This window comes from Trachinotus anak, unplaced genomic scaffold (assembly GCF_046630095.1).
Source record: "Trachinotus anak isolate AG129_WGS33_773 ecotype Australia unplaced genomic scaffold, CSIRO_AGI_Tana_v1 ptg000032l, whole genome shotgun sequence".
NCBI lineage: Eukaryota > Metazoa > Chordata > Actinopteri > Carangiformes > Carangidae > Trachinotus > Trachinotus anak.
The window spans coordinates 24,369,075-24,513,253 of NW_027273883.1; the positions used below are offsets into that span (position 1 = coordinate 24,369,075).

The 144,179-nt window shown below is 40.9% G+C and overlaps 7 protein-coding genes across 11 annotated transcripts; 5 read left to right on the forward strand and 2 right to left on the reverse strand.

Moving 5' to 3' along the window:
* Positions 1-6,289: 6,289 nt before the first annotated feature.
* Positions 6,290-17,477, forward strand: LOC139613523 (lysosomal-associated transmembrane protein 4B-like). Its single transcript, XM_071470238.1, has 7 exons — positions 6,290-6,550; positions 7,588-7,699; positions 9,564-9,637; positions 10,050-10,172; positions 10,307-10,405; positions 12,153-12,248; positions 16,210-17,477. The coding sequence occupies exons 1-7, from the start codon at positions 6,455-6,457 to the stop codon at positions 16,288-16,290; spliced, it is 681 nt and encodes a 226-aa protein (XP_071326339.1). The 5' UTR covers positions 6,290-6,454; the 3' UTR covers positions 16,291-17,477.
* Positions 17,478-18,473: 996 nt separating this feature from the next.
* On the forward strand, positions 18,474-31,792 carry LOC139613714 (matrilin-2-like). Its single transcript, XM_071470537.1, has 15 exons — positions 18,474-18,656; positions 20,909-21,065; positions 21,190-21,762; positions 21,871-21,993; positions 23,324-23,446; positions 24,426-24,548; positions 24,766-24,888; positions 25,481-25,603; positions 26,410-26,532; positions 27,694-27,816; positions 28,407-28,529; positions 28,617-29,027; positions 29,156-29,308; positions 30,049-30,141; positions 31,530-31,792. The coding sequence occupies exons 2-15, from the start codon at positions 20,939-20,941 to the stop codon at positions 31,583-31,585; spliced, it is 2,397 nt and encodes a 798-aa protein (XP_071326638.1). The 5' UTR covers positions 18,474-18,656; positions 20,909-20,938; the 3' UTR covers positions 31,586-31,792.
* A 314-nt stretch (positions 31,793-32,106) lies between these two features.
* LOC139612904 (skin secretory protein xP2-like) lies at positions 32,107-40,265 on the forward strand. Of its 2 annotated transcripts, none has more exons than XM_071469051.1 (4): positions 32,107-32,469; positions 35,655-36,869; positions 38,597-38,662; positions 38,940-40,265. In XM_071469051.1, the coding sequence occupies exons 1-3, from the start codon at positions 32,382-32,384 to the stop codon at positions 38,638-38,640; spliced, it is 1,347 nt and encodes a 448-aa protein (XP_071325152.1). In that variant the 5' UTR covers positions 32,107-32,381; the 3' UTR covers positions 38,641-38,662; positions 38,940-40,265. The 2 variants fall into 2 exon arrangements, with proteins under 2 accessions (XP_071325152.1, XP_071325153.1); XM_071469052.1 differs by having other exon boundaries at positions 32,233-32,469; positions 35,658-36,869.
* A 647-nt stretch (positions 40,266-40,912) lies between these two features.
* LOC139612906 (2-iminobutanoate/2-iminopropanoate deaminase-like) lies at positions 40,913-45,454 on the reverse strand. The gene is made up of 6 exons (XM_071469055.1): positions 45,283-45,454; positions 44,571-44,676; positions 44,215-44,269; positions 44,026-44,094; positions 41,507-41,562; positions 40,913-41,405 (listed from the first exon to the last, which is right to left on the reverse strand). The coding sequence occupies exons 1-6, from the start codon at positions 45,345-45,347 to the stop codon at positions 41,346-41,348; spliced, it is 411 nt and encodes a 136-aa protein (XP_071325156.1). The 5' UTR covers positions 45,348-45,454; the 3' UTR covers positions 40,913-41,345.
* pop1 (POP1 homolog, ribonuclease P/MRP subunit) lies at positions 41,833-55,182 on the forward strand. Of its 2 annotated transcripts, none has more exons than XM_071469049.1 (16): positions 41,833-41,940; positions 46,029-46,158; positions 46,930-47,070; positions 47,479-47,654; positions 47,775-48,035; positions 48,155-48,242; positions 48,452-48,630; positions 48,804-49,078; positions 49,171-49,264; positions 49,366-49,474; positions 49,581-49,700; positions 51,488-51,609; positions 51,697-51,888; positions 52,680-52,834; positions 53,486-53,722; positions 54,347-55,182. In XM_071469049.1, the coding sequence occupies exons 2-16, from the start codon at positions 46,032-46,034 to the stop codon at positions 55,035-55,037; spliced, it is 2,967 nt and encodes a 988-aa protein (XP_071325150.1). In that variant the 5' UTR covers positions 41,833-41,940; positions 46,029-46,031; the 3' UTR covers positions 55,038-55,182. The 2 variants fall into 2 exon arrangements, with proteins under 2 accessions (XP_071325150.1, XP_071325149.1); XM_071469048.1 differs by lacking the exon at positions 41,833-41,940 and adding an exon at positions 45,672-45,792.
* A 1,186-nt stretch (positions 55,183-56,368) lies between these two features.
* Positions 56,369-83,697, reverse strand: LOC139612905 (NIPA-like protein 2). Of its 2 annotated transcripts, XM_071469054.1 has the most exons (12): positions 83,468-83,686; positions 73,080-73,148; positions 71,531-71,699; positions 64,407-64,466; positions 62,968-63,089; positions 60,703-60,799; positions 60,287-60,422; positions 59,995-60,083; positions 57,276-57,339; positions 57,088-57,185; positions 56,741-56,879; positions 56,369-56,528 (listed from the first exon to the last, which is right to left on the reverse strand). In XM_071469054.1, the coding sequence occupies exons 1-11, from the start codon at positions 83,546-83,548 to the stop codon at positions 56,773-56,775; spliced, it is 1,092 nt and encodes a 363-aa protein (XP_071325155.1). In that variant the 5' UTR covers positions 83,549-83,686; the 3' UTR covers positions 56,369-56,528; positions 56,741-56,772. The 2 variants fall into 2 exon arrangements, with proteins under 2 accessions (XP_071325155.1, XP_071325154.1); XM_071469053.1 differs by having other exon boundaries at positions 56,369-56,879; positions 83,468-83,697.
* An 8,289-nt stretch (positions 83,698-91,986) lies between these two features.
* On the forward strand, positions 91,987-94,710 carry LOC139613686 (delayed-rectifier potassium channel regulatory subunit KCNS2-like). 2 transcript variants are annotated; one of them, XM_071470501.1, is made up of 2 exons: positions 91,987-92,440; positions 92,702-94,710. In XM_071470501.1, exon 2 carries the CDS (start codon positions 92,772-92,774, stop codon positions 94,209-94,211), a length of 1,440 nt encoding a protein of 479 aa, XP_071326602.1. In that variant the 5' UTR covers positions 91,987-92,440; positions 92,702-92,771; the 3' UTR covers positions 94,212-94,710. The 2 variants fall into 2 exon arrangements, with proteins under 2 accessions (XP_071326602.1, XP_071326603.1); XM_071470502.1 differs by having other exon boundaries at positions 92,770-94,710.
* Positions 94,711-144,179: the final 49,469 nt, after the last annotated feature.

Here is a 144,179-nt window from a genome sequence, read left to right on the forward strand (position 1 = left end):
TAGTAAAACAAAACAAAACATCAAAGAACAAACCCCTGCACCAACCACTGTTATGAGTGCTGCACAACAAGAAATAGTAAGTACAACTTAGAATAAACACAGTATTTTCTATGAAGTATATGCATTGTTTCATATGTCCTACACAGAGGCAAACCTGTAATGGAAACTATGCTTAAAAATGTCCCAAAATATAAGATGTGAATATGGGGCTCAGAATTATCCAGTATATACTAAGTCAAGATCAAGGTTTGGGGACATACAGCATATAAAGGGCAGAGGCAGAGAATTCGAGTCTATGACTTTGTTTATCATACTAGTTTAGAAGTGAAAAGGAGGGGCTAAAAGCAGGTTTACTACCCTTTAATTTACAGGCCGGTAATTATGGACTAATTACATAGTAATGTGAAGAAATTCCCAAGAATAAACAGCCAAGTAAAATCAGCAAAATCAGTACAAGCTGTAGTGGTGTAATTACCTGGAGTTGCTGTAAAATATTGGGTAAATACAGAGTAAAACTGAAGCAGAATAAAAAGAGTTGGTTTGTAATTGTATGGGAATTAAATGTTTTATTAAGTACTATAGCCCACATACAGGGTAAGACAGGGTGGTTGCTTCTGTATGGGCAACTATACGCCTACTATACTATCAATAGCATTAATATCTCTTATGGCATTGTGAAGACAGGCTGTTTGCTGGTGATACCAAGTCTCATATTTTAACCATCAGCATGCTGACATTGTTGCTGCCTGAAATAAAGGCAGAATAAGAATGAGAGGCTTCATCCATTTCAACCAGGGTTCATAGCCCTTCGTAGCATGTGGCAGGGTGACAAATAACTCTGTCAACTAGGAAAAATGCCATCCTGGTTTTATTCGATTCTGGTGCTGCCTTCAACTCTGTGGGTCATGACGTCCTTTTAACTCTTCTCAAACTGTGGGTCTGTATTAAGGGTAGATTATTAAACCGGTCTAAATCCTCTCAAACATATTCTAAGTGGCTATAGGTCAGTTTTCCTCTTCCTCTGGCCCTGTCACCTATGGGGTCCATCTTAGGGACAGATCTCTTCTGCCATACTCCCTCTTGAAAACATTAGAAAGTCTAACATCTCCCGTCACTTCTATGCTGATGACTCACAGCTGTACCTCACTCTAAAATCTAAAAGACATTCAAGGCAAATAATTTCCCTCAGCTGAACAGTACACAAAAGAGAAGGTCCACACACTGTTAAGCTCCCAATAAATATTTTATTCTCTTATTCAACAAGATAATGTTGATACAAGAGAGTAAAAGGAGAGGATAGTCTTCTGTGTTAGTCCTTTTATCCATAGTTTACAGCAGCAGCTCAGGTGGTAAAAAGGAAGAAAAACAAATAATGGTTAAAAGACAGACAAAACAAACTTTGAATTAATAAAAAAGTGATATGTATAAACAAGTGTAACTAATGTGTAGCTGATATTACTTTCTCTGCCTTTACATGAAAGACTATGCTAGGTCATTTTTTCTTACAGTCAGAAGCTCATACTCACTTTTTCTGTCCACAGTGAATGGCAGCAGCTCAGGTGGCAGAGTGAGAGAAAAATAAAGAATGGTTAGTGAGACAAATTATCTTAAAGAATTAATAATAATAATATAAGGATAAACAAGTTCTTACAATAACACACATTTCTATCACTGTCTTTATATCATAGACTATAATATAGACTATATAGACACTTTCTTTCCAAGTCAGAAGCTCATACTCATCTTTTCTGTCCTCGGTCAGCTTCGATCGGCTCCAGCTGATCCCTGCTGACATTGGGGCATGGCTGGGGTACACCCTGGACAGGTCGCCAGTCTATCACAGGGCTGACATATAGAGACATACAGTACAACCACTCACGCTCACATTCACACCTATGGGCAATTTAGAGTGGCCAGTTAACCTAAACCTGCATGTTTGGACTGTGGGAGGAAGCCAGAGTACCTTTGTGGCCATATGAAGACGTTTTTAAACCTCAGAGGAAATACATTCAGGTGGTAACATTAGGCAGACTTTACCCAGACTGCCTTTGGGGAGCTTTCTTGGTCACCAGATTCACTGAGGTTTGCTCATATTGTATCCTCTATATTTGCAGAGAAAGTAAAGGTGGTGAGAAAGTAAAGTGCTTTGTCTTCTCCTTGATTTTTCCACATCTTTTTCTTCATCCCTTTGCAGTGCAGGCCTCCTCAGTGCTAACTTTAGTGTTGACATGGGGAGAAATGCAGAAGGCCATGTGCTCCATCCATGCCAGCCTTTTGTTATGGCATTGATGAGCTTCACAGGGAGGACATGACAGCTGGCAGACTGCAGACCTACCAGTAGGAGCCAGTGGTGCTGGGAGAGGGAGTATTATCATTATTATTCTTCATTTTGAATGCACAACCAAGAAAATGGTACAGTCTGCCACACACAAAGGCTACCTGGGGCTTTGCTTGCCCAGTCAGACGCTGGCCAGCCCTCTGGGTTAAAAAGAGTCAAACCATCAACACTGCCAACATATAGAAATGATGGACAGATGCCACCCAGTGCAAGACGCTACCTGTGGTGTCACCAGCCCTGTCAGACGCAATGGCTAGCCCGACAATCATTGGCTCTATCTGGTATATTTTTTTTCTGCTGTTTCCAGAAGGTATGGAAGCCCTGTAGCACATTAGAGTCAGTCTGAGTCGCTGTCATGGTACACCTCGGCCTTTTAGCGGCAGCTTCCTCAAGGTCGCTTTCTTCCCTGTGCTTCTTTGTGGAGGAGCTGAGACCAGATGTTGAAGGAGACACAGGGGCCACTTCCAAAGAGCTACCAACACCAATGGGGGGTGCCTCAATGTTCCCAACTTCCTCATCATCAAGACCAGTAATGTCAATCTCACACTTCTCATCTGAGAAGTCTGAAGCAGCATCAGGAACAGCACCAGGTACAGCACCAGGTACAGCATCAGGTACAGCATGTGGGAAAGCAGGAGTAGCATGCAGGAAACCATAAGGAACAGCATGGGGTAAAGCAGGAGCAGTGTGTGGGAAAGCAGGAGGAACAAGATGTGAAACAATAAAATGAGCAGCATAGGGAGCAGGATAGAAAAGAGGAAAAGGAGCAGCAGGGCCAAGTTGTTGCCTCTCCATCCTAAAGGGTAGTGATGGGAACTGATGAGACAGAGGTCTTTTATTTTCATCCTGGTCATCAGGAGGCCTCTCGGCATCATGGAGTCCATTGTTGAAAGGCCAAAAAAGGCCACCTGAGGGGAGAAAAATATAAAAATGTAACATTCTACATTTGTAAAAAAAAAACAAAAAACAAAAAACAGGCTGAAACAGGAGACATAAGGACCTAAATAATAATGTTTGACATAGATGTAGATTGTGGGTTCACCTACACTAACTGCAGCACACGCATCACGGGCGTCTTGTGATAAGCTCAGTGCTGTTATACTAATTTTACCCTGTTGAAAGCAGCTGATTTGACAGCACAGTTTTGAATGATGACTAGTAATGACAAACATCTGTCGAAAAACATCTGTAGAAAAAAGAAAATCTTCTGGATCTGAGTATTTATGGATCTTGACTCTTGGCTTGACTCAGATACTTTTATCAGCAGCTCCCTTTCTCATATAACTCACTGACACTCATTTAGTTACTGCAAGGTGTCAGGGCCGCCCATCCATTCTGACTGGAGGGCACAGTGTTGAGCTGCAGGCAGGAGGAGAAAACTTGTCTTCTTCTAGTTCAAAGTTTGTAATAATAAGTTGAAGTTGGCTGAGACAAACAGCCACAGAGGAAATATAGGCTATAAAATAAGAACATGTCCACAGTTATGGTCCACAATGATTAATTAGTAAAAGCAGGAATGTGTCCATACACTCATATCATCAGCACCTCAATGTTGTGAGAGAGAACATTTTATAAAACTGTGTGTGCAACACTAAAAGGCTCACAAAAACGTTTTAATTGTAAAGCACACATTAGCATCTCTTGGTGGTTTGTCATGCAGCTCACCATCACCTCCCTCACAACCAAATATACCAAATTTCAATATATATATATATATATATATATATATATATATATATTGGCATTTTTCAAACAAAAAGCCCGGTCGCCATCTTTTCTTTCTACGTTTTCAACGCCAACTTTGGAGAATTTGGTTCAATCAAACGAAAATAACAGTACTTTCAAGTGAATACACAATTGTTAACACATTCCACATCTGTTCCAGGAAGCTGTGCATGGTTTTACTGATTCTGTTAATGTTTTATCTTAATATTCAACATGTTTCATTAATTTAGTGCTAATTTTGTACTGGCATAAAATTAGGGGATGCAGGTGCTCCTCCATTTTCCAGCAGGTGAACTTTGCAGGAAGTTTCTGCAGGTGTCTTATCAGTGTAGTTTTCCATGCTTTGGTCCTCCAGGGAGGTTTCCGGGAGATTTTCCAGGGGAAGAGTTCGACTTTCCAACAGACAGGTTCTGCATCGGGTTAACTCAGGTCAAGTCCCAGTGCATGAGAGGAAGTGGACAGGCCTGCAGCGCCTACGGCACCTCGGTGCAGCGCCACTACTCTGTGGCCGTGACTTGAGAGATGAGTTCGTGGATGAAATATTATCCCATAAATTGTTGGACACCCCAAACAGACCGGTTCAACACTGACTGTCAGGAACTGCAGCAGCTCTCACCATGATGACTCAGAGCACAGTTACATCTGAAAATCAACCGTGCTGGCAGACATGTTGCATCTAGTTGTTTTCTGTGAGTGCGATATTTTCTCTATTTTTTGAAATACAAAAAAAAAACAAACCTTACCTTGCCTTAATTTGGAAAATAGCCTGCATATTTCTTTCAAATGGGTTATTTTGCAGGCGACGCTTTACAGGAGTAAGTGATTACAGCAAACATTCTTGTTACCATGTCCTTATCTGTTCTCATGTTGAAACCACCATCATATATTTCAAAGAAACATATGTGATGAAACTTTACTAATTGAATTATGGGATATCTATGTTGACATCTCCAGCAGTTGCCACAGCTGCTGTTCGCTTTTAGTGAACAACTGTTGCAGTGGCAGCAACTCCTCCTGTCTTACTGGAAGGTAAGACACCCAAACTATCTGGCTATGTGGAGGCAACTGGCTGCTGCTGCGTTTATTTTGGGGACAGCAATGTTGACATGCGGGGGACATGTTATTACCTGCAGACAATGCAATAATACCAAGCAACCCTTTTTATTCTGCCCCAGTTTTACTCTGTAATTACCCAATATTTTACAGTGACTCCTGGTAATTATACTGCTACAACTCGTCATTATCCTGATTTTACATGACTCTTCTTTGCATCGCCAGGTTATCACTGCATAACTAACAGCCTATTTGACTTTTCTTCACATTACTAATTACTATGTACTTACTACATAATTAAGGGGCTGTAAATAACTAGGTTAAGGCAGGCAGTACTGTGGCAACATGCCTGGAGAAGAGGTTACTATTTTTTTTCAGAAGGAGAAAACAGTGCCACGATGCGGTGTAAAGATACACCTGTAATTTCCACAGTGAAGTATTTAAGCCTCTAACTTTCTAGAAATGACAAGTTACGTCATCAGATCTGATCCTATCTAGTCGGTCACATGCTCCGGTGTTTACCATCAGGTGGACGACTGCCAAGTTGGCAGCATTAACAAGAAGTAGACCGGAAGTAGGACGTTTTTGGCCTTTAAAATAATAGCGACGTGTCTTACTGTCGGCTTTCCATTGTGAGGGGTGAAGCCGTCTAAAATATAAGAACATGATCTGAAGAAACAAACATTACATCATTTTTACAGCATTAAAATGTAGTATTATAATTACACAAAATCTGTAATAATAGGCATCCAGAATAAGCTTAGACAAAAATGAACATGTATGTGTGCTGGGATAAGCAGTGAAATAGCCTGTCTGAGGATTTTAAAGCTTTTCTTTTACAAGAGGAAATAAAGCAAATTTCCCAGTGTTCTGTTCATTTTAAGGTGGTTCTTAGACTGCAGGCACTTTCACATGATTGATAACCACCTTAACCTTTTCCCATATTGAGATTTTCTTTTTTTTCTTCTTTCTCTCCCAACTTATAAATTGCATGTAAGTAATGGGATAACGGAGGCAACAGAAGGCTAAACACTTCTCTTAAAACTTCATTGTTATACTTCATACTAAAAAACCGGCAGCACACATCGACTATTGGTGTTTTATTTTGAAACCGGACGTTACACTTCCCCCTGCTGCTTTGACGCGGGCTTCTCGGTTCCGTTAAGCCGTGATAAGTGTCCGGCAGGTCGGGAGCGGTCGGATCCTGTTCGTCAGTCCTCGGTGAAGACCGGCGCTCAGCGGACGTTCCCCGGGGAGCAGGGGTGTCTGTGCTCTGTCCTCTGTACAAACACCGCCGCTGTTTCTAGATGCCCACGCAGTTGAGATAAAGCAGACAAGATGATGATCTCCCCGTGGGACCGCTGGTACTCCACAAGCTGCTGTCTGTGCTGCCATGTCCGCACAGGAACCATCATCCTGGGGGTCTGGTACATGGTGAGCACCGCCTGTGGTTTGTCACTCACTGGATCCATGTAGACATCCAGAAACACCTTCACTAGGGAAAACATCACCTCATCTTCATGTGTGGCAGATTTTATGATTATGCTGGGTGTGTTCCATTAATATACAAATTCTTACTTTGAGTAAAGGGCTGAATTATTTTCGTTAAAGACCATATTGTAGCAGACTTCATCAATTTGTTGTTCTTAAATTACTGAGCTAAAATTGACTTGTAGAGGTCTATAGGACGGGTCTATAGGTGAACATGGACATTATAAGTTTAGGTGGGGTTTTTCCTCCTCCACATTGGCTTTCTAAAATAATTAATTGTGAATTTTTCAGATAAGAAAAAAACTCATAATGTGAACAAATTATTGTGCTAAATGAAATCCAGAAGACTAATGTACCCTCTTTTTTGCACCATTAATTCTTAAGGAATTGACAGTTCTGTTTACTGCACCAGTTTGTTAAACTGAATGTGCAGGAAGGGGTTAATTTAACCAAACACCACATGTGGAAAAATCCTCTCTCTGCTCCCTATGAATAAATTAGCAGTGGGCCTCTTCAGGTAGCAGGTTTTGTGTCATGCTGCCTATTGACTGCAAAGAATTTTCCATTGCATTCACCTGATCAGTGGGGATGTATGAGTCATCTGCATAATGAGCGGCACTAGCCAGACCAAAACAAAGGCTTATGTATGCGCCTGGTCTTCAAACCTTAACCGTAGATTTGTGATTTCATTTATATAGCTGCAGTATTTCTAGGGATAAAGGTTCATTTATCATTATTATATTTCCACAGTCACTGCTTACAGATATGTATTTCCCTTTTTTTCCCCTTTTTTTCTCGCAGCTTATTAAGATGAACCCATTATATACCAGGAGACAGATTTAGAGAGGTTAACATATCAGACTACATTCAGCATCGGCCCTTTTTTATTCTCTTGTTCCACTGTCTCCTACCCATGTTGCCCCTCTGTCTGTCTGTCCATATTGTTGCCTTTATCTGCCCATATGTCCTCTGTCCTTAAGCTCATCAATGCCGTGGTGTTGCTCATCCTGCTCACAGCACTCAGTGATCCTGAGCAGTATCACCTGACCAGCGCTGAGTTGGCTAATGACCTGGATGTCATGGATGATGCCAGTAAGTAGCCCAGAAGGCAGGTGCTTAACAACTTTACAGTAAATGTCACAATTATAGTCTCACGGAGCAATAAATCGGGTTGGAGAGAACAGAATACCAGAGACCCTGTTAATGGATTTGTTATGTTTTGAGTATTGTCATATACTTTGTGATCTTGTTAAACATAATTACATTTAATCAGGTAAACAGCTTGGCTGCATTCTGTAAGAAAACCCCTTTGGCCTCCATAGTGTTTCCATTCTACCTGAAACTAAATCTCTTATAATTGACTGACAGATGACCTGATCGCTGCTTGTGTGGTGGACAGGCTCAACAGGGTTGTCAGCTGACTAACAGGATGATTTATTGTGTTGTTAGAGGGACCTCACACGTTTGTCTAGACGACAGCCAGCACTTCTTTTTAAGTCAAACACCCAAAGCCACAGACATGCAAGCCCAATGTCCATCTGTGCAGGGCATTTGAAAAGCCTTCTTAACAGACCAGGTGTACACTGGAACAGTCGGACTGGAGTGTCAGTGTATGCTGCTGGTAACCTCTGATTGGGAATGACTGTATTGTCCCAGCTCCAAGGTATTAGGGCATCCTATGATCCTTTACAGCAGGCTGGGCCAGCCACTGGCATTAGGAACACACACACACACACACACACACACACACACACTTGTACTTCTATCTTTGTGAGGACACTCATTGACATAATGCATTCCCTAACCCTGACCCTAACCTTAACCTAAACCTAATTCTAACCATAACTCTAAAACCAAGTCTTAACCCTCAACATGTGATTTGAAGGTGTCTCAAAAAGTGAGGACCGGCCAAAATGTCCTCACTTTCCCAAAATGTCCTCACTCTGTTAGTAAAATACTTTTTTGGTCCTTACTATGTAGCAAGTACAAGTACACACACACACACACACACACACACACACACACACACACGAGGAACTAAACATGACTGCTCATGGTGATGAAGACCACTGTAATGTTGTTCAGGTATTTCACCAGTTTTGAATGCTCAGATTTGACAGCAAGCTTAAGTGACAGCTGCTGTGTGGGTTTGTAATTTTTAAACTTCTGTCACTTCATATGGGTTGGTTATATGCTGCTAATTTAGCTGAAAAGTAAATCTAATAATCAAGTAAAATTGATTGTAGACCTTGTATTGTAGATGATTTTCCTGTCAAATAACTCAGCATGTTTTTCATACTGGGCCTTTGTTGACAAAGGCACTAGTTATTATTTTGGTGCATTGCTCAAAAACGTAACTCAGAGCAGCATCAAAGCCTGTGCTGCAGCTAGTTAGGGCATCACATCTCCAAACCAGGACACTGAGCTGTGAGATAGAGAGGATGAAAAAATAAGCCCACCAGGCAATTTCTCTTTTATTATGACTCTGCTCTTGATCATGAAGCCTGAAAGAACGAAATGCTCTTCTAAAAAACAACCTGTTATTAGATGACCAGCTTGACATTTTGGGAAATATATTTGTGATAATGTCCTTCCATTAAATTCCCGCTTTTCCCCAGTGCTACCACGTGTACTGTGACTTTGCCTGGTGCTTTCCTTATGCAACTGAGTGATTAGTTTGGTTATATTGAGTTGATATGAGGTCAGGCTGAGATGAGGCGAATCACAGAGCAGAGGTTAATTCCTCGTCTGGCTGACAGATGCAGCGTGTCATTTATCTTCTGCAGTTTGTTTTCCTCAGATCAGCTGGACCTGATGTTGCAAACATTTTCAGAAATTTGATTTGGAATTGAATGTGTCCCATCCAAAGTGACCTTACAGTCGTGACTGAAATAAACAGTGACTATATAAATCAGTGTAGTTTGCATTTCTAACTCTACTCTTCTTGCTGCTCCAGACATGTGCATCGCCTCAGCCATCTCTCTGCTGATGATTCTTATATGTGGGATGGCAACATATGGTGCATACAAGGTAAACTGATACTTAATGTGATGTTTCTGTTCATTCTTCAACAATTTGGCAGAATAAAAACCAAACACACCGTACAATTATACACTGATTGTGTTAGTCAGATAGGAAATCAGAGAACCTTCAAGTGTTTGTGTGTTCTATTAAATTAATGTTTTTAAAACTTTTTTTTTTAATGTTGCTAGCCTACAGCCATACACACTTACACTCCATCTATTTTTGCAGTCTTTGAAAACATGAAAAATCCAAGTGTCATCCTTCCTGTTTCATCATTTTAAACACACCGTAATCTCCTTGTGACCCAGTTTGAGGATTGACGTCCACAGTGTTGGTTAAAGAGCTCAGCTTGAGTCTCCGCTCTCAGATAAATATATCAGCCTATCCTAAATACCTACAATAAATATCTCTGTTTCAGCTGCGTGCTGCTTGGATCATCCCATTTTTCTGCTACCAAATATTTGACTTTGCTCTCAACACCCTGGTTGCTGTCAGCATTGTGGTTTACCCAAACACAATACAGGACTACCTGCAGCAACTGGTAAGAAACCTCAAGTGTTTTCCTCTTAAAAGTGCAGCCAGTGTCAGTAGTGATACATGACTGCTGCTGCCTGTACTGTCTCTTCAAATGAACCCTGCTGCTTATTGAGTGTTGTTTTTCTGACTCCTGTGCAGCCTGATAACTTCCCCTACAAAGAGGAGATTTCCGCTCTCAGTAATGTGTGCTTGGTCCTCATGGTGTTGCTCTTCATTGGCTGCATTCTCAGCTTCAAGGTAAGTTTTCTACCCTTAATTTACACACTTTTCTCCATAGGTTGAGCAGCACTCATTGTTCTTTTCAGGCCTGCGGGGCTCATATTTGCAGCACATCAAACTTTCTTAAAATAGAGAAGATGTATTATTCAACTTTGTGACACAGGTTGTTTTTTTTTCTTTCTGTTGATCTACGCTCCAACCCTCACCTATAGTCATGAGTAATGGGGTAATGGGTAACTGGGTAATGACTGACAGAACAAGCGCACAAGGTTTTCTCTGTGGGTTGGCTGGACACACCCTTATAGATGGGGTAATGAGCTTGGACATCCGGTGGGAGCTTGGAGTTTAGCCGCTGCGGTCAAAACCCAAGTACAGTATGGGACATCAATGTCTTTTGTTTTTTTTAGCTGCAACAAGAAGGTTATGTTTTCACTTGTGTCTGTTTATTTGTCAGCAGGATTATGCAAAAAATACTGGTAGACTAGTAACTGATTTGCACTAAACTGATGACAGTCCCATCAGAATTAGAAATACTTTGCATGTAGGTTAGCATGTTGACATGCTAAACTAAGATTGTTAATGTGGTAAACTATATCTGCTATATATCAGCTTGTCAGCATTGTCACTGTGAGCATGTACAGCCTTACAGTGCTGCTAGCATTGCTGTAGACTTGGTCTTGTTGGTTTGTAAGGGGTTTGTGTTGTGAAGATCCATGTCAGATACTGTATGTTGTTATGGTCATGATGAAACTTTGGTGACAACCAAAACCATTCTGTATCCAGTAATAACCAATGCTAAGTGTGAGATCCTAAGACAAACTGCCAACAGTTGACAATAAGATGATTTCTATTGCCATGGATAAGTGAGGTCTCAAATTTGGAAACACTATGTAGTGCACTCAGAATCTGTAGCTCAGCGTTGGTGTCTGGGTCATTTTGAACTGATGGAGTGATTCGTTTTGCACAATCAGCATCATTATCACACTTGCAGTGGCCTGTCAGGTGATCTATCCCTGGGTTTCCGAGGAGGCAGTTAAAATAACTGAGCTGTCAGAGCTTTAAAGAGGCTTCTTAATTGGGTTATTGCAGAAGTTAGAGAGCTGAGTCTGGCTTTGGCCTGTGCTAGTGGCTGGATGTAGTAGTTATGTTTGGCTGGGGAATTTCAGTAACAAGTTGCCTGCTCAGAGCCAGATGACTGCTGGATGACAGATGACACTCTAAAGTGATGTATAACCCTCAGATAGACCCTGAAAACAGAGTCTGAATACAGGTGAAAGAATGAATTATAATTTATACTTGATGTGAAGGTCTTCAGTGTTAGTGAGAGTTTCTTTGTGCTGGGATAGGACAGCCTCTTATGAGACTGGGAGGGACGATGTGCGTGTAATCATGATGCCATCTGTGTTTGTATGTGTGCAAAAAATACATTACAGCGATGCAACACTAGCACCACAGCTTCCCTGGGGACAAGATGACCTAATTTTATTTTGGAACACAATAATTTCCATATTAATGTGGAAAAGATGGTTTTCATGAAACTACAATGCTGCAGGAACTGTGCTTGAAAAATGAATGCTTTCAGGTACATAGTTCATATACTGCAAACACCAGCCATGAAGACAGATACAATGAAATAGAAATATTGGCAAATGAATTCATTCATGAAAATAAACAGTGAGTGTCACTGATAGATGATATTAGATTTCAATGATACGCAGTTCAAACTTGTAATCTGTGTTGTTGTTTTCTCTCTGTCTGATGTCAGGCTTACCTCATAGCATGTGTGTGGAACTGCTACAGATATGTGAGCAGCCGGGGTACTTCTGAGATCCTCCTCTATGTTACAACCAATGACACCACGGTAAGTCACTCTGATGATTTTTTCTGTACCATAATAACCAGAGTTTAAAATCAGGTTTTAAACGTTAACACTGTTCATATCAAATAATTGTCATAAATATATAAATTGAATTCCAGTAGGGTCAGTAATTTCCTGAAACAACTGTGCAATTAAGTTTCTTGCAAACTTCAAACAGGAGTAAGTGAATCATTTGTCTGGGACTATTTTCAGCACCGGGTTAATAAACATTTTGTCAAAATAAACTACAGTGTTCATATTCACCGTAATGAAGGAACTTATCACCCAGTGCAACGGCGTGACTCACTGGTGATTTTAAATGGCTTTTTGATAACAGTGGACTTCTATTGCACAGTACAAAATCAGACATCAGTTACACATTTGTTGGTGGGGTCAAATTGTTGGTTTTGGTATTTTCACGGGATTCGTTGACGGTAAGAAACTAGAGAAAATCACTGGACCTATCCTTTAATTTTGCTATCCTCCATGTCATTGTTCAGTTTACTGGGAGGTTGTACAGCACTCAAACAAACCCTGTAGAAAAAAAAATCTAATCTTCTCATTTTTTTCTAGTCAGACCACCTGAGAATATTTATCACATTTTCCTGTGAGCTGTTACTGACGTCTTTGTGAAAAGCTCAATAATTGTCTGAGTTCTCTCACCTCATCAACATGTACATTCCTTGTGTGTAGTTTACAGTTGGACAAATACTTAAGTCAGCATTTACTGTCAGAGAAATATTTTCACAACAGAATTAAATGTCTGACAAGCAAAGCAAACAGTTTACAAGTCAGCTGATATTAATGAAACATGGCAGTGAAGAGGAGAGTATCAGAAAAGAAGTCACACTGTGAATTTGTCCAATATTTTAAACGCTTTACACAAACATTGTTACCATATACACAGTCTTTAAACAATCCTTTATGTCTATATTGTCATCTAGAGATCCAACATAAAACTCTATCTGATCTTGATTTGCTGCTTTTTTCACTTCTTAAGGCAACAAAACAACTTCTGTGGAAAAATGATTCCCTTTCTCAATCCAGACCGCAAATCACTTTTTTTTATCATCTACGTGGGTTTCCTCTGCTCAGGCCAGTCTGGCAGATGTAAAGTCATCATATTGACGGGGGAGGGAAGTTTAAAGCTGGGCTGTCTTACCAGGTAGTTTCATATAGGCTGCAGAGGCACGGATGAATGAGCAGACTTGGACGGAGAGATGAAGCTCCATGCTGGCAAAGCCATTATGATGGTGAGTGAAGCGCAACAGTAGTACAGTGAGCTCTGTGCGATTGTTCTGGGGTCTCCTGTCGGTGTCCTGTTGCCCAGGTCTGGCCTTCGGACCATGACTACACTGCTGCCCACACATGTATTATAACTACTTAAACTTTGACAGAAGGGAGAAGAAAAATGAGGCTGTAAAAACACTAATGACATGTTGTGACTCTCACAAAACGCAGAGCAGTTAAGATGTGAGCAGCTGGCTCCATGAAGACTGATATCTGACCTCGCAGTGCTTTGGGTTTCACAGGTATTTTGAGAAATGGTCAACAGCTTAAGACCCCTCTGAGTGTAACATTCCACACTATTTGACACAATCCACTTCGCTCAGCAGCTTTATACACTGCGTGGCTTTTATGTGATGTTGTGATGTGGTTTTAGGAAACAGAAATGTCCACAGGCTCCTGATGCATAAAACACCTGAGCTCACATATGCTTCACCTCTGTAAATGTGCTTTTCCAGTTAGAGCCAGGCATATTTAATTAGAGGTCCCCACAGTTCACAGGCAGGTTTGAGGCTTTTGGATAACAGCACGCACGGCTGCATATCAGTTATACAGTGGTTAGGTGAAAGGTCCTCTAATGCCTTCCATATGAGCCAGACTCCTGCACATATGGAGAAGTCACTCACACTCACACAGTCAGGTGCTTTATTTGGTATAAAAGGAGCAGTATTAAGTTAAGCTAATAACTGAAACACCTCATAGAACAAAATGAGTATAATTTCTCTTACAGGGACCTACAGGGAAGCATCAACGACCCAGGAAATTACTGAAATTACATTTCTAGAAGCTAAACAGCAACAGCAAAAACGTTCTGTAGGAAATGTAATTGTGACTGGATGATGTCTTCTGTTAATGTAATGAGTTTTGTTGATAATATTCATATTAGGAAAGAAGCCAATACATTGATATGCAGCCTAGTATCCACATACAGCATTGTAGCATACAGCACGTAGGTAAAGATTAGGGAAAGATGTGTTCACATGTAAATAAACACGTGTCTGAAGTCACTGTCAACTTTTTCTGTATGAAACCAGACCACGATCTTTGAAGAACCCTTGACCAAAATGCTTTGGTTGCCTAAACCTAAAACACACAAAGCACTCTGGACAGTTGTGTGCATTGTACACACCGGCCACCTCCTGGTGACTCCACAGCTGTTAACAAATGAAGCGCTACGCTCATACAAAAGCAGCCGAACATAACCTAGCCACTGATTACATTTTCTACAAATCTTATTTGCAATCGCAGGTTAGTTGTATAGAAATTTCATGGAGACAGGGTTGACGTCTGAGACCTTTTGAAATATGCTGCCGGTTTATAATTTTGTTTCCTCACAGTGGGACGTCATCTATCAAAGAACAGGACAGCAGAAACATCTGTCCAACAGGAAGTGAGATTTATTTGTAATGCAGATGTAGAGTCATTAGCCAAATTTAGCAGCAGTGTCCACTTGCCCTACTTTTACTTTCATTGTGAGGGAAAAGTAATGGAAGATGAATGAAATCTGTCCTTGCTCGTTAGACAGTCTGTGTTCAGCTTTAAAACTAAATCTGGATGCTGACGCCTGCTTTGTTTTTTCAGATGACATAGTGTCCTATATCTCATTCATCACCCACTTTCTCTCTATGTTCTACATTTCTTTCTTGTTTTGAAACAGCGTATACCTACACACAATACGCAGAGACAGTCACTGAATGACTAATGACCCAAAATACATCTCTGACCTCTGATCATAATGGACTGTTTGTTTCAGTTTTTGTTGGTCAGCACTGACCTGGTCATTGTTCCCAGAATTAGACCCAAATATAGCAATGGTGCTTTCAGCTACCATGCTGTGCAGACCTGGAATGAGCATCCAGAAGCCCTGACTTCTCTCAGCACCCATTACTTTTACATTAATATTAAAAATCAGTTTGACAATGGGGACAGTAATGTTGACATTCATGGTCCTCGGGCGATGAAGCCTGAGGTTCTATGAGGTCTTGAGGTTCTGAGATCTACAAAGGTTTTTAGTTAAATGTCTTGACAACTTTTTTGAAATTTGGATCTCAAATTCATATCCACATGACTTTTCATCTAACACCATCAGCAGATCAAAATGCATACTTTGTTTTGAATTTTCCCACCAACCTCAGCTGCATTTTGTGCCAGTGGTGTTGGTCTTCTAACCAATACTGTTGAGAAGAATGCATATTTTATAAAAGTAGCTGGTAACTGTAGCTGTTGGATAAATATGGTGGAGTAAACAGGACAGTATTTCTCTCTGTGATCTGTGGAGTAGAAGTAAACAGTGCTTCCTGTTTATCAGTTTGACTGTGTGTAAAATGTTGCATACATAAAAAGTTGCCTTGCCTTACATACTTCAGTTGTACATGTTACATAATCGTATTTGGTTAAAATCCTGCAGTTTAGCCTGTTAGGAAATCATAAGGGTTTCTGTGCCATTTTTCATATTTAATTTAATCCAAAATACTGTTTTTACAGTTAAATTCCTCAGTTTGGAATTGCACCAAAGCCGGTGTAATATTATGCAACTTTAACAAAAACAGACTTGGAGATTGACATAACTATATAATATTACCCTTTGATTTTGACGCTCATTTGCAAAGTCTAGTGAAAGAGCAACTCGACGAGCACCACAAGCAATTTTTTTGTCTTCTGTCCTCTTTATCTTCAGGTGCTGCTACCTCCATACGATGACAGTGTCAGTGTCCCTCCCAAGCAGCCTCCTCCACCCTACATCACTGCTACAGCATGAAAACATTTCCGGGATGCTGCCAGCTGGACCCTCTTGTCAATGAAACCCCAGCAGAATTTATGCACCACACTGCCTCTCTGGTGTACAGTATATTCATGGATATATTGGAGCTACACACACATTACAATACATGCACGCATGCACTGACACATACAAAATCATGTCACACACACATGCACGTGCACACACCACTATCACCACCGTGACCTCTCCCCCCTTCCTGTTACTTATTGGTGAACTCATATTCTTCCTATAACTCTGCTCCCATGTATCTGTCTCTGTAAGTGTAATTCCAGAAATGATTGCATTTTTATTCATTTGAAACTGAGTGAAGTAACTCATGAAAGCACTAGAAGGTTTGATAGATAGAACACATATATTTTTATGCTCTGTGTGTCCCTGTGATAATATTTTGTGAGTCCTTTGATATTCATATTTAACTTATGCACACATGAATGAACAAAAATGTTACTATTACCCACAGTAATGATGAAGAGTCATCATGTGTTTCCTGTTTGTCGTGTCTCTGCTCATGATCAGGGTTGAATTGCCTTCATTCATAACTTTCTCTCTGATGGGCTGCACTTTATAGACCCATGTGTGAAGTGTCACCTTGACTGGAAGTTTTCCCAAAGAAATTAATCTGCCTGTGTTTTGACATGATCATAGAGCAGCCTAGTGTATATCGAACATATCACCTTCTTTTACTGTTTTATCCATCTGCAGACTGGATTGTCGTCTGTTGTAAAAATCAGGAGTGTTGGGCTGTGCTGGTTGGCCCTCCTAACTTTTAAATGTAACTGTGTGTTTCTACTGACCGACCAGAAATGTCTTGAGCTGCTATTTATCTATTTTGAGAGCAGAGAAGTAGCACTGATCTGGAATCAGTTGACTCTTTGAAGTCACTATGAATGAGTTGCTGGAGGGAACCTGTTGCAATGACTCTAGATCGAGCCTCTCCACATTTAGGGGCTCAGTAAATATGGACACCGGTTGTGTTTTTTGAATTAAGCCAACAGGAGCGCCTGGTCTGTGTAAACACATGAGTCTGTTCCACCAGATGCAGTTATATTGGCGAGCTGCTCCCCGGGCACAAAATGTCCTGCAAGGACACAGAAGTCAAACTTGCTGAATGAAAAATAAAGATCTGACATTTATTTGTCTATTAAAATCCAATTTCATTGACAGATGTCTGTGTTTTATTTTGAAGTTGAAGCTTGTGTGTTAACTCAAATGTTTATGTTTCAAGGATCAAGTTGATGCCAATTTAGGTATATGAATGATAATTCTCACAACTCATCACAAATGATTGAGTAGGAACATGTGATTGTTTCTGCCACTGCCACTGACTCTGTCCTCTACCCTGCCCCTGGAAACTGTTTGTAAGAGGTGTATAAATGGGTTCATTGTGTGGCGGGCAGGTACCACCAGAGTGGTTAGAATTGACTGTACTGACTGGGTCTTTCCATAACCTGCTGCCTCACAGCTCCTTGACCGGGGATACAGGAAGTTCATCCAAGCATCACTTGTAAAATTACAATACAGTTCTTTCACAGTGGCTAAGAACTGTCAGACTGCAAGACTTCAAACATGTTAACCCTCAGATACCCCAGTTTTACAACAGTGGATTCTCATAATTTTATGAATGGTCAACATGATCTAACACAAATGCGGATACTCATCTTTTAAAGGTTATTTAAGCCTTTACACCGAGTAGAAACAATGTAGAAATAATGCTTTTTTCCACTCATGTTCGAAAAACAAACAAAACATAAGCCAAACCCAATGAATTTTATACAAACTTGCAAAAAAGATTAAATCATCATTGCATGTTTGTTTTGTTTTTTTACACACTTTAAACCTATACCTAAAGGATGTCAAAAATCTCTGAATTTAATGCCTCCAATGTCCCCGGATCTGAAACCAAAAGGGACAAAACACTTAAATTAAGTAACTTAACATTTAACATTTAACATTCTTCAATGTAAGAACAAAGCTCGGAGCCTCCACTTAGATATTAATATGAAATGTTTTAAGCAATTTAATCAGGGGTTCAGTCCCAGCTGTCTGTCAGAATCTGAACGTGAAGGAAATCCACAGTGACTGTTTTACCAATAGACGGAGCTGAACAAGAGGCGCCCCCGTGGTTCAAGTCAGAGAGGGAGTAAACAGAGAGTGGATGGAGTAAAGAGAAGAGCAATGAAAGAGCCTGCACACACAAAAAGACAGGGCTGGGGTTTATGCATATTTACAGTTTGGAGCTACTGCACAGATTTTTCCTGCTGGAACTCCTCTTGACTCAGTCCTGGGATTTCTTGAGAAACTTTTATTGCAGGAACTGAGAAATTGTTAGTTTTCATACAAAGGTAAGAAGCTTGATTTATTTTCCTGAAAGCATGAGTCTTTGAGTGAGCTTGAATGAATTTGGTTGCTGACTTTACTTGCATATTTGCAATATCTTCTTAAAAGACATAATACCTTTTCTTTAGCCTTTTATAAAACATGGTGAGAAGAGGAGTCACCAGCTGTCATCTGCTCTGTAATTACTTCAGATATAGTTTAGGAAATATCTTACTTTCCATCTCTGCATCATGAAAAGTCATCACAGTGAATGTGAAAAACAGATCAGGTCCCATAAAACACATGGTACACGCTGTTTTTGTATTCCATAGTAAATAGACCGCCTTGGCTTTAACTCATGAGGAAATGTGAGAGGGTTTGCTCTGTGAAACACACCAACCATTTCAGTCTCACACACAACTGACAACAGTGGAATTACTGTAATTGTTCATACTTATTTTATAGAAAATGTAAAGGATGATTTCATGTTTCTATGACGTATCTGTTGTTTGTCATGATCACTCTTCATCATAGGTTTAATGTTTTGAAAGATGTTGTTTTCCAGCTGGTATACATATAAAATGAACCTGAGACATGCCAGTGAAGGACAGATACTGTCAAACTGTAGCATGTGTGTCTGTGGCACTGCACACTTGTTGTACTGACTGATAGTCATTAATGAAGAAAACACTGTCAGACCTGTCTGTGGCTGAGAGACATCAAACACATGTGAGGTCAAAGGTCAAAAGCTCTGTGTGGGATGCAACAGGGATATGTGACCCCTGCAGGTCTCAGGTCAGCAGCTACCATATACATATCCGTGCGGGACTGTTCATGAGCCAGAGCGGCAAACAGACTGAGCTCTGAGTCGGTGTCGTCACTCTGGATGGAGCTGATGGAGCTGTTCAGAACTCCATCTAGAAATCCAGAAATTCTGGTAGCCTACATGTTGCCTCAGAACTCCTCCTGTAAGACTAACGCCACGTCCTTCTGGTTCTGAACATGGATCTGTTCACTATCTGTCAAAGACAGGTTTCAGACAGCAGCACAGCCTGTAGTCAGTCTGAATACGACAGAATGGCTCTCCTGGGGACTGGATAGGGAAACAGTCTGTAGCATTTGTAGTAAATCACTTTACACCACCTATGTAGCAAAACATCCAGAAACCTTCGCATATGGAGTTTTGTTGACTTCATTTGACGGCACATGGGAAAACATGACCCTGCTGTGTAGCTCAGTCTTGTTCAGAAACACAACCCAGGGTGGAACGCTGCTTTAAATTAAGACATAAATATGATATATAATATATATAAATATAATATCATGTCTGAAATTGGCCTTTTCCTTTGGCTTTCCAAGTCCTGTCCTGTGTGTAATACAACTATACACACTAAAACATGAAATCTGAAGCTGGGCAGGTCAAATATACAAGAGGTGAAAGTTCTCCCTATTTATATCCCTCTTCATCATTAACTTATATGCAGTACTTCACTAGTCTACTTCCTGACAGTCACTATATTTGTTTCCTACACATCGAGGTTCCTGTATGGTTATTTGTTCCTCTCATAATTAGAAACGATACCTCAAACAATAGCTAATAGATTTCAGTGAAATCTGGTGCTCAGTTAGATTATAGGTATGTGAAAAGGAACACTACAAACAGTAATATAGTTTAATGGTGTAGTTTTGTTGTATGAATAAACTGATTGAATAAAATGAAAAAAGTGTTTATACTGTGGAGTTAGTCATGACCCTTTAAGATGTTTAGCCATTTGAATCACAAAACAGGTTTTTCTAACATTACACCTGCAACCACATGAAATATTTGGACTAACACCAAATTAGTTTATTTGATAATTTGACATAAGTTGTGTAGGACTCAAATAATGCATTTGCAAAACTACTCTGAGTGATCCTGCACAGTTTTATGGCATTTCACGGTAATGCAATTATTCAGCAACGTAAATGACTGATGCAATAAATCAATAGTTATGAGTCTGTTAATCTTCCTAAGCTTCCCAGACAGAGTTGAAGTGTTATCCTATTCCATCACCCAGTCCACAGGATTGCCTGTCACTGTGTATATTTCAATGCAGATTAGGATCCAGATGCAGTTTGGAAAAAATTATAGGATAAAACACATTTTCTTGTTTTTGGCGATTTCCTTCCTGCCTTGTTGCAGTTTTGTACTCTTCCATTCAGGCCTGTGCTCTGTTTGCACTATGTTCTGACTGTTTTCTACCAGCTCTTGTTTCTGTGACTTTATCTGTCTATACAGTAAAAGCTGCAGTTGTCATCTCCTGTCAGAATGAGGATCCTGGCCCTTGGCCTCTTCTGCCTGATGTGTTGTGATGCAGCTCAACTGGACAGACGCCGTCCTAGACCCATCAGAACAAGAAGGCAAAATGAGACCACTGTCCCAATCAAAGCAGAGGGTAAGTGTTGTTTTTTTTAATCAGCTGCATTTTTGTCAGTCAAAAAGGTCCTACAAATCCAGTTTAGATTATGGATAAAATTTGGTTCCCTGTTCACAAACTACCACCGTGTCTTTCATCACAGAGAACCCTTGCAAAGCCATCCCGCTGGATTTCGTCTTTGTCATCGACAGCTCCAGAAGCATTCGTCCTAACGACTACCAGAAGGTCAAGACCTTCATCATCAACCTGATTCAGTTCCTCAAGATTGGCCCTGATGCCACACGGGTTGGTCTGCTCCAGTATGGCAGCGTGGTCCAGCCTGAGTTCTCCCTTAAGACCTACACCAATAAGGCTGAGGTAGAGCAGGCGGTGAGGAACATGGAGCACCTCGCCACAGGCACCATGACCGGTCTGGCCATCCAGTACACCATGGAGACTGCCTTCACAGAGGAGGAGGGCGCACGACCAGCAAACCTACACATCCCAAGAATTGCCATGATTGTGACTGATGGGAGGCCTCAGGATATGGTGGAGGTGGTTGCGGCTCAGGCGAGGCAGGCTGGCATCCAGATCTTTGCTATCGGCGTGGGCAGGGTTGATATGAACACCCTGAAGGCCATAGGCAGCGAGCCACACTCGGAGCACGTGCACCTGGTGGCCAACTTCAGCCAGATAGAAACCCTCATCTCTGTGTTCCAGTCCAAACTGTGTGGAGGTGATGAATCCCATGCTCTTTTTATTCCTGTATCCCTCTTTATTTATGCAAACGTGTGTTTCTGTTGGCTTGAGTCTGTGTGTTGGTGTTTGTCCCTGCATGTGTTAGGTTCAGAGATGTGTGAGGTTGTGGACCATCAGTGCCAACAGATCTGTGTGAGCAGCCCTGCTTCGTACAGGTGCAAGTGCAAGAAAGGCTTCACCCTCAACCCTGATGGCAAGACATGTAAAGGTGAAGGAACTCTTTTTTTCTGATCTATTCTTTTTTTTTTATTTAAAAGTGGTTTAAAGTCTTTTTTTTCTTTTTGCATTTGCACTGTGTGGTGGCAAAAATGTTTTACCTTGTTCAATAATTGAAAAAGAAGATCTGCACGCGTCAGCTGTCTTTCTTGAGTTTAATAAACATTCATGAATGGAGTCACACAAACACAACCGAACAGTAGTACAGTCAGTGAGTGAGTGGCCTGAGGATGTTACCCAGGGCCACAGTCTTATAGTTCCAAAAACACATTCCACAAAGACAAAATACGATACTCTCTCACGGGATTGTCTCTGTGCTGAGTCTTCACCTGCTTGCCTCTCCCCCAACGCAATGTATGAACAACACACTTATCACAACGAGAAGGGCAAAGACATCCACATATATTGTCTACATGTGTTCTTCATCAGTTCACACAGAGGTCTTTCACACAATCATAAAGGATGTACAAAGGTTAGGTTAAAAAACTTCATTAGAACTATCCACACAGTCATTGGTTACACAGTTTTGAATAGGCACACATGAGTTATACCAAAATTTCCCATTACAACTGTCATCATCCTTCAAGGCTGTTCAGTGCAAACACACTCTTCTTTTTACAAAAACAGATTCACTTTCTTGGACAAAAGTGAGAAAGGATGAAAAAGAGAGTAGGAAAATTACAAGCACCTTTGTATCCTCACTCTAAATTTATTCAGACATGGTAGCAGAGACAGTGAAGGTCTCCTGTCTGTACTTTAAAGCCTGTAAAATCAATGGATAACATGACATGACAAGAAGTCGCTTGCAGTGAAAACCTAGAGAGAATTATCTCCCAGCTCTGCAATTCCCTTCAGCTTTACAGAGTTTCAATGTCCTCCAGTTAATTGTTTTGATTTTCTCACCCACAACTTTACTGTTTAGCTTCACTCTCACAGTTCCCATCAACTACACTTTTGGCTGCAGCAGGTCGGCAACACAAAAGCTCTAAAAACACATCGTACACTGGATGTACAAACCACTCTCTCAGAAGTGGAGGAGACCAAAACAGAGCTGACAGGAGAGTGAATTATACAGATTTATCTTCATCCAGTGGATGCAAACTCACAACAAATGCTAATACTGTTCTATATCTGCTGGATGTGTAAATAAGCATCTCTTTGCTAACAAGTTAGCCATATCAGCTTAACCAGTGGTAAATAATACATCAGCGTTGTGTTTAGAGTTTGTTTTGGTCGACAAAACTATCAGTTATTGCAGGTTTAATTCCGCTAATTCTACGGTAAATGACAGTTTAATCTCTCTCCATGTTGTTGCTCTGTAGCTGAGGATGTGTGTGCTGAGGTGGATCATGGCTGTGCACACATCTGCGCCAACCTGCCCGATGGCTACGAGTGTCGCTGCCGGCCGGGGTATCAACTCACCATAGACCTGAAGACATGCAACAGTAAAAATACATGTCGTACTTTACCGGGGACTCGTCTCTTTCTTCATCATCTGCAGTGGCCTTAACCTCTGCCTTCCTCTTTTTTTTCAAATTAACCTGAACAAAAATGTTGCTTTAATATTCTCAGCTGCACCCTACTTCAGTGTATATCTCCCTTGAACTAGTCCAAATGAGAATTTCTAATATTGACAACACAAACACTAAGGTGCAGACTAGTGGAAGATTTAATGCCAGTCTATCAAATTGAAACACGTTGGACCCGTCTCCTTCAGTGCACCATGATGTTCTCTGCAGGTAATAATTATATCTTGGCTCCATCAGCGAGTGGTGCGAGCTTGTCTCTGGTCTCCATCAGTCAATAAATCATCATAAATATACATAAAAGTACAACAATCTTTTTAGAATAGTTTTTGTGGTATTATTTACTCTTAGTTGATACTGGACAACATCTTGATGAAGGCAAAATAGCCAATAAAGTATTTGGTGAACAACAACGTGTGTAATTTTGATGGACCTACAATCCAAACGAGAGCCAGCATTCCTCCTGCTTGTGATGTCCCTCCACCCACGGCTGGAAAACGTCCCTCCTGCTCCTCTGGTGGATGTTAACTGAAATTAAGAGGGGGAGATTTCCTGCAGGAAGTGTGCTTTTGCAATCACCAGAGCAGCTGGTGAAATGTGGAGGTGTATCCAGGGTGTGATAGTTTCACCATGTGAAAACAAAAATGACTGTTTGATCTTTCCTGTCTTGTGCTCACAGCTCTGCACCTTTTTAAGAGTGATCATTGGTTCTGAGTGAAAGAATGATACATTTCTCTCCGAAAGACTCTTTTGTCTTTTTTGTGTTTGTACTGTATTCACTATGTGTTTAGCTGACAGTCCTTATTCATGCAAAAAAAAAAAAAATCAGTTGTAATAATGTTCTATTAATTGCAGCAGCAGTACAGGAAGCAGAGTAACTGAGATTCCTCTCCCTCAGAAATAGACTTCTGTGACCTGGGAAACCACGGCTGTGAGCATGACTGTGTCACCGTTCCTGAGTCCTACATCTGCAGGTGTAAAAAGGGCTACGTCCTCAACCTGGATGGCAAGACCTGCAGCAGTAAGTGACTGAAAACACCGTCACTCTACAGCGTCAGCTGAGCAAAGAGGAGCAGGTCGACACTCACATACATCCACAATTACTGGGAGCAGAGGAATACTAAACAGGACAAACATCAAATGAAGTCTGGCCACATTCATCTGCTGCTGCTCATGAATAGCATTAACAAAGCAACAATCTCTCTGCTCTTTTCTGTTTTACATCTAATGTCACCCAGAGATTGATCACTGTGCTGATGGCACCCACGGGTGTGAACAGGAGTTTATAAATACAGAAGACTCCTGTGTATGCAAATGCAGAAAAGGCCTCACACTCAGGCCTGATGGGAAAACTTGCAAAAGTAAGTGTCAAATGGTTTTTTTGACTTCATTGCTGTTATTTCAAAATAGAAGTTTTAGGATTTTTTTACTCTATTAGAGCAAGACAACACCTCAAACAACAATTTGTTTTTAATTTACACCATGTGTAATGCTCTATACATTCATATGTATTGTAAATGTCCTACTAACCTACTTTGCATACAGGATTTTTTTTCTGAATGTTAATGCAACTAGAATATTCACAAGTGCATATGAGGAAATGTGATTAATTGATGACTCTTGCAAAGACTTGCCTCAGATGTTCTTACAGACCAGTTTGGAGGCTGTACATGAAAACAGGATAGAATAATATGGAAGAATAGGAATAATAGAAGAAAGGAGGAGTTCATTCTCTGGAATATACGATACAGGTTCCTAATAGTTTTCTGTCCATGAGATTTTGATATTTCCAATGCACAAATGAAAATCTTGGCCTGTGTAACTCAACAGTTACCCAGGTTTTCTCATCCTGATAAACTGACAGCTCCCTGCAGGGACTGATTCATCGATTCATGTTTTAAACAAAGCAACAATCTCTCTGCTCTTTTCTGTTTTACATCTAATGTCACCCAGAGATTGATCACTGTGCTGATGGCACCCATGGGTGTGAACAGGAGTTTATAAATACTGAAGACTCCTGTGTGTGCAAATGCAGAAAAGGCTTCACACTCAGGCCTGATGGGAAAACTTGCAAAGGTAAGTGTCAAATACTTTTTTGACTTCATTGCTGTTATTTCAAAAATGAACTTTTAGAGCAAAACAACACTAAACCAGTGATTCTCAAACGTTTCCATGTCAAGGAGCCCTAAAATGATATAGATTAAAAAACAGACCCTCATCTTATAAGATTTTAAATTTTAGATGTTTAATTGGAGAAATTGTTAGAAATCCATGACCACAATAGTCATACATTCTGTCATTTTACAGTGTCAAATTACAGTGAAAAAATAATTGATTCCCCGTTTTGCTGGGGGCCCTTAGTCACCCCTGGAAGGACCCCTGAGGGTTCTCAGACCCCACTTTGAAAACCACCGCTTGAGAAATAATGTTTTTAATTTACACCATGTGTAATGCTCCATACATTCATATCTATTATAGATACACAGGATTTCTACAGTTTGTCTTTGTAGTGGAGCAGAAGTGCAGCATTGATACAGCTATAATATTAACAAGTGGAAACGAGGAAATATGATTAATTGATGACTCTTGAAAAGACTTGCATCAGATGTTCTCAGAGTTTGGTGGCTGTACATGAAAAGTGGTCATGCTGATGTCCAAGGCTCAAGAATATTCAGCTGTCTGGAGTCAGATTTCCTGTTTGTACTCACTGATACAATAGAAAAATAGGAAGAATAGCTCAGCAGTTATATTAGTTGTCTAAGTAATCTTTCCTTAATCCCAACAAACTGACAGCTCCCTGCAGAGACTGATTCATTGATTCAGAGCATTAACAAAGCAATAATCTCTCTGCTCTTTTCTGTTTTACATCTAATGTCACCCAGAGATTGATCACTGTGCTGATGGCACCCACGGGTGTGAACAGGAGTTTATAAGTACTGAAGACTCCTGTGTGTGCAAATGCAGAAAAGGCTTCACACTCAGGCCTGATGGGAAAACTTGCAAAAGTAAGTGTCCAGTGCTTCTCTCCTTTTATTGCTGCCAGTTCAATGAAGAGAGAACACTTTTCATCAACCCTTATGTCACAGTGAAGTTATTGATTTACATCATATGTAATATCTGTTGTAGATGTCATTGGACCTATGTTTCTGCTACAGGACTGTCAGAGGGTTGTGGCTGAGTCCAACATGACTGCAAATATGTTAAAATGAAATGTAATAATTAGTTGATGGCTCTTTTGAATAAAAGGTTCATCTTACTTCAGATGTTGTGACACTATGAAGTTTTAAAGTGGGTCATGATCAGTTATAAGCCTCAACATCTGTCAGGGGTTAAATATTCTTCTTTTCTGGTCTCGGATACACCTGAAAAATATTGTCAGAATGAAACACTGACTTCCATGCTAATTAGGAAAAATAATTATATTTTAGAAATATAGATGTAACTTTGCATGAACAACAAAACATTTGTAAAAAGTATTACCAGCCACAAGACGCTGCAAAGTTGTTTTTATTTTACACATAACAACATGAAGATAAATGTTATAGATGTTGAATAAATGTACAAGTTGAAACTCCATGGATATGGATCTATTCAGTAAATATACAAATTAAAATTTGGCTTTATGATAGAACATGACATTGCAGAAAGTCACCAAAAACATAATGATTCATCATTTGGGGACAAAGATAGACTAGGCCAAGGGATGTTAAGATATCTTAACTTTGAACCAAAGTTCTGGCGGCACATAAACAGACTGAAAAAAAAGCCCGATGCATCATGATTATAATAACAAAAGACCCAATATTTAAATGTGGGAAGTGTTTGCTGTTCTGTCACAAAAAGACAGATGCAACACACCATCACCATCTTTCTCTGCTAAAATGATTCATTACAAAGCTCAACCACTGTGCCCTTGATGTAGAGATGTAAACAGGAGGTTGAAAACACAGCTGACTCATGCAAGCGTAGGAGTAGAACAGGCTCAGATGTAAATGGAAAACGAGAGAGATGCCATTCATCTGTTTTTGACTGATGTAATTAAGCTGCAGGCTTGATGCATTGAAGCACCACAGGTGATAAGTCCTTTGCAAAGGTCATACAGGGAAGCAGAAATGAGTTATTTCATCTTCTCAGCACTTACCTCTTAACCTGACTGTTTGCTGCAGAGACTGATCACTGTGCTGATGGGAATCATGGCTGTGAACAGGACTTCATGAGCACAGAAGATTCATGTGTGTGTAAATGCAGAGAAGGATACACACTCCAACCTGATCGCAAAACATGTCAGAGTGAGTCCATTCACTATACTGCATGTTATATGGATATTCAGCTGCAATGTCATCAGACACTACCAAGTAGAATTATCTCGGGTTGTGAAACAGAGAGGCCTGACTTCAGTCTGCACATTACAGTCAGAAAAGACAGAGATGATATTTGTGTGAGGAGATCAGCAGGTTTTCAGATGCTGCTGTGACTGTCCCTCTCCCTGTTACAGTATCTGCATGTTACATCATTTTGAATGAATTCTGACCCGGATGGGAGGTCAGTGTTAATCCCAGTGCTCACAAAAAAAAAAGTCCCTCCCCCCAGACTTAGGCAGTATTCTATGTTCACCATGATGAAGCGCTCATATCTTCAGATATTTGTAACTGTGCTCTGTGTGTTTGTGGCCTCTTTCCTGTAGAATAAGCATCTCTTGGTTAATAACACTGATGACAGGACAGAGGACTTACAATATCTTACAACAGGGAAACAAAGCTTCCATTTAAAAAATAACAATTTTAATGATTACAACAACATAATTTCTCCATGTTTTACAAATGTTTCACAATGTCAGATAAATCATTTAAGAACACAGCACTAATCCTGGTCTCTGTAGGTCTGGACCTGTGTCAGACAGTGGACCATGGCTGTGAGCATCAGTGTGTCAGCACCACTGACTCCTACATCTGCAGATGTTTTGAGGGATTTATGTTGGCTGAAGATGGGAAGAGCTGTAAAAGTATGATCTTTGAATTCTTTATAGACCATTTCCTTCAATCTTACACTTATATAAAGATAAATAAAACCTGTTTTTAATGCCTGGCAGAGCCAGAGTGTGGCGACGGAGTCATGGATCTGGTTTTTGTGATTGACGGCTCTAAAAGTCTGGGCCCTGCCAACTTTGAGCTCGTCAAACAGTTTGTAAACGGCATTGTGGACTCACTGGACATTTCCAAGACAGGCACGCACGTTGGCCTTCTTCAGTACTCCACCAAGGTCCGCACAGAGTTCACCCTGGGCCAGTTCACCACAGCGCAGGGTGTCAAACAGGCCGTGAGCCGGATGCAGTACATGGGGAGAGGTTCTATGACTGGCTCAGCCTTACGTCACATGTTTCAGTTCAGCTTTTCAGCCAAGGAAGGCGGCAGACCAAACATCCCACGTGTCAGCGTTGTGTTCACCGATGGAAGATCACAGGACGACGTTTCTGAATGGGCTAATAGAGCAAAGAACTCTGGTACACTTTTCATGATCTAGCCCAGCCATCCACATTGTGGCCTGACAATTTGTTGCATTACAAATTTTGATTAAATTAACTTTACTTTTGCAGTTTTCTGTCCTCACCTTGTTTTCCTCTACCTTCAGGGATCAGCATGTATGTCTTGGGTATTGGCAAAGCCATTGAACAGGAGCTGCGAGAAATAGCCTCAGAGCCTGATGAGAAGCATCTTTATTACGCTGAGGATTTTGAAAAAATGGAAGAAATTGCAAACAAGCTCAAATCCAGGATATGTAAAGGTTCTTCACTCACTCTGTCACCAGAAAAACACAACACAAAGTTGTTTTAAGTCCTTGAAAATCTAGAATATCAGAGCAGTGCTAATTCATCTGAAGCTCAGTCGTCTTGAAAATAAAATGGAGCATCACTGCCACCTACTGCTGCTGTCATGATCACTGATTTATACGGTGGCCCAGAGAGCGCAACGCACTGCAACTTAAGACAACACATGTAAACATACAAAACACAAACACATTCAGAAAACATCTTCATCAATTTGATTGTTCCGTGCTTTGTGAGTTTTGAAGTTAGAAATGTTGCACATGGATGTATTAGAATACATTTATCCATGCAAGTGTGTCCCATTTGGGTATTTGCAGTGTGTTTGTGTATTTGGTTGTGTTGTGAGTATTTGCAGCACGTGTTAAACTGAGGAAGACGTTTTCTGATTTGTTTACATTTTGTCTATTTGCATGTGTTTTCTTAAGCTGCAGTGTGTTGAGCTCCGAGGGCCACCGTAGATTCAAACAACTGTTTTATTTTTTTAAGCAGCTGCATTGTGCCATTCTCCATATCATACAACGCATTAGCCTTTTCTCCTCTGTAATCATGTGCACTCCTGACTGTGTATCACCCATATACACTGGGACAGGGAGGGACACCCACAGGGAGAGATTTAAAAAGACAGGGGGAGGAAAGGGTGAGAGTGAGAGGGTGAGAGAAGATAAAACAGCTCATCTTGTTTCTTCTTTCCCCACAGACAAACCATCTGATGCCAACATGTGTCGGTGTGAGAACGTGATCATGTTTCAAAACCAGGTCAGTGAGAAGCTGAGGAACCTGGGGCAGATTAATATCCTTCTCTGAATATCTGTCGGCTCCACAGTTACTCTAACATTCACTCTGGTTTATTGTCACTGAGCAGCTCTGTCTATGCTAAATTTATGAATCATAGAAGAGCAGGGGAGATGATTCGATGCCTGTGGTTACAGTTTTAAGTCCGGGTATGTGTTTTGAAAGGATGTTTTACTAATATTGGAGAAACAGCCAGCAGTGCTTATGAATACAAAAACGATCCATGTGTATTTGTGTGCTGTGTTGTGTGTTTTACACACACTGGAAAATAATCCAGTATGTAACTGCGATGGATTGTTAGGTCCCATACAGGTTCAGTCAAAGGTCAGACCCTGTTTAATGATGTGTCTTCTGTCTTGTGATGACACATGTTGTGAGGAAGCAGTCAGCAAACCAAGTCAGGAACAAAACACACAGTGCAGTTTGGATTTTATTGACCCAAATTTCACTGTCAATGTCAAACATATGACTCTAACTCTAACACATTTAACAGGGTAAGATAATGCTGCTCTTTATAAACTGAGCTACAGGGTTCAGCAATGAACACACTGAAATGAAATAATAATATCAACATTTGCTGTAAATGACTTCTCAGATCCTTACTCATTTAAAACAGAGTTCATACTGAACCCCCCCCCCCCCCCCCCCCCCCCCCCCCTCCAAAAAAAAAAAAACAAAAAAAAAAAAACAGGTCCCATATCCATGCCATCAGTAGCTCACAGGGGTTAAATATCATAACATAATATAACACAGACAGAGCAGCAGAGAGCTCTTCAGACCATCAGAGCAAAGTGAGAAATATCCACAAATCTGTTATTGTCATTTATTCCCATGATGCTCCTCTGACATCGTGCGCACACAGGCAGGTGTGTGAGTGAGTTACTGTGGTTACGCTGTCACTGTGTCTCTGGTTTTTACAGGTTTTTAGATTTGTCTGCCTTTACAGAAATCATGAATGTGAGAGTGCCTCAATTTTGTAAAATGATATCACTGAAATCTATTGATATAATTCTACATTTTTATTATATCAAAAATTACAGTGATTAAATTAAAACCTTGGAGTAAGTTGAGTTACATTCAACCACCAGAGGAGTCAGCTTACATCAGAACACAAGTAAAAAAAAACATGAAGTCAGTTTGATGTATGTATGACATGCTTTATCTTATCATCTATTGATAAATCTATGGTAATATCACATGGTTTGGGGAAGCACACCTCGGAGACATGGGACTGAGGCCTTGCACATTTATAGGCACGTACAAACTGTCAATTTCTGGAGTTGGGAAAAACCTTTTTTCAAACTGTTGTGGTTATCTGAACACAAATGTCCTAACCTGCTAGCATGTGTTTTCATGTGGATCCACATCTTTCCTTAACATGCCTACTTGAAGCCATGTCAAAGAAGCTGGAGACACTCGAGAGTCAACTTGTGCACAAATAAAAGACTGAGACTTGTCCATATGTCTAACCTGCAGCGAGGATCCCTTTAATCCTGCTCAACCAACTATGCAAATGTAATGCTTTCTACGGAAGCTATTTATACACTATTGTATGCAACACGATGTATTCAGTGTGTTTTTGTAATGTTCTTTGTTATGTAATGCAAAGTCAAATAAATTCATTTTTGAACAGGAAACTGAGAAATAAACACTGCTCGTCATGTTTCATCAGGTTTTGAGGTGGTCTTGAAAGGAGATATTGACACTATTTCACTGTTAAGTCACAAAAAACAAAGAATTTCATTCAAGCTGTTCAGTCAGTATCCAACAACACACCTTCACTGATGCCACAAAAATAGAGGCAGCAGAGAAAAGATGAACAGTTCATGTGCTACTCTGAACATTGCCACAAGGTGGTGGCTCTCCTCCAGAGGGGACACTCCTCTATAAAGGGGAGGACACACACTTCATGCACACGTGTGCCTCCTCCTCCTGTATGAATAGAGTGACTGTGAGCAGGAAGCAGTCAAGGAACATTCAGCTGTAGTGGCTGCACTGCCTGGCTGTATGCTCACAACAGATAGTTGTCTGGGGCAAGAGGGCAGCAGGCCATGCATGCACACACAAACTGGGAGATAATGGTGCCCAGCTTCTCCTAGGAACTAGAGAGAGCTCAGCTGTCCATGTTTTCACTGCTAGGCACTGTCTGTTTTTGCTAAAAGCGCGCACTGGGACTCGTGTTTGCTCCTCAATAGGTTCCACTTTTTTTTTGTGTGCATCTCAGCTCTTTGGTCAAACATGGGTTGCTCCTCATCCAGTGCACAGACTGTGGATCAAGAGAAAAGACCAGGCACAAAGCCAGAGGAGAGCAATGGAGATACAGTAGGTGAGTACTGATCACCTTTGTACAGTCTAAATGTTTAAAAGTGTCATTTATCTTTATCCTCTGTGTGCTTTTAGCTGGTGAGTAAGTACGAAATATGATATATCCATTTTCTCAAGTTATGTGCAGTAGGTGCTCTGTCACTTTCTGAGTCAAGTCTTGCTGAGGGGTGTGTGACTGCTGCTGGCAGGTCTGGTACACTGTGTGCTTTTTCAGTTACTCTGCTTCACAGCACACTGCAGAGGAGAGAATTATTCATGTTGAGCCATTTTCTCATCAATGCACAGAAGAGGTTGGCATTTATTATTTATTTATTTATTTTTTTTCATGACATCCTCTGACAAAAAAAAAAACAAAAAACTGTGAACTGCACAGAATGATTTAGTGATGAAATAAGACCTGAGGAGGAGCTGACTTGTATGGTCATGTTGTCTCCTCGACCTCATTCCATAAAACACTTTGGAGATTTAGATTAATCTAGACTGGGAGAATTCATGCAGGACTGAAAGCAGCTCCTACAGTAGCACTGTGTGAAAATCAGCTGGGAGTGTTCAGCAGTCAATTTGCAGCCTGAGGCAAGAGCTGCAACCCAACCTGTTTACTGCCGTTTACTCTGCAGTGATCTGATTTGAGACTTTAAATGTTTTCACTCACACCTATTTTCACTCACACCTATTTTCTGTAAGATCAAAAAGATGAGATCTAGCAGACAGTGTGCATCTGCTTCATGCTTCCAAAGTTTGCCTACAGAAAAAAAACAGTCAAAAAGTAAGTCACTTAGATTATCATCTGTGTATGCAAGATAAGGAGTGCTTGAAATTTGCTCCAGGAATTTACGGCTGTCACACACAATAGATGCAGGATAACAAAGGCAAAAGAGGAGAGGCTAAAAGATTCAGATGTTTTCAGGGTACTCTGAAATTCCTCAGCAAAGTCTGGCCTGGGACAGTTTTGCATTTTAACGTGCTGCAATCATGCTGTGTGGGTAATCATTTTGGTTTGTGTGGCTTTACATTCGTTCTCTGTGTTTAAGCCTGTGCAGTCGCCCACCAGGAGGCCTGACACAGGCCATGATTGTTTATTCATAGGTTCAACACCCAACTGGCACATGGCTGTGTCATGCAAGGCACAGCTGCATGTACAGTATGTTCTCACTGCACCCCCCCCACACCCCCTCCACCCCCTTCCCCACCCCCCTCCCCACCCCATAGACACGACATGACAGTTAATACCCTTGTTAGAAGTGTTTCCTTTTTCATTTAATTCGTGTAGTAATTAAAGATTTGATTTGAATAAGGAAAAGATGTAGCCTATAGTTTTTGAGAAAGTAGTCTAGACAAATGTTATGAAGTTATTATTCTTGGCATAGTTTCCTCTACAGCATTTCCATCTTCCACTATGTCACTGTGATGTTTGTGTTGGGACATTGTCTCTCCTGCCAGCCAGCTGTGGTCACCTGGAGAAGCTCGAGTCTCTTTCCAGGCACTTACATCACCACAAGAAAACCGCTTATTGTAGTCTTCTCTAAAAGTGGCTGAATGGGTGTTTAAACCATACAGTGTACAGTCTGTTTAACAAACCAACTGTGTGCCATCCAAGTCACCACTGGTCCCATCCCCTGTCCGGGCCCCTTCTCTCCCCTCCCCCCTCTTGTGCTTCTGGCCAGCCATGCCACTGTTTTGACTGGGATCTCTGTCATCTTTGGCTGCTAAATCATGTTGACACACAAGCCATGCATGTCTGGGGACGTTGTCTCTGTCTCGACCCAAACACAGCAGCTCTGGCCCAGTGTTCAGACAACAGCTTTCTATCCTGTGTGATATCTGGTGTGGTTACAGAACAGGAGACTGATGGAGAACACGTTGGAAACCTTTTAAAGACAGTCAAAAACTGAACAAGGTTTTAAAAGTTGTTTAAACCACCTCTACTTAAACATTTCTACAGTTTTCACTTTCATACTCAGTTCATATTTCACTCCACCTAAATACTCCTCTGTGTTGTGTGTTCTTCCACTGGCTCATTTTCGTGCGAGTTGCCAGGCCGTCACATTCCCTTCCACCCATCACTCAGCTCTTTTTACTCGTTCCGACAGACAAATAAAATCAGGGAGCTGCAACCGTCCACCCATTCAGGGTTTCTGGTTTGTCTCATTTGTGAACAATGTCCACTCAGTTATCCGTAAAATGATAATACACATCAAAAGCTTCTGTTAGGTTCTTGCAATTCTTGTAACTGAGATGTGCGCTGACATTTGAGTTAAAGTATCAAGTCAACTATTGTTCCTCATCTACTATAATTTTTTTCCCAAGCCTCGTTCACACACACACCTATAAGAACGGGCATCAGGGAATAAGAACAAAAGTATTGTCCTCTCTCCAAAGGCAGCAAAGCCAAGGTCATGAGTATTTTATTTCCTTTGAGAGTGACTTACATGTCCTCAGGGCTTCAGACAAACACAGGTTTCAATAAATTGTATTTTCAGCCACGGAAATGAAAGGATGTTTTCCTCAGCACACACGCTCTGTGCGCCCCTTATTGCTTATTTCCTATCTCCTGCATTCCAGGTTGAGTCAATATTCATGGGGTTAGGGGGTTATAGTAATCCACATCAATAAATCATTGTCCATGTGCACATCAAATGTATTGTTTACAATGTGTTTAATTCAATTTTTAATTCTATAAATGTATGATTTTAACAGATTTTCAGGACCGTAACCTTGATTGTTCCCCTTTCTGTAAGTCACTTTGGATAAAAGCGTCTGCTAAATGACTAAAATGACTCAATGATCTATATTTTTGAAATCAGTTTAGAAAAAGAAATGCAAAGTATTTATTCGAGAAAGGACCATACAGGAACAAACATGACACCCTGCAATATATCACTTCATTCTTAGATAACTGTATTTCTTAGTTGGTTTATATGGTATGAAATCTGATGCTTTGATGACAAATGTGGTTATTTGTTGAATAAATCATTCAGGTCAGTAGACTGGGTCAAGAAATATGCGGACCCCCCACCAAGTTTCCAACTACTTTAAAGGTGTAACCTTCCCGAAGCTGGGTGTTGTCATGTGTTACAGATTAACAGGACACCACCAGCTGCTGAAAGGACTGATGAAGATTGATTAGTGTCACATGGTTGTCAGTTGTTAATCCTGATCAGGCTTTTGTTGTCCCTGTGTTGACAGCAGTCAGAAATGGTATCATCGCTGAAGATGCACAAACCATCGAGGACCAGATGCAGCTGCCTGTGCAGACTGCCTTACCAGATGATCTTCAACCAGGAGCTGATGATGAGACAGAGGCCGTGTTAGTGGCCCTGGAGGCCCAGGAGGATCTTGGCTCTGGAGAGGACCTTCTGGCTGCTCCTGAGCCGCAGCCAGAACCTGCTGCCCCTGAAGAGCCAGCTCCAGAGGCTCCAGCTGCTGCTCCAGCTGAAGTGTCTGCTGAACCCGAGGCTGCTGTAGTGGTGGTGGAGGCTCTGCCCCCTGTGGAGGAAGTTGGCCCTGTAGAAACTGTTGTAGCTGAGGCCACGTCTGAAGCTGAGGCTACAGTAGAGGCCCCTGTTGTTGAATCTGTTGTGGCAGTGCAGGCAGAGGCCCCTGCTGTTGTTGAGGAGGTTACTGCTGCGCCAGCTGAGGCCTCTCCTGAAGTTGCCCCCCCTGCTGTTGAACCAGTTATATCTGAGCCAGCAGAGACCCCAGTGGTTGTGGAAGAGGCCGTAACTGTGCCTGCTGAGGCTCCTGCAGAAGTGGCTGCTCCTGTGGAGGCAGAGGCTCCAGCTGTCAGTGTGCCGCCAGAGACCGTTTCAGCAACACCAGCCGAATCCTCAGAACCATGTGAGATTTCAGCACCGGCACCAAGTGAGGCTGCGGCACCAGGTGAAGCTGTAGTACCAGAGGAGGCTTCAGCACCAAGTGAGGCTGCAGCACCAGGTGAAGCTGTAGTACCAGAGGAGGCCTCAGCACCAGGTGAATCCTCGGCACCTGTGGAGGCTGCAGAGCCTGTAATAGATACTCAGATTGCTGCAGCAACTATTCCAGAGATGCCTGCATTATCTCCGGCTACAGCTGAGGAAAAGGCTGAGACTCAGCCTGCTGCTGAAGATGCCACAGAGCCTCCTGCAGCCCCTGCTGAGACGGCCCCACCAGTAGAGGCACCCTGCCCCACAGCGGCCGCCCCCGCTGTGGCTCCACAAGCTGAATCAGCTGCTGCCGAGCCGGTCCAGATGGCAGAGGCTTCAGCATCCACAGCGGCTGTTTCAGAGACCCCTGCGGAAGTAGCCCCAGAAGCATCACCAGCAACTGAGACCATGGTAGACAATACAGCCCCGGCAGAGGCTCCTGTGGTTGAGCCCACCTCAGCACCAGCACCTGCTGCTGACCCAGCCCCTGAACCCAAAGGTATGAAACACTCAAGATTACTTTTAACCCCCATTTAATCCTCCTACAGAAAAATAATCCCAGAACAGAATCTCTATTTAGAAATGTATTTAGCCGTTTAAAGCAGACTTTCTTCATATTCTATACATGACAGTTGACAAACCACAATGCTATTATCTCCCACCATTAATGAATGATGCGTGACACCAATAGGATTCCCGTGGATGATGGCTGCCTTTGTTAAGGAGTGTTCTGTATGTCTTCAGGGAGGTTCCAACAGGTTTTTGGTGAACTGTTTCCCTGACAAACCTGTCATGCCAACTCTGATGTTTAGGTGTCATGGCTCATTTTAATCTGCTTGTTAAAGCATGAATTACAAATTCTGACAGCTTTTGGGTGGAGGTCAAACTGTGCAGCTGAAGTATTTTGGAAATCTATGCAAACATGCGTTAGGCACTGGGAATGCGCAAACAAGTAGGTGAGAGGGGAGTAAAAGGGAAAAGGTGAGCAAAGACAGACTCAGTGATGTGCAGCAGATAGATAAGAAGATCCTGTTCACTTCTAGGTAAACAATTAATAGTCCTTTACATGTCCAAACAGCTGATCAATCTTCTTGCCACAACCAAAGAAAGACAGTTTTACAACATCACCCCCTCAGAGGTACTGCCATTGGTTACTAAGCAGGTTTCCAACACATATGTGATTAGCAACACCAAACTCTAAATAAATCATTCAACTATCCTCATACAATCCGTCCTGTGATTGTTTGGCACTGACAGGATGCACTTGACATTGTTGGGCTGAACTGCTAACGCAGTGTGAGGCACAGAAAGCAGCCATACACACTCTGGGTAGCTCGTCTTGAGTGTGTCGATTATAGCAGGAACATATTGTCAGCACAACAGCTCCAGTCATGCAACACTCACTCATTGTGCTCTATTGTGACCTGCCCACAGACTGATCATGCTCTGCAACCTTGAATTACAAAAGACAATTTAGACACTATACAGGACGGAGTGGATTCCAGTGATCAGGCAAAATTTGGGAGTAAAAAAAAAAAAAAAACAGGGCTCATTTGAAGAGAAATTCAGCTGATTATTAAAACATTACTCTGCAAGATTCTGACATATTTCATCATCTGCATTTATTTATTTCATTTATAACTTGGAAAGATTTGCTCAGTGAAATGAGCCACTATTCACCATATACATTTTCACATTTTTATAGCATATGTTAACTCACCAAATGTACCTCCACTTATCAGTTGTCTTGTGTTAGAGGCAGCACTCATGGTTCTCAGTTCAGCCTGCACCCCACTCTTGTCTGTCAGGGAACATGTTGTACTTTCAGGGCAGAGACGCCCCTCCAGGCAGCACGTGTGGAGGACTGGTCTGGTGTGAAGAGACCTTGCATAACTTTTATGAGAATTTCTCTCTGGAGGCTATGCTGTGTGAAACTCAGAGCAATTACCATATAGTACAATGTGTATATGTGTGTGTGTGTGAGAGAGAGTGAGAATGTTGAAAGGGCAGGTCAATCTCTAGTAAACCAGTTCAGCAGAACCAGATGTGGTTAAGGAGGAATGTTAGCTCCTCACTACTCCTCTGTGGGCACTTACGTCTTCGTTTTGATGATGGTGAAGTCAAATGTCAAACAGCTTGATGTGCCATCAGCATGAAAGACGAGGGTGTGACTTGTGTTGCATGAAAATGTGAGTATTGATTTCCTCTTTTTGCGTGTGTGTGCAGTGGTGCCTGTTACAGAAGCCTCTCAGGATACAGAGACCAACTAAACCAAAAACGAGGACTGAGTAGGTAAGAGCACAACCACAAACCACACTAAATCCAGTGCAAATACTGTAGGATCAGACTCAATTACTGACTTTTGGAGAGGAACCATTGCAAGCACTGGAACCCAGTCCCATTATTTTTCTGTTTAATGTGTTTAAAAGTATTTGATATCTGTTAAGTCTGACAAATCTACTGCAATTGAGACACTAAATTCAGTGTAATATTTGAATATGAATACTAAGACCTGCATGTCAGATGTTTCAAGATTGTCTGTTCTTCCTCTTCTCTCATTCTCTTTCAGGTGGAATGAAGAAATCTACCAACATAATGACAACTCCTAAAACTACAAATGCAACAAGTACTGGAAGAAAAACATGACAAAGTGACCAAACAAAAGCTACATTTACAGTATTGTCTCATCAGCTCTCACCAAACCAAATCACACCAGATACATTAATATACAAGGTGCCTTAATAACTTTTCTTGTAGGAAAGATCAGGATTTTTCCTACATTTGTAAATATAAACCTTTTATGATGAGTTTTCCTACTGAGACCAGGAAGTGCCTGGAGCCACATGTGGGCTTTTGTATGCAACGTGCTATGAAAACACTTAGGACGGGTTACATGAGACAAGAAGGTGCAATACTCTGTGAAATCTGTGAACTCTCACTTTAGAGATTGTTAACTCATCAGTGACTAGAGTGGCAGTGTGTTGAAGTGTAGAGAAGGATGCTTACAGTAAATCCTTGACCTTTTAAAGTAGCTGCTTCTGAGGAATACAAGCCAAACACAACTGTGAATACAACTATGCAAAGAGATTGAGGTGACATCAAACTGTATGAGAATATATGAAACTCACTTAAAAAAAATCACAGATTTAATTTTTAATAAAGATTTCTGAAATGTATATTCTGCCATAAATCCAGACTTTGATTGGTTTTTTCACATTCTTTAATTGCTGCCTTTCTAATGAGGTATAATAGGAATGACAGTACTAAGTGTTGAGTGTACAGTGTAATACTGATAAACACTACTGTAAAAAATTACTTTATTGCTTTGCATTTGAAAAATCATGAATAAAATAAAGGTTGTGTTGGGAAATAAAAATGCATACAGATGACTGGATGCATGTGCAAAACATTAGTGACATCATGAATCACTGCCAGGTTGAGGATGCGGATGATCTGAGTACTGACATGTCATCTTGCTGTTTCATGGAGCCATGTTTTTTGCAGCTGTACTTTACCTGGCAGATGTTCATTAAAGTATCTTCCTGAAAATAAGGGCATTTACACCTACATTTAAATGCATCATGTGGCCTGGCAACAATGATGTTACATGCACATTGGTTTTGCTTTGAGTGAATTACATACATGTGTAGCACAGTAAGAGATCACCTAGTGGACATGATATTGAAATTCTACATTAATTCTACAAGCTGTGTTAAAAAGAGTCAAGGTCTTAGAAAATGATTTTAACTGCATAAGATGTGAATGGGAACAAAAATCTGTTTTGATGTCTGATGTCTTTTTTTTCTCCATCTGTTTCTTTCTCTGTAATATATTCATTCTCTGTTCTATGATTCTGCTAACCTTTTAGTGTACAGAATAAAGTTCTACTCACTAATACGTATGCCATTTTAATTGAAATTGGACTGTGTTTCATTGTTTGTGCTTTAAATACACCATTACATGTTTTATACTTAAAGAAACACCACAAACACAGACACTTATCAGTAGCCATTTCATTATCCTAATGCACAGGACTGACCTTTAAAAGAGTTCTGTTTTTCATCATAGGCCTTTTTAATATGAAATATTAACATAACTGATATATTAATTTTAGAAACTGGGAAAGTGGCCACTGCAATTCAAATTAGTGATATTATGGCACAGTATGTGCCAGACTCGACCACGTCATTTAAATTAATACTTTGCATAAAAGCTGCCTCAGCTTCTTTTTCCTATATTTAACACAATGCAAAACATTTTACACACTGTACCATATGCAGACATTATGTACATATAGTTATTCTGTTTAATTTTAAGACAAACAAATGACATAATGATGAACTCCATATGCTACATAACTACATAACCCACACTGTGCTCATGCATAAATGGTTTTCCATCCTGTATGACCCTGCAGGCATCAACGAGTCTCCAGTATATAAGAACTAAATATAAGGACCAATCACCCACTGAGGAAAATGGAAAAAAAAAGTGAATTTACAGCAATGATCCACAGATAAAGGATACACATCAGCAATAAAGTGAATTAAAAACATTTATTATTGAATTATTATTTGATCATCATCTGGCATAATGAGAGAGAGGATACACTGTCATGGGTACAGCCCAGGACAACACAGGCTGGTAGAGTAATCCAACACAACAAATCAGCTTAGTTACTTTTCAGCTATTTTAAGTGAAATATGAGCAGAGGGAATTTAAAATGCAGCAGTCTCCAAACATGTCTCATTAAAGTTAATGAGACGGGAGAAAGTGCTCTGAGCCAGACTGCTTTTAGTCTGCAAGATTACCCTCAACGTATTTCTGACAGCTCTGAAGCCCTTAAAGCACTACAAAAGATCTATAATAAAAATGATTAGTACTATGTTTAATCAATTCTTGGCCTACAAAACAAGGCTCATAGTTTTCAGTGATTGTGAGTTTTCCAGTTTTTATTCTCTGATAGATGGTCTTGTTAGGAAGCATTGGTCAGAGGGCCCAAAACAGCAATCGCTTCGATCTCAACGAGTCCACCCTGCAAAGAGAGAGATGAAGAGGGCACAGCTTTCAGTTTGGTACAATCCACAACAGGATCAATGAAAAGAGCATAAGTCATCAAAGAGACTTAGTACATACTCTGGGAAGGGCGGCAACCTGGTAGGCAGCTCTGGCTGGGTAGTTAGTGGTGAAGACTGGAGAGAGCAGCACATTGAAGGCATGAGCTTACAACAGACACATTTAAACATGTTGATATTAAGTGAAACGTGAGGCCGAGCATTGTCTGTCATTAACTGGCCGGTCAGTGTCATCCACCTCGGATCTGGAGCTATAATCAGCAACATGTTAGCATGAATTTCACACAGCAGGCAGTTTGACCGCCACAGGAAGAAAAGCACAGGTGTAACTAATCACACTAACTAGAGGTCCTGCTGTATTGTTCCAGTCAGGCTGCTCAGGCATCATTAGTCCGATTAGTTACAACTGTGCTTTTCCCTCTGCGACGCCTCATCAGGTCTACTGTCTACTTTCTTCCTAAACCTTTAGTTGTTGTTCTAAATACACTGTGTCAGGTGGGTCTTTATTCAGAAAAATCCTCTTGTACATTATGTGTATGTGTGAAATTATGTGCTTTTTGAGCAACAAAATAACTGCTGTCTGTCTGTGAAGTTTCCTAGTAATTTGGAAAGTCAGATGTCAGTCTTGATACTTCTTGGTGTTTTCACTCATTTTATTTGATTGTATTCAGACAACACCTGACCAGAATGTCTCTGATCCTTCCATTAGCTTTGCTGAACCTGCTGGGGTGAGGGGATTTATGTCTTTGTCAGTCTTATTGGTTCATAAAGTTTGGTGAACTCATGTGATTCCCAGCGTCAAACTGAAGTGAAAGCGCCTGCGTGGGTGTTCAGAGTCTTTAGAACCAAAGACGCAGAGAAGGAAAAATATGAGAAAAGATATGATTGTACAGCTTTTCTGGTTGGAAACACAGTTTTAATCATCATAAATTACTTAACACGTGTGTGTTGAAAAAAGTACTAAAATACAAAAACACTACCACTGACCTGAGGTCTGTACCACAAAGCAAATTCAACATATCAGGACATCTTTTTGTTATCATCACTGATACTAACATTGGTGAATCCTGGATAACCTGTATTACAAAGCTGGTTATCAACTGGCCCAGTTAACTCTGGGTTTTTATATTCACTACAAGCCTGTTCATGTGAGAGACGAGTTGTTAATTACGAGCAACATCATCAGAATGAAACACTTAATATGATATGAGAGGAACCTGTGATGCCTGAAGGTAAATTTGGTTAATATTTATCGGTTTAACAAGGTGAGATGTAAACAACACAATCACAACTAGAATTGAAAAGAAACACTAGAAATAATTTCTAATTAATAAAGTCAGGCTGAGAATATTCTGTAAACAATTACAGGAAGTACTGGGTTGGTAGTTTTGCTCTGGTCTGAGCAAACTATCACAAACGTGTGATGCAGATTTAAAAAAAAAAAATAATAATAATAATAATGTCAGAGTGTTTCTGCTGCCAGAGCAGAGAGAAGTAGTTGAGGTTTGATGAGGACAAACAGAGAGCAGATCATAGTCTCCTAACGTTATTCTGAACTGAGGTGATGGAGGAAAAGTGAAAGCACCAACACTGTCAGGATTTTTCAGGATTTAAGAGTCTTTGTTTAATTAAAATGAAGCTAATAGTTATTATGCAGTTATTTAGAGTGAGAATCTCTTTCTCTGTTTGTTAGAAGCACAGAAAGCCTGGAACAGCGAAATGATTCAACTGATCTGTAAAAATATCTGTAACTCTTTATTATTTGTCACTTTATTGTAAACTCTTTTGCTCCTGTCGGGATCCTGTAGGAATGATTACTTCATTTTTCCAGTAAGTTCTAGTCAGTATTGGGGCTTTTGACAGATTTTCTGATTCTTTGAAGACAACCTGCTGCAGGGCAGGTTAGGTGTGCAGTATAAGTCACTATGGCCATGTACCCTGGTAAGAAGTGAACCACTGTTGTAACTCTGAAAACCCAGCGTTAAACCTGAAGTTAAATGCTAACAGCAAACCTCTGGATCTTTTTTGTAGGCCAACCCGAACAAAACAATTTAAAACTGCACTGAAAAGAATCTAGGGGATGTGGATCAATATCATATTTGTTCTTAATCCACTGGCAGCAGCTCAGGTCTCAGTAGTGACTCAGCACACCTCAGCAGTACACGCCTGATGAAAAAAATCACCTGTTTCTGAAAATGTGTTTCATACTTCGGAGTGTACTATCTGCTTATAAATATATTTTATATATATCTTTATATATTTTTTCTGTTGAGAAAATTAAAGTCTATGTAATCATAGATAAATTCCCAGAAAAAAAACATGTAATTACTCACTCTGGTAATAATAAGGCCAGTATGTCGAAAGGCAATGACTAGGCAGGGTGAGTGTGCAGAAATCGATCATGAATAGATTGTGCTGACACCCAGTGGTGAAAGCTAGACTGCACAATTCAAGTGATCAACCTTCACTTGTGGAGTCACATGGAAGCCTGTCCTGATGAGTTTTAGATCATGACAGATGGTCATGGTCAAAAAACTGCAAAGACAAAATCATAATATTAAGTAAATCAATCATACTTACACTGCGTGTAAACGTCGTTGACGTTAGTGAAGTCGTTCATGTCGGCTAAGAGCACTGTGGCTTTGACAACTGCAGGAAGTAATGACAAGATGCGATGATTAGATGTGCAACACAAGATGTCAAGTTATCTTCTCAGTGATCTGTTCAAAATCTGTTCAAAAACTTTATAGGTAGTTAAGTTTTTCTCACCATTCTCATAACTGCAGCCAGCAGCTTTAAGGATTTCACCCATATTTACCAGAGCCTGGGGAAGCAGTTTATTTTAATGTTGGTGCTCTGTTATTATGCTTTATTTTGATTTTCTCATTTATGAGACAAGTTGATAGAAAATGGAAATGATATGAGAGGAAGCTCAAGCAATATAAGTTCCAGTTATACACGGAATTTATTCATATTGTTGAACTATGTTAATGCAAAACCTAAAATACAAGTGATAAGAATAAAGTGAAGCGACAAGCAACCTCATTATATTCACCATTAACTAACTGACTAATATCAACTTTGACAGTTTCCCATGTTGGTTGTTTGTTGTGTGAGGGGGTCACCTGTCTGGTCTGAGCCTGAACGCCACCCTGCACCAACTGTCCACTGACAGGATCCATCCCCAGCTGTCCTGAGATGTACACTGTCCGATCCACCACCACTGCTTGGCTGGAGACACACAAACAGGGACAAAGAGTTATCTCCACTACACTAAATCTTAAATCTTTAAGTCATTCCTTGTGTTGTGTATGGACACAGGTGGAGAACAGACAGTGAATTCAGAAAAGTTTCTTTGGAGAAAAAGTATTTTATTTATTCCATGTGATTATACCTAGCTGAAATGTGCTTTTGTGTTTCATCAGCTTCCTCAGTTGATTAGTAAATGATAAATATATATAACGTACTGTCAACCAGTGTTCACACAAACGCTGCACAGTTGAACCGGACTGTGATAATAACTTGATAAGGGGGAAACTGCTGAGAAACCTTCAGACGCAAAACTATGACCATAATTTGGAGTTTATCCAAAAACCTGTACTTTGACCCTTAAGGCACATCTCACTGAGTGACCACTGCTCCACAATCACTGAACAGAACAGTGGATGCAATGAAACACAACTGTGTGCTCTCGTTGAGGATAACATCATTAGCCATAACTCTCTCTCACAGTTTGAACGCCTATCTTTGTTTTTGACATGTTATATTGACTGTTACTGCGTCAGCTCTGTACCAGCTGAGGTTTCAGCCTGAGGTCCAACCCCGAGCTGCTCTCACCTGTACGGGCCGATGGCAGCAGGGGCTTTCGTTGTGCTGATAATCCTCCTGATTAGTGAGGCCATTTTCCTGAGAATATATCAAGAATATATCAAGTGAATGACACAAGCGCTGTTAACTATTTAACAGTGATCCGCGTAGAGAGGCGAGCACAGGGCGACGTAGGGACGTCAGGGCTGCTTTACCGTAAATGACAGTTTAGACGCGCGAACATGTTTTTTAAATTTATTTTTCATTTTAGTGCCAGTACAGGCGTACAGACATATTTCATACTCAAATCTAGAACAAAACATAGGAAAATAGAACAAAATCTCAACAGAAAGTATGTTAACATTATTATATCTTTTCATTGCGCCCATACACTACAAATCCCATGCACACCAGATACCCGGAAGCGAACATGCGTCACCCAGCGTGAGGAAAACTCACATGGTAGCAGCCTGAGAATAGACAGGGGGCTCACATTTGGATCAAAGCTTCTGAGACACAGTCACACTCGGGAATGTAAAGGTGAACACATGCAGTACAGCCACTCTGCGATTAATCTGAAGATATGTTTTATCAGTGCTGTTGTTCATTAAACAAACACCTCAACTTTACGTGGAGTAACGTGAGGTGGCTAGCTAGCTGACGTTAGCAGTAGACATAGTGACAGGTCATGTAGCTGGTTGGAGTGCCTGCTTTGCGTTTAGCAAACAACAGGTCTGTCAGCCGGCGTCTCAAATGTGCCATTTTGTTTCCCGTAGAAAATGTCTACTGCTAAAGTGAAGATGCGGGAGAAGAAGATGAGGAACCAGCCCGCCAGTGTGCAGTATCCATCCCCTCCCCTGGCGGGGGAGGGCAGCAGTCAGAACGGAGGAGACGCCCCGGTCTCTGGTACTCTGCCTTCTCTGTTTGTGTGTCATGTCATTGACTCTTGTGATTTTTGCTTGTCTTGTGATGCTGACTGTGCATTTCTCAACCCCTACTCATTCTCTGTGATCTCGTCTCCACTGGCTGCTGCGTGGTCAGCAGATTTCAGTCTGCATCCATTATTCATCACTGACTTCCCATGTCTCTGTGTTTGAATTAAATGTATCAGAAGTTTGTTAAAGGTCCAGGGTAGATGTCATCAACAACACCACCACTGAACAGGACACAGAGTCCATGTCAGCTCCGAGGTTACTGTCCTTCAACTTATCCAAACCTCCCTGTGGAGGGAGAGCAAGCAAGGGTTTATCTAAAGGGAATAACAATGCGCCACATTCAGGGTCGGATTAACTCAGTGTGGGGCCCCAGGGCAACTGTGGGTCCCTTAGTAGTGGAGCATCACCATGCTGTAAAACTGCCCAATCCAGGTTTATTGAATACCAGTTCAGTTCAGGAATGTGAAAGACTAGGTATAATGTCAAGAGGAAGGGAGGGCCACATGATTTATGTAAATAGACAGTATTAATATGCAAGAGCCACCTTAAGACTTGTTTCATTTCCACCATTATTTTTCTCCATTACCAAACTATTTTTGATTTATTCAACCACAAAGTGATAGCCATAGAGATAACCACCCCTGAGGGTTTGGAGCCCCAGGGCAGTTGCCGATTATTCCCGGGTGGTAATCCAGTATTGGGCACATTCTCATCTCAAATGACAAAATGATTTTGCCCAAAGGTGGAGGTCCTGGCGATGGTCCATCTGACATCCATCCATCTACAGAGAGGCCTAAGAGCTCTCACCACCGGAGTGGATGGGTCCGTGGACACCAGAAAGATGGAGGAAGCTACGCCAAGGAAATGCCCAAGTACATCTCTGGTAAAGACACTGTCCTGCTACTGCAAGTCCACACTGGACTTTATCTTGAGGTGTTTTTGTAAGAGGATTGCATGATAAAGTCACTACCCAGTGTAATTGTCCAGTGACCTGATAGATATAGAGATCCATCTTTCATCATTTATTACACTACAGGCCATACAGCATGATCAGCCTAATGCTTTTATTTTTAGGCCCATTGCTTTCATTTGGTGCAATTATGGTGTTTTTTTCTGTTCAAGTAAACATGAAGTTTAGTTCAGCTGAGGATGTAAAAAGTCACAAAATGGTAGAAACTAATCATGAAATTGCTCATGAACTGCAGGGAAATGCAGTGTCACAGTCAGATGAATGACAGTTAAGATTCAGTGCCTCCCTCCACCCTTCTCTCCTGCTACCATCCCTACCTAGCTGGTGGTTTTGCAAGGGCCAGGGCAGCAGAGGTGAGCGCCATGCTGAAAGCCGTCACCAAGACAACGGGCAGTTGCCATGTGTTTGGAGCCCTGCCCAAACACATGAGGAGACGGGCCATGAGCCACAACACGAAGCGGCTCCCCTGCAGACTGAGAGATGTGGCCAACAGAATGGTAACGTTCAAGACATGTTTACGGTTTAGCATCTTGATGTCTCACTTAACACTTTATGTCGCTCCTTCTCTGAGCACCACTGACATGTTTGTTAACATTTTTGTTCCCTTCCTCCTCTAGCGGGAGAAAAGCCTCCAGGCTGGCTCAAAGAAGAAGAAGGAACAGGCTAAGAACAAGAGCCGCAAGGCCCGCCGCCGGCATGGAAACCTGCTGCTGGAGTTCAACCGCCGACAGAGGAAGAACATATGGCTGGAGACGCACATTTGGCACGCCAAGCGCTTCCACATGGTTAAAAAGTGGGGCTACTGCCTCGGGGACAGACCCACATACAAATGTTACCGCCCCTGCTACAGAGCCATGAGCACCCACTGTTTGCTGCAGGTGACCACTCAGACTGGGGAAGCGTTTCTTGCTTCATTTACTTCACATGTTTAGGATTTAAGAGGATATATTCAGCACAGGTCAAATCAGCTTAAATCTTCTGGTTCTGTCCCCCTCAGGACCTGTCATACTATTGCTGCATAGAGCTACAGGGAGAGGAGGACAAGCTGCTGGCTGCTCTGTCACAACTGACCAGCAAGAAAGCCGGTAAGTAAATTCCCTCAATCAAAAACATACACATGGGTTTTTGTGTTTCTCCACTAACGCCTCAGAAATATTTTTAACTTTCAGAGTAATTGTTTAACCTTGTTTGAGTCTTGACTGAATCACACAATCTGACAAGTTCTCAATGCACATAAACAGACTAGTTTAGTTTCAGTAGTTGTAAACATATGCTTTTTGGTGTGTGTTTTTAGGTCCTACATTTGCTGCGGCATTGTGTATATCAGGGCGAAGACAGGGCAGTGTGGTGGTGTACAGAGCAGGATGCTACCCCTTGCAGCCCCTGGGCCCTGTCACCTTTCTCTGGAGACCCCGCACACCGGGCACAACTCACAGACAGCTGTGGATCTGGGCTCATCCCACTATTAAACAGGTATGAGGTATTTTAGAGGGCTATGTGGTTGTCGTTGATGAATGCAGAGGCTGACACGTCATTGAAATTAAAAACATTAGTGTTCTTAAGAAAGAGTACATTTTGTGATGAAAGTTTGAATTTTCAAAAGTGAGACAAAACTGTTAAATCTTGATACTGTGTCCTCCTTCCAGGATCTTCTCCCTGAATTACAAAGTGTGTGCCAGTGTCATGAGGCTGTACTTCCTCCAGTTGTGCCCGTGGTGACACCTGCAGAGGTTGCTCCCACCCCAGAACCAGAACTTAAACCTGAGAAGACCCCTGAGGCCACACAGACCACCAGGACCAAGAGAAAGCGGAACTGTAAGGATGCCAGTGGACCTCCTGCCAAGAAGATCCTGGGAGATGGCAGCAGATCTCCCACCACCCCAGTGACATGGAGGTCCAGCTCAACTGGAATAGTAATAAAGTTAGTGTGGTTTATGGGCCTGACTCAGACAAACTGATGGTGGTGATTGTTTTATTTGCAGTGTTTGTATTTCACCTGTGAATCTGTTGCAGTGATCTCACAATGGAGATTGTACGCTATCGCCTGATTGGACCACAGTCCCATTCTGTTCTGGCCGAAACTCTGGAAGCTGCTACAGGCTGTGATGTAAGGTTCACAGCGTTATCAGTATGAAAAGCAAACAGCCAATGAAATATATTAGCATTTCACAGCCAATAGCTGTGTATTTCCGTCTTCTTTTTTTTAAGGAAATGAATAAATCCCAGCCGTCCTCCCTGTGGTGGCCGGAGCACTGCAAAGACGAGAGCAAGATGAAACTGCATCAACAACAGGCTGATATCTTTCACATACTGAAAGGTTTGTTATTATTTCTCAGTGTAGATTAAAATATTGTTATTTTTTGTCTCTTAGTGTTTATCTGATACGCATGTGTATCTAATAATGAATGTTTTAATTCATGCAGACATCTATTCAACTGGAGAGCTCCCCTCAGGCACAGTGCTGGGTCTGGCTGTAGATGACCCCAGGCTGACTTTACCAACAAAGAAGGTTAAAGCTTTGCCCTGTGTAAAGCAGGCACAAGGTAAAATCTGACCGACCGAACAGACAGAGGAGTGGACAGTGTGTTAACAGATACAGAAGATTAAAAGGGCACAAAAACCACAGATTATTTCCCCAGACTTGATAACTCATACTCTGTTACCTAATGTGGACTTGTTTGTCATACAGTGTGCAGATGGACATTTCTTTTCATACGGTATATACCGGCAGAAACCTGCTCATGAAATATGTCGTGCGTTGTTGAACGCAAAATCAGTCTGTTGCGTCTGGTCCTGAGGTTGTTTCAGTGAGTACACATCTGGTTCTGTGCTCCTGGGGGCCTCTGCCTGGCCATGCAGATGTTCCAGGTTCGAATCCTGGCAGGACCCTGTACTCCAAACACACCCTCAGTGACCGACAGCAGCTGATCCACTGGCACTGAGCAGATACATCAAAAGAGTGAGGGCTGATTTCAACCAGTGCCTTTATTTTGCTGGTTTTCACCATCACAATGATCAGTTCTAGTGGAAATAGTTTTTCCCAGTTTGTAAATTTGTAGTTTACAAGAAAATTGGGCCAAAAAAATCCTGTCAAACCCATAATTCAAAGAAAATTATATTTTAGTGACAATAATATAAGCAGAATTGTCTGATGCCACATGTCATTGTTCACACACACCCTTGTTTACTTTGCTGGTTGTTAGTCCTCTACTGTGTTCACCTCAGTGGGGGGTGGAGGAACAGGATTTTATCGCTTCCCCTTGAGAGGAGGCATCATGTGTTTTACTAACTGGAATACCTATATCCAAAATCTTACATGAATTTAAAAACAACCACAAGCAAATGTAAGACACTGCTTGTTTTGTTAGTATTCTTAAGGACCTTGATCAGTCTCTACAGCCAAAACAAGGATAATAAGGCCCAGGGCTAAAATTACCAAGATTATTCTTCAAGTCACAGTGACATAGTGTCATAGTCACATTTAATCAAAGCTTCAAACCAATGCTCTGTCTTGTCCTGAGTTGTTCTGTTGATTAGGAGGAGAACAGCATTAGGTGTCACTAGTTTCCATGAGAGATCTGCTCACTGTATGACTTTCACCCTCTGCCTGAATGGCTTTGTAAAGGCAGTTAACCTGTAGGGCTCGTAAATCAGGCTCATGTTTATTTGCCATATGGGTGGAGGAGATCCAGGACTTGGAGGTCTGTTCCAAGAAGCAGGTTACTGAGTTATCTGTGTAATTTTAAACCGTTATCATTTGCTGCAATACATATATATATATATATATATATATATATATATATATATATAAGAATTATTATAATCACTTACTACGTAAACTGTCCTCATACTCTGTAATGTAAAAACTAATCCTACTTTGGATTTGAAAAGTGTTAATAGTGGAGTTCAATAAGCATTTGAAAGCCTCCATTAACTCTTGAAGTCATGTAGGTTCTGATGGACTGAGGCAGAAATGGATGATGCTTCATACAGGCCAGTTCCATTTGAGAAACCCAGTAAACATGGCTGATTTTTCACTGCGGTCCATTCTGTACTGCATTTAGAAAATGCACAAAACTGTACTTTTACACTGAAGAATCAGCACACCTGCATAACTGAGGGTGCATCATATAAATCATATTAAAACGAGGGACCGTTGCAGCATATTCTTGTTTCCATAGCTAAAATGTGATTTATTATCAGTGATCAGGTAACTGCTCATTTAGGTTTTGGGTTGTAAATCAGGCATAGAGAGGTTCTTATGTCACTGAGGCTGGTGATGCTGGTCATACAGGAGTGTGCCATGTGTTTGTGCTGTGTGTCTCTTCAGAGGGGGATGAGGAGAAGAGGAGGGAGCTGATGCTGCGAGGAGTACCAGAACACTGCTGTCAGAGCCTCCTGTGGGAGCAGTCTGTACGGGACAACGTCACTGATAACAAGATATCAGAGCAGGTAGCTGTGTGTCACTTTCTTACTGCCTGAAATGTTTTACAGTCATACAGTGCTTTAACCTCCAACAATGTCTGTGTGTGGCCACAGGAGCTGAACCGTATGAGGAGCCAGGTGCTGGTGCCGGGCTCCAGGCTGAGCCCCACTCCCCTGCAGGGCCGAGTCCCTATCCTGCTGGTTCACCAGCCTGGCAAGCAGGTGGGACATGAGATGAGCTCCTGGGGTGCTGGATGGGACCTGCTGCTTCCTAAAGGCTGGGGCATGGCCTTCTGGGTCCCACTGGTAGGCAGTGTTTTTATTTGATTGAGTTTTACTGTATTGTGTCCTCATTTCTGCCCGAGATGTTGCAGTTTTGGAACAATTTAGTTTTCCCTACAGCAGCAGTTTGGTTTAACTTTGATTAACACACTGTTAAAACATCCACTCCATACTCATAAGCTGCTGCATATCTTAGAGTTTTATGTAGTGTTGAAACAGGACCTTTTCACATAATCTAATGCTAGCTGTTGTAGAAATTAAGATATATTAGGTACATAATATCAGAGTGATAAGGCCAACTTGGTTCATTGGAAAAGGTGATGGTTGTCTCCACACTGGAATGTCCAAGCTCCCAAAAAATGTAATGATACAACATCAATGAAAAGTTGCATCAATCATTTTTTGGGGGGCTTTTACATGTCAGTGCACAGATGAGATTTCCTTTCTCTTTGGATGTGCATACTATCACAACTCTTGTGTTTGAGATATTGTCAAGCATTTGTTATCCAAATGTTGATGCAAGGCAAAGAAGATATGGGGCAATGTGGATTTTATTAAAACCAAAAATGTGTATGTTTCCAATTCACTTTGTAGAATAGTGTTAGAGCGTGGATGTCAGTGTGGAAAGCTCTGTGACCGATGTTTTTATTACTTGGAGGCCTTATCCCTGTTTTGGAGCAGTCCCATTTTGTTTGGATAAGCGCTGTTAAAATGTTAACTGTACCTTGAAATTTAAAGGCAGATGGAAGCCCTCAGGTTTGCTTTTTTGTCAAGTCTCCTAAAATCCAATGTTTACTTATTTCACCCTCTGCCAGGTGTACAGGGGAGTTCGCATCAGTGGCCTGAATATGAGCCTGAAACACTCTCAGAATAAAGGAACCCCTCACTTCCCCCATGATTACCCAGACTGCCCCGCAGGCATTCGTTTACAGGAGGAGCAGGAGGCCGAGCTCCTGGACAAGTTCAAAAGGTCAGCTAAAGACTGGAGCTGACACAGGAACCAATATAGTAATGTTGTGTGTGATGATTATTATAATTATTATAAAAATGTTGAGAGCTCTGTTCATTGTACTGCCAAACCTTTTGTGTATCTTGTAATATTATTCAGGCATATCGCTATCTGTCAGCCTGCTGATTGAAAACAGAATCTTAATTACTTGCCCAAAATATAAAAGTGCATTTTACTGATGGATATGTTCCAACAAAAATTTAAGTATCTATCGGCAAACTTAAAATTATCCTTTATCCTGTAAGGGAACATGTTTTTACTTAAATAGACATAATATAAGATGATGATGACAGTCTTCATTGTCGGGGTCTGTTACTGTCTGACTGTACAATCATCTCCAAGGAAAAGATAATATTCATGAGCCTACAGCCTAAGTACATGGTGATATTGCCAGTGGATTAGAGGTTTTGATAGAGGGAAGTATTTCAAAGCTCTGACCCCAGTTAATTTTCCATTATGCAGATTGCTCCCACCATGCAGATGAGATGGTAATAAGTCTGTGTGCTGCTTATCCCCTACTACCCACTGTTCAGCAGTCATGATTGGTTACATAAATTGGCAGGGTTGCCCCAACAGTTTGACAAGGGTTTGACCTTCCGACCTCTCCTGTAGGCGTCCGCCCGCCAAAAGGACCAATTACATTAAACATGGCTGTCTGGCTCCGTTCCGTTGCCCGTGGCAACAGCTGGCTGAGGAGTGGGAGCTTATCACAAGGGAGGGAGGAGAGGAGAGGAAAAGAGACAGCCAGACCCAAACCACAGCTGACTCTGACACAGTTATGGAGGAGGAGATGACATCACACGCAGAGATCGCTGCAGCAAAGCCTCAGAGCCGCTTCACTGTGCTCAGGTGAATGTTAAGATTTATTCTTTTTTTATCCTTATTGTGAAAGTTAACTCCTCAGTGTTGACTCAAAACGCACACACACCCCCACTTCAGGTTTACGCTGAGGTCTCTTCAACATCCTGCACATCTAAATCACACCTCTAACAATATTAATACAGTTGACTTTTAAAGGTCTCCTGAGCAGCAATGTGCACTGTTTTCTGCAGCTTTAAACTTCAATCATCACTTACTTCTCTCCTCTTTTTTTGAGACCTCAGTGCAGCGTTTGACAAGCTTGATGCATGGAACTTCTCTAGTCCACCTCCCTTTCATCAAAATGTCTCTGACGAGAATCCCCAAAGTACATCCAGCCTTAAATTGCTGCAATACATCACAGAGATTAGTAGAGGGGAAGAGTTGCATCTGTTCTCATAAAGCCATCACACAAGCTTTGAGTAATGATGGACTTTATGAGAAAAAAATTGGATTGATTCTCTCTGTCCATCGGCTGCCCTTTTGTTGTCAGCATTAGGAATTAAAAAATGTTCTCCAACATTTCATGTCTCTCGGGATGCTGAATGGGGCCAATGAGAATGCAACTCCTCCTTTGAATCTTAAATGGATATTGGTTGTTTCTCTGCTTTCTAGGAACAGAAAGTCTCTGAGGCTTCTCTCTGGCTGGTGCAGACCCACGACATCTAAAGGTCAGAGGCCCTGCCGTGCTGCGGGGGTGGCCCCTCTCGACTCTTCAGCTATGATGTCATTTGTCACGGAGCAGGAGATGAGTCTGGTGTGGGTGCGTCTGTCGCTGCTGTCGAAGGGCAAACCAGAGCTCCATGCCATGGTGTGTGTGCCAACCACAGAGGACCTGAAGCTGCTGAGCAACAAATCTGACAACAGCGGCCCCCAGGAGCCGCCACACAGAAACCACTTTAAAAGCAGAATGAAACGCAGAAAGAAGGGCTCCAAGAAAGCAGCTACATCTTCTGCTAAGACTGAGGGTGAAGGGTCAGACCTTCCCTCTGCCTCTGAACCAAACCTCACCACTTCTGCTGAAGACGCCAAATCCTCCTCCGAGTCCTCCACAGATCTGATCTTTGGGCTGTGGCCAGATCCTCTGCCGAGCATCACCTCTCACTGCTCCCGAGTGACTCTGGGCTGGGTTACGCAGGCTGACTTCTCCCTGTCTGCAGGGTGTGGGGAGGCTCTGGGGTTTGTCAGCGTTGCTGGTCTCGTCAACACCCTCTTCAACCAGCCAAAGGAACACAGAGGAATATTGCTGTTGCGCAACCCCACCTCCCTGCATTACCGCTTTGCTAAAATCAACATAGAGGTCTGATTGAAACACCTGATCTTCTGCAGAACTTGTTTTCCAAAAAACAATGAATTCTGCATTATTGGAGAAGGATAAACACAACTTTTGTCCTGCAGAGGCCTAAGGTTAAAAGTTGCATGATGCTTCATGACCTCATCTCACAGAATCCCTGTGCCTTCATAACTGCTTTCATGTATTGTGCCATAATCTACAGTGTTGGCTGAAGACTTACTGGCATGCATGTGGAATGACTACCAGGTTACAGTGATGAAAACAGAATATTCAGTTGAGTATATTTTACTCTTGGAAGACATGTCTTTACTGTTTCAGTTGAACAAGGTTGGTTGTTTTTGCATATTTGTTTTTTACCAGTTCCACTGTCAGACTAACGCTCCACAAAGGGATTCATTAAATAATGGAGTTGGATGAAAACCTTCCTGTCAGTTAGAAAGATTAGTTCAACTGGGTTTCCGAAAGGTATTAATTTATGGTTTATTGTACATCCTTTTATGTCCAGACTTAACAGTGCTGACAGTATTTATGTTGGTGGCATCCTATTGTTTTAAAAAAAATCAAATCAACGGGTTTGAATTTCAGAAATGTGTACGTTTCCGTTTAAAAATGCCACAGAACTCAAACATGAGGTAATAAAATACTGCACTTGACAGAACGTGGCCATCTGTGTGTAATTACTGTCACCTTCACCTGTGTAAAACCAGAACACCCACTAATTTAACCTCCAACTCTGAAATACACATTATGGTCTGGCCCTTCAAAGTGAACACATCAAACAACTGATACTTTAACGTTCATTCTTTTTATAGTCACACTGGCACGAACAGTGGTTTCCACACATCCCATAATGTGTAGGTGGCAGATAAGAGTTTTGTTGCTTGGCAACACTAAAGTTTGGTAGCAGTTCAGTTGAGTATGAAGTCTGAGGTTTATTCGAGGTAAAGATGGGCGGGCAGGCCCTGCATTAGTGCTTTTAGACTAGGTTATATTAGAACTCCTTGGAAAAGGATTTCAGAGAGATGTGTGCTCAAGTGTGCCACTCACAAATTAAAACCTGAGACATAACTGTGAGCAGCTAAACTGATGAGCCATGAAAGAAGGTCTATAGAACTAAAACTGAACTGCTTTTCTCTGTCATTTCAAATTTAGTGAATTCACATCACCTCAGATTCACACGACACCTAAAAAATGTCTGGTCATCTTTGAGCTTCCCCAACCATTAGAGGGCAGTAGTGCACTTATTTTGCAATGTGACAGAAAATCTTCAGACTATTCAAATATAAGATTTTTACCCTTGTTTGTTGACAACTGATCACACACAGACCAATTTATTCAGTTGATTAAAATAATGCATTTGTTTTATTGGGAGGCATTTGTCAGAGTGGCCTCCTGGACCCCTTTTTCAAATTAAAAGTTGCTGCTAATAAGGCCTCTGATGTTGCTCTTAGATTCTGAGGTGTTTTATCTCAGTCCTTCCTCTCAGTGACCCTGCTGAAAATACTGTTAACACAAGAGAAACAGAAAGTTCTGTAGGATAATTGGAGCTCTTTGAAGAGAGATACTCAACATTTATGGCATAAAAATTTAACACCATTATGGCCACTGATACTGGCGCTCAGCTGGCACTGGTTTGAATCAATGCCTACCATTTGTTTCTACAAATAGAGATATTATTGAAGTATCCAGGAAGAGGCATGCACACACAAATCTACCAAAATTACAGTCCTGACAGATGGAGCTGGTCCTAAGAATCGTCTGTTTGGCCAGCTCTGTTGCACATGAGTTTGGCTGCCAGCGATCCGTATGTCGGAGTCTTTGCCTCAGGCTGCACTTTGACTGTGTTTCTTCTCCCTGTGAACACAGACAGCACAGCTCATTAGATGGACCCTGCTGCCAGGGCTGCAGACATTAGCAGCCAGATAAATCCAGCGTCACTTTTGGTGGAGTCATTATATCACTGCCGGCCAGTCAATGCATCATACACAATGTAAATAGGTCAGCGTACAACACACTTGGTTGTGAAGAGAGAGAACTGATTAATAGTTGATTGATAAATTACCAGGGATCCTGTCCATAGCGATAAAATTGCGATCTTGTTGCTTTATCTTGGGCCTGTTTCGTGCGATCAGGAAAACTCCAAGGAAAGACAGAAGACAGCTGGAAGAGAGAAACAGGGATTGACCCCATCTTACAGTAAATAGCTCACCTCAATAAGATGCAGTTACTGTTGTGTTCTTGGATGCTTACCCAAACAGGAACATAAAAATGTTCAGTAAAGCCAAGCCTTCAAATTCCTGGTAAAACACTATCCCTGCAAAATGAAAAAGCCCATTAAAATGCGTTTCACAGAGTAACAGAATATGTAGATTAGATCTCTAGTGCTTTGTTTATTTGTGAAATGTAGCCCTGGAAATCCTGAGCACATTTTACAAAAGGATGAGCGCAAAGAGTTTTATTAACTGAAGGGTGTAGTTCTTACAGAGGAGGATGAACATAGAAAATGTTCAGGATTACCCCGTAGAGTATCCGACACAAAACATTTCCTCTAAACGACACTTTCAGCAGGTCCAAGTTGACAAAGAACGGTCTGTATCTTCACTTTGCTTGTGCTCAGTTCACTGTCCCCAATTCTGCTACTGTGACCACCACTGGGTTATGACCAATCTAATAATTTCTTCATTGGTTTGGAACAGATTTTAAAGAATATTCTTATACTGCCTTCTTATGAGTCAGCACACCCTCTCCTTCTCTATGATGGCTGTCTCCCTGTATGATTATAGGGCATCAGTGCAAAAGGGTGCAAAGAAGCTGTTACTCTTTTGTTGTAAGAGCCTGACACCAAAAACTGCTGTTTACATTCGACATTTTGAACTGCTGGAACATTTTCTCTTATTACACTCCACTGAAGACTGGAAATAGCTTGAAGTGACGTCATGTCAGTGGCGGTCGGGCAATTTATCCACAAGAAGAATAACAAGCAAGGAAATGGATTTAGTGAGGTGAAGTCCACTGTCAAAAATAATTTTAAATTATAGTAAAGTGTTTTGGGTGTATTTTCCCTACAAGACAAAATTGCTTTTGCGAAACTATTGGTTTTTTTCAGATTGAACAAAGAACACTATTAACGACAAGATAATAAAGACCTGACCTGGCAGAATACACATGCTATAAATACTGTGGGGCTTCTGCAGAACAAGGACTCCTAAGTGGCTCACATATATAGGAGTGAATCACCATCTTCACTGTGTATTATGGTCCACTGTGTTGTGTCATGGATTGATTTCAACTATTGTGAGCAGTGAGTTTTGGAGCACACCTATAATTCTTTAAGGATAAGGTTGATGTTATTCTATGTTTTTCTTATTACCAACAAATCCCATCAAAAGACCAAAACACACAGTGTTTGTTCATCTCTCTTAATTTACTGACTTCCATACCCTCTCTGTGGCTCATGGCACTGAGAGGCAGCTCACTGGTTCAAATTAAAGATGTCAGTTTATAGTTTACAAGCCTGTAATTTCAGAATAATCTTCTAATACTTTTCAGTAGGTTTTGAGGAAAGTACAATACAAACATGTCCTTGAAGAGCTCATTTTAAACCCAGTCAAATTTACATTCATTACTCAGTTAATTTTGGAGACATTACTCTACATACATGTTGTATTGTACTATAAGGTCTTGACCTTACCATGTAAAGTGCCTTGATAATGAATATTGTGATTTATACAAATAAAGTTGAGTTGAACTGAATTAAATTATGTTTGTCCTTTATAAATTTCACATTGTTGTATTTTCAGGTGGCCCGACTAAAATACTAGGTAATGCTAGCCTGGATCAAATTGGCATAATTCTCTCAAACATTAACAAATGCCAGCAGCACGGCAAAGTCAACATGTTGGGTCCAGACTAAGTATCTTAAGAATAACATAATCATTTGTCCAATGGGCCTAATTTGGTTTATGATATCTGCAAAACTAATGACTCCCACCAGCCTCAGTTGTACTTTGTGTTTAGTGCTAATTAGCAAATATTAGCATTTTGAAACACTCAACAAAAATGGTAAACATTACACCTGCTAAACTGCTAAAGCTGCTATTAGCACGTTAGCATCATCAGTATGAGGATGTTAGCATTAGGTCAAAGCACTGCTGTGCCTGCTCCTGTAAAAGGCTCAGCAATTTCCAAATATAACTGGGCACTATAGTAAACAAACTATTCATCATCACATTTTGCATTTATTGGGACTATTTTCAGTGGCATCCTATGCAAATGTGTACATACATATATACAATGAAAACATATGTGTAAAAATTATTTATAAAACCTGAAATTTTAACAATTTTATATATTTGCATATACAGTGTGTCTAGCCCATATTTATGTATGCTTATACTGTAGACATATGTTATATTATGTGAGTGTATATCCATCCCAAAGCCTGTCAATATATGTTGATATTAGCCATATACAGTGGGTTCCAAAAGTTTGAGACCACTTTCCCAGAATGGGAAAATGTACATATCACAAACATATAGAATCTTTATATGTATGGTTTTATAAAGTTACATGTTAACACATATGGTAACATGTTATACCATATAAAAATTCATCAAAGTATTTCTAATATATGTGCATATACACATTTTTCTATGGGTATTTCATATATTTTAAGTTATAGCTTCATATATCCAGAGGATGTATAATATATCCCACCCCTTGAATTGAACTACAGAGGCAGTGTTCAGAGGAACATGTCAGCCAGTGTAACAGTGTGTCTCTGTGGCTCAGTAAAATATATCAGGCTATGCAGGAAATACCTGGATCAATTCATTTGTGGTTTTGGTCTTTTTGTGGGATTTGTTGACAATAAGAAAAATACAGAGTATCACTTGTCTCATCCTTCGAAGGGAAAAAACTATAAGTAAAGCTTAAACCACAGGAAGTGACAGATTTACGATTAACAAACCTGCAACAATGGCACTTGCGGTGAAAAACACAAAGTTGATAGGAACCACCTCTGTGGCATCAAACATTTTCATTGCCTGATTGAGAAATCTGAGGGGGAAGAGAAGGTGCAGTGAATACAATGACCTTGGTTACAGAGACACTATGATGCAGCATGTTCATCCATCATAATACTGGAGGTGTGATGCAGGTACAATGTCACCATGTCCAAATAGGGATTTCAGGAATAAAAAAAAGCCAGAGAGAGAGAAAAAGAAGGTGCACATAAATACGGAGAGAAAACCTTGACTAACTTGATCTGGAAGGCACAGGAGGCGACCATGACGACAAGCATAACATAGAAGATGGGGTAGATGAGCTGCAGTTGGCCTTTTATGGACTCTGTGATCATCCCTGACACGGCTTTGACTGAGATGACAGTCAGAGAGGCTGCAGTAACACAGAGGCAACACATCACCTCAGCTTTACTTATAGCAATGAGGAACTTCCTCACTGGATTTTGCTGATTTGTGGAGGTGATTAATTATCTCTCAGTGAGTTGTAGTGAATTATATTTTTCTTCCATGATGCTCTACTAATCTCTTTACAGAAATGATAACAGAGCATGGGTCCATTTTTGGTAGCCAGGCAACAAAGCAACCTCTGACTACCTAAAATGGTTTAATTCATAGCCTCTGCCCTCAAACAGGCAGCTTCCACTTGTTCATACCGAGCAGCGCCACCAGCAGCATCACAATGACAATGTGCTTCACATTCCTCCTCTTGTACAGATAGAGCAGGATGCAAAAGACGATGACCTCTATAAACTGTTGAGAGAGTGAGAGAGAGGGAGAGGGGTTACACAAATCATTAATGCAGACTCCATTTCCTTAGAAAATGAAAATCTGAATTGCTCTTCAGTTGGACTTCTACTGAACATTTCATCTGTATTGCAAAGTGGAGGCAGTGCAGGCAGCGAGCAGCATCTTTTGATTCAAACAAATGACCACAACTGAAAAATGAAATGAATAGCTGGGGTTTAATGAGAAGGGCCCAGGGTCATCCTTGAGAGTCCAACACCATTCAACGGTTCAAGGACCTCTGATAAAACAGCACAGAGCTCTAACAGATGGAGAGTGAGACAGGGGTATAAGCGTAGGATTGAGGAAAAAGGGCAAGCTTATGATATGCTAAACAGAGGGATTATTTCCATATTTAATTAGTTTTTTTAGACAGACCTGGCCCTTTCATGATAATATACCATTTAACACTGTACAAACTGAGAAGGAAAATCTGTTTAATAGCCTGAGTCCTTCCAGATGAAATCATCTGATAATAGTACGACCTCTGGAAATAATGAGAAGACAGTGATGGATATTTCACTCTCCTCTGATTAATCACCACCTACAGTTAATCCCACTCTTGATGGAGGTTGTTCTCCGCAGGCTTATGAGTATTCACACTGCATTGCCAGAGGTGGTAAACAGCGTACCCCTTTTCACACCATCAATCACTGCAGCTAGAGGCAGCAGGACTATCTCAATTTGAAAACATGTGTTTGTCTAGCCATCCATCTGTTTTCCTCATGTCTGATTGGACATTTTTCTTTTGTTCTTCATGCAGTAGATGCTATTTTTTTGTCTACATGTTGGTTTGCGTCAGTTCAGGAAATAGGATTTGATTCAGGGGTGGAATGTGAAATATGGTTGAGGGAAATGCTGTGTCCTGAATAATAATGACACTGCTACCCAGGACAAACTGTTTACACCACTGGTTAGCAGGCCTGATGAGCTGCTAGCTGTTGTCCTTTTAGGTTCCCCTCTGCCTGGTTTGATGGATTATGTGCAGATAATCAGCAGTAAAGGGGATATTCAGGATTTGATTCAAGTGTTTAGTTTGTGGTAAACATTATTTTAGTAGATTATTTTGTCAGAGGTAATTTTATATGATGTTTTTAAAAAGTAAATACAGGATATAAACAAATAAAAAGAAATAGGGGATAAAATGCAAAATGTGTATACAAGTCAGATATGAAATAAGCTATTGATCCTCAGTGACATCAAGATGTCTGCTAGTAGTTTCCTGACTCACAGGTGTCACACTTCTCTTTACTACTCACTCTTGAATTACACAAAGCACTGTATTTCTACCAGAGGAGTTTAACCTGAAAGGTTCCCTGGCTCACTCAGCTGCATCATGGGAGCCCTGGCAGCGGTGCAGAAGCAGCAGGATACGACCCTCTGCTGCTGAAAGCTTCCTTCAATAATGGCTGAGGTGTGTTTTTGACAAAGGCTAGTGTTCACATTCAGAGCTAATATTTACATTTTTGTGATGTGTAGGTTTTGAGAAAAGCACTTTGTTCCAGATCGGTCACTATGGTAACAGCTATGTTTATGCCATCCCTGCCCGAGGCTAAAATGGAGTAGGAGAGCATGCTGAGTGTTAATGCACTTGCAGACCATGAGGTGGGGACAGTTTTTTTCAATAATGAGTGCAAAAACATGATGATTCTTAGTTTTTTTGGGGGGGGCTTTTTATGCCTTTTATTATAGCTTAGTGGAGACTGACAGGAAAGGGGGTAGAGAGAGCGGAATGACATGCAGGAAAGAGTCGGACCGGTCGGGAGTCGAACCGATGACTGCCTGCTAAGAGCGTCTTGCGCTCAACATGGTACGCGCCCTAACCACTCGACTACCGGGCCGCCCATGATTCTTAGTTTTAATGGACAGAGAACTGAGTTCATCCATATTAGGTAGAAATACCAGAAATGATTGCAAGGTTTAATTACATCATTCTCAGAGTTCATCAGCTGCACTTCCACTTTTCACGGCAGTGACATGTTTGAGGGCATTTCAGTGGCAAGCTACTAAAAGCACAATATATACACAGTAACCCTTTTGGACTCAGAAACAGTAGCTTCAGGAAAAAAAGAACATGCTTACACATACTATGCACAGTATTACTAGACTCAGGAGAGCTTGATAGAATTACATACAAGGTAAAGCAGGAAGTGCCAACTGACGATATAGTACTGGACCAGATGGGCTGTGATGTGTGTTGATGTGTGGGGGGCAAAGGTCACCAGGAGATATGTTCCTGTTATTGCCAGGGTTCCACCTATGGAAGAAAGAGAGAGCCGAGAGCAGTGAGACTGTAGTAAAATGGTTTTTATATTGGTTGTGACTCATCTTACATTGCAACTATTGGTCACAATCCTGTTTCTACTTTATGAGTTTCACTTGCCTATTTTACACCTTGATATGCCTGTGTTTTTAAGGCATACATAGATCAATTTATAGATAAAGAATCAATCATAAAAAAGATCATTTAAAGTGCCTGTCTTTTTAGACAGTTAAAGTTTCAAAATGTTTTTTTTTTTTAAATTTTTAAGAAATATATGACTGTAGGATTTTCACATTAATTGAATGAGAGAAGCATAAACTTAAACTTGTTTTTGTGCTTAATTTAAAAAGGTCAAATTACTGCATTTCTGTCAGTTATGACAGTCATGTCCTCACCTGACACATGTCCTATACCAAAGGAACATTCCTTTCATTTTTGGTAATATCACTCTATACATTAGAGAAACACTGGAAATGTAGACTTCCCTCCTAGAGGTATGAACAATTTACAACCTGCCCACATATCTTTCAAGCCTCCTTCAGTTCTCAGTGCATTGTGCCTCACACAGTCAGTCTTAAGAAATTCTGATTTAAGGATTAACTAACCTTCAACAAAATGCTTGTAGTTTCTTTGCGCTGCAGATAAATATTAGATACTCTTGGACAACTCACATTTTACTTCATTCACTGAAAGTTGCCAAAAAGCTGTGGTATGTAGTTCATCTTTTCTTTGTTATTTTGATTCTTAATGCTGTTGCTGCTTTGTCTGACCCTTTACAAACAGGGCCCCCCCCCGCCTTTATAAATAAAACATTCATACAATTAAATGTTTCCAATATGTGGTTCATAATGTCTCTCAGCAATTACAAGACAATAACAAAACTGGCAGAAAATGCTGATGATTTATCCCAGAAACCAACAATATGCAGTGATGTGTGTGACGCTGATATGAATTTCCAGTCTAGCGGTTGTAATTATCATCACTGTAGAGACCATCACAATCGTGCAATTTAGTAGCAGACTCTACAAATTGTTTTGACAAACAATAGGTTTTCATAAAACAATATAATGAGATAGGCTCGTTGGATAGATTGAGTCTTTTCTTTCCAATTCAAGATAAACAAAAATGAGACTAAAACGTTTGATTCTAATCTCAGCCAATCTGAGATTGGAGTCAAACAGCATTTTGTTTTTTGCATGCAGTCAGTTTGATGTATCGAAACTGAAGATGTTACTTCTCACGTCAAAGCAGCAATGTGAGAGGACACGTTAGGTCTTCAGGTGCTACTATCACCAGTGAGTGTTTGCTTACCAACAATGTCAGAGGCCCGCATCGTCTCCTTGAGGAAAATCACAGAGATGATAGCACTGGCTGGGAAGTGAAAATATATTCCTGTTAATTTAACTGACAATTAAATCATGCTGCAGTCCAGCAGAAAACAATCTGAACTCTAACACAGTTATAAGAAGGCACATTAAACACAGTGTCATTTGAATTTGTCGAGTAAAAGCAATTTACTCTCTGTTCATCACAATAACATCAGAATCAATTCTCTCCCAATGATAACAACATAATTAGTGTTCAGCCATTTTTCGTAACCTCATATTCTGGATTGATTTATTTTTTAGTCAGTTTAATCATGAGCAAGGTCTGATACTTGACTGAATACTGACTTGATGAAAATAACAATGACACATTTAGCATTACAAACAGAGTGCTGGCTCTATACATGTGGGCTATACTGTGATTGGATGAGGAATAATTAGATTTTACCAGGCAGTCTGAAACGTGAGAACATCACTGTCACTTCCCATATTGCAGATACACACAAATTATATGCAGCTACTTACACACACACAAAACACTCTGTCACTCACATGTGCACACACTGATACTATAAAGGGATGTCCACATAAATAGATAGTTGTACACTTGAGACACACACAATGCTTGACATGTTTATCAGATTGATCAGCATAATAAAATCTGTCAGCTTGCTGAGATAAATGGAACTCATCAGGACTTCATAACGCCAGCATCAAATTATAGCGAAATGCTATTCCATGCCACATTTTTCACGAACCCATTCATCAATATTATTGTCAAAAACTGTGACACTGAAAAGCAATCAGCTTCACACGAGCTAAGCCTTAGATCAGTCTTCTTAATGTTTCCCCGGGATGTGCGCCGAACCAAGGGAGACGAATAAACATACAGCATTTGGCTGTCACAGAGACGGATGACGACACAGGCAGATTTGCACGCAGACATGCTGATAAACAGACCGATACACAGATGGACGGCCACACAGGTGGAATAACTGCCTGAGACAGAAAAACAAACTGGAAGACAAACAGACAGTGGACAGACCGACAAACAGACATGCAAAGGAGGCAGTTTACAGAACACACTGAGGCTGCCATGTTGGAGGTCCTCAACACTTCACATCACTGAGCAGCAAACTTTACATCATCTTTGGAGCTATGTTGTTATATAGTCCCACCAATATGTCAGCAGAGCCAGATGTAGCAGCTGTGTTTGCTGGGAGATTCTGGAACAGGCAGACAGACAGACGGACAGACAGACAGACAGACAGACAGACAGACAGACAGACAGACAGACAGACAGACAGACAGGCGGACGGACAGACAGACAGACAGACAGACAGACAGACAGACAGACAGACAGACAGACAGGCAGACGGACAGACAGACATACAAACGGACAGACAGACAGATGAACAGGCAGACAGACAAACAGACAGACAGACAAACAGACAGACAGACAAACAGATGAACAGGCAGACAGACAAACAGACAGACAGACAGACAGACAAACAGACAGACAGACGAACAGGCAGACAGACAAACAGACAGACAGACAAACAGACAGACAGACGAACAGGCAGACAGACAAACAGACAGACAGACAAACAGATGAACAGGCAGACAGACAAACAGACAGACAGACAGACAGACAAACAGACAGACAGACGAACAGGCAGACAGACAAACAGACAGACAGACAAACAGACAGACAGACGAACAGGCAGACAGACAAACAGACAGACAGACAAACAGACAGACAGACGAACAGGCAGACAGACAGACAGACAGACGGATGGACAGACAGACAGACAGACAGACGGGGAGACAGACAGATGTGCAGGCGATGGCACTCAGACACAGGCAGGTTAACTGAACAGTGAAATTGGTGGAAAATAATGAAAAAACCAGACAGGCAGGCAGTTTGGGTTTGTGTAGGGGCTCTGCCACCATCATAAGGAGATTAGCCACAGAGCATAAACAGCTCGATGTGTCAGAGACACACAGAGTCACAGTGGTGTGGTGGCATGACAGACAGGTTCTCAGGGTGTTAAACACTGACTGTTCAGCTAATAAAGCCAAGCCATGACAAGCTTCAGTGTAAACCATTATGCTCAGTGGCTGTAACTATATACAACATGAGTCTTTCAGAGGACAGAGGACACAGGGATGTACACGATGCCGCAGGGACATTACTGTCAAAGAGGAAGTTTATAAAGACTCTCGTTGGTATTCTGATGAACTGCTCGTTGTTAAATATTTCATACTGCGAACATGTTCGTATACACATTTAGGACTTGTCTTTGCCTCTGGGACTGGCTGGATCTAACAAGTAACCATAGCAACTCCATACAAAGTCATATTCACGCGGCTTGATAAAATGAGAAATATGGCAACAGGAACCTCTGGGGTACACAGTTCTGTCACTGCCCCTGCGTGTTTATGGAGGTGTGTGTGTGTGCCTCAGATCAGTACTGGCCCTCTGTGTGCTCTGTCTGTTGTGTAGTAATGGGAATCTTGCTGTGGGAAATCACACGGTGTCAAACATTCACTCACCACATGAAACTACATGAACAGATCAAAGCACAGGAAGTCTGGTTGTCATCTCCCAGAGAAACTCACAAGTAAGAGATGTTGCACGTATTGTATGTTCACAATGTCACTGATGACAAACCGTGGGGACTTTGTTGTTAGATAGATGCTGTACTGGAGTTTTGAGTTTAAATTTAAAGTTCCAGTCTGCTTTGTGAAATACAGCCATAACAACCATGGTATAATGTCTATTTTTCATGATTTTCTAATTGACCGTTTGCAATTAAAAGCAAAGATGTGCTGGAATTCTCAAAACCTGATGCTTCAGACTGTGCTAAACAGCACATCTTTGTCAATGGCACAGTGCCACAGGTCTGACATCTGGGAGCGATGCTGCTGCAGTGTGTGAATCTGGTGTCTGTTTTTATTTTCCACAATGCCAGCCTCCCCCCTCTTTTGCATGTGATGACATGGTATCTAATGGGGAGAGCTGATGCTCTGCTCCCTACAACAGCATCTGGGATGATGCTGTCATTCCTAATAGAGACCGATGTGCTCCATGGACGGGGACAGTAGTAATTGCTCTCCACGGAGTGTCGGAGTGCCAGTGTGACATGCAGGGACAGGGGGACAGCAGCATCATCATCAGCTCTCCTGATCCTGTCCCTTCCCTCCTCCGCTCCCGCTCTTCACTCTGTATATATCTCCACCTCTTGTCTCCTTCCATTCAGATCCTCTCTTCCCCCTCCACTCCTTCCTCTCACCTCACCCTCTTGTCCTTTCATCATCCAGCCTCCTTTTTCTCCCCTCTTCACACCACCCAACCACTTCAACCCACCTCATGTTTACTTGCCCTAGGCCTCCTGCTGTCTGCCCACCCACCCCCACCCAATGAGCCTTCACACAGCTCTTGGAAAACAGGCACAACAACGCCGCAGGAGGGTGTGTTAGACCCGGGTGTTTTTACACACCACTACAGTTATACACTCTTTGTGTGTATGTGTGTGTGTGTGTGCGCGCCTAGTACTGCGTACAGTGTGAGTCAGCATGAGGTGAGAGGTGGAGTCACGATGACAGACAGCACCCTGCACATTTTCCCCCCTCAGCTCCACTTATTAGCTCGTAGGATGACAGACCGTGAGGCAGCTGCAGACACCTTCCTTTCCTTTACCTTCCCCTCACGTCCTATCACCTCTTCATCTCTGGCTTCATTAATTCTTCAAGACTCTCCTTCAGCACATTTGAGCTGCACATTATTCCTGCATACTCCAATTCAACACAAGCCTCTCGCTGTCAGTGGTTTTTATAAGGATAATAATGATAGTAAAATGGAAATGAGTGCAGTAATTGTTAATACCTGTGGCTTTTAAAGAGAGTCATTATAATGTCAGCTTAAGACACAGTGACACAGCGTTGAGAGGTTACTGCTTTCAGTAGAACATAGTGCTCATACCAGTTATTGTGATAAAAGTGTTCTATAAAGTAAACTGCTCACCGAAACAAATACAACAACAGAGGTGCAGCCGTCTTCACACAATCTGTGGTTTGGTTCAATGCTTTATTCAAACCATTCATCCACTTAGGGGACATGACTATAGGAAAATCGTTTGAAGCGTTGGGGTAATAGCTCTCATTAATATCCATGACTCACCACCACCTCCAGTGCAGTGACTGATGGATGGCAGGAGGTAAGAAGTAAACCTGTTCAATATTTAACCTGTCTTTAGAGTGTTTGCACTGAGCAGCTGCCAGCTGTAGGGACCAGGCGGGCTTTGTTGTGATTGGCTAATGAATCCAGCTTAGTTCATGACAGCTTTAATTCACACTGACTGCTGGATTCATAATGTCACGAGGAAGTGGATGGACTTCCTGAATCAACTATAAAATTCGAAGAGAAATGTAGATCATCCTCTGGGTCCGAGTGCTGGATAGAAACTAGGAATTGGAAAAGTAGATAAAAACACAACATGCACCCACACTGACCTGCCGTGATCATAGGGTCTTCGTCTGTTATCCGATTTGTTTACTTTACTCTCAAAGCAACAGGGGGAAATTTTTTAAAGCACGTTTCTGTGAGTGTGAGAGACCCCACTGAATAAGGTGAAGACCTGCCAGCCTTGCCAGAGCAGGTAGATGTGCAGTTCTGACGCACAGGATGGAAACAGTATCACTAGATACTGAACTTCATTAATGTAGTTCATTTTCATGCCCTGTTATTCGAACAAGGTGCTTTTAAATTCTGTTTGGTCCATATCTATAAACCAGGAGATGCACTGATATTCAAAGCGTCTAAGAGAAGAGTTACAAGAAACGAAAGAAGCCTTGCTGCAGTGACAAGCGTTTAGTTTTATTTAAATCAGGAGCAGGCAGAGGTGTCAGCTAATAGCAGGTGTGCCAGCAGATTACTCAGCTCCATCACTGAGGCTGCTGATGTGACAGAGATACAACATCAACACGTCAGCACCTAATGCTCCCAATGTCATGTAAACAATTCCAGCACCTGTTCAAGGAGGGCTTCTCTTTGCTGATGGCAAAAGCTTCTTTAAGAAGTAGAATGTCCAATATTTATTTTGGTCAATTATTTCTGTGTTTTTGTGTATTGTTCATAGATCAGTGGTTCCCAGTCTGGAGTCAGGGCCCTTGTAAAGGGCCACAAAATGATTAACATTTATAACATTAACTGACATTATTTATTAGAACATTATTCATTTATTTAGATGTTCCTCTAATCCTTGCTCTTAAATCACTGAATGGTTTTTCATTTTCAGACCTCTAAAATATTTTTCATAAAAAATAAATATGCTTTTGGTCTGTTGGGTAAACACATTGAACTGGAAGACTCAAGATCAACAAAATGTTTCAAATAAAATAATGGATATATATTAAAGTCTCAACTTTAATCTGATTTAATATATCAAAGTAAAAAGAAGTGAGTGGGAGATAGTGCCCAGAGATTAACCAGAGGGTTAAAAACAAACAGATACACATGAAGTCAAACAAAATCGAGATTGGATTGAGATTTAATATTCTGTGTAAAATCTTTAATATCTCTCTGATAAACTTGTGCTTTTTTAGCCTCATTATACTCTTCTTTATTCACCTCTTTACTCCTCATATTGACAGACAACTCCACCTTCATATAAATGTCAAGCTCTGAACCACATGTGAGCTGGGCATTAGCAAACACTGATACGACTCCCAGCTGTTCAAGAACCATTTAGGAGCTAAGTGTCCAATTACTTTTGAACCCTTGTAGTTTGTGTTAAAAGATCTGAATCTTACATACAGTTTTTTCAGTATTGACATGAACCAGCTCAGATCACAGTATCCAGTGTTTTATGTGAAAGTGAATGTGCTGAAGCACAGAGCCTGAAGAACAAACTGTTGAAACACTTTTTTATTTTTCATAAATTGTCTCTAAACTCTATTCCAGAGGTTTAATTCAACAGGATGTTTCATATTATCACTTTCAGTTATGGTCATCTAATCTGGACATTAAGCAGAGCTCATTGGGGGGGGTATGTTTTCACAATCCCATATTATCATAAACCAATCCAGTCAGTAAAATACAGATTTGTAGTGACTGCATTAAACCTTTTTATGGTTATCTTTAGGTTCTCACATAACTTGGTTAAGGTCAGGGAAAGATTGTGGCCTGGTTTAACACAAACAGTTCACAGTGACTTCATTTGAATTTAACCAAAAGAAAAACCAAAAACCCAAGTGCTTTTGTTGCCTGCACCTGACCACAGATCAGGATGTGACTGCGGATGTGAATCCTGGTCTCTGCTGTGACGGTCATGTGGTTTGCACACCCAACAGTACAATACATTAGTGTGAAAGTTTTGCTGAGTGTCACAAAAAAAGGAACATTTGTGTCCATGTACACTGATCAATAGATTACATTTTGTGACTGTTCAACCAGCTAGCTATCTCACCTGCTGAGTTGGATCCTTCCTGATTTTTAATGATTGTAGGATTTGTTCTCTAATTTTTTCAAGTAAACTGTAGATACAGGTATTGGTTTGTATCTTTAGCGCACTAACGTGGAAACATTTCCCAATAAAGATAAGAAAGGATCATGACAAGACTATATTCAGAAAATCTTTCAATATTACCATGACAGACTGCTGGCCTAAAATATGGACCCATCTACCATTAGTGGAAAGAGAAATCCTGTCCTGGCTGATGATAGTTTCAAAGTGAAACCGAAATCTTCAAACTGCTGGAATGCCTCTGTTTTTGAAGATTATCCATATGTATAAAACCTGTTACTGTCATTTCCTGAGATGTTTAGAAATGTTTAGTATCTATATTCTATAGGTTGCTTTCTGATGTTGCACCAAATGCATTTGAGAGAGTTTTTCTTTTTTTTCAGATCTCACACTCAAAAGTAAAACCTGTCAGTTTTTCAGTACATAATTTAAGCACCTGGCACGAAGAGGCCTGTTTATGACAGGATCAGAAGAAAAGGAGCACACTTCACATGGCAACACTGTCTGTCATTCCCCAAGGAAACAACCTTTCATCCTGCCTTCATGCATGGATAATGTATGAGAGGAAAAGGGTAGCCCTTACCTATGACAGACACACAGCCCAGCGGGGCTATGAGTGATGCTGGGGCAAAGCCATAGGCAGCAAAGTTCCCCAGTTCCCCAATGCCCATCAGAACCACACCGCACCACCACGTCAGGGAGGTGTAGTAGGGCTTGGAGCCACGCTGAGCCTGACGCACGTGGGCATATTTCTGTCAGGGAGAGAGGGAACAGGAGGTTTCACTCAGATGAAGTGGATCCAATTACTGAAGAGCTGCACAAGACAAACTCAAACAAGCATCACACAGACATTAATAACTTATACAGACAAATACACAGTGCTGGGGAAATAAGCAATTTAAGAGATAACACAGCATTACACTGGCTATTGCACAATTTTAAACACACCATAACACTCTGCTGATTAGCATTTCATCTCAGAAGAGGCGTGGCACCACTTAAGCTAATCAATGAGGTGTGAGGCTGTACGAGGCAGACGCAAATGTGCACTTCATTATCATTACCAGTTGCATGTCTGTGAGCTCACACTGCCTCGTAAACATCAGCTTTATCCAGCACTTTTTCACATTTAGGTGAAGCCGCCTCGCCCTCTCAGTCTGTCTCACACACCCTGCGTGCTGCGCCTCAAAAGCCCCACTCACTGCACCTGCTTCTTCATTTTCTGACAAAGTGTAATTTATGACATAATGTCGGCGAATCACTGAATCACGCAGTAGGAAAAAAAAATCCTCATGTTAGGCAGGCAGGTTTTTAGAGCACAGTCTCTAAAGCCTCCCAGTCTGGCAAAAGCAAGATTGTGGTTAATGAATTACACATGTTCTCTGAATCAGTAATTCTCAAAGTGAGGTCCAGCAAAAAGGGGAATCATTTATTTTCACTATAATTCCATCCATAATTACCACGATGAGAGAGTGTATGAAGATTTTGGTCATGGGTTTCAAACACTTTCTGTAATAAAACATCAAAAAGCAAAGATCTTATCAGATAGAGGACCCTGGGATGTAATTTTCTCAGATGTGGGTCTGTGGTCTAATTTGTGTCAGTATAGGGGTCTTTGATGTGAAAAAGTTGCTGCTCTAAATGACTTGGATTGATTATTCAACAGCATGTAGCTCTAAACGATTGCTATCAGTTGAAATAGTGCTCATGAGGCAGCTGGGGTGCATTATATACACTGATAGACCATAACCAGTATGATAAACAGGTCCAGACAACGTGCACGAAACTTTGTTGTTTTAATATGTACTTGGACAAATGTATTTCTGATGTTTAAACGTTCACTTCTGTTCATTTGAATTCAAATAGGCTTTATTAGACAATTCTGCTGTCTGCTGCACAAAGCCTGCTGTGAATGTGTCAGCAGATCACACAGTCAGTGCCTCAGTGTACATTCACTGATCCTGAGTCCTGATGAACACATACAGAGTTTGCAAAAGAAAGAGAAAGAGCAAACTGTTAGGAGAAAAGCAGTCTAGCAAAACTCAGAGAGTGTAAAACTGAGTCTTTACAGGCGTTAAGTGCCTGCTGTGTGCTGAGTGCGTGCTGCACAACTGGCTTCCAGCGCCTCATACCTGTATGTTGAGCGAAATGCTGATGAGGACGTTCCCACATATAGAGATGATGATTCCCAGGAGATAGGTCTGAAGAAACAAACAGTAAACAGACAGAAGATTAGGTGATGCTCTACTTGTCACACAACAATTATAAACACCCCATAATACTCCCTGCAAGCCCTCCCTCCAGCTGTCACATCTGTCACTTCCATGACAACCACAGAGAGCATTGTTCCACTGGTGCTCTTTTCAAAGGCATGTGTAGCATGTGTGTGTGTGTGTGTGCTCCTTTGGAACAAAAGCTTCTGAGCTTTATAATATACACAAGATGGTATCAAACTCTCAGTTCTCACACACTCACAGTAAATTGCACAAACAGATGTTTAACTCACATATGCAAAAACACAAACACTCGCTCACCACAACTCTCCCACGATATACGACACCTCACAGAGCTCTGGATGCAGGCCGGTTCACACCTTTAGACAAACAAACATGACACATATGCAAGGTTTTGGTAATGTCACCTGTGTTGTTGTAGAAGCTGGTCACGTGGGAACGACTGAAGAGCCTAGAGCCACGCTCGCAGCTGTGCAAGGCTACACAAAGGCACAGCTAAATGCTAACGTCAGCATGCTAACATGCTCACAGTGACAACGCTGATATAATGATGGCCGGCAGGAAAATGATCATGTTTACCATCTTGGTTTAGTGGGCTAGCGTGTTAACATTTCAACAAGTCAAAGTGAGGCTGATGGGAATTAGTGTCACCAGTATCTGGTCATAAACCGGAGTGTTGGACAAAGTCTTTTTTTCTATTTGATGAGGGAGCGACAGGGAAAGTTTTTTTTATTTGGTGAAGCAAGAAAACAACTGACAGCCTTTTCTTATTGTTATAGATTCATATTTTTGACTTATTGAGAAGGAACCGATGTTTTTTTTAGCCTAGGCAGAAAACGGTGAGGGAGGGCACCATGCACCAGTGGGAGAGGCGATCAGTACTGGGGGAGCTGATTTGTTTCTTTCTTTTGTTATATAGATGTGCAGCACTGGGTAGATGGGACGTGTTGGGGACGTATTTGGTTTGGTTTTGTCTTGTTATTGTACAGTAATACAGGGATGTCCCTTATAGACTCTCGGAGGGAGTCTGACAACCGGGTGACAAGAATGCTACATGGAAAGTTAAGGGATCACCAAGGTTAGTGTGGCTTCATAAACTGAGGACCAGGAATGTCTGTGACGACTCGGCTCCAAGGCCATGACAAAAAGTGAGGGAAACGCAGGATGAGGTGAAAAATACATTGTTTTTTGGTTTTTTTTACAACAAATAATACAACTACACAGACCTTCACCTTCCATGTACCTGCTGCACAAATGAAAAACAGAAGAATAAACTGCCTAGAAAGCAGAGCTCAAAACCTAAAGTTGGGCCAGGGAACTGTCATAGTCTGTACAAATTTTTATGATAATCCACCCAGAGCTGTTAAGACATTTTGTTCTGGATCAAAGTAGTGGACGGACGGACTGACTGACACTGCTGTTCCCAGAGCCACAAAAGTGCCTTGTAATGTATCTTAAAACTCTTATTATTTTATCATTAAAACTTACATAAAACCAGGGAAAGATAATATATATCTTTTTGTAGCCAACAGCATGAATGCATAATTGGTGTTTAACCGACGGAAGGAGAAACAGGATCCATTTGGTTTAAGGATTTCAAGAATACACAGGGCTGTTTTCCCCCATATGCTTGGAAAATTATTGCCAAGAGGAAATTTAATTTTAGGTCATAAACACACCGACGGCTGTGGGCGGACAAAGTTTACAAAGAAATGAAAGCACACAGTGGGGGTGGAATGTGAATAATGAAAATCTAAAGAAAGAAACTCAATCACTGAAAAAGAAGTAACAACAGCCAAGCACATCCAAGCATTTATGCCTTGAAAGAGCTTTATGAGAGAGATGGAGGGTGGGGAGAAAAAGAAAGGGGATCCACAGTGATGGGAGGGAAAACAAAAGGATAAGAGGCGAAGCAGAGGATGAGTGCGCGGGATTATAGAAGAGAAAGAGTTTAAAAAGAAAGATGGAAAAGAAGAAAGAGCCGCGATAGATTAAATAAGTCAAAGAGAGAGAGTGAGGGTGCGCTCTCCTCAGGCTCAGTCGTCCATGCTGCGAGATAAGACAGGCACTAGGTTATTGTCAATAACATCCATCTGATATTGTTGACAATGAGATAACAGCGCTGTGGTCAAATGATGCCAGAATGAATGGAGTGTAAATGAATTCCTCTGGTCTCCAAACACAACAGATGATCACTATCACACAGTCCAGAGGTCGCCTGTCACTCTGTCAGAGCTCGTTATTGAACATCATCAGTGGAAACATGACAGACCGTCTCTTCACAGCAGTGACAGGGTACAGCTGTCATCAGAGTTGGAACTGAGTGGAAGAGTAAGATGGAGCATCACACATCTGACATCCCAACTACAGGACCTACATGCACTTTGCACTGATTTTCATAGGCTACACAAGCCATCAGCTATTTCCTTACTTTAGACTTAACAATTACAAAATAATCTCATTAATACACTTTGATGGCTCTATGTACAAACCTTGATTTTCACTGGACCTTTCCAAGTATTGAGATACTCCAATACATTAACACTCGCTGACAACTCTGGATCAACTCAATCGACAATATCTCCCGTTTCCCTGGAGCTGCTGTTCTTCACTGTCTACATGTGAGATCTATGTAGTTTAATATCAGCTTATAGTAACACAACGTGATTTCCTAACAAACATTTATTTCCCCTCAGAAATCAGTGTAACCACAAGCAATAAAACATGTTATAAAAGCAAACTGGGTTGTCCTACAGTGCAACACTAGATGAAACAAAAGGGGAAATCCGACAGTGAACTGACCAATATTGTACATAAACTTACAGTGTGAAGGTAACATTGTTGCCTCCCATAGGAGAAAAATGTCACAGACTGAAGGACTTAGTGGCTAAAGGACATTTAACAATAAAGACATAATAACTAACATGACTCAGTCTACAGCAGCTGCTCTGTGAGGGTGTTGTTAGCCACAGTGATGCTTTGGGCTAAATACTAATGTCAGGATGCTAATGTGCTAACAACATGCTGATGGGGGGAGGGCATGAATGTGTGTACAAAATATCATACCAAACCATTACCGCTAGTTGCTGAGATATTTCGGTCTGGAACTGGTGGACTAATGAACCGACATCAGTATTCCTGGAGCCACCACGTAAAATCTAAATTAAACATTAGGGGATGTATTTCATACAAGTTTAAATTAAGCCCAAGGTGGTTTGCCAATGTTGTCCAGAAAATTACTATCACCCACTTTTGCATGTTATTTTGGAGTCAATTAGGGTCCAGTTTGCTGTTATTCTCCACTGATAAACATGGCAAATAAACACATCCATGAGACCTCAAGAATAATTCACATGCAAATGACAATAAATACAAACTGATACTACCCATTACTCAAAACTCCTCGTCTACATTTCTCATCCTGACAGGATTACACCATCGCCCTAGCCTGAGGCTGAATGCTTGGTGATCCGGTGATGGACGCAACACATCCACATACACTGCCACCAGACCTGAAGTGCACCAAAAGACAAGAGAGCCAGAGGTCCCTCTCCTCATTTCTAAGTAACCAGCAACATGCTTTCCCTCAACCAGCAGCCCATTTTCAAATAGTTCTGACTTATCTGATCATCACACAACATAATTTCATCCAATGGCCCACTTTAAAGTAAAACCATTACCCTTTATTGCATAACACAACTCATCATCTCCTCACCAGCCTGATAACGAATTTAAGCCAAGTGGATTTATGGGTAATTTTAAATTCAAAATCCCCACAGACAGTCCATTCCTCTCCTCTATTTCACAGTCTACCTCTTATCTCCTCTCCACATTTAGCTTGACACCAGTCTGATGAGTCCACTGACCTGTATCATACTGCAGCAGGGATGACACTGCACCAGAGGTAAACAGGTTTTGGACTCCTGTGTATATGTGTGTGTGTGTGTGTGTGTGTGTGTGTGTGTGTTTTGTCTATATATGTGTGGATGATTGCTGGGTATCAGAGGTAAACAGGATTCAGGAGGAGCTGGGGAGCAGATGGGCAGCTTGGTGAGGAGATTCCTTGGGGAACTGATATCGCATGAAGGTAACAAGTACATGTTTGTGTGTGTGGGTGTACAATGATGGACTCCATCCTCAAACCCTGAAGCAGACAGACAGACAGAGAGAGAGTGGTGGGCCCGACTGTATAGGAGATGACTACAGCTCAGCGGTAATTCATGATCAGACAGACGGTGCCATCCTTCAGGCCAGCTGTGGTCTGTTCACTAAACAAGATCAATAAACTTGTCAAGCTTTATAGGACAGAGCGTAAGTGGCCTGCTGTGTTGCTGTTACTGAGTCCACACGAGGAGGCTGCTGGTTAATACTGAGGTGCCAGGAGGCAGAAACAGGTGTTTTGACTGTGTGTGTCTCTGTGTGAGAGAGAGAGAGAGAGCGAAACAGTGTATTAAGAGTACAAGGTTGTGGACGTACAGCCCGAGGATAGTTTATTCCACTGACTTCACACAGGAGATGTAGAAATTTGGAGTGTGAGGAGGGATTCATCTCACCTTTTATTGGATTCATTCATGTGAGAATAAGCTTGCCAGCAAGTAAATTCAGCTTAATTACAGTAAATTATTCTCCTTTTTTTGTTTGTTTGTTTGTTGTGTCAGTGTTGGTGAAAAGGGAGAACACATGCATTGTCAGAATATGTGGTCACAGCGGGAACCAAGCACCTCATTCTGACAGCAGGAGCCTAATGCTCTACCCACTGAGGGAGAGAAATCCACTCAGCAGAGTGTGAGAGAGAGGAAGCGGGGGGGTGAGAGAGAGAGAGAGAGAGAGAGAGAGAGAGAGAGAGAGAGAGAGAGAGAGAGTTTTCCTTTCCTGTCACAGGAAGTGCAAACAAGGCCAGTCCAGGCGAGGCCGGTACATTGGGAGTGCCTTTGGTTTGTCAGCTTGCTTAGCAAACATGACACACTTTACCCAAGGAAAGCAGGAGACGTCATAACACAAGGCTCCCTGTGTTGCACTGTACTGTGGCCTTTACTCCTGTGACAATGTTTTACATTACTGAACTTTTTCAGGCTATAAACATCACTCTGCAGAGATGGGTGATGGGTCGTCCTGATACAGTGACGGGTCCCAGTCACTGAACCGACAGGGTCAGTTGAAGTGATTTACAGAGATGGAACTTGTGTATTGGCCACTTTGATTCATGCAGGCAGCTGACATTACCTGTGTTACCTCCTTCTGTTGAGTTGCATCTGGTTGGAAATGAACTGTGAGCCATGCTCTTGCTGGAGGAAGTGTGGCTCAGCACTGGGGCCACAGGAAATATATTCATCTTAATATCATTTATTTGGGGTTTAGTAAGTTTTGATCTCTCTGTATTTTGTATAAAGGCTTGTGTATATGTATCTCCTGAATATTGTTATGGCTACAACTGAAAAGAAAGAATGTTATCAAATGCTGGTATCAGAGAAACCTAATATGGACTTGTTCACAGACACTGTCAACAACCTACACACTTTCACCCTTGGACAACAGAAAGACTGAATACATGACACAGGATTGTTACACTGATTAAAGCCTCTTTAAAGACATTCTTCTTTATTTGTCCTTTCTGTTCTGCGTAGAGTGAGCCACACTTAGGCAAACCTCTATGTAATGAACTGTATCTGTGTATCTGCCTGTTAACTGGTGCATTTCTGACCATCTGTTGAATTTAAAATGTTATAAAAATAAATTAATTAATTCGACACTCTGAAGGGGCAAAGTGCATTACGAGTATGTTTACTTTTAAAACTTAAGCATATTTTTCTGATACTGATTTTCTTCTTTACTTTTACTGAGTCATATTTGAATCCAGGGCTTTTGGTTTTATTTGGAGTATTTCAAATTGCAGTTTTGTTAAATCGACTAAAGTAAAAGATCTATGTACGTCTTCCACCGCCACATCTCTATTTGGCCTGTTAATCAAGTTGTTTTAAGGTGGACTTTTCCTCTAAGTCTCTAACGCTTGTATTTGATGAAGTCCTCTGTAATTGTCTGGTTGTTCCAGACCGGCCACAGACGAAACCTGATTATACTCCAGCTTTCTTTTAGTTTTTTCAAAATGTAATTAATTTGATACAAAGGAGGGATTCAGTTGTACAAAATGTCACCAGAGAACAACTGACACCAAAGAACCAGCAGCTTAACAGGCAAACAGCACAGGACACAGTGATCCAGACCCTGAAGTTTTATAGCCTCAAGAATCTGAGAAAGTCATTGGATTCTTTAACCCGACACTGATACTGATTGTGAGGAAACAGATCAGAGAAAGATCCTTGTGTTCTTTTACTCAGCACTTAAAAGTCGAGATGATGATAAAGTCAAACAAGAGAACAACTGCAGAAGTTGAGCAAGTTTGAATTTCAGGACCAACAAAGACCAAAGCAAACACAAACTCTGTGCACATTTGTCACCAAGGCACAAGCAAGGCTGTCTAATGCTCTTCACTACAGCTTCTCTAAGTTTGCTGTCTTGTGGTGGAATAACTGCAGTTCTGCATCTACTACATTAAACTGCAGTCAGTGTGTTGAGTAAATTCCTTTACATAAATGTCAGAGATAAAGTCGATTTGATTTGATGTTCTTGTTGTTGGTACTAAAGGACGGCGCTGAGGATCAAATCCTGAACGTACACAAACGTTCATGCACACACACATCTTACTACTGTTTGTTTAAGTCGTGTTTATCTGAAACCAAATTTATATTCTTACTGTGACCTTAATCCTGATCCCTACATCTGACCTCGCATCATCCTCATAAAGGCACAAACTCTACACACACACACAACTCAAGCGTGTACTTCTGCAAAGCAAGCTGTCATCACTGGACCAGAGCGAAACACCTAAGCCTTAAAGCTCGTTCAGCCGCTGCAAATGGCAAGTGTACATCTCCTGATGAATCAATTTACACTAGAGCTGATGTAAGAAAAGCTGAATGGGCCTGAGAGCTGACGGGGAGACTGACAGCACTGATCCTCCTCCTCCTCTTCACCAGGACACTGACCAACAGACAGACAGAGAGACAGACAGCGTGGCCCTTTGTCTCCACTGACAATGGGGATCTGTCCGTCCCGGGGATGGGCTGATCTCTGGATGAAGCCCTTCACTTTCTGCTCAGGGGTGGTGGGCACAGGAGAGGCACGGGTGTGAGGAGAGTCAGCTCAGAGACAAAGATGGAGGAGAAAGACAGAGAGACAAGGATGGACAGACAGACACAAAACATGAGGGCTATCTACGTCCACATCCCAACTTTATCAGGTTCAGTTTTTATAATAAGCTACATGAAATAATGTTAGCTATAAGCCTGCCAGGAAATTTTAGCAATCAGAGCCCCACTCTGACAACAGTAGATTGTCAGATTGTCATGATAACATTTGACCTCAAACTAGATGTTGACTGAAGCAAAGCGAAGACCATGATCCTGGTCAAGACCCACAAACAAGAAAGCCTGCAATGTTTAATGTACTGTCAGTGTCCAGTATACTGTCAGTATGCAGTATACTGGACAAAGAGCATCCTTTCCTATCCTACAGTCTTACCAGGTTAAGAAGAGGAAAGGCAATGGCATCATTCATATGAAGATGATCTATTAAGAATGTACTCAGCAAATTACGTGGCCAAATCCCCATTAAAACTTCATATATCTTGTGTATAATATGTACATTCTGGCCTGACGATGGCACTATGAGTGAGATCAGGGGGGCGACCAAACATCTCAGGGTACCATGACGACAAACATAGTCTTCCTCAGCCCCCTCTCTTATCAGGAGAAATCTGATGCATTAACTCAGCATAGTTCTGTGGCCAAGTTTGTTGCTGCTTAACAGTTATTTTTAGCTGTGCAGTCTCTCATCACCCACCTCCTTCACCTCCTATGGAAACAGCAAATTCTGCACAAATATAAACAGTGTGCTACAAAACTGTTTCAGATTTAACTACATACCTCCTGAAATCATGTACCAAAGAGCATCAGTGAGTAGTGGACAGTAACTCAATACATTTATTCAAGTATTGCACTTGATTTTAAAATACTTGTACTTTAATTTGAGCTTACATTTCACTATACTTCAGAGGGAAGTACTGTAGTTTTTACTTCACTACATTTATTTGACTGATGGATTAAAATGTTACAATAAAAAACACATTATAATTTTATAAAATACAATCTATTTTAAAGATTAAACCAAATGGCTTCAATAAAATACCTTCTACCTGACTACATTTCAGAGACAAATACTGTGCACGATATTTATTTGACAGCTAATTTCTTTTAAGACTAAGATTAAAACATTAAAAAAACATGATAGGTTTAATATATAATACGACAAAGAGTCTGCTGAGGTTCTGTGTCATGTTTCAGGTACAGTTTTAGCAGCTGTGCTAAAGACACATTTTCTCTTTAAACTTTCTGATGGGGTTTCAGAAAATGTTCCCATAGAAGTCAAATTATCCAGTATTTCACACGACACAGGAAAGATGAGAGAAAAGCCAACAAATGTAAACAGATTGATGTAGAACTTTTTTTTTTCTTCTAACAGCCTCAGATTGCCTGACTCCATGGTTAGGAACAGCTGGACTAAACCAGCTACAATATGAAACTGCTACTTATGCATTCACAATTAAATATTACAGTATATAAAGATGTAACATTCACAGTCCAATGTTTTTCTGCAGAATTGTTAGTCATGGTACTTTAGGTGTATTTTTCTGAAAATACACCTAAAGAGGTTTTGACAGGAGGATGACTTGACATGAGATATCTTTCCATTGCTGTATTAGCAACTCCTTCACTGAAGTAAAAGATAAAGTTCTCATCTTTGGATCATTTTGACTCTGGGTTTAAGGTGTGACCATGAACTGAAACGCCCACAGTTTAAATCAGCTGAGGGACCTCTGATGCATGTAACTCTCTGTTCATTTCCTGTCATCTCTCTCAAATATCTGCAAACAATGGCCAAAAAATATTTACGTAAAATAAACCGTGTGCAAGGATCCACCACAACCAGTTATCCAATGGGATACACTGTCAAAACAAGGACTACAGCTGTAACAACCACTTTCGCAGTCACACCAATGCAAACACTTTCAACTGTGGAAGGCAGTAAAGTGCGAGACAGACAGATATTGTCCCCTGGATATCAGGATGTTCTCTGGGATGGTGGGTAGCCTTGGACAGAGGGGGAGCTGGGACCATTAGCCAGTTGTTCAGGACTCTTACAGTAGATCTATTCTCTCACAGCCCACCCATGAGCCATTACTCATTACTCACGCCTCTCATTCCTCCTCTGTTACTCTCTCTCTCTCTCTCTCTGACCCATCACTGGTAATGTCACACAGAGGAAACATGGCAGAAAAAGAGAAACACAGTGACAGGGGAGGAAGAGCATGAGGAGAATGTGTCTCTGCATAAGAGTGGGAGGGCAGAGGACCGGCACACACACACAGCAGGACACTAGTAAACGCGCACACACAGTCAAAAGGGAGAGATTTTACATTATCATACACCAACACACACACACACACACACACACACACACACACACACATTCAACTTAATGCACAGATTCAGACAGTCAAAAGTTCAAAAGGAGTAAAAGGCCTTTCAACACAATGATTTAGCCATGATCGCTTTGGAAAATAGTTCTGACAGGTGCCAACACCCATAGATCTCTGTGCCGTCTGGCTTCCTCATCCACACTGAGTGCTCATTACCCAAAGAGCTTTGGAGGCTGAGCTTATATTTTGACTCCCAGTATTTTTTCAGACACTAACTTAATCACCTCTTGGGCATTAGTGTGTAACTTCCTGGAGAGGGAAGTTCCTGAAGGTTAAAAAAAAAATTCTCATATCGCAGAATAACCTCAGTGTGTTCAGGGAAGCTGAACCGCTGAAACAGGTTCTCCATGATTTATATCACACTAAGAGTAAGCAAGGAAATACTAAATATATCTATACTGACATGTATTAGTTACATTCTTAACATGTTGGGCCAAATGTTATTTATGGGCCTCTTATGATATGAATTTACATCTAAAATAACTGTCTAAAGCTTTGATGGAGTGGGTCTCATCAAATAAATTGTGTGGTCAAAGAATTTAGCGAAGTGGTCAACATCCATGGTTTTAATAAGATTATGCATTACCATATCTTCCACGACCTCTGTAACCATGCACTGCAGCCTTTCAGTTTACACCATGCCCGCCATGACCCGGTCTTTCTCTTCTGATCCACACATGAACAAACTTACCCGGAGTGGGTTTTCCAGGATCTCAGCCCGGTGAGCGGAGGTCAACTGAGGAGCCGCATGCGGAGAACTTGAGTTCGCCATGTTTTCCTTATCATGGAAGCAGGAAATAATAGCCTACTCTTCTGGACCGCAACTCCCACTCTCTTCACATCTTTGTCCGCTGTTGTTCACCTCATCCCATCCCGCTGATCCCACGTCCCAGTCGCTTCAGTGGAAACTCAGAGAGAAACAAGTTCCTCAATGTTGCGAAGTGGATCAGGAGTTTGTGATGGGTTCAATTGCGGTCGGGAAAATTGACTTTCAATTAACGAGGTTGTGCACACACCCGACGGACACAGCCTGTAGCCTTACTTATAGGCTATGATCATTAGTTTAATTACAAGATATGATTAAAATATCAACGGCCTGCCATGATGAAAAAACATTTTCAAACCACTGCATCAACACATGGATGCTCTGTTTCAACACCCACTTTGATTACATTCACCGGGGATCAGCTGCTCTGATGTACGACATTACCAGGTGCACTTGAAGGTGCCTCTGAGTTGCGCGCATAAAGAGCGCCTCAGTGCTGCACTTGCAAACATAAGCACAACTAACTATTTATTTTGATACAACGCTTGTCATTTGTTGCTAATTGAAACGAACAGAGGAGAAACGAGCTGTTTAAAATGCAGAGTCATATCAGGAGGATCTGTTCCCCACATGTGGAGCCTCCTGCTTGTGAATTCTGTGTCAACGTCGGATGAAATGGCCACAAGATTTATAGTGTTTGGGTTGAGATGGAAAGTGAATTTAATTTTCTTCTTGGCCGGAGTATTGAACCTCCTGGGTCTGATACAGTAGCTAGTGTAAGCTTTATGGAAAGCGACAGAAATGTGACGAGCGCAACCGCCAAGGCCATTTTATCCCGTGGAAAGTCTGATGATCCTAGTTTATATCGTTTAGCGCTGTAATGGAATAGGCTAAGTGTCAGTGTAGCCTCGATTCTGCTGAAGAGTGAATCCTACCATTAAAATGATATCCAGGGGTGATTTTAAATGAATACATTTAATGATGGTGAAATAAAACCATTGCTCAGTTTTGGTGGTGCCCCCCCCCAAAAAAAAGAAAAACTGGGCCTCCTGTATCGGTGCTCCAGATGTTGTTCAACAAGTTGCCACCTGCTGGACACATGCAGCCTGGCAGATGATCGACCTCCCAGACAGACCCCGCTTGATAGACTGAGGATGTCTCACCGACAGACAACAGGTGTTTCATGTGTTCCAGTCTGCAGATTTATTCCCTTCCACTCCTCATCACTGGTTTTTGGAATCAGCAGCAGCTGAAAGGGAGATGAAAAACGGGTCATCATGACAAGCAGTGACAAACAAGGCCGGACAGTAGCTACCTGATCTCCATTCAGAATGGGTCCAGCTGTGCGTGGGTACGTCCCGGTCAAAGGGATGAAGTGAGACCGGCTTCCTGTCTGTGAATAGAGGAATGATGAAAGCTTGTTTTTTCTGGTGTGTTCAACATAAATAATTATCTTGTGCAGATGGCGCTGATGCTTTCTCTTAGTTACTCAGAGACTCTTTTATATATATATATATATATATATATATATATATATATATATATATATATGTATATATATATTACTGACATCTGTCTGCTAATTACCCACACAATTTAAAGATGATTACATATGATATGTCATTGACAATACTTATTTGAATGGAAGAAATGGATCCAGTCCTGGGGAAAGTTGCAACGTGAATTCATTTAATTTCACTAATTGATTTTTGCTTTTTGTCTCAGGAAGGAGAGTATCATGAAGATATGCATTGTTTTATGATACTCTTATATTCATTTATTTAATGATATAAATCAGAGGACAGTTATTGAGTTTTGCATAGAACATAGGCCAACCTTGAGTCAAAAATAGGCACAATTAATGAACAATAATAATGAATCAATTTTATTGCTTATGATAAACAGAACATGCAAATATATGATAAGATCATAAGAGGCTAGCAAAATAATTCCCAGAACAACTTGTTTGTATTCTCTCATGTGTTAAAATGAGCAGTTACTGTTGCATCTGTTGTGCTATGGCACACAATATGGTGAAAATTTTGCTATTTTGATTTAAAGAATATTGAAAATTATTGTTGTGTGATCTGATATGGCTGCTTAGCTTGGGGACAATTACAGTAACTTGTTGCAACCGTCCTCACCGGTGACAGAACATCATGTGCAGGCCAGACACCACATGCTAACCATCTCATTTACAGGTCAACAAAACAGCGACTCAAACTAAGTAATCAATTCAGACAAAACATTCTGGTTGCAATCGACCGTTGTTGCAAACATATGTGTGTATGTGTGTGTGTATGTGTGTGTGAGTGAGAGAGAGAGAGAGAGAGATGCATGTATGTGTATGTTTTATTACTTTCACATAACCACATTTATATTCCAAAGTGTCTACACATAAACAATATCAAAACTTAAAAAAGGCTTTTAGAAAAACCTCAGATTGACTACATTAGATTGATATGGACTCAGTCCTGAGGTTTGCTGTTGATATATACTCTACATGACTAACCTCTCAGAAATTGGTGAGAATTTGACTGCTTTGTGTCTCTTTGCTGTCATTTGGTGACTTTTTGTGAACATTTTACGTGTCTTTGTAGTTGTTTCGCATCTTTCTGGTGATTTGATTGACTTTTCACCTACAGAAGTTCTTGTATCACCTTTAACCTCTGGCAAGGTGGGACACCAAGGCTGGCCAATCAGATTCCAGACGGGGGCTCGGGGCACCCTATGCTTGTGTGTACAGTTGCAGTTTATTGAAACTCTGGAGCAACTGCATAACCATGATGAACAATATCAATTCAGAATAACAAGAATGCGGAGAGAAAGAGAGGTCACCAATGTCTCACTGCTGGAAGTCCTTTCATTGTCAGAGGACAGACAGCTCTGTGTGTTAACACTAACCAGTCAATCTGAAGGACACAGAAGTCCAGCTGTCAAAACTGACTATCAGAACTAGATGAAGATAAAGCACAGAAATGAATTGCAAGTAGCCATGCAATGCTGTGCTATTTCCCTGTGTGGGCAGACCGAGCACAAGATCTTATTGTTCCAATTATTGTCAGGGAGCCGTGTTTGTATTTAGGTCAATGCTACTGTTACATGACATCACAGCCAATTAGTGCTCAACATGCTGAGCACATAGACTCCACTCAGATGGACACAGGTGTAATATTATGTTAATTTGTTAATAAGATTTATTTATAATTACTATACTGAAACTCACACTTTTACCTCTCAAAGCTGGAAGCAGGAGAATCAGCGTCTCCAGCTACTCTCTGTATTCATTCTGCTTCTTCTGTGTCTGCACTTTGTCCTGAGTCAGCCTGCTTTCTCTGCCATAATAATCAGGGCCACATTTGATATGATTACTGTGGTGTGAAGGGGGATAGCAGAGATGAATGAAAGCATATTTTATTTATATTCATTTATATATTTTTTTTTCACATTCAGTAACATGACTAAACAGATTCACCCCCTTCTTTTACCATTTCTGTAAATCTCTCAGGAGACTGCTTCATCCATCATTGCTGGCAGAGAGAGCTCTGACTGACAGCTTTTGTCATGCACAGAAGGCCGTGGCATTTTCCCCAGCGGTTATGGAGTCCCTTGGAGATGCTTCAGTTGACACCCTGATGATTTCAGTCAAGGATGCTGAACCTTGACCTCCAAAGGACAAAGATGTTGGAGCATTGAAGCAAGGAAATACGAGTGAAAAAAAAAAGAAATCAGAAAGAGTAAAAAGTGGTGGATATAAAATGATCAGGGCCGCATAAAGACATCGAGGGAGTGGGAAAGTGAAAGTGAAGGAAGGAGAGAGAGTGATGAAGGCAGCCAAGCAAAAGAGGGGGAGCAGCAGATTTAGTCGACACAAAAAACTCCTACACACTCTCACTTGAGCCTGCACCTCAGGCTTTGAAGGAGAGAGGAGATAGAGAGATATCCACATCCTCTTTTTACTGTCCCTCTTCTTTTCTGTCTCTTTCTCATTGTGTCTTCTCCATCCACTCCTTCTCTACCCCCTTCCTCTATCTGTAGTCACTCACTCACTAAAACTCTTGATAAATAGGATAAATGAGCTGATGATTGTCTCCCCTTGACCTTGTGGGTATGATTATAGATTATGAGATTTGAATATTAAGATTTCAAACTGGTCCCTTTAGAGCTGAGAGCAGTTTCTCATTGTGAAACCTTTATTCTATATTCCAGCCCCAACACACCCACCAGATACAAATCGTATTAAAGGTTCAGCTTAACTGAAATATATCAAATCATGCAATCAATTTAAAATCTACAGTGCTGTGATGTCAGATAAATTTTATCTCATGGACCTGGTTTGTTTCTTATGATTTAAGACCAGAGCATCATCATATTACTGAGGACATTTTATTTCCTTGAACTGATCTTCAGCTGCCGGGGCTGAGACATAGCAATAAAGCTTATACTGAGAAGTCTCCACCAAAAGATATGAGACGTGAATGAAAGCCTGCCAAGGGGGCGCACAATCTAAATGATGATGATTTAAAATGCAGCAGGAGCAAAAAAGGTTCTCAATACACATTTTTTCAGTTACATTATTTGCTCCTCAAATTAGCCAGGACAGTAAAATGCGACCAGTCACAGACTTTAGTTTTTGATTGAACAGTAGTTAAATATAAAACATAAAACATAAAACATAAAAAAACCTGTAAATCATACTTAACTTAAGAGTATGTACGTTTTATGCAACTTAATGTTTCTTAATGTTTGACATGATTGACAAGTTTCTAGTTTTAAACTTAATATTTAACATAAAATCATAAGTTTATGAAACACAATGTATTGTAAAAAATTAAACCTGTAGTTCCCAACGTTTTTGGCTTGGGGCCTCTTACAAAACAGTAGCGTGTGGTTGGGGCCTCTTGTTACACTAGCAGGTCCATCAAAGAGACATGTCCTCTTTAAACGCTCCCAGGGGGTTTCAAAGATTATTCCAGACCTGAAGACACAAAATTATCCAATATTTTGCAAAACAAACATGAAATGTTAGAGGAAAGTCCAAAAGATGAAAATCAGTTTGTAGAAGGTTGTTTTTCTTCTTTGCTGTCCCATTAATCAGCTCACAACCCCTCAGATTTATCCTGTGGCCCTTGGAGAGGCCTTGACCCTTAGGTTGGGAACAACTGGACTAAACAACTTAAATGTATAAAGCAGTAAAAAAAAAAAAAAAAAAAAATAGCTACTAGATTAGCTAGACTGGTAAAATGCTATTTAGATAACAGTACTAACAATCTAACCATGCTGTATATAACAGACCTGATCTTTTGGCTGTAATGGAGTATTTTTACATTAATGTATTGAAAAAGGCACATTTTCAGTAAGAAGCTAAATCTAAGGAGACTTGTTGAAGAAGAAGCTATGAAGAATATTTCCTCCTCCACAAAGCAGCACATTAAACTCAACCATGTGGGAGAAGAATGAATCAAAAGCAACCTGCTTCAATGAAAAGCAGAAAGTGAATAATCTGCTGATGATAGTCTGGTTAGCACGAATACTTTAGAACAGACCACCTCAGTAATCCCGAACAAAGTCCTGATGGCATTCACTGTAACATACATCAAGCCTCTGCACCTACGCTAATGAAATCTGCGGAGGTGTGTGTGTGTAGCGTCAGAGATACCATTCAGGACTGATGGAGCTTTCAGAATGAGAAGACACCCATTATTTTCTCCTAAATCAGATATCCTGCACAGAAAATGAGCATCTCCCAGCAGGTAAAGGATAAAGAGTGGCTGTCACCTAATCCTCAGAGCTGTGACATCTGAACACTGTGTGCCATAGTGAAGGCATGTGGTTGCCTACATGGGATTATATGACATTGTTAGACAGTGAGAGGAAATATGATGAGAAATAATCAGAATGATACAGATAGATCACAAACATCAAGGAATCACACTGAGCAGAGGATGATGATACCCAGGCACTCAATAAAACCCTGCGGGATGAGGATAATGATAGACTAAATAGGATTATAATTGTAGCACAACATTCCCACACAACCTCAGATGGATCCCACAAGTGAGGAGCATTAATAGGAAAAAGTCTGTAATTTCACAATATCGTAATCACCAGAGAGAGGCTGTGTGTGTTTTCAAGGCTCTTTGTTAAGCTTCCCAGATCCTACAAATCTGCCGTGTGAGGGTGTAGTGGATCTGTCGAGGCGAATGAGACAATCTATACCGCTGTCATACTGGGAATACCTGAAGAGGTATTAAACCCTCAGGAGCATTCAGAAAGAGGACATGGTGTGTGTGAATACAAATTTAAAGACGCAATCTGTACAGGCAATCCCATGGGTTTACATGCTCATGCTAGTTCCAGTTGTTGACAGGAAGAAAAAAATTAGATGAAATATTAATGTTCTTGCTGACTATTTAGGGGAAAAGAGTTTCAGTGCTGCCTGGAGCATGTCGTTAGATTTCAAAAATTGTTTTATGATACAATAAACAAGAATGGAACTGCTTCTAATGATCCTAAATGCATTTTTAAATGCAGCTAAAGACGTTGTCTTAAACATGGTGGCCCTGTAAATTACATCAGTGAGAAGAGAGACTGAAATGATCCCAGTGGTACAGCCTGAGGGAGCACTGGCTGCTATTAAAGCCTTCATTTTACATCTTATTCCACAGTATTACGTGGTAGTGCCACAAACTTTATCATGGCTACTTAAAAGTGTGTTGGAACTGGAAATAGTCCATGTGTGTTCAGTGTTGATCCTAGACTCTAGGAGGCCCCGGGAAAGGAAAGCCATTGAAGAACCCCCTCATGCCTCACATGCAGGCAATTTGGAGATGTTATAGTTTACCATTAGGTGACCCACTACAGAGGTTTTTGGGGTAATGACAGTGCACTGTATAGTGTCTTAATAGTTTAAGGGGGTTTATAGTTGTCATTGCAAAATGTGCTAGTATGAGGGGCCATCGGGGGCCCCTTTGCCCTTGGGGGCCCCAAACATTTGCCTGGTTTGCGTATTCTGATGATGCGCCTCTGCATGTGTTTTTCAAATGCTCAAACAACACAAACATGTGAACATGTATTTCAAAGTGCATCTACACTTCATCATCCATGATCTCACAGGTTCAGGATGTAATCAACCATTTACCTGCATCACACTTTTCTGATGTGGCTGCTGACAAAGAGCTGACTCATGATACACTAACAAATATTACAGAATTCCTATAAAGCAGCTTCTGTCTGCAGCCTATCACCTTCATTATACACACAAGCACATGTGAAGCTAAACCTTCAGCACTCAATCAGTACAAGCAAGGCTGCTCTTCAAGGCCACAGCGTTAACAGTGGCTTCATGTTCGGCCAGACAGGGCTGTTAATGACGTTGCCACTGAACTGATAAAAGGAGATGCAGGTGGTGGAGATTGGTGGTGATGTTGACAGCTCGTACAGTTTTTAGTTTCTTGGATCAAACATCATAGTTTTCCACATACTCTGTAGTAAACAACATTTTGAATGAGGAAACACTGGCATGGGTTGAATGTCATAACTCTCTTGTGCTGCATGAGAGTGAATGTGTTTGATCAATGACCACAGACCCAACAATCAATTGTGACCTTTACATGAAAGCACTGGTCCACAACTGTAACAATCCTTTAAAACAGCAGCAGCATTTCGACTTTTGTAGTTTACTGCTTCGCTGCAACCAAATTTAGCTTTATATGTAGACACTTTATGTAGCCATAACATAAGTCCTCTGTCGCTCTTGAGGAGATTTGTGAAGTTTAACAAAATACCCTTTGATGGTGTTATCCGAGTTATCTTGGCTTGAGCTTGGAGGCTTCTGATTTCTAAGGGTAATCAAGTGGGGGAGTCAGTTTTGAAGGTATGGCTGTTCACCTAGCAGAGAGGGTGTAATGAAAGATGCAGCTGCGTCATTTGAATGAATGCTCCAGCATTTTGGAGCTTGACCCATATAGTGGAATAAAAGTCTAGATATTTCTAACTCTGCTGTATAGATTTGACCAGTCATTTTTATTCGTCTCCTCTGAGTCATTGCACTTTATGGAAGTGCAACACTAAATTACTGCAGTACACCTAAACAGAGTGTCTGCCATAATCTCTCATGGTAAATCTTCTGTTTTATAATATTCTTACATGGCGATGTCTCTGCCATTAGTTTCTGATCCAATATGCATAATGATTGTTTGTTCAATCTCCCATGGCACCATTGTAAAGAACAGTAGGTTTAGTTTATTTTAACTTGATATAGAGACAGCACAGCCCTTCTCCTCCCTCCCTCCCTCTAGATGCTTCCCGCGAGTTGGTTACTTGGTGACTCCCTCTCCTCCAGGAGCTGCGCCTCGCCCCTCAGCTCCACGATGCTGAGATCACTTGAGGAGGGCGGTGCACAGGGAGAGCTACGTGTTGCTGCGCAGCAACAGATAGAAAGAGTGGAGAGAGAGAGAGAGAGAGGGAGGGAGAGGGAGATAGAGAGGGAGGAATTCCCTCGCACAAACAAAAGCCACCGGCAGGGCGTGTATCAGCTCTTATGGCTCCCAGAATTCAGCTGATACCTGAAGCTGAATAAGGTGTAAAACCCGGGGGATGGATGATGTGAGGACGACCAGCTTCAACAAGTACTCGGATGTATTCAAGGAAGGGATGCGAATTTATTTCTCTCTGAGAGCAACATCACATTTGACATCACGCCGAGTCCAAGAGGCTTCCTTCTCCTCTGCCCAGGCTTTAATGATCAACCTGACAGAGACGCGCCTGTCTGGACTCCAGGGGACAGAGGTCTCCGCTTTATTGTGAGGCCACAACTTGTCCCCCAGTATGCCATCGCTGGAGTTGAAAAGCAGAGTCTTCTTGTAGGAGGATCCAGTGAACTGGCAGCGCTTTAAAGTAAGTTCTTACATGTGTCTTTGTTTCCGTGAAGCCACGGCTGAAAATAACTGCTCTTCCTGGAACTGTTAGTGAAAACACATGGTGTAATAAATGGGCGTCAGTTTGGTCTTTCACTTTTAAAAGCATCTGTCATTAACTCAAAGGATAAAATCTGTCTCTTGGCTTCAACTCATAATGTCTTCCCTTCTTCTTTTCTTTCTTCTCTCTGATTGTGTGCCTCTCTTTGTCTCTTCCCACCTCTCTTTCTCTTCGTGTCAGTGTGATTTGGTCTGTCACTCCTTCTCTCCTTCTGCGCGCCGCGCGTCTATGTGTGTGCCTCTCTGCAGACATGACGGGTCACGTCCTGGGGGAACCGGCTGGCCGGGCTCACATGGATGACAGCGCGGCCATCCGCATCAACGTGGGCGGCTTCAAGAAGCGTCTCCAGTCCGACACCCTCTCCCGGTTCCCCGAGACGAGGCTGGCGCGTCTGCTCCGCTGCAAGTCCAAAGAGTCCATACTGGAGCTGTGCGACGACTACGACGACACGGAGAAAGAGTTTTACTTCGACAGAAACCCGGCTCTCTTCCCCTACGTGTTGAATTTCTACAACACAGGGCGGCTACATGTCATGGCCGAGCTGTGCATCTTCTCCTTCAGCCAGGAGATCGAGTACTGGGGCATCAACGAGTTCTTCATTGACTCCTGCTGCAGCAGCGCCTACCACTGTAGGAAAATGGACCAGGACCGAGAGGACTGGGATGAGCGGAGCGATGAAGGGAGCACCACTTCCTCCTTTGACGAGCTGTTGGAGTTCTATAACGACGCCACCAAGTTCGACAAACAGCTGCTCGGGAGTGCGCGGAGGCGCATCTGGTTAATGCTGGATAACCCCGGCTACTCTGTGGCCAGCCGCATCATCAGCATCCTCTCGATCCTGGTGGTGCTGGGCTCCATCGCTACTATGTGCATGAACAGCATGAGCGAGTTCAGCCTGCTGGACAGCGAGGGGCAGCCCACAGAAGACCCCCGTTTCGAGACTGTGGAGCACTTTGGCATCGGCTGGTTCACTCTGGAGCTGGTCGCCAGGTTCGTAGTGGCGCCAGATCTCCTGCATTTCTTCGAGCACCCGTTAAACGTTATAGACCTGGTGTCCATACTTCCGTTTTACCTGACGCTCCTTATAAACCTGGTGGTTGAGAGCAGCCCGGCGCTGGCCAATCTGGGACGCGTTGCGCAAGTGCTGAGGTTGATGAGGATTTTCCGCATCCTGAAACTGGCCCGTCACTCCACAGGGCTGCGCTCCCTGGGGGCCACCCTCAGGAACAGCTACAAAGAAGTGGGCCTGCTGCTTCTCTACCTGGCTGTCGGGGTGTCCTTTTTCTCCGTCATGGCCTACACGGTGGAGAAAGAGGACAGCGAGGATCTCTCCACCATCCCGGCGTGCTGGTGGTGGGCCACCGTCAGCATGACCACCGTCGGGTACGGAGACGTGGTGCCGGTGTCCATAGCGGGCAAGCTGACCGCCTCGGCGTGTATTCTGGCTGGGATCTTAGTAGTTGTGCTTCCGATTACACTTATTTTCAATAAATTCTCCCTCTTCTACAAGAGACAAAAACAGCTGGAGATCGCAATGAGGAGCTGTGATTTCGACGAGGGGATAAAAGAGGTGCCCTCGGTCAACCTGAGGAACTATTACGCACACAAAGTCAAATCCCTCATGGCGAGCTTATCCAACATGAGCCGGAGTTCACCCAGTGAGCACAGTCTGAATGAATCGATACACTGAAACAGTCTCATCAAGGACACCCGGTCATGTTGGGTGACGCTGTTTGTTCAGTGCCGCTGCATGAGGAGCTGTCCAGGGTGCTGAGGCCTCTGGACTGAAAGCCCACTTCCTTCCACAGATGTCTGACCGGTTGCCTCTCTGTAGCTCAGTGCAATAATGTGTTACCCTGTGTGTCAGTGGCAATGAGAAAGTAAAGCAAAATGTACAGGACAGCCTGAATATAATATCTTATTGTGCATCATCATGGCCCCTCACCAAACAGGCCAAACAAAATTTGACCACATCAGATTAAAAAGACAGAGAATGCTGTAGTTGTTGACAGTAGACGGTGTCACACTGTTGTCCACCCTCCAGCTATACTTGTTGTGATCAAATCTGTCTGAAAGTAACTCCAGCTGTATCCTTTTGAAAGAGTGTTGATGTGTAAAATTGTGGTGTTGCAACAAGATTACTTGAGATATGTGGTTAAAGCAAACTGTATTAAACAAGAAATACACAACACACCTCCTTGTTTTTTGATGTGCAGAGCGATGGTCTCGATGTCTTCATAAATGTGTCTTACTGATTGAGATCATCCATTTAAGCCTGAGGGAGGAAAGAGGGATTTAGCCTCCTCCAGTGACTGACACAATATCTAAAACAACTTGACAGGCAGAGCAACAATCATTCAGGGTGACATGCTGAATACATGAGTTTTTTTCTGGCTGCATCAACATTTGGCAGAAACAGTTGCTTTTTAATTAACCAGTACACTTCAGTAATAAACTGTCGGGTATTTCACAGTTAATTGACAGGCACAGACAGAGTATTGTTTGCAAAACACACTGCTGAAGTATCACACTCAGACATCACAGTGTACGTACAGTTACACATTTTTCTTTAAACTTTTCCTGTGTTTGACAGGAATAAATAAAGACATAATGTCTACTGAGAATAGAGTAGACACAGTCCTAGTTTTTCTTGTCTCAATGTTATATTTAATTTAAATCTTTCTCTCTACAAGCAATTTGTCTCCTTTTTGAGATCTTAGAAGATAAATGGCAGAGGCAGCCTGCACAAGTCTCCTTTTTTCTACCAAGTCTCCACATGTCTGGATAAAACTATTTTTGTTATTCCACTGGGGCAGAGAGGAGTGTTGTACCCCTCTCCCTGCTCCTGGTCACATAATAAACAGCTCTGTCAGTGGAGGCAGTGGCAGTTGCAGGAATTCAACAGAGAGCACCGATTTCAGTTTAAAGAATGAGGAGCCATTTGATACAAGTGGACTCCAGCTCTAAAAAGTCAATTCTTTTGTCATCTCTTATTTTTGGTACACTCAGCGACAGAGAGCATTTTATTTTGCAATGAGAAATGACCATTGTTACTTTGAGTTGAAACTTCTCACCAAGATGGTTGTGATGGGACACTGTCAGCATAGTTGTAGATAATTCATACATTTATATATATTTCAGTGACTTGAGCAGTGAAACTAATCTGCTCTAGTGGTCAAAGGATAATTGAAAATAAACTTCACTGTCTCCAGTTTAATATATGTAGACAGGCAGCAAAATACTAATAGTAAATACTCATAGCTAAACACTAGTTCTCGCGACAAATAAATATGACCATTAAAATAACAGGCAGTTGTCCAGTGGCTCCCAGAGACAAATAAAAATTTAAAAAAATTATTTATGTTATTTTATTTTATTTTATTAATTTTACTATAAATGTACCAGGAAATGAATGATTAAATAGGCTTAAAAAGATAGAAATTCTCTGTGAATACTAAAGACCCCTTAAATGAACATATAATATCATAAAATTATTAAAGAATACTGATTTTTGATTCATTCTGGTGATGAGAGGAGAATAACTGAGTGGCACAGAGGTAATTTAAATTCAGATCAGCAACAAGGTCATGCTCACTTGGAAAATCCTAATGAGAAAACCACGAATTGCCGGTTGTTTTCCAAGTATTTCTGTTGAGCTCATTTGAAATAATATTTGCCCAGAGGCCAATTATATCAGTCTCCCTTTGTTTACTCCTAAACGTGTAAAGGGTTTTTCCCCTGGGAGCAAAGCCAAAACACCACGGCGGCGCCAAACTAGCACGGAAAAATCAGTAAATGAGTTCACAGTGACAATGGGTGACATTTTAGTATATCATGAGAGGCAAAGGAGAACAGACAATAGTCAATCTTTTCCATCTTAGGGAGAGGCAATTAATTAAGGTCATTATAAAATCTGGGAGAAGATCGAAATGTACTTTAAGGCTGTTACGTGTTGGAGAAGCAGTAACAAGATTAGTATATTTGCCCAGTGTGCTCCAAATCCAAAAGTCAGGACTTTCTATGTGTGTAGGTCACTGTGACCCCCCCCGGCTCGCTTGTATCATTACCCTCAGACTGTGGTGATAGATGTGAGGAAGGCCCTGGGCCCGCCTGGCACACAGCTGAGTACAGATGGCAGCTCAGACCATTAGAGAAAGGCCATGGCAAATGTCTGCTTTCCTCCTTACCTGTAACCAGCAGAGCATAAACCCAGTCAAACCATTGACGGCACCTTGGGTATTTTTTAATAAGTGTCACATGTAACCATCAAAGCTTTTAGAGGTGCAACTGATGATCAGAGTTGGTTAAGTGATTTTATTTGAATGAATAATTACTAAATCAAAAGGATGTGCTTTGATCAAATGATTAATGAGGTAAAATAGGCTTCCTGTAAGGTTAACAGAACCTGTGTTAATTCGGTTCCCTTCACATTTACTCTGAACAAAGACAAGGGAGATGAAGAACATCAAAATGTGGGAAAAATGTGGGAAAATACCAAGCCTATTAATGCAGAGCTGACAGAGAATAAGAACTAAGTGTATGTGCTTCCATGTGTGTATTGTGTGTGAGCAAACGTACTGTACACAAACACACCAGACAGCGTGTCTAATGGGGAACTTATTGAAGCTGGCAGCACAGGCGTCATCACCAGTCTGCTCTATATTGGTGATATAAAACTCTGTTACTAAGCAGGCGTTCCGTGTTGTTGCACATTACCATCTGCTACTATCCCTTTGCTTTAAACAGTGTGGGAAGACTTGATCTTTTCAATGTGCTTGTTTCTTCCTCTCCCCCCACTTTCTCCCTCTTCCCACCACATCTAATCTGTGAGCATCTCCAGAAATAATCTCTCATTACATGGATCGTGGCATAGCTAATTATCACCTACACATCTGATGCAAATGCAGAGTGCAGGTAATGCTGAACAAGGACAGCTGATCAGATCACTTTACACCACCATTACAAATTCTAAATCTAATACATGTTGGATTTTGGATAAGTGTTGGATAAGACAACCAAGGTATAGTTTTTTGGGTTTTTTTTAACACATGACTTTTGCATTATTTCCTTGTCTGGCATGTTTATTCTAAGATCTCAAGAACAAAAGCTATCTTGTACTGGTGTAACTGGTGTTTTGCGCTAAATGTTAATGTCAGCATATTAACATGTTTGCATTGACAATGCTAACATGCTAATGTTTAGAGGGTTTGTTGTTTACCATGTTCACTAGTTAGCATGATAATATTTGCGAATGAACCTTAAACACAAACTTCAGCTAAGGCTTCTGGGAATATCATTAGTTTTGAAAGTGTTTTGGCTACAAACCAAATGAAAATTTTTGACCAGATGATGGTGCTACTTGAAAATCTAACAAATCAAAGTGATAATTCACTGTGAATGTCTGTACCAACTTTAATGACAATGCATCCAATAGTTGTCGACATATGTCAGTCAAAGTCACGAGTGTGAACCTGATGAGGCACTAGAGGAAAAGTCAGGGGATCAAGTCTTTAGGATTAATCCTCTGGGAACCATGATGGTCTGCACAAAAGTTCCTGGTCATCCATGTTAATATTTTCGATCTGGACCGACAAACAGTCTGACATTGCCATCTTTATTACTACACAGCTATATTGTGGCTAAAAATCAAATCAAATTTTGCTAAGCTACAATGTGAGCATTACTTATTTCTCAAGCCTTCATCAAATATCATCTCAAATCCCAGCTAAGACTGAAACCACAGCATAAAACCTGTCTTCCTGCAGGAAACCTCCAACATGTGAAGCTATTGTCGGCCCTCCACCAGAAAACCTCCTCAGGCACTTGATCAGACCATTAAGGTCTACTACTATTACGTGACTCATACACAGAGACAGATGTTTTTGTGTCCAAATCACAACAGTGTTCCTACAAAAATTTAATAGATTGCACAAAATGACTGAACACAGCACTTAGTGGGCTCTATTCTACTTTTTTACCAAGAACTTTTATGAAAATCATTTCCCAGATTTGTATTGAAATTCTACATCCAGTCCTGTTTAAATGGCCTAAAAGGCTGGAAATGCATTTTTGTTCTCAACAGCCAAGAAGCGTAATGATGTACTTTGGCAGTTTTGTTTGGATGATGCAGAGGCAGCAGTAAGAGCAAAACACTTTAATTATTTGAGCAAGTGCGAGCACAGGAGCTGAGCTGAAGCTGAATGCAGATCTGATGCCTCAGTGTTTTCACTAAACTTTACATTTATGAAGGCTTCGTTAACCCTAACCTCGCCTTCTGAGTTTTATACTTTGATTGTGGGAGCTGGTCCAGAAAAAAAAAACATGTGTTTGCTGGAGTTTCAGTAATGTTTTTTGGGTTTTCGTGCCTTACTCAAGAGTAGTTTGACAATTCTGGCAGCAGAGGGGGAAAATAATTCTTGTTAATTTCCTCTGTCTGGATGTTCTCAGACCATCCACCCCCGGCCATGCTTTATGAGCAATCAGGCTCATGTTTCTCAAACAATTTCGTTTCACACATCTCTGGAGTTATATGGACTGCGTATAAGGCCCTGTAGTGCTGTGTGAGGAGGGACAATTAGCTGTTGGAGCAAAACCTACAGCATATTGAGACTTATTTTTCCCAGATCAACTGGAATGAGGGGCATCTATAATTTCCCCAAAGCCACTGAAGAACCCCACTATTGCAAATATAGACCAAGGTAATCTTTCTTATTACGTTATGCATGAATTCATCCAGGTCTGAAAATGATCTGAGAAAGAGACACACATACACACACACACACGCTGCTAATTCGCATGTGTTACCATACTCTACTCTGTACCTGGAGCATGACTCACTGCATTTTAGTAGCAGTGCAGCTAAATCAGTGGTCCTTTTAGAAACATAATGAGGCAATGGTTACATCATGAGGGCTGAGAAGGAAATAGCATCTCTATTTGTAACGATCCTGTAACCCTGACTGACTGCTCAGAGGAGAGGGAAGTTATTGGGTTACTCTCAGGCACAAGAAGAAGTGTTGTCTGACAGCCAGAAGATTTTCTGTGTGTGCACCAGAATTGATCCAGATGTGGAAGGAGTCATCATGCTGTATAGTAGCCAGACTTGGGCTGTGGAACTAGGGCATATACTGGCCCAGGAGAAACACAAGCATGTGCCCCAAGTGTAGGCCAGATGCATCTTGCTATCTGGGCCATGTCAAATAAGGGAAAGTCTCCAGAAGTCCAAAATCAGTTTTCAAAGGAACGCGCATGCCAGCACACACCAGCACACATGCACAAAAACTAAAATGAACTATAGATATTTCTCCCTGCACTGCTGCTCCCATGGGTGAAACAGAGAGTCAGACAGACTCAGATTGGATCCATTATTACGCTTGGATTGGTGGTTGGGGGTCAAGTCAAGAGGACAGACACAATCAGACTTCTCCCAACTTCAAACTGAGAGGAGAAATCTGTCAGCCTACATGTGTCATGTGCTTGTGTGGCCATGTATTTGCATGAACTTTGTGTGTGCTTGTGCATGTGCACGTGTACAAGTGTGTCATTACTTTCCTCTGGAATTAATTTCCTCTAGGATGTGCCAAGGACAGCAGTGAAGACAGTTTGATTTGTACAGCTCGAACTGGAGTGTGTCCACCTGAGCCCCAGTGAGATGATGTCAATAATACCTAAAAAAAAACTCTGATATCTCAAGGTGTGCAGAAGAAAAATATGATGTGTTCTGCAGCAATAACACAAGAAATATGAGTGAAGGCGGAGGACTGTTTAGCTGCCTTCAGCTAGAAGGCTCATAACGCTGCAGAGCGATGAAACATTTCTACAAGATGCACTAATGATATCTTTGCGCTAGAAAGACACTCATGTTCTGATTCTGTGCAGTTGTCAGGTGACAACACACAAACACAACATGTGAGAAACTGTGGATAAAAATTCCCTGAAAGTAGTGCGGGCTGTGATCACATATTGTGAGACATGATGTGAACATAATAGCATAACGAGCCTATTTCTGTTTCTTATAGCTGCAGCCCCACTCCCTTTTTTCTCTCTCCCTCTTACTCCACTGATCTTCTTGTATCATCAACTCGCTAAATACTAAGGGCTACATTCATCCCCCTATAGTGCTGGGGAATGGTGATAATTGCCTAATTTGTTATAATTGCGGTGCTGTACCTTGTCTGGTATGGTTAATTGTCTTTGAAATCCACCTGGTGTTAGAATTATACTGTGCAAAATGCTGCAGTCGCTCCAGGGGGACCACACGGTCTAAGTGAAATTGATTATGGAAACAAACTGAGCCTCGGCCTGGCTCTCTGCACTCACTTATTTGGCCCTGTGGTTTTCATTTTAGTTAATCTCAGGTTAGTTTCTGGTGGAGGCGGTTTGTGTGCTACAGTAAAGTTGGAGGTGTCTGCTGTTCCCCCTGATGGAGACATGTTGGTCACTCCTGGCGACTGACAGTCTGTGTGTTTATCTGCTGCTTTAAAAAACTGACTGCCTCTCGATACACAGCACTAGCCAGCTGCTGTTTTAGGCAGAAAGCTACAAAATTGTATAATTCCCACAAACAAGTCCACTTTATTTTTAATTTGATTTAACAAAATGGGTTTGTTGACATTTTAAGTTGATAAGTAATTGTACTTATTTTGTCTTTATTTATTTTGATATCTCTTAAAAAATCATCCATCCATCCTTCCATCCAATGTGCACTCCACATCAGATGTACAGTGTACAGCCAACACCACCATCTTCATTGTATTTGTTTCAGACATTAACAGATGGATTTACTGTAGTCATTTGGTGTCCCTTACCTGAATGGCAGTCATGTAACTTAGATGTAATGAAAGGTTATGGCACTGGAATGAATGGAAGAGCAGAATATCTGTAATTAGATTAAAGTGATTTATAGATAATATTGTTAATTAGAGAGTAAGTAACTTGAGTGCAAATATAACAGCTTTCACATGTAACTGGTGATAATCTGAGGGTGATTACTAAGTAATAATACCACTAACGTGTAAACAAAATACTTATATATTATCACTTTAAGGTTATGGTAAATATGTTTGCGAGCAGTGACCTATTAACACATCCAGCAGACCCAGAACGACATTAGCAGTCATCTGGAGACATGCTCCTTGGCCTCCTGTTGAATGTAAGGTAAATACTCACTCTCCTTCAAGCACACTCCTGAGGAAAATATCTCTTTAGCTGCGAGATGTGCCAGACTATCTTCACCATCTCTGTCTACAGTTTAGTACTGGGCAGGAAATGTATAGTATGTAAGTTTTTTTGTTTTTTTGTTTTTTTTTTGCTATAACCAAAATCCTGTTGTAGCTGGGAACAAGGCTGATGAGAGCAGCGAGAGTGAACATAAAGTTATATTTTAGCTTTTTTCATTTCAGGTGAAAGATGTTCTGTAGACCTGAGGCAAACTGCAGAGTTCAGTGATAGGTCTCTGTGGGTTTGTCACTACCAGTGACATGTTGCACATAATGTCATGTTTTTATTGTTACTATAAAAATACTGATTAGTTAACTTTAAGTAATATGTGTCATGTGTACTATACACAGTGGTTTCAGAAAGTATTCAGACCCTTCACCTTTTGCACACGTGTTGCAGATTTAAGTTTATATTAATAAAATTGCGATTTTCACCCATTAATCTAGACTCAATAACCCATAATGAGATGTTTCATATATTTCTGCACATTTATTATAAAATTAAAAGCTGAACATTCAAACCCTTTGGTGTGGCAGTTGTCATGAGGTGCATCCTGATTTTTCACGAGATGATACAGCTTGACTGAAGCCTACACTGAAGGCATATAGCTGTGTATAAAAGGTCACACAATTCACACTGTATGTCAGGACAAAAACCAATTCATGAAACTCTCTATAGACCTCAGCCATAAAATTGCAGTGAGGCATAAATCAGGGCAAGGGTATAAAACCATTTCTAAAGCTTTGTGTTCCCAGGAGCACATTGGCCTCAATAATTGTGAAATGGCAGCAGTCTGGAACCACCAGGGCTCTTCTAAGATTTGGCCCTACAGCAAAACTGAGACACTGAGCAAGAAAGGCCTCAATCAGGGAGGTGACCAAGAACCCAACAGTCACTCCAACAGAGCTTCAGAAGACCATCAATCAGGCCTTTATGGTAGATGGAAGCTACTGAGTAAAAGGCATTTGACAGCCTGCTCAGAGTCTACCAACCAGCATTTAAAGGAGGAAAAAGATTCACTGGTCTGATGAGCAAAACTCCAAACCTTATATCTGGTGAAGATATAATGCTCATCACCTGACTAAGGCCATCCCTATGGTGAAGCATGGTGGTGGCAGCAGCATGCTATGGGGGTGCCTCTCAGAAGCAGGGACAGGTAGACTGGTCAGAAGTGAGGGAAGGATGAATGTTTCTAAAAATATATAAAAACATACTTTCACTTTGTCCATTTGGGTGATTGATCATAGATTTTATGGTAATTTTATATATATATAAATAATCTACGAGATGGAAGTGATTGCTTTCATGCTGCTAGAACATGTAGCCTACAAGTAGCCTAGTGCAACCACCACTAACAACAATTTATCACAGTACCTGTGAAATGGTTTTTTTTTACTTGCATCTTACAATAACAATACAACACTAATTATTATTATTATTGACATGACATTTGTGTTTTAAAGGGTTAAATGACCAAATGCCCAGAATGTGCAGGTGCCACTCATACAGACGGATGTGGCCTTTACTAGACAGGAAAATAAGCAGGTGCACGTAAGAGAACTGGAGGATGGACAGAACGAGCAACTGAGAAAGTGATTGTGTTCATAGTGATAAAAAGATGAAGCACCATTCTCAATTAAAGTGATGGCTTTTACTTGCTGGGAACATTCTTGAAGGGAATGTAAGTGACTCAGCAACCCAAGATGAAAGAGGGACCAGCTGGGAGACGCTGCCTGTTGTTCATCATCATCCCACTGGAGGCATCAGGGGTGTGAATCTGAGAAAACAACTGAAGTATACAGATGGATTTCTTCCCATTATGGATCATTATAGCCTCCTGTGGGCCAAATATCTGCTAATGTGAGTGTGGAGCAATGCTGTGTATTTTTACTGTGCTCATTATCTTTTGGTGGCTTTATGTGGTTGTTCATAAACATTATGTCTGTTTAATGTCAAGATAAACCTATGCCACAAATCTTCATCAACTGGTATATCACTGTGCCTGTGCAACTGAGGGTTGGGTAACAATGAAAAATGTGTCCTTGGTAGTGAAGACACGGTCATGTCGAAGTTTAAAATCCCAACTTCGAAGCTCTGTCACATCAGATAGAATCAGTGGTGAGGAAGAGAAAGGAGCAATGGAGGGAAAGAGGCAGAGAAATTTGCTCACCCCAGACACTTCTAATCTATTAGAGTGGGCTACATGTCAAGTCCAATTGAGCAAACAACCGAAGCAAGACTCCATTGCGTCCCGTAGGGACTGGCACTGCTCGGCTGTTGTGTCCACACATCTGAATATGCATTTTCAGAGGTGTCTCCCCCAACAACCCATCTGGATTCCAAACACATACAGTATGTTTGTGCAGCTTATGCATCGAACAGACACCTTTACCCCGGTCTGTGCCGAGGCTTATGGAAAATGCAGTGGAGTGAGGACACAACAACAGGACCTTTGGGCTCCTTAAAGTAACCCACCTTCAGGGGGACTCCCATGATGCTCTCGCCTATGCTCTTGGGACGGCAGGAGGATGCAACACTGCCTCTGTGAAGCAGATGGTGGCGATTGCTTTCTGGTGAAATGTCACACCAATATTCCTTGCGTAAAAGATTGGTTTCCCCTGTATCTCTCTGAGCCACTGGGGACTGATGCATCATTTGGAAGAGCTCATTACTCTTTCATGGACAGTTCTCAGCACTCAACACACACATACATGCACACACACACGCACACACACACATTTTCCCAGTGCAAGAGAGGGCTCTCACACATTCACTCATAAAGTCACCATTAATTAAGTGTCTCACACTTACGGAAATGGTGATGGATAGTTAATATTGCTTCAAAAGGCACACTCTGTTGTGGACGCCAGGAAAAAGATTTACAGCATCAGTGAGGCAGGTATCAGACTTTCTTTTATGCAGAGGTATGAATCTATTTGCTTCTGTCTGGTGGTTCTAGTGTGGAGTGGAGTTAATGACATTCTGTCACTGCTGACATGGTGCCAAGGACTCATCTCCCCCTTCAGACTTGATAGGAAAGAAGCAAGGGTGGTAAGGTCTTTTTTTCAAATGCTGTTGTCACTCCCTCATACACATAAATATGAAATACAAATACATTTTTATTTGTATATTGCCAAATCACCACAGAAATGACCTTTGTTTAACATTTTCTGCTCCTCTCTTCCTTGCTGTTAATCACTCCAATATCGCTCCATTTATCATTTCTTACTAAAAAACACTTTCTGTGAACAAATGAAATAAATAAATTAGAGCTGACTCTGTGTTATTGACCCAAAGAGGAAACTGTCTGTTCTACAGGGCTGTCTTACCTCAAAAACAGCTCACATCATTTTGAACAGCACTGCAATGTGTTAGTTTCAAGACATTACCATGCAACTAATTATCCATTTTATGGAATCTAATGTCATCTGTTTCTTTATTTATTTTTGGTCATTGATGTGCTCCTTGTGGCACTGAAGAAGCAAAACAACTTCAGGCAGGGGGAGTCCCTATGGGGACATACATTGATCTTTTCACATTTATTTCAGGCAAAATAAACTTGCTTTTGATGAGAATGCACCATTGCATCATCAAATTAATTTGGGAAAAAAGGCATTTGAGATTTTAAAGGATTACAATAACTATTTTTCTAACTTAACTGTATGTCTTTGGGCTGACATTGGCAGTCGTGGTGTCTTGCCTATTAATTAACTCCTATTAATTAAGCTCATATATATCTATCCTGCTTCAGCTGCTATGTTTTAGTTGAATGTATTCCCAGAATATTTAGTGCTGATGCTGATTCACTGAAGTACAGTGAATAGTGAAAGTGTGGAGGTTGGGTAATGGTTGCTTATGACCATTACTTACTTATCTCATGTCAATATTGTAGGAATAACCAACTGTAAAACATAAGAGTGAAGTTTATAGGGTAGTATTACATACGGAGTTATAGTCTGCAGTATATAGAGTACTTTAACTGTGGCACAAATTCATTATTTCCTTTTAGGCCACAAGAGAGCAAATAACCCAGACATGATAAAAGTATTTAAAGCAAAATGTAAAACAATTATTAACACTGACGGGAACTAAAAGTTGTGTAAATTAACCAAACTGCAGCAGTGAATTTCTCCAAACTCTGCGGGCAGCAGGAATAAATCATATAGCTAACAGACTCACAGGCTAACAAGCACTGAGTGTACTGTCTATATGAACAAATCCCAAGCATACTTTACAGCAGCGGCGTTGGCTAAAGGCTGCAGTTCATTGTGTATGAAAAGTGTTGAGGACAGCGAGTGCGTATCAGGACAGGTATCAGCAGTAGCTGAGTTAAGAGGAGCTGAGTATACAGGCCTGAAAGTATTTGTAGTAATGAATGGTCCCATATTGTGCACATACAAGTATGGTAGGGGAAAACATGTTGGTCAGTCACCTACAAAAGTACACCCTGTCCTGCATGTTGAGGAAAGTGATTCAAAATTTCTGGATCTGCCCTTTGACTGAATCCACACCACAAATTTGATGGTTCTTCCCACCCCTCCACCAAGTTTGGTGCAAATCACTTCCTGCTGACAAACAAACAGACACACAGGTGAAAACAGAACAATGCAAAATTGGCTAATTAGCACTAAACACAAAGTGTAGTCGAGGCAGATGGGAATTACATAAGATTTGCAGGTATTAGTCACACACCAAAATACTGGACAAATTTAAAATTTAGATGATGGTGCTGCATGAGAAGATTCACCCTCAGGGCACCGTGGATATCTGTACCAAATGTCATCCCAATCCATTCAATGGTTTTCGAGAGACTAATAAGAAAAGCAAAAATGCCAGCCACTGACTTACACCTGAGGAAGATTGTTGAAATGTTTCAGGCTGGACCAAGGTGGTGGACCGACCATTTGAATTGTCATTGGCAGAGAAATATCATTAGCATGGCTAAAAACTGATAGGTGCTTTTCTCAGGAGGTAGCCCTAATCATCTGGATTTATACACATCCATCCCAGAAACAACAATGCCTTTATTGTCTTTGTATGTGGGGCTGCTGATGTCTCTTTTGTTATGAATGACAAACCATTTCTCTCACTTTTCATGCATGAAGAAACAGATTTCCTTTTAAGCCTTGCCCTTGATTTACAACCATAAATTTAAAGTCCACTTCCATGCCATTATTCATTACAAAGGTGTGAAATCACCTATGAAAGCTTGATGTCAGAGTTTAAAGCGTAATCCATTTTGCCTCTAAATCAGTGGTGTGCAGTGCCTGCTGTTGTGCTGTGATCAGAGGCAAAATAAGACTAGGCTGAGAACACCGCAGCTGTAATCAAAAGAGACTGTCCTGGAAAAACCGAGCCCATAGGTCATTTGTGCAGCAGATTATTATGGCCCTGCAGAGATTGATGGGTCAACAAAACACAGGATTATGTTTGATTCCTATGTGAAAGTAGCAGTTTATGTTTTTTCTATTATCCATGACCGTTTGACAAAGTTAACCACATAATGTTATGACTGTAACCATGACAACAACGATAGTTGTCTAATGTTGAGGGAGCAGGCTATTATCTTTTCCAAAACCTAACCAAGTAGTTTTTGTGCCTCAACTGAACCAAGCCACGACCGTTTTATAGTAACCATGGCGACAAAGGTAGGTACTTCTGCGCTAAGTACAGTTGGCGTGTTTATTATTGTATCCATGACAACCAAGGTCCTGTATGCCTGCCAGGGTAGGGGTGCTATTTCAGAGGACACTCCTGTGGGTAGTATCAGAGGGTTGAAAAAAATGTCCTGTATGGTTGTTCAGTTTGGAGGACATTGAATCAAAATGAAAAATCTGTCAGGTTAATAATATCACCTCTGGCTGACACTACTGGCAAAACTAATTTAGCTCTGTATAATTAGAATAATACGAGTTACAATTAGTTGCAACAATTCTTTTTTTTCTCAGGAATAGAGAGAGGCAGAGGCCCTGGACACTTTAAAGTTTACACACAGCTTTCCTAACCACTACTATATCACTGTCAAATTAACTCTGATGCATTTGCTGTAGAATAATTACACAAACAAATAAGATGACGGCTGAAAGGATTGGCAGCCTTTTGCATAGTGGTGGTGCTGATAGTGCTAGGATTTCTCTAAATTACTTTAAGGTCACGTTTCCCTTAAATCCTGCTGCTTCTCTGACAAAGAAAATGTTGCTTCAGGGCTTTAGAGAAGAGGCTAATTGTGTCTGCGGTGATTATTCTGGCAGCTTTTATCTCCTTTCACCACCTCAGCTTTAAATCCTGATTGGACTGACAAAGGAGTGCACTGTTGAAATTCTGTGCTATAAAAGCTGTCAAGGCTCTTGGTAAATGATTTGTTAGTTTATAATATTATACTATTAGCTTAATGTCTCATAGTGCAGTCATCATCAGAGTGGTCACATAAACTTCTGCAGCCTCTGCAGAAATTACCACTTTGAGTATTGCAGGGAAGAAACATGAAACTAACAAAGTGTCAGGGACTTTGTTACAGCGCAGCAGTTCTTGCTGTGGAACTTGCTGTCTACAATCATTGATTAAAGAGGAAATTAACTGTGTGTGATTTGTGATAATTAGACTCAAAGACAACCTGGAAGCTCAGAAAAATGCTTTGCCCCCAAGTCCCAGCACAGATTTGGAAATATGCTCTGGTTTGTTTGGGGATCAGTATTCATGGTTTCTAAATGAGCATGTGGCAGAGATGAATTTATCCGTCAAGTCGGTCTGGCTGAATGAGGAGATAAATAAATAAAAACAGTCTGTACAGCCCCTCTAGACAATGGAGTCATTGAAGGGAGTCATAGTGAGTCATACTGTCAATGCTATTTTTTGGCTGAAGGGCACTGGGAATAATTGAATTTCTATCACGCAAGACAGAGACAATATCCACTTTCTGTAATCAGTACAGACGATTACAAACAACTCCACATGCTCTTTAGATGGAAGTAAGAAAGAGCTAAGAAAAGTTTCAGGTCAGCCAGGGCCAAAGGGTCAAACCACTAAAGCCTGGCATGAATGAAAATAATGCCACCTGCACCAGTGAGCCTGATTGCTATCTTCCCAGACTTCTGAAGATGTAGAGTGGAGTCACTTTGAGATTTGGGGGGCTCATACTACAGCTCAACATATATACGCTACATGTAATTAGACTAGTAGTTTAACTACATTTTGCAGTAGGCTGCTGGTACTTCAACTACATTCATATGTGCCAAGTGATTCAAGTAGTAGTTTTTGTTTAGGTAACAACTGAAAGTACAAACCCCCTTTGACCAGCCCTGACCACTGTGAAAGCACCCCCAGACAGTCAGGCAGTCACCACCACACACTTTAGGTTTGTGTGTGTGTGTATGTGCGAAAGGCAGGCGCAGGTGTTGCACAGTGGTCACACAGTCACAATGTTATAATGGATAAACCTCCTGAATCTCAGCCAGATTATGAATCATCATGGCCACACTTACGCAGCAGTTGTATACAAAACCAAAGCTGACACTCCAGCACTTTCTCATGAATAGATTTTTTTTTGTCTCTTGGTTTTTTTGTGAGCATTTGTAAGCCTTTATTTATAGGACAGTGGAGTGTGACAGGACATACAGGACATGGGACAGTGAGTAGGGGAATGACGGTTTGCACCCTAACCATTCAGCTATCAGGTCACCTGCAAGTGGCACTTTTTGTAATAAACTTTTTGCTGGCATGTGGCTGTTTTGTACTATATTGTGTTATAGTTTCATATCACATGTAGCCTACATTGTCAATTTGATCTGAAGTAGTTTGAACTATTTTTCCTCAGTAGTTTTAGTTAACCAGGCTAGATTCCTCCCACGGGTAGCTTTGCTGTGGTTTAACTTCCTCTAGTGTAAAGTAATTGGTAACTTGCAAAGCTGTGCTTTCAAAGTAGCTTCTCCAACAGAGACAGCAGACTATGGTGAAATCTACTATATAGGCTCATCATTCACATCACTGAAGTTATGATTCATGAAATCCATGTTTTATGATCATTTGTTAGGTAGTCATAGTAATTTTCTCCTCTGCACTTTATAGAAATCACTGTGGCCCGGTCTGTGGACTGTATTTTTTATTTGTCTTTGGCTCTTCTCAGACTAACTATCTACATTTTCTAGTTCAAGCAATTAGGTGTTGCTCTTACAACACCTGTCTGATATTAAGTTACTTGATATTTCATGAACTAACTGTAGAAATCCGTGTGAAGAGTTTCTTAACTTTGAGGTCAAGAACCCACTTGGGGTCAGCTGATATGCAGATGGGGTCACTGGAGATGTCTAAAACTGATGACTTGTGGTTCATAAGGTTTTGAGATATTTTTCAAGCTTCCTTCGTGCCTTTTGAAACTAGTGTACAAAAGTATGCAGTGTTAAGACACACAAGACAACTTGACAACTCATTAATTGCTGGGGTCATGAGAATATTTGAACTTGGTAATGGGGGGGCATGGGCCAGAAAAGGTTATTAACTTGTCTCTAAAGGGTCCAGAATGTGTACAAAGATTTGCATCAGCTGAAGTGTCACACACACAAGGCTGAGAACACACATACTCTATGTGAGATCGCACAGCACATGCTCACAAACAGGCACATTACAGACCCTCACACACAGACTGAGAAACAGACAGACACCCCCCACCCCAGCCCACCCTCCACACACACACACAGAGGCTCATTAAGGGAGAAATGTGGAGCAGCTGATCACAGGGAGTCCATGCAGATCTAAAGCATTATCGACCTAAAAACGGCGCAGTCTGTCACTGCGCTGCCTGGGCTATCGACGCACTGTCTGCAGCTGGATGGATGTCTGCTCCCTGACTTTAATGGGCTGCTCTGATCACCACAGAAAAAAGGCTTTTGGAGATTGATTGGTGGTTTCAGCTGCCTGCCTGGTCAGCCATTCACAGCTTACAAATGAATCACACAGGAAGTCACAGGATCAGTCACCTGTTGTCCAACATCTTCTCCATGCTGAGACTTTTCCAGCACCTTGAGGGGGATTAAGTCCCAGCTGTTGTCTTATTTTTAACTGAACTAAAACTAATGAGCATAAGGTTAATCAAAAACACTAAGACACGTTTTTCAGCAATAATAGGCTTGGTAAATATTTTAACAGATAAATCTTATGCAATGATCATTTAGTGTTCCACCACTTCATGATGTAGCCTTCACCTGTGTTGCAGGGTACATTTAACGACTGTGATGTATCTTTATCTTTTCTAATCTGAAGCTGGCATCAATGAGGTCTTTAAATTATCGGGGTGTAACTGAGTACATTTACTCAAGGCCTGCAATTAAGTACAATTTTGAGATCCCTTTATTTTACTTTATTCAAACTATACATTATGTAATAATTTAAAATTCTAATTTAATTTAAAAATATTATAAATTTATATAATAAAATGCATTGTTCAAGATTAAGCTAGTGACTTCCAGCCTTTTTGGCTTGCCCCTTGTCACATTTCACACACTTTCTCTCTAAACTTGTCAGATGCAATATTTTTAAATCATTGTCTGAGACCCAGAGAGGTTAAACTATTCAGAATTTCACGAAAAGCGAAGATTAGAAAAGACCAAACCATGAATGCAAATTTGTGTGGCAGAGCTTTGTGTTTTTCCCTCTTTCCTTCCCTGCTAAGCCTGCCCTCAGATTCACCAGCTGCTGAAGCACTGATGCATCAGAACTACCAATCTCACAATGCAACACATGAACATTTACCAGTTACAAGGATCATTATTCTGCATTTGACTACATTTTGCTGATGTTACTTTTACACTTGGAGTATTCTTACATTAACATTCTTGAACTTTTAGTTAAGCAATGGATCTGAACACTCCTACCACCACTGCTCACTGTAGCCTACAGTATCAGAGAAATCAGAGCGAGCCAAAGTCTTTGAGGAGTCACACCAAGGCAAAGCTGCAGTAAAGCAGAGACGGCTCCTCTTTTACCTGATACTGTCTGCAGTGTTGAATAAGTACATTTAAAGGGAACAACCATTTTATAATTTGTTGTATAGGCTGTATATAACTGACCTGATGTGGCACAACCGTTCTTTTTACCTTACCGCCCTTCAGGTGATCGATGTTTACAAGCACAGTGTTGCAGTCACTTCAGTCTAACAAGGTCTCTTTAGCAGTCTGGCAGTCATAAGCTGTCAGAATGACAGCTGCCATGCTGATGAGGCCATAAATAATCTTATTATTCCTTGTAATGTTTTATGGTGACCATGATGAATGCCACGAGCAAACCGTGTGGGTCAGACAATAAAGTTGTTCTTTATACTGCAAGTGTTGCTGGTGTTTTTACCTCTTTAATGCACCTTGGAAGCGGGTGAAGTTGTGCCAGAATTCCCTGCCTCTAAAACATCAGTTCACAGTAAGGACTGTGTTTGGGTCAAGTTATCAAACCAGACCAAGATCGTCGACAGTTACAAACAAGAGATAAAAATCGTGCCACACATGTACCAAATGAGTACAAGAGTATTTAAACAGTAGTGCAGGTACATTTCTGTTGATACACATGCCATTTTACATGGTATTTCCCCTTAGCATTTACTCCCTCTCTTACTGTCTTTGAGCTTTGTGGTCAAAAACATTTAACAGGCAGTAAACATGAAAAACATCTATTTATTGTCATGGCCTTCTCATTACAGACAGGAAAACCAGGCCCCTGATGACTGAGAGCTCCATGGGCTTCCAAAAAAACAAAGAGGTGATGTACGATTCACCATTGAAAGAGTTCTCCATTGTTCATTCCCTCATTTGTGTGAGGGGAGAAACAGGAGGTAGAGTGTGATGTAGCTCAGCAGTGACTAACTTTATTGTGAAAGATGTTCTTTTATTTTGAAACTTTTGTCATTTCCATTGGTTGCTAAAGTCACATGGCAAGGTCAGGTCATATCGGCCATTTTACATGGTTAATGGAAATGTGCTCCAGAGCAGCATCCCTCCTGTTAATCCACCGCCGTTGAGCCCTGGAGAAACTTTGTTTGTGAGTTTTATATTTGTACAATTCATTTTATGTAACTTCTTTCAAACAACAATGTAATGTTCATAAAAATGTTTTTTGTATTTTTATTTTTAGTTTCACAAGAGAGTGTCTGGCTATGTAAAGCTGCTGACAAAGACCAACAGTAAACGTCCTACTTCTACGTCTGAGTCATCCTTTCGCCTTCACGCCACACCAATTGTTTAGCTATCTGTTACTCAGTGCAGTCACGCACATGCAGTGGACAGAATATAGAGAGCAGCAAAGGAAGGTGCTGCTCAGAAAGCCCTTAATCAGTCCTGAGGGGAATAAAGCAAAAATGATTAGCGTTGAAAACTGACATCAAAAAAGGATAGATTAAAGAAAACACAGTGTCACAAACACAATAGTTCTGTGTGTGAGAGAGCTGCATATGTTTCTGTTTATTCATGTGTGTGTGGATGCACAGCACCTTGTTTGCTTCAGTGAGTGTATAGACAGAAAGTTTAGTCTGTCAAACACTTGAGGTTATTGGAACACAAAGTGCTTCAGAGAGAATACGACACAATGAAACAACTAGGATCATTACCGTGACATAATAATAAATCATGAAGACCTGGGATAAAAGAGAAAAATAAAGAGACAGCACTGTAAAAGAAAATAAGATTGCAAATGAAACAGCTCATCTCCTTAGGCAAATGTCCTCACAATACTAAGGAGGTCTAATTATCTTTGCTATTAATATGAAAAAACATAATATCTCTTGCAGCAGTTGATTTGTAGGGTGCAAAAAAGAACATGAAAAAATGTACTCTGTCACTTCAGGGGCTCCTGAAACTGTTTAATCCTTCGACAAGCAGGTCTACTGTCCCCTCTGAAACTTTCAAGACCCAACAATCAAAAATAACACGTACTGACTCAAGGCTACACTGTCCAAGCACAAGGGTAAGGTTTACTGCTTACCGTTTTATTGGCATCACTGCCTCTGGGAAAGATCATGAAAACCTGCAATTTAGGTATGACTGGAGCTTGAGAATGCAAGTGCTTTCAACCATTTTTCTGAGAGGGTGAGCAACGGTAATGTGGCTAACAATGTCAAAGAGAGCTGTTGCTGTGTGGTTGAGAGACGACTTTTATTATAACCTTGGATAAAAATGATAGAGAGACAGACGTGAAATAAAAAAATTTAAAAAATCTAGAAAAAAATCAGCTCAACCACAGCACACTTATGTTTCAATGTGTTCCTCTGCAGTTTTATTTATTAGATATGAGTATATGTGTAGTGTTTTGTACAAATGCAGCACATACAAGTTTTACCTGTGCTTGTGTGTGTCGAACTGTCAGCGGGGGCAGCGAGGCAATTAATCAGCCCCTGCTCTCTCTTCACACGGTTTCTCCAAAGGGATGTGCCAAGAGGCAACCGCAGAGAGTGAGAGACAGTATCTTGATTACATTTTTCATCAAAACAATAGGCGCTTTCCAAGACTAGCAGTCAGCAGCAGCCCAACCATATAATTGAGAAGATTTAATATTGCCAGGTAGAGAAACCTGTTTCCCTGAGGGTTTAGAGAAGCATGTAGATAACTGGGGTATGAGCATGAAAGGCCAACTTTCAGGTACAAAGGACATGAGCCTATTATTGCTTATTATTATTATTATTATTATTTCAAAAAAGATTGCTTTTTATTGTGGTCACATGATACAGAAATGAATGCAGCAGATATGCAGAGAATCATGGATGGACAGCTCTGTCTGGAAAAAAATCCTCTAATCTATGACTAGGAAAATGTATGAATCAGGGTAAGTACAATCACAAATGCTGACAATAGTCTTACAGGATGGGGAGTGTGGCGTCGACGTATAGAAGTACAGTAACTGTAGAACTTTGAAATTTGTTCTTAACACCATGAATGCCAGGCAGAGTTTAGAGAACAGAGGGAATGACTGGATCAAGGCTGAAATTAATGGACGATGATGGAGGGTGGGGGGGACTGAAAGGCTGGAAACTCTCTGCTCCCAGATGGTGAGGGCTGCCTGTCTGGATGAGTCACTCTCCCATCTCTTATTTCCAAACAAATTAGACCGAAAACAAGCACTGGAGAGCAGCCTGATGAGGTCTGTGGAATCAATATGCTATTAAAACCTGTCCTGTCCTTGCCCGCCTCTGCCCATCTGTGCCCCCTGCTCAACCTAACACTGCCTGGTACAACTTGCTGTTTCCCGGCCAGCGCTGAGGGGCTGGCAGAACTTGTTGTAGCTGTATGAGTTGTTGACTGGCTCACCTTCCTCTGCTGCATCTGGCCAGTTTGTTTGCAGGCTGGCATCTGCTGCTGTTAGAGAAAGTATTGTTCTGGCACTAGATCATGACACAAACAAAATTCAATATTACATGACCTTACCCTCATCTTCTTTTCTCAGCAACAATTCATTCTGCAGGTCATGGTGGGCTGAAGTTGAACACCTGGGTGAGAGAAAACACCCTGAAGTGGTTGCTCAGAGACTTAGGATTCATACCTGTGGGGAAATTATAGTCTTCAGTCCCCCTGACTTGCACGTATTTCGTATTTGCACAGGAATCCAATCAGGCTTCACAATTACACACTGCTGTTACAAGATTTTAATCTTAACAGTAGTATATAGCAGGTCAACTCACTGACTGGTTGCTCTGTGTACTCAGGCTGTCTGGCATGCAGACAGAGCAGCTGCTGCGTTAACAGCAGCAGGATTATACATGTATGTCTTATCTGACTCCGGCAGAGCTCTGCTGACAGACTCCAGCTCTCCCTCTCTCTCTCTCTCTCTCTCTCTCTCTCTCTGTCTCCAGGCACAGAAAAGAAATCTACCGCACTAGTGACCATATTGCAGTTTTAATTGATTTGACACTTTCCTCCAACCTAAAATTGATGCTTTCAAAATGGACAGAAATAGCAGACCTTTTGTTTGTTTTTTACTAGATGGAGTGTAGTCCTTGTTAACATTATTAAATACACCTGTGGGCTTCCTGCCATGACACATCAAAATGCACTGTTGTCAAAAAAGTATGGTGGCCCCTTAGGACAAATACAAAGAAAAAAGCACAGACACTACAATGTTTCATTCCCTTGTGTTCCCACTTTTATATATGTTGTTGTATTTGTATACATTTTATTTGATTTGAGGGTAATTTATCTTAATGTTTGAGTCTTCACTGTTGTATCTGCCTTACATTTTGTAGCATTGTTCGATTTATAGTCCATTTCCTTAATATTTGCGTTTTGGCCTTTTTGTGTTTTTTCTTTCAGGGCCGCTGTAAATAAGGGCTTTAGCCAGTTGATTAGTGTTTCTTTGTTAACTTAATAAATTACAACAAACTGAGGTTAGCGAGTACTTGATAACACAAATACACAATTACGTGCATGAAAAAGTGGTTTAACAAAACTATAAGCCTAAAATCAGGTGAGAAATACAGTGATTGGTTGCAGCAATAATTGTGTTTTCAGCTGGTACTGTGATGTTCAGTTCAGTGCCTCGCTTCCATCTAGTTGTGTTTTCCCAGGTTGTAGAATTGAGCTCTCAGGGCCACTGTAGTTTCAGTGTCATAAGCCTCTCAGTGAATATGTTCAACCTGTTGACATTTTGTTGTGTGTGTAAAAGTAAAGAGGAGCCATATGAATGAAACAAGTTAGCTAAGTGGTGGAAAAATGAAAGCTAGGACAGATTATTAAGGTTTTGGAAAGTTAGAAAGCTTGTATAATACACTTTTCCTATCTTAAATTAGGACAGGAACATGGATTTTGGAATAATTAATCTGAAATTCCTAAATCAGGTTCTAACTCATACTGGATTACTTTGCTTACCAAACAGCTTAGATAGGTTCTGCTAGTTAGGAAGTTTCTGTAGTACAGTCGCAGGTCTGAAAACTGAAGCCAATGCAGAAGTGTCTTAAAGTACAAGAAGGCCACTGTGGGCTGGCTCCAAAAAAATCTCTGTCTCTGTCATGAAAGGTTCTGTAAATGATCATCACTGTCTCTGAATGTCGCACTAGACCACCAGCATCTCAGACCAAACCAATGCTGCGTCAGCCACACCTCTGGCCTTCATTCAGCCACAACTAAATATAGTATAATATAACTAAATAAAGTTACCCTGTGGACACAAGAGCCAACAAAAAAACTCTAACCACAACCATTAGCCCACGCTTGCATTGCCGTGATATGCTCCACAGCAATGCTGACAGATAGCCAACTAATAAATGGGAGAAAATAGTTATTTACAGCTATATTAATGTTTAAAATCTTGTTTACAGAACCTTTTACAATCTTCCAACTGTTCCCAGTCACATCTTCAAATATGCACAAACAGATAATAATTTTTAATTACAGTGTGCAGACCTGCAAATTTGGATACTGCCAAACACTCCCTTTATTTTGAAAATTATGGTAAAGATTAGTCTCATCCTGTCAAAGCCACTGGGTAACTTCTTAAGTTTTATCATCATGACAGAAGCAGCTACTGTGGATAAACAGTAATGAAACACCCAGAGGAAGGAATTTGATCAATATGTTTAACAGTTGGACAATCAATATTAAAAGAAATACACATGTTAACAAAAAATCTAAATTTAGCGGAGTGAAAATGGTTGTGGCTTTGTTTGTGAGCGGTGTGAGTCCCATTTAAAAGACCATTTGAGGATCTTTGAAAAGTCAAACTGTTTTCATTCAGTATTGTTTTGTTCATTCAGGGACTTCCAGCAGCTGAAGGAGACTATACACTGGCAGCCTCCAAACTCACATCACCAGACGCTGCCAGGTCAAGCTCCAACAGAACCATGGCAGAGATGATGTTTTTGAGATGACACAGCGATGGCTGGAGACTGCAAAGAATGTAAGTAACATGGTCTTTTTGTTGACAAAAACATACATTTACTGTATGTTCCTATGTTATATATCAGCAGGAAGAAGATCTTGAGCACCTGAAAAAAGAACTGGATGATTTCCGTTGCTCAGTGAACAACATCAGGTTTATTGGAGAGCTCTTCAGATCCTGAGCGAGGCTGTCATACACAGCTGTATCAAGAGACTCTTGAAGAACCGGGATGAGGAGTCTGTGGAGTGTCTGTGCGAGCTGCTCGGGATTACTGGCGAGGATCTGGAGGTAGTCACAGCAAAGCGGGTCCTGCACTTTTACTTTGGCCAAATGCAAAGTTCCTCAGAGCAAGGACACAGCTTCCGCCTCTGCCACCCAGCCTGAGCACACTGACCATCAAGCGCCACATCAGACTTTTGACAAGCGAGCGGCAACCAACAGCCAACTACAGCCAGAGGAAAGAGACTGGCTCCACTTGACCTCCTCACTCACAGAGGAGGACATGAGACCTTCTCTGAGCTTGTAGTTGACAGATACCTCAACAAAGGTGACATGAAAGAAGCCCTCAACTGCTTGGCAGAGCAAACCAGCCCCTCTGTCCATAATCTATTTTTCAGATCTGCCATGGGCTTGACATTCGAGTGCCTCACATCTGGTTCTGTCTCCATGGCTCCTCCTGCTCTCTCTCTCTCTCTTTCTCTCAACCCAGCCACCTGGTTCTACTCAAGGTTTCTACCCATTAAAGGGCAGTTTTTCCTTGCCACTGTCACCAAGCGCTTGCTCACGGTGGGAAATGGTGGGTCTCTCTAAATAATGTTGTAAAGAGCACATTCTCGTACTGCAGTATATGAATGGTAAGGGTGTAACAAATAACCGATTTGAATCAGAAATCACTTTTAATTTAAAAGATGCGAGTGCATCGATACACGGACCCCTGGATCGATCTAAATGTACCATGAACTGACTGATGGCCCAATGATAAAGTTATGAATTGGTTTAATGTAGCTGCTATGCTGCTGAAAGCTCCGTCTGCATCTCTCTCTCTCTCTCTCTCCCATAAAACTATTGCGTTGGATTTTACAAGAACAACGGAACACTAGTTAAAACCGCTGCGATGTGTAAGGAGTGTAAAACAGCACTAAAGTACAGTGGTAGCATGACTAAAAAATGAGACAAGGGATGTCTTGTGAAATTGTGTTGTTATGATTTTCTACCTCAGTAGCATGCTCTCTGTTTTCTTATCTGAGCATACACAGAACTCTGTCCAAATGTTTTATTTCTTTCACCTCCTTTACTAGTTTTTTGGTTCCAATTTGTGCCAAGAGTGAAGACTGAATATTAAGTTTCTTTTCATTGTCATGGTTCTGAACTGATACATGTCAAAAGTAACAAAAATACTTGATTTATAAAATATATCTATTTGAAGGTAAGCAATGCCACATTTATATGATTGACTTATGTTAATTTATAATGTGAAATGAATGTCTATTTTAAACAAGGAACTGTATCAGGTTGCATTATATTGCATCGAATCGAATGGAACTGAATCGTTCCATATTAAAATGTATTGTCTGCATTATAACGACACAAAATCTTTGAATCTTCTGGTCTTATTGTAATACAACCAAATAAGCTGTGTGCTATGAATTATACTGTAAAGACAACACACACAATGAGCTCTCAACCTAAAATCAACATTTCAGCAACATTAAATGTGGACCATAAATAAAGTTTGAGTGCCCCTTGCCCTGCGTGTGGTGAATTTTATAGACAGGCAAGCAGAACCTATCACAACCCCCTTTCAAACAAAAAACCCAACCTTTTCATGACAGTGGCAAATTGCTCAGAAAATATTTATTGACAAACAGCCTAAAATGCACATACATTACACTGCTACGTTCACAGATACACTGCTAACTGCTAACTAACGAGCTAAGTCTCTGTCTCCCTCTCTCACTTTCCCTCTTGCTGCTGCACAAAACCTACGTACTGATCTATTCCTGAAAGGAGCTGCTCTCCTCCTGTAACAATATTCTGTCTCGAACTTTACAGCACCTGACCAATGACAAAGAGGAGCATTAATAAAAACATGCCATTTGTGCCACACAGACTGGTGTGGACAAACAAATATTTAAATGAAATAACAAAACAAAAAAACAAATCCAAAGAAATACAAATAACTAAATTAATTCCTAACAAACAAAATATAACCTAAATAAATGTTGCCCTTGGCACACATTAAGGCAACCAATGAAGACAAATTTATACAAAATCGTTTAAAACAGGTGTCGCCACAGTTGTCCAAAAGACAGGAGCCAAAACAGCAGCGAAGATCCAGGGAGTGGTGGCTGATAGCGGGCCCAACAAATGACCTCCACCCCACCCTGCAATGTAGCGATGAGGCCCCAGGGGAGAGTGAGAGCCCAACAGGCCGCGGCTCAATTACACGGCAGCCAAACGGACGAGCTACCGCACCCAGAGGGCTTCCAGCGGAGCAATCCGTCTCCCGCGGCCCCAGCAGTCGGCCGTGCTACACGCTGTATAGAGGATATCGTGCGCCTCGATGGCGGCCACGCCAAACAAACGGGCTCTGCCACGCCAGACCACAGCCACCACAGGAGATTGGAGCAGAAAAGAGAGTCAGGTATACCCACACACCTGTATATAACAGTGTGCACGGCGCCGCCCAGTAATCAGGGTGCCCGGCGAGTTGGCACAGTGCCATGTAGTGGCCGGGAGGGAAACAACCTCCGGCTACACAAGCCAAGGGCAGCTAGGTCCTCAACGCTCATGTGCAAACCTCCAAATTAAGCTGCTCTCCTCTCCACTTGCCAAGCACCAGCCTTTGCCAACAAGACAAAGTCACACCCATGAAAATGACAGAAATGATAGGTACAACGGTTGGAAGGCAAGCTAGCTTGCAGGGACAATATCCTGCTGCCACCACAAGTGGGCAGTTAATTACATGATGAATGCAAGCAGGCATCAGACATGGGACAGAACACTGTTCTGAGATCAGACGTAAGAGGAGATATTGCTTCAACGTCAGTGTTGCTCTTATTGACGTCTATTTTTAGCTTTAAGTGGGTAAGCATTGCTTGCCTTGCTTGCCCTAATAGCAGAGGTGGACAGTAGTGGAGTACATTTACTTGAGTACTGTACTTAAGTACATTTTTCAGGGATCTATACTTTACTCGAGTATCATGTTGGGGGGAGACTTATGACTTTTACTTCACTACATTTGAAAGGCAAAATTTGTACTTTTAACTCCACTACATTTCTATCCATAAGCCAAATACTTGTTACTTTTTCTAATAAAAAAGTGGAAACTCTGTGGATTTAGTGTTGTGTTGATGTTTTCCTTCCAAAAAAACATGATTGGATTGTAAAGATGTCACTAATAGGGACAGCAATCACGTTCATTTTTCCTTGCACGAACACAGTTGGTTTAGTACTTACTTGTTGATGACAGGATGGCGGACAAGGAGGCAGGTACATCCCAGCAACGCACAGGCTGTGCCAACCCATGGCCATATCTCTCAAGTATTTTCAAGTTTTGTGAAAAGAATAGCGACAGTTTTCGCTTTCAGTGCTTACTTTGCTTGCCAAAAGCAAACTACATCACGGCCTACAAAAATTCACCATCTAACCTGAGGAAGCACGTCCAGGTATGTATATGCATGCTATGCCTATGTTAAGCCTAACATCTAAGTCCTGAAATAGAGTTGCCTTACTTTTTCTACGAGCCACAGAGATGGTTGATAAAGTGCACTAAAGGATCTGCTGGCTGCCTTTACGTGATAACGCTTTAGCATAGTGTAGTTGGATAGTCAAAACTATATTTGCCCGCAAACTTCAGATTGCTGTTTGTAGACTGACGTTGATTAGCATGTAAAAACAGAGTTCAGCTAATCATGTAACATGGATAAGTCACCTGAAGAAACACGTTTTAGTGTTAAATAAAGTAACATTTAAAATATGAAAATGACTTACCTCTTTTTTCAATTAAGTTGTTTCATTTTTGTTACATTCTTCAAAGGTATTTACATTAAAGATTCTACAAAAACTCCATCCAGTAGGTTTCTATAGGTGAAGATATTGTGCTAATAATAATCAATATTTAGAAAATTTACTTCTACTTTTAATACTTAAGTATTTTTAAAAACAAGTACTTCAGTACTTTAACTTAAGTAAAAATTTGACTGTAGAACTTTCACTTGTATTGGAGTAAAACTGAACACACAGTATCTGTACTTTGACTCAAGTAAGGAAGTTGTGTACTTCGTCCACCTCTGCCTAATAGGGCGCCACTGCCCTAGGGCATCTATAATCTTTAAACATTGTTTTAACTGTGTGCAGTTGACACTGGAGGTTGCTCACAGTTAACACTAATGGTGGCCTCAAAGAGCAAAAGTGCCTTGGTCCCCCCATGGACTAAACCACATGTGGGTTTGCCTACATCTACATACGCTGGGCCCACACGGGCATATTTGCTGGGTTGTGTCACAATTTGACAAACACAAAAAAAAAATACTAACATTATCAGTTTTCACACATATTTAAACCTGAAACTGTTGAATCAATGTATCAAAGAGTTACAGCCAGTTACTGCTCTTTGAAAGTGGGTGGAGCTAGGCTGACATCAGACTATACAAAATAATAGCCTTTTATAAAATAAAAGGCTATTATTTTAAAACAATTTTATTTCTCATAGCAGGTAAAGCACAGGTGTAATGAATAACATTAATGATGACTTTGTTCCAGTTAAGTGCCCCAGGAAACTGCACAACAGCCTCATAAATAGTCGGCCTAAATAAAATGCAGTCATTATCAAAGATGCCCCTGTGGTTTTCCAGCAATAACAAAATGTCTGCTGTGAAAAAGTTCTGTTAGAATATAAATGTGTCCAACCAAAGCAACAGGAGACGTCATCTGACCACAGTCTACATGGAGCACTTAGTGAGGCAGATTAAGTGAAAAAGGTGATTCAAAAATGGTGTTATCATTAGTGCTCCTGTGCTTATGTGCATCTTAACAATGGATTACTTGGAACATAGCCATCAGTTTAGTGTGTGTGTGTGTGTGTGTGTACTTGTACTTGCTACATAGTAAGGACCAAAAAAAGTATTTTACAAACAGAGTGAGGACATTTTGGGAAAGTGAGGACATTTTGGCCGGTTCTCACTTTTTGAGACACCTTCAAATCACATTTTGAGGGTTAAGACTTGGTTTTAGAGTTCTGGTTAGAATTAGGTTTACGTTAAGGTTAGGGTCAGGCACTCAGGTGTGATGGTTAAGGTTAGGGTAAGGGGCTATGCATTATGTCAATGAGTGTCCTCACAAAGATAGAAGTACAAGTGTGTGTGTGTGTGTGTGTGTGTGTGTGTGTGTGTGTGTGTGTGTGTGTGTGTTTGGCTGTGTTACCTCCTTTAGAGCATGTTGTTGCTGTTGGAAGATTCCCTAAAAAGTCTTCTTGTCTCTCTGCTCATGTCTTTTTCGTTGTCTTTAAACCATTGCATTTCCCACTGGATATGTTCCAAAACCCTGTCTAGGAAATAATAAATATACAGTGAAGATATTTATGTTGCGAGGGGCTGATGTGTGTGCCTACTGTTTTTTATCAGCTGTATGTATAAGTGATATCATGCTGAGGTAGAGATCTCTGCTGTAGAGACTATGCTCAGCTGGCCAGAAAAAACATAAATAAATGAAATACTGCATGAAGGTGAACTATGAGTAAAGATGATAAAAATGATAAAAAAATTCTTTCATGATGACTGCTATTTCACCTCAAAGACTTCTGGCTCTGTCTGTCAGTTAAAAAATGCCTCAATCTTGAATTTCTTATTGTACTTTATACAGTGACCCAGATACTGAGGCCTTCAGCAGAGAAAGAATAGTAGCAGAATACATAGAAATAACTGTAAGAGACCACAGTTTTGAAAGTTTTACAACATATGATAACTTCTGAGGAATTAAGACGTTTTACATCTACTCATTGGCTTGAGATCAAATCAGTTCCTAAAACAATTTCCAGCTCATCTTCATTATCCATTGGAAGATGACGATACATTAATCTCTGACTGTCTCCCTGAGGAATTAAATTTCAGTGGTCATTCTGTACATTAAAAACTTAGAAATGCTTCTTTCCATTCATAATGCACAGTAAGTCCATCAGTGTGGCTGTATATATCACACACATTCAACCCTCCCACAGTACACAGGAAGAGAAGTCATTACAATCTGACACGTTCCCTAGGAAACAGCTTCCCACTCCACTGCTGGCTGGGATGATTTTTTTTTAGCTTTATCTCTTCTTTTCTTATATAAAAGAAATAAAGAACATGTCCGTCATCTTCTATTGCACTGTGTGCCTCTCAGCGTAAAATGTATCATATGATGTTAAAGGGAGACCAATAGAGAAACACAGAGAGACTGAGACAGGGAGAAAAAGAGAATTTCCAGGTTTCAAAAGCATGTAGACCATATCCAAAATGATTTAAATCACATTTCTCTTGAGCATCCATCTCCCTCTGTGAACTCTTGGTTGGTTGACTTCCAATTTAGAATGATTCACTCAAATGAAGGATGGCAGATATGGCTTTGGACCTACGCCACATGAAAGGATGTTAGGAGGTTCCAGAGAATGCAGGAGAACGCTGTGGACAAGACAGCTCATTAGGTTGATAATATGAGTATGAATATGACAAGTTATTGTATATCTACAGAATAAAACATCTGTCACTTGGTCACAGTGCTGCCTATCAACTCTTAATTCCTAGTATACTGTACGTTTTATATATAACCACACCTGCTTGCAGTATACAGGATAGATACAATGAATTGATTGGGATGGTACACTGTTGGTTTTCTCTGTTACCCAGCACTATAAGGAGCCACCAGAAATCACCCAATCAGCTGAAACCTAAGCTGAGGTGGTCAGATGTTACATTTCTAACCTGTCAAAATATTCTCTGGTCTCTCAGCATGACGCCACTTTACTGCTGAGCTGTGCCTCCTGCTCTACACAGCTCACACAGACCTCATTTTTGATCAGTGATCTGTGAGCTGGTAACTGTCTGTGTGGTGGACAACTGTTCCTCATCCACATAAAAGATGTTAAAGCACCAAACTGCCCTGCAGACCACCTTCAGTAACAATAAAAAAAAAAAACACATTGAGATTAATCAAATGTAACTGCAGCCTTCGAGACTACTGCATCACAAAACCAACTGTTGTGTGCAGACACTGTGATGTCAAGATGATCTTTCACTTGTATTGTACAAATCAGGTCCATTTGATACCTGATTAGAATTTATATTGGTTTGGACAGTCTTCTTCAATTGACAGAGAAAAGAAAATAATGAACATTCAGCATTGGCAGAGAGGCACATCCATGCTGCTGCATAAATTTGCTTTTCGTGCCACACAGTATTTCCACAAGTGGCTCTGTCATTCATCAGTTGCCCCCTGTCAAATGTCTTTTGAGAACTAAAAAAAAAATTTTTAACAAATAGACTCTAAATTCATTTGAAGTAGACAGGCCTCTATGAATGTTTTAACTGAGTTAGTATTGCTTGGGAATTTGTGTGTGTTGACTTAGCTTAAGAAAGTTTAATTTTACCATCCTTTTTTTCAGCTACTTGACTATCTGAAGCGTATGAGTTCACTTCCTTGATGGTCAAGTGGGTCTAATCATCAGCAGGCAGCAGAGGGGCAAGTACTTGTTGTTCGCAGTATAATCAGACTTAGATGCTTCAAAGACAAGTATGATAATATTATAATAAGAATTAGGTGCATGAACATTGTAAATCACTGACTCCTGACCTCTGAACCCTGACAGGCACACACATAATGTGCAGTCTTTACTGCTCTATACCAACTGTTTTTCAAACTATACACACATCTGTTCCTATTCATTTCTATCCTTTGCAAAAACAGAAGCCTGTCTCATGGTGTGTATACAGGATGGGATACTCAGTTTCATTGTTCTTATTATATATTGTTTATTTCTGTATAAAGTAACTGCACGTAGAGAGAGCGATCTTGTAAAACTGAATAGACTCTTTATCACAGTCCCCCAGGACCCAAGTTATCAATGCAAATGTTTGAGAGTCTGTTTAATTGTTTTTCAGCACTTTTCTTCTACTCATTTCTATTCATGTTACTTAGTGTTAATTAACGTTCTGTGAGAACTACTGCAGAGGTGGGTGCAATATGTAGCAGCATGCAGTTTCATGTGTGAAACGTGTTATATAAGATGGAAGGATACAACAGAACTTTACATTTTACTGTCACATGCAACTGTCATGTTGGCTATTCCGATTAGAGCCAGTGCAGCCTAGTTTAAAAGAAATACAAGAATATTAGGCAGGAGGAGACAAAGAGAAAGTGCAAGAAGTAAAAACTTGATTATGATTCCCAACTCCTGTTATTTATATACCCCTGCTGTATAATGAAGTCTCTCAAATCAACAATGCATCTGTAATGATTTAATATTTAATCAAACTCCCACAATTTCCTCAAATTTCGTCAGCTGTTAAAGCTTGGGAAATGCTAAAATCCAATTAATTTCCTCAGGTCGGTGCAGACTGTCAGCATTTGAAGTGTCTTACCAAATACAGCTGGGGACACCTTGGGGAATGAGCTTGGTAGAAGAGGATTTCTCCAAGGCTGCTCTGTGATAGAGCTCAGGCAGCCTGGTGTTGCCTGTCCACCCACAGAGCCGTGCTGTAACACCTGAGAGTGAGCTGTCGGTCTCCGGCAGCACAGTCTCACACTTCTCAGAGACATTTTAAAGCAGCAACAATGTCCTCGGTGTGGTCTACACAATGTGAAGGATCATAGTGTTAAGATGCTCTTAAGTGAGTGCAGAGAGAGGCTGTACAAGGGCTGGATAACAGGAATCTACAGTTGAGAGTCCAGCAGGTGTCACGGGCCTAATTCAACAAAACAACCACTATGAGAGGTATGCACTCGATAACTAAATTGCATATCCACGCTCATATATTCTGCATATGCACTCATCTCACTCCTGATGCATCAATGTTTTGAAAACCTAAACCCCAAGACTAAGGTACAGCATAAGATGTATTATTTTGGTTTCAGGTTGAACGCAAGCCTTCAGATCTTCCATAGAAACACTGTGTAATCTCTTACACAACAGCACCTCTCCTGTATGGATCACAGTTCATTGGATTCTAACTTCACAGAGGATAAACAGATCATGTTTGTGCGATTTTCATCTGTCATCATTTAGGTGCTCAGAGGTGCGAGTCTCTTGTGTGTTGTTCTCAGCAGCTGTAATTGGGAAAGAGTGACCCCCTCCATGGCCTTGTCCTATCCTTGTCCACTGACTGCAAATGAGAACGCACCCTCTGTGACTATTAGCTTGGCATGAAAAGATGTCAAGTGCTGTAATGAATTCATTTTATGAGAAGTGTGTGTGAGTGCAGAGTCTTGTCTCTGTAGTGCAAATCAGAGAGGTGCAGTAGAGCCACAGTGTCTTGAAACACCCAAGCAGATAGGATGGTGGGTGGCACAGCAAACAAATGACAGCATCAATTGTCAGCTGTCTTACAAATTGTCTTTTGTGGCTGACATTCCCTTTCATGTTCTGTTCCCTTCACAGAATTCCTTTGTTCAGATTACTGCGTGGCTCAGCCCACTCCTTGTCCTCACACCCTCCCTCACTTCTCAACCGTCGTTTCACTCATTTTCTCTACTCTGACAGGTGACCCCTCTTCTCACGCTCTTCTTGTCCATCGTCTCTCTTTGCCTCGCTCTTGAAGACGAGACGATAGTGCTGGTAATTAGCTCGTGAGAGGTGTGAGAGGCTCAGCGCGGGCTGAAGGAATGAGAGTGCTTGACAACAAGGCAAAGATAATGAAGAGATCCTGGGCGAGAGCTCTGGGTGCTGGTCCTCTGAACTCACTGGAAGCAGAGTGGAGATGGGATCTGTGGCCTGCTGAAGAGAGGAGAGGAGATTAGGGACACCCTTAAAAAAGTGTCCCTCCAAACATACAGAGCGCACACACACTGTTCCTCCTCACTTGCCAAGTAATCGAGCAGCTTTCAACCACAACACATTTAAAGAAGTCACACATGCTCATTTTGTATTTTCTCGCTTTGGCTGCCGAAGCTTGTGACTGTCCAATCACAATTCCTGTGAAATGCACTGAGAAATCTCAGCTACTAGAGAAAGAAAAATATGGTGAAGGGAATGACCCTAAAAATATAATGATATTAGCTTTCATTGATAAGACGACAGATTTAACCCGAGGAGGATTGAAGAGGTACAGAGATATAGACAGAGACGTGTACTGAGGCACCGACTCAGATTCAGACTCATCTACTACTTAGATCAGCGATATGAATCTTCTCTAATCTCAGGTAATCATGGATTAAATAAAAGTGACTGTGTGCGTTAAAAGGGTCAGTTCACACAAATAAAAACATATTGTTTCACTGGCCTTCAGTGGTATCTAGCCATTGATGGTTCCTCTTTTATTAGCTCAGGTTTTGCGATATCTATCTCTGAGTAGTCTGCCTCCACACCGAACCACTGAAGGTCAATGGAATTTTAAAGCAAAAATATTATCATCAGTAACATCTCTTTCCACAACCAGTCGCTTGTTTACTCTATAAAGGAGTTTCAACCAGAGTTGGTCCCAGTGTGCAGCCCAGTTTATACTTACATTCAGTGGCAATGCCAGTACCTTGCTACTCTGCCTTACACTTAACAAACACTTTATTTGGAACACCTATACACCTGCTAATTGATGCAATTATTATAAGAGCGGGTAAATGAGACTTTGAACAGCTGATTGTCATAAACAATATTCTCTAGACTCACCAAAACCCGAAAAAACTGTAGCCTGGTCTGATGGATCTGGATTTCTGCTGAGGCAGTAGATGGTAGGGTCAGAGTTTGGTGTTGGCAGCATGAATCCATGGACCCAACCTGCCTTGTGTCAACAGTCCAGACTGCTGCTGGTGGTGTAATGGTGTGGAGAATGTTTTCTCGGCACACTTTGGGTCCATTAGTACCAGTCAGTCATGGTTTGAATGTCTGAGTATTGTTGCTGATTATGTGCATCTGTTTATAGCTGTAATTGACTGTCTTCTGATGGCTACCTCCAGTAGCAGCTACCCTGTATTAGTATGGTGTTCCTAATAAAGTGCATATGGATATTAAGAAACACACCAAGGTTTTTACAATATATAAGAAAATACACCTCCACTGTCCACGCACAGCTAATTCAGTCCTAACAATATAAATCAGCAGTAGAAAAAGCTTTGTCTAGCCGATGTTACTACACATTATAACCGTCTGATAAATTCAAAACTCAACAAAAAAAACCAAACAAACAAACAAACAAACTGAAAAAAAATTTCCCCAGTCCAAACTGCAGACCCAGTTTTGTGTCAGCCATGCATAACTGATTTATTGATGCCACTGCCAGGCAGCCATGTCTGAGCTACAGGCCGCCTCCTGAAAACACTCCAGCAACATGTATAAGCAGACACTTTCAAATTCAACTTGTCAAGTAACTGAATTAATTTCATTCAACAGAACAGAAGAATACATTTTGACAGATGAAACTTTTGTGAATACACATGTTTTCTATCTTCCATCCTTGTTCAGTCCAAGGAGTGGCAGAATACCAGGACAGTGACCCGCTCCAGGCCACCTGTGTCCTGAAGTTCACTCAGCTCCAGCTGCTCCAGCTGGCCAGGGGCCGCAATGACATGGTCCCACTACTTTGTGGAGCTGCAAAACAAACAGGAGAAGCTTCTCCATGAGGTGAGACTGACTGGAAACTTACAAATAAAAGAAAAAAAAAATTGGAGCAGAAAATTCTGACTGAATTCAACCAGCATGTTCAATCTTATTAACAGGGCACTGTGAGGCTGACTTGTCTAAAACACAGATAGGCCTATATTGTCTTTGTCAACTTAAAATCTCAGTCACTGACATCATGGGTCAATTTAACCAATCAGCTGAAACTGAGCCAAACCAAATGAGAAATGGACAGTGGCCAAATGAAGCCAGGTCTAGTTCAGGTCTCTGGTGTTGGTCTGATGGAGTTGATTATCAGTGGGAGCAGATAATTGTGCACAATTTGTTTATCAACCACTCTGTAAGTTTTCTTGTATAAAGTTGTTACATTGCTTGTAAGTAAATGTGGTTCCCAGTCCTCTCTGCAAACCTTTGAAAGATGAAGTGATAAAGGCAGGGCTAAAATCAAGGCTGCTTTTCTTCACTTCACTCACACCTTATAGTTTCCTATATTTTCTTTATTCATTTATTACATAAAATATTTTCTGACTTTCATGTGTCAGTCCTCCTCTGAGACAACCAGAGGGACTTTGACACAGTCAAACCTGTCATCAGTGGCACCTTTGGGTGAGTAAGAGAAATGTCTTTCTTTGTGTTAATACAGACCCTTTGGATAAAGCAGAGAGTCTGGTCAAAGTAGTGAAGAAGTTCTGTACTTTGACCGGACTCTCTGCTCTATCCAAAGGGTCTGAAATGAAGATGTGATGGTATAGATTTTTTTGTGCTTATATTTGACAGTGTGTTTTAAAATCGGAGCTGATGTTCAGTCGTAAAAGCTGCTCATGATTCCAGTGTTTTGTGCAGGACTGTAAACCTGTGTGCACCACAGGGAGACAGCTTGACCAGCACATCAGATGTGTGATATACTCACTGTTACTAACAACCCCTGTGTTATAGTAATGTTTCACTCATTTTAAACACAGAGTGACATGTGCATGATGGACTACGTAGGAGTTAAGGCGACTGCTTTGGGTTGTTTGTATAATTACCAGTGCCCACTAAGGCTTATTATATGCAGTACTGTATTAAACTTACTTTCTGCTCTACTGCCACATCCAGCACACATTCAAAATACCAAAATATAACATCTGACACTATCTGTCCTCATGGCTGCCTCTGACGTTGTAGGTGGGGACTGTGGCCCCCTGCTTAAACACTGCAAGTGTCTTCTGGCAGACATGGCACACATGTATGTTGCTGAAACTGTCTTGGTTGTGTCACAGCTACAGCATCCTGCACAGAGACTTTATACCCAGCAAGCTGGTCTTCAACGCTATGACAATTTTAGTAGGATTTTATATTATTTTTCTATTCCTGGTTTCAGGCATCAGCTAACTGACTGTTGGCTAAGCCCCACTCTCCCACACTCTGAGACATGCTCATATTTGCAGCTTACATTAGCAAAGATATAAACACTGTTTAATGCCTTTTCTTCCACTATTTTGAAAACTTAATGGATATAATAAACATGGATGAATACAGTATGATGCAAACACTGCTTGGAGAAAAACCTGTGGAGTAATAGGCCAGTGAATTCCAGGTTGATTCCACACTGATAGCACCTCGGAGCACTGTTTATGCCACTGTGACTGTGTGCAGACTGTGACTGAAGTCCCATGCCTGTAATAGAAGGCTGGAATACCAAGTGGGCACAGCAGAAAACTGTCCCTTTGGTCCCAGATATTCAGGGCCCCTAATGTAACAGCAGTGCACAACTGTATAAACCGAGATTGGCCCTAGCAGCTTAGTTTTTACTCCAGGCCCCTTGTCAACACATAGTGCAACAGTGGTGTAGCGATATTTCCTAAAATTATTATTGAATGGAATTACTTCAGCCAACCAACAAATTTACTGACTTTTGGAGTATGTCATAATAGTGCCAATTATCTGTTTTCAGTGTTTCTTTGAATTATTTTGCTCCAACATTAAATTGAGATAACATGCAGTTTATTACCAGCTTGTGAGTCTGCATCACCTCAAGAGGGACTTTTCTGATTGCTTTTAGTCCCAGCCTTTAGTCCCAGATGCTCAGCATTCAAAAATGTGAGCAGAAATCTGTCAATGAATGAAACGCAGAAGCATAATATAATATCATTGAACAAATGAGAAATAAACATTGAAAGATAATTTCACTCATTGGAAGTGCAGACACAGGTTTAATGGCACTTGTGAGGAGTGGATGTGAGGAGCATTGATCAAGCATTTTCTCTTTCTTGTGTGGGAAGTGCTGTCATGTAGAGACCTTTAGAGAAGTGTGCGGTAGTTAAGGGCTGAACTGTCTGACAGCTGGAAACAGAAGTTACTTATTAGGGCAGACATCATCAAGCATATACTGGCCAAAAGCCGGGGGTGGGGGGGCTGGAGGCAAACTGATTATTATTACATAGACTATTTGTCAAAATTGAGAAAACTGTTGACACCTCTATGTCCTACATGGTCATGTATGTGTATATAGGTTTAGTTTATATATTTATTGTATTTTTTTTGGATGTTTTGTAACATTCTGTCTTGAGCTACTCATTTCCTGTTTTATTTTGTAGTAATTATGTCTCTTGTGTTGCAGTTTCCTGTCCTTGTTTGTAGCCACCCCTTCATCAGCCACACCTGTTTCCAATTACTCACCTGCCCCTGATTATCTTCGTAGTCATCCTTGTGTATGTATAATTCACTGGCTGTGCCTAAAATCACTCACTCATTCACCACTCCCCTCTCACTGCCGAGTTCTACATGAAGGGCGATATAGTGAGTAGTGAGTGATTTCAGACACAGCCCCTGTTTCCCTTGCCTCCTTGCCAGAGTGTCTCTGTTCCCTTGAGCGTTCACTACTTTCTAGCAGTTTTTCATATGTTTGCTTCTGTGGTTTTTTGACTTTGCTAGTTTCCCTGGTTCATGGATTCTTGCCAGTTCCCTGCCTGCGCCTTTTTCAGACTGCCTACCTGTGTATGACCTCTTTAAACTCAACCTCCCCTCCACTGAGTTCTTCTGCTTATGAGTCCTTGTTCCTATAGGAACAATTGTTGATCATTTGCGCATGTGCATTGTGGATAACCCTGGAATCTTGTGACTAGTTATAGCTCGCTACAGACAAGTGTGCTTATCAAGCTACACTGGACTCAGTTTCCACTGCGTTTGTAAAATGTTGCACATTAGGAAATTACTTCATCTTTTTTTCCTAAGCATTGAGAAGCAGGAAGTAAATCAACAAATTACACTTTGTTTTATCAACTCAAATCGATATAAGCTGTCTTATTAACACACTGGTCAACATGTGTGACCTTGAGGCAGTAGGGTAAATTGTTGAGCAGCTTTTAATAACTCCCTCAGCAGTCTAGGTAAAGGGTTAGAGACAGCATATTGAAGCAGAGGAGTGCAGGATTCTGCACTGTCACTGGCGTGTCATTGCCAGTTAATGGTAAATATTATGGAGATTACCATAGAAAGGGTTTTTTTTTTGTTTTTTTTATAGATGTTTTTCCTCTATACTGCACATTTGATATGTTTACTGCCAGTTCAAAGGAATAATCCTAATACTACTTCAGCCAGGAAGGAGGGCAGAACGGTGAAGATGTCCAGGGAGAGAGCAGCAAAACGCAGGAGGAGGTGTAATTGGTTCTTTGGCTCTGTCTCTCTGTGAAAGCCACCAGACACCACTGTTTTTACAACAAATCAAAGTGTTCATTACTTTTTTAACGCTAGTGGTAATAGTATTATCCAACTAAGGTATTTCCTCACTACTCTATGGCATGCATCAATGTGTTATAAATATAAATAAATAAATAAATATATATATATATATATATATATATATATAAAATGAGAGTGATGACTACCGTAACTATAAATAAAGGCTCTAGATAACATGAAATTCTAGTAAGAAGTCTATCATAGATGCAAACAGGCTCAGCTGCCAAGGGGGGCAGGCCCAGCAGACTACTTTAGATGCTGTAGAAAACTTGTTTTAAAAAAACCAAAAAAAAAAAAAAAACCCATCACTAATTGTAATGAAAACTGCTGTATTATCAAGAATGACGGAGACTCTGTTTCTGAAAGATATATTGTTGTTGAATGTTTTAAATGTAATGCTGTGAGCATGTCAAACAATAATCCATTTACCTCCATTGTGTTGATGTAGGGGTGAACACCTCAGAGATGGAAAGCTCAAAACCTGCATCAATAAAACAATTTAGATCAACTGTCCTGAAACACAAGGCTGAGATATTTTCCTTATCTTGTTATTCTACTGCTAATAATCCATGCTCTTACAAACAATCTAGAAATACAAGAAAAAAAACATACTGTGTACTTACACACAGAGAGACACACACAGGTACAGACAGAAAGGATAAAATGGGATAAGCCAGTCAACAGCCACTCCTGTCTGAATACATCTCTGCTGTACCTGCACATCTGCACTGGAGCAGAACTGGCTAATGTGCTGAAGATGAATTCATTATCATGTGGCTTTGATGTTTAATTAGGCTGCTGATTGTTATCCATAAACAATTAAAACATTCTAATAAATTATAGATACAGTATAATTAATGAAATGCATGAATCCTTTTCTGTGTTACCTGGGAAACTTTGAGTAGATCAAAGGATCAGTGACTGTCTTTCACAATTTATGAGGTTTATTTCAAAGAATACCTTCAATAGCATCAGGTGGGTGATTAATGATTCACTGCTGCAGCTGATGTCTCTGCTCTAAGTGTGCAAATAAGGCAGAGGAAACTTTATTCTTCATCAACAGCATGGAAATGTTATTTATATGGATAAATGAGACTTATATATATATATAATTAGGTTTTTTATTTGCTTAATGGGCAGTAAAACATCTTAAAGCAGCAGAATGTAACTGTAACCACTGAGGGTGTGTGAGCCACTGAGGCACAGACCAGCGTCAGAAAACAGCTTTACCTCTCCACACATGAACGCACACAAGCACATACATAAAGAATGAGGGGCAAGGCTGAAGGCCATCACAGCAGTGATGAACCTTTTCCTCAATCTCAGTCTGCTCAGTGGGGAGCAGAAAGGGCACCACACACACACACACACACAAGCTGTGCAACTGGTTATTTTAACTTAGCTCACAATAAATAGTGGAAGCAGCTCTTAAGGTAAAAAAAAGGTTGTGTCTGAAATCATTCATTCATTCACTCCTCCCTCCTCACTATCCAGGCAGCTCTATGTTGAGGAATATAGTGAGCTCATCTGTAAAATGAAACATTCAAATATCACTCTGGTCATTTTATCTGTGCTGTTTTTCTTTCTTTTAGCGTGAGCACAATGTATGATAGCATTATTAGCTACTTTTCATGATGCATTGTGAGATACTATGTCCACTACATAAGATATTACAATTCTCACTATGAGGACAACATCCCCAAATAGTGAATTCCTGATGTAAGGGACTATAGAGGGAGTACTGGCAGTGGGGCATTTCAGACACAGCCAAAATCCACCCTAAGACTAAAATGTAAAAACAGCAGTGACTTCCTGGATTCCTGTCATCCCACAAGGTTGCCAGGCAACCAGCAAAATCCACAGCAAAACTTTTTCACAGACCCATTGTAGCTGTTACCCCATGTTTCATATTTACTATACAGATATGAAAGTTTTACCAATCTTCTCATCTGACTCCAGGCCAGAAAGCAAGAGATAAAATAATCAGAAAATATCAGACTGTCCTTTTCAATCAAAATGACATGACACCGCACAGCCTGACATCAGACAGGTGCCATGGGATAAGGTTGCACAGTTGGATAAATAAACCAAGCTCTTTAAGTGCATCAGCTCTCTTCAGGTTGTTAACAGCACTGTATTCTAGGGAATTAAGAATTTAAAAATACGGCCTGTTTATGTTTACAAGTGAAGAAGTTGGTGGGATTGTTCAGGGTCAAGGTCAAACTAAATGTTCTCATACTACCCAAGTTTTTATTAGCGTGCACCAAATGCAAAACAATTACATTTTTAAAATGGTTCGCGAGATAAAATCCCACCAAGGTATTATCATAAACAGATCATGATGAGAGGTAATCATGCTCAACAATACCAGTGCTGGAGATTGTGTTATTAAGCCTTCAGTCTGCCTCCATATACAGCGTCAGCAGTGCTACTGCCCACCAAAACCCACACACACTCACTGCTGCTCACTGCCCACTCACTACAAAACAACAGGATAGAGACAGGCAGCATTCAGGACACAGGAGCCAAAGACGAGAAATTGTTCCAGTTATCAAGCTACTTATGAAGAAATATTACTGTAGTTCCTTTACACAAAATTCAGTTCAATTGCTGATACTGAGTCACTGAAGTGTTCAGGCTGCCCTGAAGAAGTAGTGCTCCTCAGTGGGTGTATTATTACAGAAGCATATTGCATTCACTTGAGAAAAAAAAATCCTGCTCTGTTTTTCTGATATAACACAACTATTATCTCTGAGATGATATTCCCATAATTATCATCACTGAAATAATCGAATTAAATCAGAAAAATATGGCTTTTTTCCTCAAGTGAATGGATTATGTTTTTGTATTTTGTTATTTCTTGTATTGGAAATGCAATAATGATTTCAGTTCTTGACAAAAAGTGTAATCATTGCAAAAATAATTGAGACACCACACAAGGGGCTCAGTAGCTGTCAGGGTCCAATCACTCTTACGGTTTTTAGTCATAGTCCTTTATATTTTTATTGCTCTTATTTAAATTTTCCAAAAGTAAATGTTTTAAGAAAAATAATGATTATTTCTATCAACCACTTATGTAGTTTGTTTACTATCTTCTCAAACGCCTGCTGGGAAACTTGTGTAGCTGCATGTCAATTTTTTTTTCTCAGCCTTTAGCAAGAAGCAAATTCTTCAAATGGATGAGTCATTTAGCAGCATAATGTTTAACAAGCCCAAACAAAAAAGCAACACTCAGAAGAGGAAGGATAGAAGAGAACAGGAGGAGTTCATGGATAAACTGACCACCTTTGATCAGGTTTTACTCAACATGGTTCAAGTTAATTGAATGCTAGCATTGTTGACCTGTAGCTGGAGGCTAACATTAGCTGGATTGACTATACTCTCATTAGAAAACAGCAGAGCAGGAATTTGGACTTGCTGAGCACGAGGCCCGGTGGCTGAACTGGGTGAGAACTGGTTGTTCTGTGTGGGATCAGAATGGAAAATGTGGCTGCTGTGTCATTGATGGTGAATGATGAATGCTATAATGGAAGTGACTGTGTGATCGGGTCCATCAATTCATGTACTCAATTCATGTGTAGACCTATAGTGAGTTGTTGTGGTTTTCTTGATGGCTGTGTTTTCCATGCTTACTGACACACTATGTAAATTACCTTTGTGTTGATTTGTAGGTGTTGCTGGCAAAATCACAGTTAAGTTAATTTTGGATTTTTGGTCATCTGACTTTATGAAAACCTGTGACCACATATGAAGTTGAGAAACCTTCGCAGTTCTAATGTTATGGGAAACTTTCATGCATATGGCAAAACATTCATATACTGTATTAGATGTTCATTAAATGGCCCTTTTTGGATTGACTCTAACATGAAATATGATATACAGCCTTTGAAAGGAATTCATGTGTGACAGCAGCTTACCACTGCAAACATGTACATCAATCATTCAAGAAACATTCAACAAAAGGTTAATGAAAAGACTGCTTCTTGGGTTTCAGCAACTGATTTATTGATGTACTTATTCCATAAAAAGGATGATTAATATGTTTGGGTGTGCATGCCATCACCTCCACAGTTTTCTGATCAGCCTCCTGCTTCTGCAAACTTTCAGCTGTAAGAATATTTGGAGTGGTTTATATTTGACTTTGGGGTCCTTTTACCTCACAGTCTAGGTCTTACAGCCAAAACAATATTACCTATGGTCGCACAAATACTGCTCAATCTTTGTTTTGACATTGAATTTATGAATTGACAATGAATCAATGCACTCTAACCCAGTTTGTATTCTGTAGATGGTGCTGAATCCTCATATAGGCAACACTAAAAAAAAGGTGAGGAACTTGAACAATCTTGGAGTTCTTATCATTTCAGGCATCAGATCATTAACAGAATCTACTATTTCTCAATACATCGCATGATGAACTTGTTTCACACCTAAACCTCTTACCTGAAGGACTTTTTGAATACTAAAGAATTGTTATCTTGAAACACAACTGCACAATGGATGTAGCTATGTATCCCAGTATACCTCATCAACATGGGTTAGAGGTTATGAGATTTTTGGATCAAAGACATGCATCACATACTCCTACCCTCTTTTATGACTAATCATATCTTGGGAGGAGATGTGAACACTCTTGAAAGGTTTCAAGTTTGTTTGAATTCCAAATAAAAGCCCATCAAGTTAATTAAAGTCTGGAAATAATATCTTTTTTAGATGTAAAGAATGATAAGAAAGATGTTTTTTAATTACTCAGGTGTTTAATCACCAGACCAACCACAACACATTTTTACATCATTACTGTTATTACCCTGCAGAAGAGAAGTCCAACTCACAGTCAGTTACTACGATACAGATGTGTGGCACAGATAAATCTAATGTGACACAGGTTAGAGACTTGTGTGTATGCTTTGAGACATGTGGTTTCACAGATCCTTGTTAGATAACAAAGTGAACCAATCATAGAGAACTTCTGGTTGGTAAACCTAGAGAGGGGCTGACACCACATAAAACGTGTGTCTCTACATAAAGCCCTATTTCTAAGTCTGTTAAAGATGTGCTTCATAAACAGTGACACACCTTGGTGTCTGACCACAGTACTGGCAAAGCCTTTGAATCACCTTTGGCCACAGGAAGGTGTCGAACATAAGAGCCTACATTTTTCTCACCATGAGTATGTTCACTTTAACAGTTTTAGCTGCTGGGATTAGAAATATGTTGCTGCCCTCCTCAGCAATAATAGACCTCCATGTACCACTGAGTCGTGTCTTACTGAGGATGGCACTGATGCTTCCATCTGCTTTTCTGGCCCCTTCCCATGATTTTAACTGGTTGTCAGGTTTCTTGTCAAACTTAGTACTTTCAATTCATGTGTACTCTTTACATGAACTGTTTCACCTTACCAAATTTTAGTACTTTGGCTGCTCAGTGATAAATGTTTGTCCTGGTGTACATCATCACCTAGAGCTCTGGCTCAGAGAAATTGCTTACCGCCTCTGATGCCATTTTTTGCATGAAAATTTTGTAGGAAATATGCCTCACATTGAAGTTTTAAGGCTGTACCAAGTGTTACTTTAATAGTAAGAAAAGTGGTGAGGGCACACCTCCAAGTCAGGAAGGATGGGATATATCCACAGTCACACATAAGAACAATCACCATCTAAACAACTTTCAATAAATCATTCGGCGTGCAACTTCTGATTTTGATCACTTCTCAGCGGAGACAATATTTTGCAGACCAAAGATTTTGAAGTAACATCTCTGATTTAGTAGACATTAGTTGACACCTGAAGTGTGTGGTCTTTGCTGTAAGTTACCATGGATTTAGCCTGTCTAATGAAATGATGTAATGTGATGGAGGAGAGGAAGGTCATAGTGTTGGATGAGCTGCAGCAGCAACATGTGGCAGAGACTACACTTTGGCTTCAAATACGTGTCCCTTCTGAAAATGAGTCACATAATAATAAAGCTTTTATCAGGCACAAAACATGCAGACAGGGTTTAGAGGTCCAGGTTCAGTTTGACCTAACAATTACAATGGAAAAATGTCTGATAAAAGCACATTTTAACTTGGCTGATATTTGGTAAAAACTGCTCTGAGGAGATTGTTATCCACAACACAATAGATAATACTGCAGTAAACAAAACACACAGCAGCAGACCCATGAGAGGTCAGGAGAAAATGGCAAGTTAACGCTCACAGGTTGGTATTACATATGCAAATCACAACACAGAGAGCCGAATTTGTAAAACAGTGACAGCTTAGTCGAAAGAAGAGTGCACATGTGATCAGGACAGATGGATAATATGTCCCTGATAGCATATTCTGTCCTCAGATCTGTACATAATAAAGAACTCCTAGAATAAAGGTGGAACGTCTGCAGCAGTACGTTTTCCAACATTATGTTAAATCCACACTGCAGGGAATTTAGCTTTTTCTAGACATAGTAGGTGTATCTTAAATGTGAGAATATAATGAATTTGCCTCAGAGAAAATTAAGATTGCTAATACCTTGTGGTTAGTGAAAAGAGCTCTTTGGCCAAATCTTTCCAATTATAACATGACCTCAGAATGCCTGAGAGCATGACTGGGTATCATTCAAGGAGCAGTTTCATATCTATTCAAGGGACTATACAGTATATAATAGTCTCCTCCTCCCCTCCCACACCCTGCCTACTGTTTGACCTGATTTTAAAGTCTAGTTGCTTTTGTTTGCGTGAAATGAGTTGGTTTACAGTGAGCTGGTTTCTGTGTCAGAGGCAACAGTGTACCTTTTTCAGTAGGGGAAGTTAGAGAAGGGATGTAGTGACTCACCTCTCTCTACCTTAATCCCTCCACTGCCCTGGCCTATTTTATTTCCCATTGTTCACCTCAGCCTCTTTCAATATTTGTTCCAGTTCTTCCTCCCTCCTCTTCCTCCATCCTTCCCCTGTATTTCTCCCTCTTGTTGTGCCTCCTCTCCCTCTCTGAACCTCACTTTCTCCTCCCCAATCTCCACTGCTCTCTCTTTATTTGACTTGATTTATCTGGAGTCTTGCTTTCGACCAGTCAGAAACCTTTAGTGTCACTCCCCACAGAGCCTCCGGAGGGACCTAAACAGAAGATGTTGATTGAGGTAAATAGTGAAGTCAGTGTGTGCATCTGTGTGTGACTGTAAACAAGATATAGAAATATCTGTTCAGCACAGTCAGGCGAAAATTTTGTAACTTTCCTGTTCTCAAAGCCCAAGAAGATGTTACAACCCTCTGGACGCGTGAACACTACAAACCTTTTTATATAAACAGACAAATGGATGGTTGTCAAGTTTGAAACAGAGCTATTTCTCTTGCTGGAAAGCTGACATTTTGGGGATACGTGCAGGGTTTTCACCCAAACTCTCAGTGTGTCATGAAGAAAGTTAAAATGGATTTGAATGTCACACTTTCTAAGAATCTTTCAGTCCATGACAGCCATTGTTTAGGTGTATCATACTCGACAGGGAGGGCTTCTTCTTTTATTCTCACACAAGTGTTACTCTGCAAAAGGCTAAAGCCACAGCTGCCGTTCTGTATCTATGACCATCTAAGGTCAAGGAAGACTAAGTGCAATGGCTATAGGCAGGTATCCGAGTAATGCCATTGTGAAATGTGCGTGCACACACTGGGGTAGAAAATAAACCAGGATGACTCAGTGCTTACGAGGTGGTTCGTATGAAGAGATGTTTTTGTGCCTTGAATTCCAGGAAACAAAAGTGGTGCACAGAAAAAGTTCAGTATACTAAAAAGAAAACCTCTGTTGTGGATAGTGCATAATTAGCTATTTGCAATTAGCAATCTGGTTAGCTATTTGGGTTTTAACACGGTGGTAGATCGTTTTGCACAGAGGTGAAGAAGTAAAGATTCCACTGTAATGTTAATGTCTGTTTACGTCTGTTTTTGAATGGTGCAAAATTCAGCAACGCTTCACTGATTTCCTCATCAGTTTGATGTACAGCAGTGTGTCAGTGTGTGACCCGGTAAGAGACTGATAGTTTTGGATGGAAAATGCACTATTTTCTTACATACACCTCAGCTGATAAATAATACTCTTACACACATAACAGTTTATTATGAACGTAGCTTTTCATGTATACACTGCAGGCATCTGAAGTCGTGTACTAATGTAAGACGTCCAGTGAGGTGCATACATACTAACTGTGCTCATATTCCACATGAGAGTGCTAAGCTCTCAGCTTTCTTCATGCTAATGCTACCTGTTTGTTCTTTTGTTGTTTTTACTTCATGTAGCTTCCATTTCTACCCAGAATTCAATGTGTCATGTGGACTGGCCAGAGCCAACAGATGTCAATCAACATGAATGTAGCAAGAAAACTTATAGAGATGCAAGCACATGTGCTAATAGTTAAACAGATATAAAAAGAAAGAAAAAAGAAAAGTCTCAGCTTTTGAAGATGTTTTCTGATGCCAGAGTAAAATTTCTCAGCAGTAAATCAGTCGTCATTTTTCTCTTTCATGCAGAGCAGCATTCTTCATCCATAATGCCTCTGACCTTGGCTTTTATATCAGCCCTGGAAAGCATCTCATAAAGTGCTTGTCCCTAAGCCCATTTGGCACATTTGTTGACATCATATTCTTTGATAAGAGATGGTGTATGTGTATGAAAATTACTTCTTCTTGCTATTTTTAACTTTGACTCCATTGAGTTGTGGCAGCTCATTGCTTTTCAATATAAATGTATACAGCTGGTAAATCAGAGACTTAAAGGAATGGTACAATCCCACAATATGCAGCTTGACTGTCTGTATTTCTGTAAGATCGGTAGATATAATATTTACATGTATGTATGCATATACTGTGTCAGAGGAATGAGTCATATTCCTGAGCCCCTGCCAGCCTGAAGGAGCTAACATGACATTGTGGTGAAGCTGATTGCTGTGTAATGATGTAATGGTGTCATGAAGTTGCCACAGGCCATAGATCAGTGCTGTACAGAAGGTGTTAGTTCAGCAGGCCACTAAATCACTCTGGGAGGGACATCGACATTATTTCCTCAGTGGCTTGGCACAAGCTCTTCAAATGGTGACTCAGACCTACGGAGGCATCGGCTGATGATGTCTCATTATGAGAACAAATGAACATACAGCTGCATTCACACACATGAAGCCAACACAGACTTACTCACTCACACATGGTGTGAATCCACTGATTGCTGTCTCATTCACACGCAGGCACTCAGTATATTTTACACTCACAATAACATATCCGCAGACGTGCTTCTAAATAAGAGTTAGGGAATCAGCAAAATGATTACATTTTTTTTTTAAAGCCAAACTTAATTAATTTATTTGTGGCTTGGTCAGCTACATGACCGCTGACAGTCATCTTGCTCTCTCAGTTCATTGCAATCTAATTTTACCCTGTCTAAATAAACCTTCTCTTCCAGTAACTAGCAAACCACACTCTAAAAATGCATTTCACATTATTGGAATGTAAACACAGAAAGAAAAAAAACAAAAACAAAGGAATACAGTACAAATGAAATGTTCCTGCCATAAGCCAAAATCTCTGCCATAAAAAAGGATCTTCTTTCTCATCACTGCCTGCATGTAAAAAAATACCCATAACTGTAAACAGTCCAGCTGGTAATCAATTCAGAGGCCCTGGAGCTTTAGTGTGTATCAGCGTAGAGCAGAGCTGTGTGGCTTTAACAGGCCCTGTGATGCTTATGAAGGCCTGAAAGTCTATCACCTTGATGTAATCAGCCCAAGATCCCTGAGATTCCCTCCCTCCCCAAGGATAGACTCTATTTTTAGCCATTCTGTCATCATGGAAGGCATTGTCGGCCTCTCAACCTCTGACATATCTTAACAACTATTGGATGGATTCCCAGGAAATCTGGTAAAAATGAAATTTGGTACAGATATCCATGGTCCTCAGAGGATGAATTATAATGACTTTGGTGATTCCCCGACCTTTGTAACAGCATTAACAGCAATTTACAATTTTCATTTATCCAGCCAAACATCTCAACATCTATTAGGATAGGCATGTGTTTTTTTACGCATTTGTTTTTTATCTTTGCTTCCCTCATAATGTATCCTAAAGACTTTAGTGATTTTCCTCAAGCAAAACCATCACATACACAAAGGTAATATAGTGCACATATATTAAACTTCCATATATGAAGTATATATATATATATATATATATGTGTGTGTGTGTGTGTATATATACACACACACACACACACACACACACATATATATATATATATATATATATATATATATATACACACACACAATAAAAACACAAAATTGAATATATATGAAACCTATTAGAAACTGGAACAATTTATGAATCAATATATGAAATTGGAACAATTTCATATATTGACATATATGTCTAGCTCATACAAATATGTATTTGTACATATATGCTTATATTGTATGTTTGAGTTATATTAATATATATCCATCCCAAAGCCTGTCAGTATATGTTGATATTATATGCACTTTAGACATGTTTAAAATTAATTAGAAATTAATAAGAAAAACATGTATAATCTTAGAATTTTTATGTGTATGTTATTTTAATTAACTGGTATATATAAATTTAAAATATATTAACCTACACAACATGTTTTAACATATAAAAATGTATCTTATAGATATTTTAAATGCATACATATGTACATTTTACTATGTGTATTTATTATCTTCATGTCTCCAGAGGATGTATATATGTGATTATAATATATCCCCTTATAGTTAATATGTATGGCAACATCAGTCTTGATACAGGTCATATATTACATTTATGTGGTTTACACTGATGACTTTAAGTGAAATTTGGTACACACTTTTCATAGAACCACTATAATGGTCAAAGGTCTTTTTGTTCAGTACCTTGGTTTATGACCAAATACCTGCAAAACTTCCCATCAACCTGTAGCTGAGTGTTTTTAGTGCCAATTAATAAATGTTAACATGCTGACAAGCTAAACCGAGGTTAGGGTGATTATCATTCATATTTAGCTCAGCTGCCTCGTAGCATGGCTGTAGACTTTTGTTTTCAGTTACCTGTAATAGCGGATTC

Bases quoted from the DNA above. Each gene is read 5' to 3' on its own strand.
- LOC139613523 (XM_071470238.1), top strand. From the start codon at position 6,455: ATGATGATCTCCCCGTGGGACCGCTGGTACTCCACAAGCTGCTGTCTG. The intron at 7,700-9,563 runs GTAAGTAGCCCA...TTGCTGCTCCAG, and splicing joins GGATGTCATGGATGATGCCA to ACATGTGCATCGCCTCAGCC. The intron at 10,173-10,306 runs GTAAGAAACCTC...ACTCCTGTGCAG, and splicing joins AGGACTACCTGCAGCAACTG to CCTGATAACTTCCCCTACAA.
- LOC139613714 (XM_071470537.1), top strand. From the start codon at position 20,939: ATGAGGATCCTGGCCCTTGGCCTCTTCTGCCTGATGTGTTGTGATGCA. The intron at 23,447-24,425 runs GTAAAAATACAT...CCTCTCCCTCAG, and splicing joins AGACCTGAAGACATGCAACA to AAATAGACTTCTGTGACCTG. The intron at 29,028-29,155 runs GTACACTTTTCA...CTCTACCTTCAG, and splicing joins TAATAGAGCAAAGAACTCTG to GGATCAGCATGTATGTCTTG.
- LOC139612904 (XM_071469051.1), top strand. From the start codon at position 32,382: ATGGGTTGCTCCTCATCCAGTGCACAGACTGTGGATCAAGAGAAAAGA. The intron at 32,470-35,654 runs GTGAGTACTGAT...CTGTGTTGACAG, and splicing joins GAGCAATGGAGATACAGTAG to CAGTCAGAAATGGTATCATC. The intron at 36,870-38,596 runs GTATGAAACACT...GTGTGTGTGCAG, and splicing joins CCCAGCCCCTGAACCCAAAG to TGGTGCCTGTTACAGAAGCC.
- LOC139612906 (XM_071469055.1), bottom strand. From the start codon at position 45,347: ATGGCCTCACTAATCAGGAGGATTATCAGCACAACGAAAGCCCCTGCT. The intron at 44,677-45,282 runs GTGAGAGCAGCT...GTGTGTCTCCAG, and splicing joins GCTGCCATCGGCCCGTACAG to CCAAGCAGTGGTGGTGGATC. The intron at 44,095-44,214 runs GTGAGAAAAACT...TACTTCCTGCAG, and splicing joins TGGCTGCAGTTATGAGAATG to TTGTCAAAGCCACAGTGCTC.
- pop1 (XM_071469049.1), top strand. From the start codon at position 46,032: ATGTCTACTGCTAAAGTGAAGATGCGGGAGAAGAAGATGAGGAACCAG. The intron at 46,159-46,929 runs GTACTCTGCCTT...TTTTGCCCAAAG, and splicing joins AGGAGACGCCCCGGTCTCTG to GTGGAGGTCCTGGCGATGGT. The intron at 49,265-49,365 runs GTAAGGTTCACA...CTTTTTTTTAAG, and splicing joins AAGCTGCTACAGGCTGTGAT to GAAATGAATAAATCCCAGCC.
- LOC139612905 (XM_071469053.1), bottom strand. From the start codon at position 83,548: ATGGCGAACTCAAGTTCTCCGCATGCGGCTCCTCAGTTGACCTCCGCT. The intron at 71,700-73,079 runs GTATGAGGCGCT...TCTCCCTGACAG, and splicing joins GCATTTCGCTCAACATACAG to AAATATGCCCACGTGCGTCA. The intron at 63,090-64,406 runs GTAAGCAAACAC...TTTCTTCCATAG, and splicing joins GCGGGCCTCTGACATTGTTG to GTGGAACCCTGGCAATAACA.
- LOC139613686 (XM_071470501.1), top strand. From the start codon at position 92,772: ATGACGGGTCACGTCCTGGGGGAACCGGCTGGCCGGGCTCACATGGAT.